Source organism: Cricetulus griseus (assembly GCF_003668045.3).
Source record: "Cricetulus griseus strain 17A/GY chromosome 1 unlocalized genomic scaffold, alternate assembly CriGri-PICRH-1.0 chr1_0, whole genome shotgun sequence".
Lineage (NCBI taxonomy): Eukaryota > Metazoa > Chordata > Mammalia > Rodentia > Cricetidae > Cricetulus > Cricetulus griseus.
The window spans coordinates 73,356,963-73,501,141 of record NW_023276806.1 but is presented as its reverse complement, the minus strand read 5'-3'; the positions used below and the strand labels follow the sequence as shown (position 1 = coordinate 73,501,141).

At 37.1% G+C, this 144,179-nt stretch overlaps 2 protein-coding genes across 5 annotated transcripts in view; both read right to left on the bottom strand.

The window, feature by feature from the left end:
- The window catches only part of Gria2 (glutamate ionotropic receptor AMPA type subunit 2), a 129,056-nt gene extending 104,954 nt beyond the window's left edge, over positions 1 to 24,102 (bottom strand). For all 3 annotated transcript variants that reach the window (XM_027392921.2, XM_027392918.2, XM_027392917.2), the window contains exons 1-2: positions 24,015 to 24,102; positions 23,364 to 23,504 (exon numbers count right to left, since the gene is read on the bottom strand). In XM_027392921.2, the coding sequence (XP_027248722.1) occupies positions 23,364 to 23,504; positions 24,015 to 24,102 (229 nt within the window). The remainder of the gene's footprint in view (positions 1 to 23,363; positions 23,505 to 24,014) is intronic.
- A 49,524-nt stretch (positions 24,103 to 73,626) lies between these two features.
- On the bottom strand, positions 73,627 to 140,054 carry Glrb (glycine receptor beta). Of its 2 annotated transcripts, XM_035451583.1 has the most exons (9): positions 139,933 to 140,054; positions 107,647 to 107,753; positions 105,994 to 106,061; positions 89,167 to 89,396; positions 88,978 to 89,060; positions 87,278 to 87,418; positions 83,300 to 83,452; positions 79,411 to 79,703; positions 73,627 to 74,169 (listed from the first exon to the last, which is right to left on the bottom strand). In XM_035451583.1, the coding sequence occupies exons 1-9, from the start codon at positions 140,052 to 140,054 to the stop codon at positions 73,873 to 73,875; spliced, it is 1,494 nt and encodes a 497-aa protein (XP_035307474.1). In that variant the 3' UTR covers positions 73,627 to 73,872. The 2 variants fall into 2 exon arrangements, with proteins under 2 accessions (XP_035307474.1, XP_035307475.1); XM_035451584.1 differs by lacking the exon at positions 83,300 to 83,452.
- Positions 140,055 to 144,179: the final 4,125 nt, after the last annotated feature.

Below are 144,179 nucleotides of genomic sequence, written 5' to 3'. Positions count from 1 at the left end.
TGTGGGGATATTTTGTTTGTACTCTAATAAAAAGATTGCCTGGACATCAGGGTGTGGAATTAACCATGTTAACCATGTTATTTTTTCTAAAGCACTTGAAACTGTTTCGATAAAAATAATAACTACTCAATATTGCATGAGAAAAATTATTCCTTAAGCTTGGATATAACCAACAGATGGTATCCTTTTTGTTTCAATATATTGCATGTCAGAGGGCCTAAGAAGATGAGTGGCCCCTTACCTCTCTTCATACACATGAAATTGTACCATGTGGGGGAAGTAAAGAGCATTTGTCCTTTCCCAAGCAGTGAAGGAAAGGAACTTCAAATAAATGCAGAAACAAAGTTAAAATTTCTTGAGGCGAAAAGCCATTCATGGCGAAGCAATGGTCATGGAATTTTCTTCCCTGAACATTGGAAAAATGTTCCTTTGCTTTTCAGCATAATATTCTGGAGGTCCATCCTAATATTCTGTGATTCCATTTTGTTTCCCTTGAGTTTCTAACCACACTTCATTAAAACCTTTAAAATTTGCAGTTATCAGGACTTAATATTTTCCCAAGGGGAAAAAAAACATCTTGACCAACTCATAATGTATCAGTGTTCTAAGAAAATCAATGGAACATTCTAAAGCTGGCTCGAAGCTTGGACTCAATTCCTTTGAGTGACATGAACTTGCAAGCTTGTTAGTGTTCATTTAAGGAGGAAGCAAAAGCAGAATGGTTTTTTTCTCAAGGAAGACGGAGTTCATTTCACAGATATAGATTGAACTTGGCAGTACAAACAAACTCAGAAGTAGATATGAGATGTCACCTTAATTATTACCTGAAAATTAAAAACAAAATAGCAGAGTTCGGCTAGGACATACAGAATGTTAGCTTTCCTAAAGCCTTTGGCACACTCAACACAGAAATTTCAACTACAACTCTGCCTCCATTTCATACACATGCCTTCTTTCTTCTTCCCTGCCACAGACTTATGTTCTATAAGAAATCAGGCTGAACAATCTACAAGGGGCAAACCAATGAGCAGCACCCCTCCATGGCCTCTGCATCAGCTCCTGCCTCCAGGTCCCTGCCCTGCCTGAGTTCTTGCCCTCACTCCTTTTGATGATGAATTGTTACATGGAACTGTAAGTGAAACAAACCCTTCCTTCTTCAAGTTGCTTTTAGTCATGGCACTTCACCATAAGAATAGCAGCCCTAACTACGACACACAGTCCTCCTAACTGTGAAAGCATGCATAGGACTTGTTGACATCCAAGACTGTTTTACAAAGAAGCTCATAATGACCATGTTTTTCCACATTCACATCACATAAAGGGGAATTCTAAATTCAAGGACAGAAACACATCTTACCATTGTGAAGTGATTTTTTTTTCTGACTATGGATAGTCATCTTGCTTCCTTACATTAAACATTTTGGCTACATTTGTTCTGAAGCTAAACCACTCAACTTGGCTTGCAGACTTTTCTCCCCTTTATTGCTTACCTTTCATCCTGATTTTGTGCTAAAAATTGTCAAAACACAGGCTTTTCCCATGGCTGGCTCAGAACTGTGTTCCATTCTCACTGGCCATTATTGCTTGTTGTTCTGACCTCTTACTCTGCTAGTTATCAGATTTTTTCCTAAGAGTAATCACATTAAGATTTTTCTCACTAGAACCCTTGTATTTTTGGATATTACAAATTCTGCCAGAGATGACTTCCCCCAAATTCTCACCCATCTTATTGCTTCTTGTATATTATCTCTCAGCTTGGATCTCACTTTCTCCTTGGTTCACCCTACCTGTTGCAGTATCTATTTCTCATTGCTCCATCATCTTCCCTTCACTTCAGAGATAACAGCCCAGTGGATAGATAATTCTGTCCTTTCTGTTGATTTGTTTGTTAATTGATGACTCTTTACTCATGGAGGCTCCACAGGAGCAAAAATCCTTCCAGTCTCCACCATGACCCTTCCAAGTAGAGTGTTAACTATGGCCCAGTAAGTAAAAACCATTGTAGGCATCACAAACCATTGCCAAATGATGTTTCCACTACACAGAGAGACAAACTAAAGTACACCTGCCTTCATTGTTTATCATGTTCTATAAAGTGCTAGTCTTCTGGGTTTCCAGGAAGGAGAGGCACAAGAAAAATGGGAAGATAGAAGAAAACTCAAGTCACATTGCTTATTTTCTCAAAGAATCTTAATGTCTTGTGATCTAGACCTTTCCCAAATACAGGACATTCATTAAAGAAAATTAGAATACAATAAAAGGCTCACTGCTTCAACTGTCTGGGATAAATTTGAATTTGCAATAGCAAGCGTTTTCATTTCCCTTCAATTTCATTAGATTTGAAAGTCAGATTCATACCTCAATACTTTCAAATCCAAGGTGCTTTTTCAGCCCTGGAAATTGCAAACATTTTAAAGGGAGATAAAATTCCTGAAGCACTATCAGATTACTAAAATAACACTTTTGGATTGGAAAAAAATTAGCTTAAATCATATGCACTCTATCCTTATTCACAGATCCTGTACTTGTGGATTTTCTGCACATAAAATTTACCTGCAACTACCAAATCAGTGTTTATAAGCACTCCATGGCTGTTAACAGACATAATCAGAGGATACTGAGTTGTCATCCACAAGTTACTTGCTGAACAAGGGACACTCTACCTTTGTATCTAAGCTCTCCAACCAAAAACAAGTTCCCATTTGGAAAACTTTTGGATACTATGCTTCTTGCTTTCTGATACTAATGTGGAGATTTTGCTATTTGCCATGATTTTCAACCACCAAGGTGACATTCTCTGGAATATTGCTGAGCACAAGAAGCTTTGATATGTCTTATAAAAACCAACTATGCACAACTGAGGTCACTTCCCTTCAGCCCTTTGTTATAGGGAATTTGGAATCTAAACAAGTCTACAAAAATTAATTCTGTATTTTTTTGGTGTGGGGGAGTTTGGAGACCAGGCTTCTCTGTGTAGTCCCTAGTGTCCTGGACCTAGCTTTTAAGACCAGTCTGTCCTCAAATTCAGAGATCCACCTGCCTCTGTTTCCTGGCTGCTGGGATTAAAGATATGCACCACCATGCCAGTAAGAACCAGCTATGTATATTAAATTAGGTGTTTACAATCAAAAACATAAACAATTCTATCTACTGACCACAAACAAGCACACAGCACTTGGGAAGCTCTTTCCCCTAAGAGGGTCATTCATTGTCACTTAAGTCTGCAACTTTAAGGAGACTCAACTGTAGAAAGCTGCTGGGGAAGAGGGTTAAATGTCTCTCAAAAGTTATACAAGTGCCCTCATTTTGCTCATAGCTTTATCATCTGAATACAGACTAATAAATCCCTATGAATGCCATCAGAAAAAGTTATTTGCTAAACTGTACTTTCTATTAGCCAATGAAGTATCATTTGTGTGGCTATTACTTGTTTGCATTCTCAGTGTCTGAGCTAAAAGATACCCTGCATCATCACCAAGGCCAAGAATAAGACAATGAGAAACTAAATCAGGTTTTAGTATACAGACTTTGTTTTCTTCATCGATTGTTTGTATTTGCTACTGAGTATTTTATTTGATAATTCTCCCAGCATCTGTTAAATACCAACAAGATTTAACTTTTCTTAATTTTAGAACTGAAATTCTAGAAATAAAAATTACAGGTGTCTTTATATGGAAAATTCAAAAGTCATGTCCCAAGCATAAAATATCATACACACACATCCTCCAAACACACACAAGATGAAGCAATTTGGCCAGCACAGATAGCTTCCCAACACAAGGATGTAGCAAAGATCAAAACTAGCCAATCTACGATCTTATAGAACTATTGCAAAAATAGTAAGAAAAATAGGAAACTGAAGAAAAGGTACCCAGAGACTGAAATGAGAGCAGAAAAGAGTAATGCACATTCAAAACATCCCATGTTATTTTTCAGATCCTCTTGACTGACTCTTTCCCTGTTTTAAGGTTAGGTTATTGTTTTCTAACTTGTTCTCATTATTACTTACAATGACACATTGCTAAAACCACAGATCACTACATTGATCACCCCTCATCAGAGAAGCTTTTTCAAGAGATGGTAATTAACACAGAGACCCACAAATGCACAATGTGCAGAGAATGAGCAAGTTTGGAAATCTCAGCCCTGAAAGGGATATCAATATCAAACCCTTCCCTTAAACCTCAGGGAACTATGTGGGTAAAGGAATGGACAGAACGTTAAGAGCCAGAAGTGGTGCAAGATTTTAAGGCAGCAGCATTTCTCAGTTACAGCAGGGCTAATAATAAACACATCATTGCAGCATCACTTATAAAACTGTGCTTAGCCTTCATTTGTAGTCATACATCTCTAATACCAGGACCTTAGAGGCTAAGAACAGAGCATTGAGAGTTCTTCAGTCAGCCAGGTTCCAGGTTACTCTATATAGTTACAACCCTGTCTCTAAAAATACATAAATAACAACAGTAAAGTGAAGTTTTAGTTCTTCCCATGAGTTTTTTGTACTTTAAAATGGTTTTGTTTATATACAAAAATTGGGCAACATTTCATACAAAAATTCTGTTGTGCAAAAGTTATTTAAAACTCTTTTTTTTTTTTTTACTTAAAGGAAGTCACACCATACATTTTAAAAGGCAGCAAGATTGCCTTTCCTCTAGATCATTGCTAGGCTGGAAATTGAGGAGAGTTTGTTTTCCCAGGAGTCACGACTTAGAATTGAGCATTCACAAAAGCAGAAATAACATGGTGGTATTCCAGCAAAGTTTATTCAACATCCCTACTTGACATCCCCAGCTGCCAACTGGAATGGTTATAGTAGATCAGACAGTCCATCATAATTCAGCTGTTACACTACTAAACAGAATTACTAAATCAAAATAAAAGAGATTGAGGTTGTCATGGGAAGTGTTAGTTCCTTGCAATATCCTCCACTTCAATAACCCTAAAAACAAACTATCCTACTGCAAGGATACATACAAGTGGTGATTAGGTAGAAATGATGAATATGAAGGAGAGAGAACAACCAGCTGGCTAAACTTATTTAATCACAACCCTTAATCCAATATTAGAATCCATTAAATGGCTATGTAGACAAACAAATGATTGTAATAGAATTGATTTTATTTGATAGTGAAAACATTTAAGCTATAATATAAATTGATAGACAACCAGTCTATATTCAGGTGTTTTTATTATTGTAAATTCATTCAATAGGAGAAAAGAAAGCTTCAACTTAGAAGACATAATAATCAAATAAAAAAATGTGCTTGGCCTATGTAAACAATTGTTGTCTTTCTCAGATATTTGAGGAGGGTTGTGTTCCAACTGAGCTCCTAAAAAAAGTGGATTTTTTTCAAGAAAAAAATCCCTGTAAACTATGAGGAGTTAAAGGAAAAAGGATCAAAAATCAGAACTTTACAACTTCTGAAAACAGTGGGGTGGCATATTATTCCCTCCACAGTGTAAAGAGAGGCAAATTTAGCTTAGAAGTCAAAACCTTGGGAAGTCTTCAATCACATATGAAAGGGACAATTAAAACCTGAACCCCATAGAGCTCAGAACATTTACCTCCAGAACATTTTATTCTTATAAATTAAGTATGACTTTTACACAAACAAATAGAAGGAGGAGGAGGAAAAAGAGAAGGAGCAGGAACAGAGAAAAATCAATGAATCCTGGGAAAATTTTTCCAAATTAGGAGAGAGGAAGAATTCCAAGTTGTCCCAGAACACAAAAGGATAATAACTTAAAATACCAGGAAACAGAGAACCCATGGGGATGCTGCCCAGTCATACAGAAGAGCCAAAGATTTTCTAGAGAGAAGACAAGGTAAACCCCAAAGAGACAGAACCACAGAAAGTTAAGAGATAATTATAAAATTCCTAGAAATTCTTAGATGTTTTAAAAAATATTTGTGGACAGATGTCCAACACAAAATGAATGCATTGGTATCTTTTGTAGGCTTTTTCTCTCAGTGCTTTGTTTGGGAAATTTTGTTTTACTGGTGTTTCGCTTGCATTGTATGGTTTCTGATTTCACATTTGTATAGGATATGTGTGTGGGGGGGTATTTCTTGTGCTTTTTTATTCTTGTTTGTTATTATTGTTGTTTGGTTTTGTGCTTGTTTGTTTTTGAAAGAATGAGAGAAGGAAGGTGTGGAGTCAAGTTGGTGGGAAGGTGGGCAGGATTTGCAAGGGAAAACCTTGATCAGAATATATTCTTTGAAAAAAAAGCATTTTCAATTAGTAAAAAGAGAAAAGGAAATTAAAATGTTTGTTGTAAATGTAAAACCTATATTTAAATATAGATAATATATTTTCAACAACAGAATGACCATGTCACCCATGGATAAATAGCCATCAGGCATCTGGACTGCATAAGATACAAAGGAAGTCTTCAAAAAGACAGAGACTGTGAGCCAGCTATGTGAGAAGGGCTTCCATAGCTATTAAAGTCACATAGTGGATGAAGGTATTTGACAATTTCAAACATTAGGGAAGAGAAAAATGATGTAAATTTGTGAAACCCCAAAATATGATGGTTATTATTTCTACAGTGAATAATAACAATGTAGGTGTATATAATTATATGAAGAACACTGATTTCTCAGGCTTTGTGTAAGCCAATAAATAAGATATGCAAATATTGAACTGATTAATTATATAGATGAATTAACATATCCTCAAACTTTACTTTTAAATAATATATATACATAAAGTAATGTATCTTTTTAAATAAAGTAAATTTTACTTAAAGTAATATATCTCAAACCCCAAAATCTTATCAACTCAGAAAGCACACAATTATAAGGTAATTTACAACCATAAAACAAGAAATATGGTTTCCAATATATTATAAACTAAAATAGAAAGCAACAGGTATGACAAAATCAACACTATCATTATGTTATTACTACCAGTACTTAGCCACTAGGTGAAGAGTTTTCTGTTGCCTTTTTGTTGTATTTGTAGTTTTACATAAGTAAATATTGTATATAAATATATAGTGGGGACTAATTTCCACAACTAAATTAAATGTGTGCATCTTTGAAGTAACAACATTCAAAAAGTACTCTTTTTCTAAATCAAAGGAAAAATAGTAAGCTCAGTGAAAACAAATGAATAGGTTTTTATTGGCCAGAAATGATATCTGCTGTGGACATCACTGGCAGTCACAAGCACAAAGCTGCCTTCAGGATTCAAAGTAATTCTTCTCTTTGGATGCAGCTGTATCAAGCAATGAAAGGTCAGCTAAAGTGATATGGTTGTCACTGGAAGAAAGTATGAATTACTGAACATGAAGCGACCCAGATCCACCTATCTGAAATAACTAAGTGTAAATGATTCAATAGAAAAATTTAAAAGCATTAATGAAAATTGGACAATAACTTAATAAAATATTTTGTTAAATATAAATGTGTACTGAGCATGAAAAAAATCATTTCCTAAATCAAAATCAGAATTATTAGCTGTCAAATATATAAAAGAGTCTCTTAAAAGTGATGTTGATTGAGGGTCCAGTAAGATGAGCTTTTTCATGGTCTGTTGGTGATATTACAAATTGGTAGGAGTTCTCTGAATTTGTACCAGAAATCTTTAACTTGACATTTCATGGCTTTTGCTCCAGTAACTATAATACACTTACCAGAGTTAGTACAGAAGCATTTTAATTTGTAAAATATTTTATTCAGATATTCCAAAGGTAAAGATAGCAGATGTTTAAGTCCTTTATCAAGAAAAATATTATGAAACAATAAAAACTAAATTTGCAAACAGCCTGAATGTCACCAACTGTAGTTCATATATAAAATAAATAAAAAACGTGTGGAGAAAACATGTATTAATAGCAGTAAGTAATTACCTTTTCGGTAAAATGATACATATTTTTCTCTAAGTGTCCAAATTTTCTGCTTTAAGATCTTAGTATTATAAGTTGGCTAGGCAGAATGTTTCAATCGGAACTATGGAAGGTTTTCGTATCAGTTTTGGAATTACAAGTACTGGAGAGATAACTCAGCATCCAGCTCATCCAGAGGATCTGCGTTTGATTCCCAGCATGAGTATGACAGCTCATAACCATCTGCAGCTCCAGTTAGAGTGGATCTGACACTTTCTTTTGAACTTGTTAGGCACAAGGCACACAAGTGGTGGACTGACACATATGTAGGCTAAACAGCAATATACATAAAATAAAATCAATCTTTAAAATATTTATAATTAAAGAGTCTCACTGAGTGGTAGAGGAAGTGAGCTATGTTGCTCATAAAACACCTTTTCAGGTATTTTTTTATGTTAGAACTCCGCTGATAAAAGCATACTTTACTTTGCCTCCAGAAAAAATCCTTCCTAACACCATAAAAAAATGTACTCAAATATAAACAGATGACTGCAGCATTGTAGAATCTGAATATAATGTATTTAAGTCACACTGAAAGATAAAAAAATAACTTTCCATTTTAATGCCCATAGAAAGGCAGCCAAAAAAACTCACTTTCTAGACCCTAGCTCACCTTCATCCTTGTCACTAAGGCCATGGTGACATTCACAGTTCCATAAAATAAAGTGGTTAAAGATTTACAGATTTTCCTGATATTGAGCCCAAACTACACTGTTCTTGCCATGTACTATAATATAGGATGATGGTTTTTATTGCTGCATGTAACACTTTAGCAGTTTCTTTAGTGTTTCTGTTGAAATGCAATTTCTCCCACATATAGCTTCTTATATTGGGATGATTTCGAGAAAAGTGGTGTTAAGACAAGAGGGACAGCAAACTTCACATTATCAGATAAAGCCATGAGTATCTGAGATAATTTCCAATCATTTGTCACATATGGACTATGCTCTTTAAATACGATATTGTGAGCACATGCAGATTGCTACACTGAATTAACTTCAAAGTGATGTTCAGAAACCAAGTCATAATCACAACCCATTACTTAAACTTGATATGGGTTAGGAAATATGCAAAACCAAGAGCCCATTTAAGTGGTAATGGTACTGTGACATGAGCCAAAAAACATAATAAAATCTTCTATTTATCCCTCTGGGCTCAACTAATGTTCAAAATGTGACACACTCTTTTATTGATCTGAGACCTTGCAACATAAAAGCCCAATTTATGATAACTGCACTCCTCGGGAAACAAATATCTTGCATAACTTTACATTCCTTTGACTGTAATAGAGTTCTGATCTTGTTTATTTTTCAGTGCAAATTGTCTTTGCTTTTAACTCTTTGAAGAAATATTTAATTAAAAAGGAAGTCTGATAGATTTCAAGTCAAGAAATTAAGATAGAATTTTTAGATAAGTGACAATTGTCTAACCTTATGAGGAACAATTAAGCTGAATTCTTTGGTTCTCTAGTATAATAAATAAATTAAAATGATTTGCTTTCAATCAAAAAGCCAAAACGGGATGGCAATGAAATGGAAGTATGGGCAGCTTTATCTCTAAATAATTACAAGTAGGAAACTCTTCTAAGCAAAGCAGAAAGACCACATGCAGTAAAACAATTTCTAAATTCAAATATGTGCAATTTAAAATGAATCTACTTATAAAAATGTGAACTAAAATCATAATTCATGAACATATTTAAAAGACAGAGAACTAGATAAAAGAACTTTAAAGGTAGAAGTTATATTACTTTAATGTATCAACAAATAATTAATGGACAAAATACACTAAACCAAAATATGATGAGGTATGTGCATACACTATTTATAGACAAACACACACACACACACACACACACACACACACACACACAGGGCAGGGGAGAACTGCAAGTGGAGCCTTCTTGCCTTAAAATTATGTAAAGAAATAGCCATAGCAAAGTTTTAAAAGATTTAACTCAAACACTAAGAGACAGAGAGTAGAATCAGAAACATCTATACATCTTATGTAGGATTATAAATTGATATCTTATTTTAAAATAGCAAAATGTAAATGCTAATACTATTTGCCTACAATTCATTATGCTCATTACTGTTGATAATTCTGTTTGCAGATAACTAAAATAGACAAGATGACAGATTATAGACTGGTGATTGACATGTACTTAGCATTCGCAATCCTCAGCACACATAAATCATGTCCATTTAGAGAACTAGACAATCTGATGGCTGGAGAACCAGGACAGGACCAAGCCAGGCCCACTGAACATGGGTGTCAGTTGGGAGGCCTGGACAGTCTGTGCGGCCTCTGGAAGTGGAACCAGCACTTATCCCTAGTGCACTAATGGACTTTGGGAGCCCATTCCCTATGGAAGGATAACTCTCTTAGCCTATATACACTGTGGAAGGCTTAGGCCCTGCCCCAAATGATGTTAGACTCTGATGATCCCCCATAGGAGGCCTCACCCTCCCTGGGGAGTGAATGGGGAGTGAGATGGAAGTTGTTAGGGGGGCATGGAAGGACAGGAGGGAGAGGGAACTGGGATTGGTGTGTAGAATAAGACTGTTTTCAATTTAATGAAAAATGTATTTTAAATAAATAAATAAATAGACAGGAAAAGAAGAAAAGATTCATCCACAAAACACAGGATAAATAACACACTACTAAGCAGTAAGTACAAGAAGAACAAGTTGTACTACTAATGAAGAACTCTGACTTATGTTGAACAAGAGGTGATCAAAATAAAGAACACCTTATGTTATTTTCCCATTTCTAGAAGCTTCTAATAATGATTAGCTCATACAAACCAGTGAGGTAGATGGAAGAAGCAAATCTGATTACATCCCCTTTGCAGTAAAGCTTTGAATACAAATGTCAACATTTTTATAATTCTAGGGGCATTTCATATATGCATACAATGTATTGATCATATTCTTCCCCTCCTCCCTCCTGCCTCCTCAATTCCTCACAAATCCCCCATGTCACTATCTTTTCCCCATGGGGACTTGACATTTCATTTTATATTGCTCTATAGTGTCACTTCCCCTCACCTTCATTTAAGTCCTCTCTCTTTCTTTTTCCCTCACAGAGTCAAATTTGTATTACACTTACAACCACTGTTATGAGGACAGCCAGTGGAGTGTGTTTGACCTATCAGAGGCCATTTCTGTAAAGAATCTGACCCTCCTTCCTCTAGAAAACAACCACAGTTCATGAGTGCAGCCACCCTGTCATGCCAGAATGCACTGCTTATCTCCAGTTCTCATCTTCCATCTTCTATAAGCCTTGGTATAAATGCCTATAGAGTCAAAATTCAAAAGTACTGTGTAGCTTAATTTTATCTCACCTAAATATCAACATTTCATTTTAAATAATGCCTTAGTTTCATTCTATGTTTTTTATATATAAAAGCTGAATTAATTTTTTAGATAATCACAATTCTTACACCAGAAACTTTCAAATTGTATGACAGATGATTGGACTATATGGTTCATTTAAAAAATATATGGTGGTAAGGTGTTTGTGTTTCTTACCTTATTCAGAATAGCTACCAACATTAACATTTGAAAATATGCTCTACCCCTCAATGTAAAACTAACAGCTCTTTTTTTTTATTCAGCACAAAGATGAACTAGTAGGCTATAACGAACAAAATATATTTATTTACAGACTAGCAAACAAGTTTATCTATATAAGTTCAAAAGGTATTAAGGTGATTGTTGCAAGGAAAAGAAAATAAAATCACAAATAAAATGAAAATTGTTGCTTCAAATATGACTCAAAATATTTTTACAGATCTGCAGTTAACATAATCACCAACAGTAGTTTTCTAATTTAATCAATGTCTTTCAATAATATATGCTAAGTAAGTACTTAAAGCAATGACTTTTCACTTTCAAAATCATTTTTGTCTTATTCATAAATTTGGCAAATAACAGTTCTACTTTTAAAATACTTTGATTCAAATCTAGATGAAAGGCATAGAAAAATATAAATGATCTAGAAACAATAACTAATCTTCTAATATAATAAGATTGTCTAGTTGATCTATATTAATTAGTAACTTCTTTTGCCATAGAGACCTTGAACCATCAATAATTTCCAACATATGAACCTGATCTCGTTTGTGTCACTTTTGGTACTGATGAAATGAGCAGTGTAGAACAGATAACCACAAAACATTTGACAGAGAATGACAATCAAGTCATGTGATGGCTTTTGGTGCCCATAAGCAGGATTGACTTTGCTCTCTGCAGGCCAGCACTTCTCTTCTATGCCCTGCATTCTGCTTTAGGCTTGATTCCAAAGCCCTGAATTACAACTCTTCTTATAAATATATGGATTTGTCTTAACAGCAGAAATTCACCCAAAATTCTGGCTCTACTACATTACAGTGATATAGTTGCTGTCTGTAATATAAAGCAACATCAATATGAAAGTCTTGCAGAAAAGAGGTAGTGACTCCTCTAGAAACTTCAGAAAGCTTAGGTAGGACATTGCTGTTTTCATTCATTACTGTGACTGGACTTCCAATCTGGGTTTCCCAGAGCAAGCGATTTCTACTTAAGTAGTCACTTGAATTTCAGTGGATAGAATCCACTAATCCCTGCTGTGGAAAGAACATGATACAGAACTCGATAGCCATCAACAACCTACAGACTGCTGATCCTCAGGAGAGATCAAAATAAACCTGGCTTGCATCTACTACCTTTCTATTAATGGGAACCTAACACCTTCATTATTTGTCAGTGAAAGCATTAATGATGGAAGTGTAAATGAATAGTGCCAACTTACAATTTAACTTATGCACAATTTTCTGTTGTTTTACTTATCTGTTAAATGTAAATAGGGATGTGCGTGTAAGGGACATGCCAAAATTTTCCCAGGATGCACATACTCATCAGTTCTTTTAAAATGATAAAACAATGTAATATTTGATTCTGATATATTGTACTCATTTGTAAAAAATTCATCTGGGCATTAACTTTATCACTGAATATCCTTAGTAGTGTTATAAAGTATAATAAGGGAATTGTCCCTTACCTTACACAAAATAAATGTCATACATTGCACCGTGAAACTGCTAATTATATTCAAAGCTATTTTTGCCTGAATTCAAAGCCTTTGACTCTCCAGACTTCCTTTCATTTAAGTAAATATAAGGTAATTAATTAAATAAGATATTGATTGGGAATCTATGATCTTCCTGATTTTGCAAAGTGTGGAGACATCTTAATCTTATGTTAGAAAGATGTACTAAAAATAATGGGTTTTCAAGATTCTGATAGTAATCTACACTTTGAAGTGATTGATTTTTGTTATTTCTCATTGTCAATGAGTAGTATTTGTTCTGCTTGTGTATCCAAGCTGTATAAAAAGATAGCAATATGACATTATGTGCTTCTACTTATCTTAGCAAGTGATCATCAAAGATATTCACTACAGGAAATAATAATAAAAGTTTGCTAGTTTGATATGTTCAGCCAAATTCAGTCCTTGAGGATTTTTGAATGAACTTCAAAGCCATCCTATAATGGATGGTGGCCTTCTACAGAACTGGAAACTGAGACAGTGGGAAGCAACTTGTCAGTGTCCACCCCAAGCTACAGAACTAGAATGTAGTCCGGTGTGCTTGGGCATTAGGAATGTGAATTAAAGAAAGAGTTGTTTCTTAATTTTCAGAGAAGAAACCCTTCCTCAGTCTTCACTAAGATGATAGCTCTGCTTCTCTTATAGAAACCTTAAGGTGTTATGAACTTTTCTTACAAAGAACTAAAATGATATGATTTCTTGATAATTCTTGAATTGTGGCTTATAATTCTAAAATATTCTCTCTGTATGTAAAACATTAATAACACTGTAAATTAAAGAATGAAATTCTGTAAAAGAATGAGTTACATTTTAAATTTTGAAATAGCTAAGAGGTTATAAAACAATCTTCACCGTCTTTCACATAAATTAAAAGAAGACTGGAATTATCATTTCACAAAATGTGAAATACATTTCACAAAAGGAAGATAATGTGGGTGAAGAAAAACTGTGATATAACACAAAGCATATTAATAAAGAACAACTAATGAATCTCTCTCTCACACACACACATACACACATCTCTAACACAATCTCTAAATATACCACTTTTCTTTGCCAATGTCTCATATACAAAGGAAGTGCTATTATAGAAACTATTTCTGTGATATTTGGAATACAGTAAATGAATAGCTCCATTAAATACATGTAATTCACAGTAAATAGCAGACACAAAGCTTTTGATAATTATGTCTACATTGTTTCAAATTAGCACTGAAAAAAATCTATTTAACAATGTCTCTAATCAGATTGACCAAATTCCATAATGCGATCTTACTTTTCCATAATGAAATTGTTTGTTGCATTCTCCTAAAATCACTCCTTCAAATAAGTCTCTCAAAGTTTGTTTTGTATGTAGCAGGTGAACATGGCCTTAATGCCAATTCTTGGGAGGCTGAGACAAGAGGATGCCAAGAATAAGGCCAGTTTGGCCTTATTCTCAAGGCACTGACTCAAATAAAATAATAATTCTTAATAACCACAACATATTAGAGAACTAGCAATAATTTTATTAAATGTCCTTATGATACTAGAATTTCAACTTTAATGAGAATTATTTAAAATATTGTTCTATTCAAAGCATTTTCATTGTTATATTTTATAATTATTTAAAATTCAAAATACCTTTGTTTATTTAATAGCTAGTAATTATTTTTAAGTAAATTGTGCACATTAAATAAACCAAAATGTCTCATTATTGATAACATAAACTGAAATTTAGGCGTGCTCTTCTGACATAAGCCCCACTGGCATTTATCTACCAGCTGTGGGATGGCTGCACCTGATGAGCCCATGATGCCACACTGCCTAAAATATGATGATCTCAAAAACTTTTCTGCTGCAGCTTTAACTGTAATTTTCAAGGACGATTTTTCCCCATCCCAGAATAGCAAAACTCCTCAATGTTGTGGTTTATTTTGAAGAGATATACCCACTGCTTCCTTACCTTATTTCCCTCTAGATGTAGCAAGTTATTTCTATATCATATGAAAATTAATATTACAATAAGAATTCATTCTTTTGTAAAAGTTCAAGGCCAGTACAGAAGATTCACTATGGAAAAGTCCCAAGTGAGGCCAATATCAAATCGAGGTAAAGATTAAAGAATCGAAAGAGGGAGGGAAGGTATGAGTGCAAAGAGTTCATTACTACAGCTCTGCCTGCTAACGAAGTTCCAGTGCACAGAGGTTTGTCTTCCTTCTCTTAATGGTTTACATTCCTGCACTTTAAATCCAGTATTTGTAATATACATCACAGGATTTTTTATTGCTCTGGAAATATTTGTTTCAGCCTGACTATACTACTCACATGCAAGAAATGATATCTATATATTCACATGGTTGCTGTTGTCACTGAAGCAATGGAAGTGATGCCAGAGGAATGGAACAGATGCTAAACTAGAAATATAACTCTGGCAAAGGGTTAACGTCAGCCCTGAAGACTGATGGGCTAAAGAAATCTTTTCTCACATCAAATTATATAACCCAAACTTCATGATGAACATTGAAAAGAATGATGTATTCCATATTCATTTATGTAAATGAAGGATTATGTAAGAAACACATATATTTTTATTAAAACCTTGGTCCTTGGGTTGTGTAAATCTATTTGTTTCATATCCATCAGTGGAATCTGGGTGTTTGGAAATATTAGACTAAATATTTATAGTGCAGGGATATTTTCTGAGGCTTACTAAGATTTTGTCAGAGTATCAATATCAGAAAAATCACAGAAGTTTCACACTTTGAAATTAATCTTACATGAAGCCTTATTCATATTACACTAGGCAGACAAAAATTTTAGGACATACCTCATTCTACCCTAGTTTGTGCTCATATTTTGGATACTGAAATAACTACAAAAATAAAGAATTTAATGGCGTGTAGGGGTAAAAAGATTACATAAAACTAAAAAGTAAATTTCTGAAGAAGACTCAAAATAGTAAAATTAATCTGAAATAAGCATTGCTTTCAACATAGAGATGACATATTTTTAGATTTAAAGCTATAGAAAGTGAAAATATCTTAAGAAACTCTTTACTTATGAAACTCTAAAACTGACATCGTATTTCTCAGTGCTAATGGTTCTATTCAGCTGAAGGCAATTATAAATTTCAGCATACTAAATCCTAGAACTGTCCTTTAGCTTTAATCTGTAAATTAGAAGTAGGCGCTTTAGACTGTTTACCTAATATGCTAATGTGAAAATGAAATAAAACAGCAAGTTAATATACTCAAAACAATTATCAATATAAATAAAATAAGAAGCAAAAGTACTAGAATATAATTTAAAGGTAAACTATGTGCACAAAAGAAAACAAAAGGCATGTCCACAAAGTACACACATGTACACACACACATACACACACACACAATGCAAATAGAATAATTGGTTCAAAAAAAAAGAAATTATGCCATAAAATATCTCATTTCTAAATGTTCTCTAAATAACACAAATTTTTAATTCTGGACATTTCTCTTAATTTTTTCTGTGTAATATCATAGATATTGTTGAATAAAGAGTTGCAAAGATAATATAAGAAAAGCATCCATTTTCTTTGAAATTAGTAAATTCTGTTTTTAAAAAAACCTTGCATTTACAAGAAATTTTAAATCATGATCACTTTTGTGACACCAACTGACAATCTAGGCAATGGCGGTGAGGCTACCCTAAATGCCCTTCCCCTATAATGAGACTGATGACTACTTTATATGCCATACTAGAGCCCTCATCCAGTGGCTGATGGAAGCAGAGGCAGACACCCAGAGCTAGACACTGAACTGAACTCTGGAACCCAGTTGCAGAGAGGGAGAAATGAAGATCAAGGGGGTTGGGACCAGGCTGGTGATTTCCACAGAAACAGCTGACCTGAACAAGTGGGAGCACATGGCCTCCAGTCTGCTGTCTAGGAGGCCATCATGGGACTGATCCAAACCCCTGAAAGTGGATGTCAACAAGGAGGCCTCAGCACCCTATGGTGCCTCTGGTAGTGGATCAGTATTTTTCCTGGTGTAAGAAGGGAGTTTGAGAGCCCATCCCACGTGAATGGATGCTCTCTTGGCCTGAACACTTGGGGGAGGGCCTAGGCCTGGCCCAGGATGACATTGTAGAATTTGAGGAGCCCCTATGGAGGGCCCTACCCTCCATGGGGAGCAGAGGGGGAGGGGGAGGGATCTGGTGGGGGCTGGAGGAAGGGGGTAGAGGGAGAAGGGATTGATATGTGAAATTATAATTTTGTAAAAATCCAAAAAATCATGATCACTTTTGAAATGTTAACTTTGAGTTCAAAAGCTCATTTTCCAACTTTGTGGAAAGGGCATAACAATAAGAGGTTTGATATTCATTAAGCTCACTTGAGATAACCTCAGAAATTTTGTCTAAAAATTGCCAGTAAGCAATCTTTAATTTTCAACCGAATCCATGGAATCTTCAGTAGAATTCAGTATAAGAAATAGGGAAATATTTATTCAGAAACCAGTAAACCCCAGTCAAAGATTAAAAGATGTGAAAAAGGAATAGTTCCTCATATTAATTTAGAGTTTATGTCCCATAGTAGAATATGCCCTTTGACTAACTATGTCTATTGAGTTTTCTTACAGTGTCTGAAACACAGGAATAATTGGCAAACACCTGCTCTTTTCCTTACAGTTGTCAAGACTACAGGTAGTTTGAAAGTTTGAAGGGATTCTTCCACTGGATGCCAAGAAGACAAGAGAACTGCATGAATCAGCATCCACTTGTCACAGTGTGACAGTGCAGTGGACTGGCCCTTAACATGTTTGCTTGAAACAGAAAATCTCCCTGAGTCTTGAGTCAGAAGATTGAAGCAACTAGGTATCAAATGGAAATCAATGTAGATGAATGCTGTAGATTCAATCACGATTTTTATTTACATTCTTAGTCTCTTTCAGCCCAAAATAAAATTATATCAACCAATTACAGCCTAATTTCTGTTTGCTAGACTCCAATTTTCTTGAAATACTTTTGATAAGTGAAGAACAAAAGTTTCCATGCAAATAATTCAACAAAAATTACTCTGATATAAATAGGCTATTTCTTTCTTCTAATATTTTAGTTGGATGTAATAATATTTAAGAGGCCAATAAAGTATTCTTCCTAGCTTATGTTTATTTTCTTCACACCATGATTTTTTTTTTTTATCATAACAGTAGCCAACTTAGTTCTGGTTGCTTTAAAATCTTGCATATTAAATTTAGTAATTGTAGTTGTTACTGCATTTCTCAAGAAAAATAAGTATTTGTGATGGTCTAGGTAATTAATTACTATGTACTTCCTATAATTATTATTATAGATACAAACAAATGCCACAAGCATGTGTTCCTTTCATGTGTAGTGCAATAAAGGCTAGAAAGAATTAAATAATTTGACAAACATAGATACACAATCTCAATAAGGCAGGACTAAAATCTTGTGATGGGAAAGACACTTCAGAACCATTATCATGTAAAGATGAGGAAGATGAGGCGGGGAAAATCTGACACACACACACACACACACACACACACACACAGGTACATGTAAAAATGACTTTTGAATTATTTCTTTTGAGATATTTTTGTAATTCATGCATTTCCTAAATATCTCTTTGAATTAAGTTTATAAAAATGAATAGAATTTTCTTTTTAAAAAATAAACCCTAAAGCAATGTGTCTTTTGAAGTAAGTAGTGAATATTATTTTCAAACACAGTATTGTAGTTAATTTTCTCCAATTATATTTAATTTATATTTTCCTGTTTCTCCAAATAAATTCATTTCTGTAGTGTTAGAAGGTATTCAGTGTGCAAGAGTTTTGTGGAGCACAATCTTTTCTCCAACATCTCCATCTGCTGGCTTAGAGTAAAAGTAAAATTTTAATTGCTATTTCTTTAAATGTGATTTTCAAAATTTTCCAATTTATGATGCTTTGAAGAATTAAAATATAAAATTATTAAATTATTGTCAGCTAGACAAATAGTAATTTACCATAATCATTCTTTAGAATAAATAGAAACAGATTCTTATGCACAAATTTAATATTTGCTCTTTAATCCCCAAGCCAAGGACATCAGATACTTATGTGTAAAAACTATTTATCAAGTTCCACTTTTAATGTTTTTCTAATTATGGCCACATAAAATTTTGCTAAATTTATAATATGTAATACTTAATATTTTCCTAAAATCCCTGTTGGTCTTGTTAGCTATAGAAACATCAATACCAACCTATATTCTCAAAAAATTGACATATTTTCTATTACCATGATAAATTACTTGTGAAGAACTACTAGAGTCCCCTTCTATACTCATACTAAACTGCTCAGACAAGCCCTCAGAGCCTGCACCCTACTAAAAGCAAGCATTTCCAAGACTTTCAATACCATTAGAAAGACCACTGAGGTAAATGATCAGAAAACAATTGTGGTTTAGAACTTGTTCTTTTATTCTCTGAGCATTGGAAGGCACTGGGGAAATGGCTTTGGATGAATAAATGAATTTAGAGATTCCTCACTGCTTTCAAATTCTGCTCAGATTGTAGTCTCAATTTTCTATCTTCTTTTAGCCCTTGCATTTTTCAGGCTTGTTTAAGCATTCTTTTGAAAAATTTTTCTTAGTACCAGTTCCAGACAAAAGGAAATGAAAGGAAGTGGGGAAGAGAAAGGAAGGGTGTGAAAAGGAAAGAAAAAAGAAAGAGAGAAAGAAAGGAGGAAGAAAGAAAGAAAGAAAGAAAGAAAGAAAGATTAAAAGAACAAAACACAGACAGCTACTGGAAATCTGTCTTTATCTCCCTTGGTATCCATGGAAACAAATAGGAACAAACAGGTACTTTCATTATCCCTTTTGACCGAAAAGCTGTGAGAGCTGAGAGCACATTTCTGATCAGAATGGAATGACTTCCTTTCATTTAAATCAAACCATTCAGTAGATTTACTCAGAGATCTTTAACTCCATGTCAACTTCAACGTTCTTGGGTAAGTACATCCATCTCACAAATACTGCTAAATTGCTAAGCAGATCCTTGACTCTATCAATATGACACCACTTAATGCTAACATTTTGCTTTCTTCACAAATAAATTCAATGCTGTTGATTAATTTCCTTGCATTGACTAAGATAAAGAATAAGCTACTTCAGAAACAACGACTGGTGATTCATGTAACTTAGCATTGGTATTAGAGGAGACCTTCTTAGATTTCAGGAGAAAATGTGGGAAAGACATTTGGATCTTATCTGTTGATGTCTTTAATGCCATTGCTTCCTTTCTATGAAAGAACCTGAATCAGCAAGCAAACAAATTATCCACACTGAAATAAAACCCAGACCAGAATTTAAATGATCGTGTTAAGCTTCATACATCTGACAAAAGAGACTCCCACTATTTAAGCTCGGAAGTTGTGGTTGTTTGGTTGTGATTCACACATAACCCTCCTATCTTCTTCCTTCCCTTTAAAGAGTTAAATTAATATTACAATTTCTATTGTCCTTAGCGACAAAAATTAAAAAAGAAAGAAAAGAAAAGAAAGAGAAAATGATTCAAATATTTCACTTAGCAGGTTTTGTCATTTCTAAAGGGCTAAAATAAAATTTAAAATACGTAAATTGATTTTGCATAATCCACCAGCCATTGTGGGCTCTAGAAAATTTCATCTACAGAGATTCATTTCTGTAATTGCACCATACTAGCTGTACATAGCTGTCAGTAAGCTTGCATCAGGGGGGGCTGTAAAAGTCAAGGTGCAGGATTCTCCTGGTGACATCTTTTTGCTTTGCTCCTTCATGTTGTTTGGTGCCTGATATAATAGCCTGTGGGTGGAGTAGATCTGGGAAAGCAAATTTTCAAATTTTTGCTTCAGTTTTTTTTTTTTTAAGAGGAAGAAATCTATAGAAAAATGAAGACTTGAATATACTGGTTTCTCAGACCTATGGTCAGATATATGAAATTCAGTAATTAAATGAAAATGGCATTTGTTCCACTTGTATGTATTCTCACCACATGTCTCAGTTCAATTCAAGTTATACTAGAAATAAATCCATTCAAGAACATTGGGCTTGAGGATACATGCCACACAAACTATAATCTCTGGGCCTTAAAGAGCTCTGGTATAGTGGCTCAACACCTGTTGGAATTGAAAAACACTCATTTAGTTTAGTGGATGCATCTGTTATTTTCACAGTAAGTTCATCTCATTATTTTTATCAATAATCAACCTCTACTTTCAAATATCTTGTCAATATTTCAGAATCTGTGTATACACCTACTGTGCAATGCATTGTGACATACAAATACAGTTGGTCAAAATACTCAACACAGGGACTTGTCAAACTGTAACTCACAAGAAACAAGAATTTCTTGATGACACATGAACAGCCTAATTCCACAGGCAAATAGGTCAACTACGGGCACTTTTGACATTTACTTAAAACAGTTTCTTTGTACCTGTTACATAATAACAATTATTGCATTTTGATGGCCTATATGACATTCTATTACATTTTAATTTTTATATACTTATTTATTTAGAAGGGACATGTGGAGGTCAGAAGACAACTTTCAAGAGTCAGTTCTCCCTGGTATCAGGTACCAGGGGAGTAAACTCAGGTGGTCAGGCTTAATGGAAAATGCTTTTATCCGCTGAGCCACCTGGTGTCTCTTCTATGAGCAAATTCTCTGTCATTTCTAACTCTCTCTCTCTGTCATTTCTATTTCTATTGCCATCAGTCTCTTTCCTTAATATTCACATTTTTAACAGAACTGTCTTCTTAAGCTGCTTCTTCAGAAAAGCTAGAATTTTGGTCATGTAAATGGCCACAATCACATTATCACATCTTCTTCTTCTTCTTCTTCTTCTTCTTCTTCTTCTTCTTCTTCTTCTTCTTCTTCTTCTCCTCCTCCTCCTCCTCCTCCTCCTTCTCTTCCTCCTTCTCCCACTCTTTCTTTTTCACTATCCAGGGGCAGGAGTTGTAACCTGGCCTGTTAAAGTCTGGTGTTACAGAGCTGCAGAATACATGACAGGCTTCTCAGGAGGATGTGGGTGGGATGCCAACTCACTGAGGTAATACTGCCTTGGGCATTTCCTCTGGTTATTTTCTGCTCTATCTGCTACATGGGGGTCAAAGTGGGGGGCGAGCCACCTGCAAATCTCCCCCAAATTGATATCTATGGAATGGAAGCTGAGAACATCAAGGCAGGAAACATCTGCCAGCCTGGAGGCCGGAAATGGTGTCGTGGCGGCTGGGAGCATGGTGGATGCTGCCTCAGTGCTGGGACCTAGCCGTTTTTCAACCTTGCACTGGCAGGGCGACTGGGCTCCGATCATTCTGCCTAAAGCCTTGCCAGAGTGTCCTCGCGAGTTCCAAAGCCCTGCGCAGAGGACAGAGGCTGACACTGAAAACTGCAAAGGCTAAAATGGCTGGTCTGCGACTTCTTCAGATTTTAAAACTCAGTCGGATGCAATCGCTTCCGAGTCATCCACATTCTCCAGTCGCCTGTAACCCTGGAACAAAGCGGCCAGCGAGCGCTCTGGCTGCCCCAGGCTCCACTTACGCAGGAGCTTCAGAGAGCTGAAAACGGACCTAGCTTCTGGTCCTCGCCTTCCTCATCCCCATTCTGCTGGCGACCTGGTTGTGTTTTGTATCCCCCAAGCTTGTAGACATCCCCATCACCACCCGCATCCCCCACTGGCCGCATTCTCATCCCTTCTGGGTCCCAATCCACTCAACATCTCTTCCCCTCCCGCTCACATCATCCAGTCAGGGCCTGCGTCAGCCTCGTGCCCGCGCCCCTCGGGTGGGCATTATGTAACAGCCCCAGGCCCAACTCTACAACCATTGTAACAACTTGTCCCGTGAAATAGAAGGACGTGGTGCTCACGGGGACTGCAGGTCAGAGCTGCCCTGCCGGGCTACAGGAGGAAGGCAGTGCCCCCATGGGATCTGTCCAACAGTCCCACAGCGCGCCCTGGGGAACAACGTGTTCTCTGTTGGTAGGGTGCCAATAGGCGCGCAAGAGGGAGGGGGTTGGGAGCGTCTCTTTGGAGGCTCTAGAATCAAGCAAGAACACCCTGAACACGAGAAAGAATTGTCTGAGTCTAACCCTCACCCCAGTTTCGCAATGCGCGCACTGGCACTGTTTAGTGCCTTTTGCCCCTTCTTCATTGCCCGTGGGCCAATGGGGGTTCCTGAGATTACAGCCGCCTTCTCCTGCACCCTCACACGCACGCGCGTGTGCAGTCACTCCCACCCACACATGACATGCCAGCAACACACACACACACACACACACACACACACACACACACACACACACAATCCCACACTCGCATTCACTAGCTTGCTTTCCTTGTTGTAGCACTGGAAAGACATGAATATTCATTACTTACATGCATTGGTGACTGCAAAACTGTTGGCTACCTCCAAATTGTCGATATGGGGTGTCAGTCTGAACTCCGAAGTGGAAAACTGTACCATCCCTACCCGAAATGCACTGTATTCTTGATCAGCGCCCCTTGGAAATAGCCCCCCTGAAAAGAATAAACAGCAAGCAAGAGAACCATGTCAGAGCCCGGAGAGATAAGAGTGGAGCTGCTAGAACTAAGCAACCCCGGAATCTATTCACAGTAACCGTCGGAATAAACATCATCACTGAGTTGGGCAGCAAGGATCGGCCATCCAAAGGTGGTCAATGGGTCTACGGACAGAGGAGAGTCTGAGGGCCAGAAGTGTTCTTAACCGAAAGCTTTGCATTCATACCCCCAGAAAATCTGAGCACACTAGAGGATGCCTTCAAGGCAGAAGTAACGCAGTCGGAGTGTCATAAAATGAACAGATCTTTCTCTCTATTGTGTCAAAAGGCATAGTCATTTCTTTTTTGCTTCAGCCTAAGAAAATCATGTATATTCAAGGTAGTTTAAATCTGGAATGCAGTCAAGGTATGACATAAGTCTACATGACATGAATTAATTTGCCCACTGTGAACAAAGATTACCAACAAATTATTCACAATTCAAAGGCATAACACAAAAGGTACCTACCTATCTGTATGCTGTTAGAAGAGACACCAAAAATCAGTCCCCATAAAACAGGAGAAAGGAGGACAGAAATATGCATAATCTTTTGCATTTCCAAGAAAAGTAGAGCATCCACAAAATACTCCCTCTTTTCCCTTTTCCTCCTCTTCCTTCTTTGGCCGTTTTTCTCAACAAATTAGATCCTCTGCATTTTGAGACCGAAATTTAGCAAGGAGCTGCTAAAAACGGAGGCAGAAGAATCCTTATTTCCCAGGTCTTGCTGGTGCTGTTGATGCCTTGAGTCCTGTCCCCTCTCCTGAAGTCCTGAGGACTGGCTGAATGCAGTTTCAGCTGAGCTGCCGCTGTGGTCCCGATGTCTGGGAATATTCAGCACCCTCCCATGCACTCACACAATCACCCTCTCTCGAGCTCTCTTCTCCCTCTCTCCTCTCTCACACGCGCGCGCACACACATACACACACATACACACACACACACAACACACACACAGGAAAGTCACAGAGAGGGGCAGGCAGTTCCGGACGCGCGTGCGCGACTCGTGGCAGGCGGCGGGATCGCGCATCCACCCCTCCCCCGCACAACGCCCCGCACCCCGCACAGTCCTGGCAGCTCCTGCACGCGGTGCCGAGAAAGCAAGGCTCAAAACCCGGCAGTCTGGTGCATTTTAGAAACCTCCAGCCTTGCGCATCTGAATTTTAGCACCGAGGACAGCGCTTCGGTCTGCGCCCTGGCTGAGGTTGCAGGGCTTTCTGTAGCTGCAGAGATGCTCTAGCCAGTTCCAAATGCTGCAAAACTGATTTCCGGTTGCTATGCCCAAGAAGCCGAACTGCTAATTGCTGTTGCCGGTGGAGCTTTCTTCAGTCGGGCCCTGTTGTTTTACATTAAACAAAAATGATTATGATTTGATCGCCTGAAAATCCACTTAGCATTATCGACACACTGTCCTCTTCCTTACCTGACCCAGCTAAGAAGCAAACAAAATACTCCCTGAAGAGAAGACTCCCAAAATTGTGAACTTTGGCTTTACATGATGCAGACTTAATCCCAGGGAAACCCAAAATTCTATCCTTAACTACAAAAGATGCAAAAAAAAAAAAAAAAGTAGCTGGATTGAACCTTTGAAGGGCTTTGTATGTACGTCCCTTTGGAGTACGTCCTCTTGGGTTGTGGTATGATTTGTTCAAGCCACACTGCCTGTGGATTGCTCTTGTACTTCAGTGCAGACTCCCTCCTACTGTAGGGTCATGTGGACTAAGCTCTTAGATGTCCCTTCTTTATATGATTTGAATGGAATTGTAGTTTCCAGGGAGGGGGAAAAAATAGACCAAGCTAGTCTAGAAAGGCTGCAAAGCTGCAGAACCTTCCTAGACACTTAGTTACAAACCGGATACCCCCTCACATTTTTAGCTTAAGTTTAAATAAATAATCACTACATCATGGAAAGAGGTCACCTCACTACAGCAAGCCTGCTTGAGCCTCTGAGAAATAAAGAACAGGTTAGAAATTAAAGTTTGTGAGAAGGCAGTCAGTAGAGAGTAGTGGAGATTGTATATGCCTGTGGAATTCATATTGAACATTCTACTGCATGACAAGCCATCTCTATCTACCTGCTGTGGCAATTCTCTCTGCTGCCTCAGAAGGTCCTCACTAAATTGTATGTGTTGTGTTTTAAATAGAGAAATAAAGACTCAGTCCAAAAAAACTGTTGTCAGCAGTTAGGAGATTGCAGCCGACAACATCAACGGGAGAATCTGCTGATGATCCAAAGTTCACGAGAGCACTTCATGGTTATAGCTTGTCGAGAAAATTTGACTTTAGTATCACACATGGTAGTGTCCTTTTTTAACCATCTTAACTCATACTTCTCCCGTAGTCATACTGGGTCTCAAATTATCCATTTAATAAAATATACTTTAAAAATACACATTCAGTATAAAAATGAGAAAGGATGAATGTAAACAAAAAGCAAAGCAATGCCTGTAGTTTTTAAAACCTATAAGCTTTTGATTTCAAGTTATGATCTCTCTCTCTATCACTCTCTTTTTCTCTGTCTGTCTCTCTGTGTGTGTCCTGTTTCTATCTCTCTGTCTTTGTCTCTCTCTCTCTCTCTCTCTCTCTCTCTCTCTCTCTCTCTCTCTTTCTCTCTCTCTATGTCTTTGTGCTTTCTGTCTTCCTGTCTGTGTCTGTCTCTCTCTCCCCCACTGCATGTGTGTGTGGTCCTAAGCCAAGAATGAAGAATTTGTATATAATTTACTGATCTTACACATTATAGGTGAAAATGCCTTCTTTTGTAACTAATAATTTATTTCACCTGTGAATCAAAACTCCATAATACATATTAAGTTGGTTCTCTGAATAAGAAGATATGAAGCATGGTAGAACGTCAATGAGAAAAAAAATTGTAGGGAAAACAAAAATTATAAGTATCCCAAATTGTTACAAAGAATAATCAAATATTCACACACACTTTCATTTCTGCTTCTGCTGCCAAACATAAGAATAGTTTGAAGTTTGTGAACTAAAAGAAATAGATCAAGAAATAAAGCAACTAAAGTATCTCTTCAGGCACACTCTTTTCCTTGCCATTCAATATTTTCCAACAAAGTGTGTTGATTTTCATCCAAAGTGCTTTAGGATGGGAGTTGGAAATACAGGGAACATAGCTTAGTTATGGAAAAAATGTGGTATTTAAGTGTCTCTCAAGCAAATTAAAATTTAAAAAAGGATTTTCAAAAGCTGCTTTCTTCTTAACCTATTCAAGGACAGATCTGAACTCAAAATTGACAGCATTATATCCTAAAGTAAGATGAATTTGCTGAATCATAGTGCATTCTACGCAGGCAATAAAAATAACCTTAACAAATATTACTTTCTGTTCATAAATTATAATTGGTATACAAGATCTATAAAATTTTATCAAGCATTATTTGTAATTCAATTGCTACTCTACTGATCTGTGTTCATAATTTAGGTAAACATCTGACCTTCACACACCTAGAAACATTTCCTTCTAAAATAGAGCATAATTACATTAATATTACCCTCCATGAAGCTTTTCAATACAGCACATTAGGTAGTAAATATTTCTTTTCACCAAAGAATGCTAATTAAGTACAATGAAGTTAAACTGAATGGAGTGAATGGTTATACAAATAAATGGGAAAATACTGGTGCTTGGTTTTCATATGCCCAAAAATCCCCCTTTAAATCCAAGAAGCGTCATGTTTCTTGAACGTTTATCTTAAACTTATCAATAATAAAATCAGTTTTGAAAATTACAAAGAAATTTAACAGCACAGTAGGCTCCAAGGACCAAGTTGCTATTTTCTGCCCTCTGCTGTTCATTTCTGGAAACTATGTAGACCTTAAACATTTTTTTCAGACGCAAGAAAATTCACAAAAAGAAACAAAACAAAATATTATCTTCCTCATTGATTGTTTAAGTGGTTGATTGGGACCATTGTTTTCCTAAACTATTTAAATAATTTAAACGTTTGTCAAGTTTTCAAATTTTCATAGACATATTCTATAATACAAGTAATTTTCATAGAAAAATTTCATCATGTGTGGTGAATGGGCTGGAGGTAATTTTGAATAGACTAGAATCAAACTCATGCTGCATTCCTAGTAAAAACCTGTATTTCAAGCACAGGTGGTATAGTTCATACTGATTAAGTCTGACCAAGTGGAAGTCATCTTGACCATGAAAGGCTTGGCTGCAATTCATCAACAGAAAAGAGAAGATGATGTTCTGTCCACAGGAAGTGTCTGAATGAACAGTCATTTCAGATGGAACAGAGTTCCAATAGTCTAATCATGAGACCCCATTTCCTAAAACACCATAAAAAGTGAATAAGAGTCATGAGGATCTAAATATAAAGAGAAATACATTCTGAGGTTCATTTTCAACTTAGGAAAAAATAATAGCATGAATATTCAGATTGAGGCAATTATTGTTCATGCTCTTTTTTGTCAAAATTTTATATTATTGACTCAGCATATCAAACTCAAGGTTCAAGAATACATATCTAAAACAGGCTTAATAATCACTATAAATGTATATGTATAAATATATGTTTGTGTATGCATATGTATACATAGGATATTTAAAGTATAGGGACCTAAAATAGAAAAACATAGTACTTATTTTAGGTTTAAAGGTTTGATGACATGAATTTCAATTTTGGCACCTATAGATAGCAAGGGACTACAGTATTTATCTATTATGATTGATGCTGTAAATGAAAGGATTAAGGTCATGTGATGAGGAAGTAATGAACCTGAAAATTAAATGAGTTATAAGTGAAATATAAAGGTGGCAATTATGATGGATAATCTCGGTTTAAATTTAACACAAACAGAAGAGGAACTTCAATTGGACAATTACCACCATTAGACTGATCTCTGGCTATGTCTGTGTGGCATTGCTTTAATTGCTAATTAATTCGAAAAAGCCACATCCACTGTGAGCAGTGCAATACCTGGGCAGGTAGGTCTGTGCTGTATAAGGTTGCTGAGCAAGTCAGGGATCAAACCCAGTAAGTGGCCTTCCTCTGTTGTTTTCTACTTCAAGCACCTGCCTTGACTTTCTCTTTTGGCTTTCTTCAAGTAAACTGTAAGCTGAAATAAGTCCTTTCTTCTTGAACTTGCTTTTATTTATCACAGTAATAGAAAGAAAACTAGAAAGTAGTCAAATATTCCTAATGCCAACTGTATCTTGGATTTCAAGGGAAAAAACATGCCATCAAAGGCTCACACCTGGATTGAGTCAAGCAGAGCTTAGCTAAGAAAAGGCTAGCATTTTGTTGAGAAAGGCAAAATCATAGAAAGCCAATGACATCAGCTAAAACATAGGCACATGCTCAGAATTACAAGTAGTCCAGTGTTTCTAGGATAAGAAGTGTGAGTAAAGATGGGTGGCAGAAACAAGCAGGACTGTGGCTTAAGTGATATATAGTTTATAAATATGCATATATTACACATCTATATTTTATATACATATACAGTATATACATGTGTATGCCTTTTATTGCAGAGGAATAGAGACAGTCTATAGATCACATAGAGATATAAAGTGTTAAGACTTGCTTTTTAGGCTATTTTGGAAGTAGTGTTTTAGAAGCCTACTGAAAGTAAGAAGATGTGGTTTGAGTCTGTTTTTCAAGAAGGGGTTATGTCAGGCATTGGTGGAGTTTAATGAGTTTAATCCCAGCACTTGGGAGGCAGAGGCAGTCGGGTATCTGTGAGGTAGAGGCCAACCTGGTCTACAGAGCGAGTGCCAGAATAGGATCCAAAGCTCCACAGAGAAACCCTGTCTCGAAAAAAAAAATGGGGGTGGGGGAGGGAGCAGGGGTACAAGGGCCTGAACTAATAAAGACACAAGATAGATAGGAAGAAAAAGTTGGACTGGAAAATATTTGTGAAGCTGGGCAGTGGTAGCAAATACCTTTATTTAATCCCAGCACTTGGAAGGCAGAGGCAGACAGATTTTTGTAAGTTCAAGGCTAGCCTGGTCTGCAGAGCGAGTTTCAGGACAGACAGAACTACATAGAGAAACACTGTCTTGGAAAACCAAAACAACAAATATTTACATAGACCCTTGTTAGGATCTGCCAGTAGACTTATGTGCGATGGAGGTAAAGGAGAGATAAAGCTGACTTGCATAGAAGGAGACAGTGACAGACAGCACATGGTGTCACCAGTGATTGAGGAGAATGCTAAAAATCAGAAATATACACAGGAAGGTCATGCTTCCCATGGATCTGGAAAAGTTCTGGGAGCTACCCTTCACAGCAGCAGCTTTAGCTCCTGATGCTGATTTTACTGTTCAGAAAAAAAGGCATCATGTGAAAGTTAACTTTGAGAATCATTCCTTTATAGTGTTTCATCTGATAGTTTCAACTTACTGAAAAATGTAAATGAAGCAAAATAAATGAACAACAATCACATTATGAGGATAAAAACGAGATGTCAGAAGCTTTAAAATACTCCTTTTGAAAAAGTCATTTTTCTCCTTATAAAAATATGTATCTAAGGTTATACCCTGAACATTAGCCCAACGAACAGTTACTCATGTTCGTTTATTTAAAATAGGACAAAGCATATGAAAAAATAACCTAAGAAATGAGAGATACATTGTTTTGGCTCACAGTTTAATATTATAGTCCATCACGATGGGGAGTCATGGCCAGGAAGGCTTGTGGCCATTGGTCACATTGTATTTACACTTGGGAAACAGAAATGTATGTTTGTTCTTACCTTACTTTTTACTTTTTATTTAATTTACAACTCCAGTCCATAGATTGGTACTAAGAGCATTTAAGATATGTCTTCCCACCTCAGTTTACCCAACCTGAAAACCCTTTCCTAGACAAAACCCCACAGATTTCTGTCCTAGACAATTCCAAATCTTGTGTGGTAGACAATATTAGAACCACAGTATAATGCTGAGATTTCTTAACAAATATTTCCTTTTGTGAATCATTTTTTAATTATTTTTGTGTATGGGGGATTATGTTGACTAGAGTGTAGGTGTCCATCGAAGCTCCTTGACCTGGAATTACATAGGTATTTGTGGATCACCAAGCTTGAGTGTTAAGGCCTGAACTCAGGTCCTCTGCAAGAGCAGTGTGTACTCTTATCTGCTGAGTTATCTTTCTAGTCCATTGTAAAAATACCCGAGATCAGAACACGATAAAAATGAAAATTTTAATTGAAACAGAAAATGTGCAAGGTGTCAGTCAAAAACCTTGAAGCCCAATAAAACAGTAAGTCAACTGTGACGATCCAGTGGGAAGAGGAACAGTGGATGAGCAAGAAGAGATCCAGTACTTCAGAAGTCATTTCAGGTTATCTATCAAAGAATAAAAAGGAAGAAGAATGTAAAAGAATGAAGATGGATTAAGACCTCTTGGAAAACGAAACTAGAGGACCAACTATGGCAGTCACATGAGGAAAGTTAAGGAAGATGTAAACCAGGAAGTTCATTGTAAAACATAGTGGTCGAAAGCTTCCCAGGTCTTAGGAATGAAATTGGTGTGTTGGGCCCAAAAGGGGGACCAACTTCGGGAGACGCACCCCAAGAGTCACTCACAGGATGCAAGTTTGATGCAAAAGCTTCAAACTTCCTCTGAGAAGAGATCAACCCCAAGTTTCTAAAGCAAGCAGTTTTTGTATCTTTTTGGTCACTAGGCAGAAGTGTGACAACATATTGATTGGCTATAACATACATGAGTCATTTACTGATTGGTTGGGAACTGAACTAACAATTTTGCCCATGAGGGGTTTGGAATGTTATTTTGGTTTTTACACCTGCAAAGCCATGGGACAGCTAGTGGTTTTTCCAGGAACAGAGTGACTTCTACTTACTTTCAAAACTTGGGTGCTCTGGAGCAGGGTAACCCATAACAATTTTTTGGAAACCAGACAGTTGTTGAGGATAACATTCCTTGGAAACTAGTAATAATAACAATTTCCAGAGACTGCTCATCATGACCCACCATTTCATGTTCTTTTTCTCAGAGCTGTGTGTGTGTGGCCACAGTGATTTTCAAATGCATGCTGGTAGGTATCAGGCTAGGTTTGAGTTGGCGTCTTTCAGATGTTCAAACACAAAAAGATGAAGAAAACACAAATAAAAGAATTCAAAAGAATACCTAGGCAAGTTACATCCATAGTTTCAAAACCTGAAGAAAAATAGAAATTTCAAAAATTAAAGAATAAAATAAAACTAGTATGTGAAAAGAACCCCACAAGGCCATCAGTGTATTTTTCAGCAGGAATGGTATAGATGTAAAGGACTATAATGATATTCTCTAATTGATTAAAAAAAAAAAACAATTAGCCACTGTTGTACCCAGCAAGACTATATCTCATAAAGAAGAGGATTTTTCTTCTTGGAAAAAAAATTCTGAGAATTACAGTGTTACTTAACCTTTTAAAGTTGGTAAAAGAACCCCTCAATTTGGAAGAAACAAACATAAACAGAACGCATAGATCTGTGCCTAGCCCATTTGTCATCACAAAGGCTTCCTCTCACAGCTGATGGAATCAGATGCAGAGACCCAAACATTAGGCAGAGTTTGGGGAACCCTGAAGAAGAGGGTGAAAAAGAGCCAGGGGGTGGAAGACACAGGAGAACAGGGCCCACAAAATCAAATAAGCAGAGCTCATAGGGGCTCATAGATATTGAAGCAACAGTCATAGAGCCTACATGGGTCTGAGCTAAGCCCACCATATACATGCTGTGGTTGCAGGTTTGGGGTGTTTGTGGGATTCCTAACAGTGGAGTGGGGGGTGTCTTTGACTCCTTTGCCTGCTCTTGGGTTCCTTTTCCTCTAACAGGGTTGGCTTGTCCAGCCTTGAGGATTTATGCCTCTGTCTTTCTGCATCTTGTCATGCCATGTTTGGTGATATCACTGGGAGGCCTGCTCTTTGTTTTGTTTTGATTTTTTTTTTTTTGAGACACGGTTTCTCTGTGTAGCTTTTGGAGCCTGTCCTGGAACTAGTTTTTGTAGACCAGGGTGGCTTCAAACTCACAGACATCCGCCTGCCTCTGCTTCCCTAGTGTTGGGATTAAAGGCGTGTGCCACCAACGCCCAGCTTTCCTGTTCTTTTTTTGAAGGGAAAATGAGGTACAGTGGATCTGGGAAAGAGGGGTTGTGGAGGGTACTGTGAGGAGGGAGAGGAATGGAGGCTGTGATTGGGATGTATTGTATGAGAAAAGAATAAATGAAAAGAAAAATCATAAAATATAAATAAACCCTAAATAGCAAGGAGAATAAAACCAATTGATAAAAGTAAATATGTAAATAAATACATAAATTTTTTTAATAGTAATATAACTTTTAATATAAATATAAAGATAAAATACTAATGATAATAAATGTGCTAATATATTCAGGGCACCAATGCAAATTTTGATATCAGCCATATGAAATGGGGAGAGATACAAGTGCAGCTTTTATGTGTAATTATCATTGTTATCATATTGCATTAGATAATTTTTTATAATCCTCATGGTAACCGCAAAGAAAATACAGAAATTACTAAGAAGAAAATGAGTTACTAGCAGACGAATATCAATCAAGTAAACACAGAGGAAATAAAAATAAATATTCGAAAAATCTGAAAGACACATAAAAATATTACAAAATATAAGCAACAAACTTCCCCAGAGAAAAGCACTTTAAATATAAACATATTGTGCTTAATAATTGAGAGCACTTATTTTAGACAAAGGCAAAGATGAACGAAGTCCTTGAAAATGGAGAAGACAAGGAGGAAATGAACATGGGTCATGTGAAGAAATTGAATCCTTGAATACTGTCAGCCCCTATGAGAAATAGTATGGAACTTTCCTCAACAAACTGAAATAGAGAAATTCCCCCTTTGGAAAAATAAAATGGAGTTGGTATCTCAAAGAGATAACACTCTATGTTTACTGTAGCTATACTGATATGTCGGTGCCCATAAGATGGCTCTACTCCAGCTTGGCTCAACAGAGAGTTCAAAACTGTCCTCAGCAAGTCATAAGACCTAAAGGTCAAAGGCATGGCTACAGTAGGATGTTTGATATTGGCCTTTGCTGTCTTATTCTAAATAACAACAGACCTGATCTAAGATGTGGTTGCTCCTGACCCTCAAGGCCAGGTTACAAGAAGTTGAATTTAAGATGTGGTTACTGAATGCTTGGAGAAAAGAGGAAGAAAAGTTTGTTTTTTTCCATATACATGATACCATGTTCTGCTTTTTGGTTAAGATATACAAGAGTGGTGAAAAATAAACTCTTGGAAATTTAAGTATTTACTGATTTGCCCTCCTGATTTTATTTCTGTGTCTTCATCTTTTCCTTTAATGTCCTTAGCTAGCCTTTCATTAGTTCACACTCCCCCTCTCAGATATGAACCTTGGGCTGCTTGGCTGGCTCCAACTGCAGCCCAGGAAACACAGTTTCCCACACTGATAGTAGCCAAGTTATGAAGTCATGAAAAAACAAAACAAGTGACAGATAAATATATAAAAAACTGTACTTACCTACAATGAAATCACATGGTGTGCTACCCTTCACAAGTAAAAAAGAATGCTAACCACAAAAAATGTGGGTGGCTATTGAGAACATATGTCAAGTGAAATTTTCTGTAGCGGAAGTACAAACATTGTGTTCTACCAATCTGAAGTATTCTCAAGTAGTCTAGCATGGATAAGCACAAAGTAGAATGGTGTACCCCAGAAGCTCAGTGTGTGGAAAATGGAGATTCTGTTTAAAAATTGTAGAGTTTTAAGTATGCAAAGTAAGTCATCTCTAGAGATTGACTTGCAGCATTATGCCTTGAATCAAGAACTGGGTTGTATAAGTCACAAAATGAAATTGGTGTATCTCTTTTGTTCCTATCACAGTGTATATTTTAGGATTATTATTAAAACTGCTTCCTTTAACATATACAGTGATTTCCTTGGCATCCATGCTAAACAGGCTTCTTTGGTGTGTTTAACCCAAGTCCCCTTATTTCTGTAGCACTTAAGCTCTTGTTTTTCTTTGTTGTGTCTCTGCAGGTTTTTTTCTTCCTGTTTCCTTTTGTTTGATTTTGTCAGGTTTTATGCTGACATTTTGGGTTTGAATTTCCTGCCTTCCAAGTATTTTCCTCTGATCTTCAATTTTATAGTCAGCACTGCTTCACCCTCAATCAGGATCAGTCACCCAGCTGCCACTGCCACTATTTACCTGTTTCAAGAGGAGCTTGAAATGCACATCATGAATAAAAGTGGTCAGCTTCCATGGTATCTAGAGTACAGATGATGGTAGGAGCATTCTTTCCTTAGTCAATGCACTCATTCCAAATTTTAGGGACAGGTAGCAAAACTTTTTTAAGTAGATAGTCACACATAACATTGAGTGGTGTCATTCCCTTATTTCAGAACTGTTATGGTCTATTCATAAGAGACAGATCACATGTGTACTAATAAAAAAATAAACCTTTCCTTATATCAGTATTCATTCTTTTAGGATGCTGTTTGGCATGGTACAAACAAAGAATTGTCAGGTTGCTAGTTCCTTAAAAATTGATTGCTTCATGTGACATAGCAGCAACATGAGTGTCTTTGCTATAAAATGTGTCTTCTGATGGGAACAAAAGAAGCAAAAGATCACATGGACCAGAGAAACCTCCTGTATCTACTAGTGTGTAGATTTTAAGGATCGTTGAGTGTTAAGGCAGGTCATGGTGCAGAATGAATCTATCCATTGGGAAGCTCATCCCATCCATTTAGATGGGATGGGATGGGACTAGAACACGCATGGCATTTCATAGAGAAGTCCTGGTCTTTGCTATTGCCAAAGTGAGTGCTGAGTGATGGCTATGGACAGTTTGGTTTTGATGCAGCCAACTTGTGATATCAAAGCCATTTTGTATGTGGAAGAAAATAACATCACAATTGAAGCAACTTAACAGGCATCCTCTTGTTTACCTGGTTAGTATTTCTCTTCCCAATGTGTGCACTGCTGGTGGCCATAGAACTCTTTCTCACTCTCTTTCTCTCTCTCTCTGTCTCCCTTTCCATCCCCCACCCTCCCCTCTAGCTTTCTTCCTTTCCATCCTTCCAATTCTCCATCCCCTTCTTTTATTCCCTTTATCTCTCTCCTCATATCCCTCTCTTGCTTTCTCGCCGTACTTCCTCCCTTCTTCTGTCCTTCCATCACTAGTGTTCTCTTTTTTCCATCCCTTGGCAGCCGAAACACACGTCATCAGATACAACAGTGGCAATGTGCCAGTTTCAGGCTCCCTTTCTCTTTCATTTTATGTTAAGAAGCAAAGCATCATGTGCCATTAAGATACTAACTAATATATTTCACATTCATTGCCAAGTGAAGATTTGTATATATGTCATCTACTTTGAACCAGTAGTAATACTAATATAATGTGTATGATCTTTTGTACACATCTCAGCCTGAACTATCACAAGATCAGGAACTATTGTATGGGGCAGGGTGTATGAGAGGATAAGACTGCAGGAAAATGCACTTAGGCCATCTTCTCACGTGATTTCTTCTTGTCATACATACATGCTAATTTTCAGTTCCACATATATGATTTCCATTTCACATGAATGCTTCTGTGCTTGTCTAATTTTGTGGTCCACTGAAGAGAGTATTACCTGTTTTCTATGCATTAAAGACCATTTTGTAGAATCCTTTGGTATCACTGGAGAAAAGCTCAGCACACAGCAAGGGCCAGAGGCAAATCAGAAGCTACTTTTGAAATGGGTCCATGTTATCAGTTGAGAAGTCACAATTTCCTACATCAAATCCTGGGCACTTTTATCCATTCCCTTATTTTCTTCCCATAGGCCCTATGCTAGAATCTGTGAGCTCCACACATTTGCAAAATCATTTGGTCTACAGGATTAAAAAAGCACTGCTATCCTGAACTCCATACTAACAAAACACTATATTCTTTTGCTTTGGCTGCAAATGTCACCCTTATAGTGTGAGCCTAAACAATATAATCAAACATTTTATAAACACACACGTGCGTGCACACACAAACACACACACACACACACACCAATATATTTTTGCAATATAAAGTAACTTACCTCACAAGCATGGAGTCTTGGATTCAGTCCCCTCCAATGAAAATAATAATAAAGAAAAATAAAATTTCTCATTTTGACTCCAGAGCTTGGGAAGACCTGAGTGCAGTGTACTTTTACTATTGCTTGGAGAGAGTTTTGTGGGGTCAGTTACACATTTCATGACCTAAAGTATGAGTCTGTGTGGCTTTGGGGATGTTTTCTATATTGCTTTGTTGATAGGGAACTTTGTTGAGAGGCGGTCAGTCCTAGCTTATTAGGTAGAAGTCATCTATGGTTGATAATGTACAAATGTAAGACTAATTCCCATATATATATATATATATATATATATATATATATATATATATATGAAAAAGGCCTATTCAGAGTTGTTTCTTTCTCTGTTGGGTTAAGTCAGGTACAGCTACAGTTACCTCTGACTTCCAAGTGGTTTATCTACTATACTCTGCACCCTATATTTTTTTTACAAAGGCTTCTAAGAGGATTCCTCTTGTATCACTGCCCAAATTAGCATAGTGTCATCAAAACAATGTACTGACTTAACCCTGTACCATATGGCCATGCAGATCAACCTTCATTCCTCTCTGTGTGCATGAATAAGACTGTCACAAGGGAGGAAAGTTGGAGAGGGGAAGAACTGGCTGTCTTTTGAACATCAACTCTTTCATTGTTGTTTCTGTTTATTTTATTTTTTTCAAGTAAGAGGTGGTTTTCTCAAAAAGGTGAAAGATTAACTTCTGCTGGAACAGGAGTTTGAGGGAATTCAGAGTTCCATAGAGCTCAGACTCATCTAGGTTTTTATAAATATCTTTAGTATGTTCATCACATTTCCACTCCTTAACACTACTGCAATTAAACTAGAAATATGTAGCAGAACACAAAATTAGCATTGCAAACTTTGGTTACCTAAAGTTAGAATTTGGGTTGTCCTTATGCCACAAATTCCTTGCTGCAACAAGACATGAGGGACCACATCTTAATGGTGTGTTAATAAGTTTTAACTTCTCATTTCTGTGACTGAGTCCTCAGGCCAGAAATTATATTTAACACCATTAACATTTTAATCCATTACTATTGTAACAATTACAAGTAGTGTGATAGCTCTCCTGTTTCTCTACATAGTGTCTCAACAGAAATGAAAATGTTTCCTAGTCATCATAATGCCAGCACCTGACATTAATAACTATCTTGTTCCAACCCTCCTTTCTGCAAAAGCTCATTCCTTGACACTTAAATACAAGAGCAACCTGATCCTGATTCTTATCATGAAGCTTCATATCAAAGAGCCACCAAAGTATCAACTATCTTCTATTTGGATTAGTGGAGAAGCAGGCAACATGTCCCAGAAGAATGATCTGAGTAAGTTTTTCTGCACAAAGCTCTTGGATTGGGGCAGTCCACAGAGTGAGGGCTATCATGCAGTGGAGCTGATGATATTCTTAGGTTGAGAAAGAAGCCAAGTTGATAAATATAAGAAGAATCATGCAAAGGATGCCACCTGGAAAAATGCAGTGCTACCCAGCTAAAGGGTGAGGGTTGTTTGAGGGCTGTCTTAGGAAGAAATTCTGTCCTCTGTCTTTATTCTTCCCCAACTATACAGATTGATGTAGTTCATACAGGTCAATTTCTTAGAGCAGAGGGCATTGTGACAAAGAGAGAATACATATAAATAGTAATTCATCCAGGACACACTGGCCATCTCTTTTTAAAACTGATCAAAATTCATAGAAGTGTTGAGATAATCGATAAACTGCTGGGAAACCATCAGGAATGAGGATGCCCAAGTCTACTATGCCGAGGGTTTACTCATTATCAGTGTTCATGTGTAAATTTCTTGGTTGTTTGTCTTTGTAAGAACAGTGAAATGAAAGGCAATGGATGGAAGGAGGGTGTGGAATCTACCTTGCCTAGATTTACCCATTAAACCTTTACAGAGAAAGTAAGACACAGCATACACATGGCAGGACTCTCAGTAAAATAGCATGGAAAGATCTAGTGTTTGGATATTTATCCTCCCAAATTTGCTTATGTTAGGATAAGACAATGTCAGAATGACAATGCAAAGAATTTTACTTTACTTTGGCAGCTTCAGTATTAAAATTCAGGGAGTGGAGGCTAATAAATTACAAAAATGTCTTCACATGTATCAGAGGCTGGAAATAGAGATGGTGTGGCCAGTGAAGAGCTTCATAACTGTTAGCTAGTTTTGAAAGGATCAAGACTCTAATCCTTTGGAGAAGACACAGACGCACAGAAGAAGGATTGCAAAGAGGATGTACACTATGCATTTGGACGGCCTCAAAACTCAGTGAACATTTTAACTTCCATTATGAAAATTACCCACCAGGGGTTAAACAGTTAGCTCACTGGTAAAGCAACTTGCCTCATAAGCATGGGGTCTTGCATTCAGTCCCCTCCAATAAAAAAATAATAAAGGAAAATAAAATTTCTCATTTTGACTCCAAACACTAGGAAGACCTAAGGAATGTACTTAGACTGTTGCTTGGAAGAGTTTTGTGGGATAAGTTGCCCTTCATCCTTGACCTGAAGTACAAGTCTGTCTGACTTTCAGGATGTTTTCTATATTACTTTTTGATAGCTAGGTTTGTTCATAGGCAGGCATACCTAGCTTATTAGTTAGAAGTCATCCATGGTTGGTGATGTAGAAAAATAAGACCAATTCCCATTTGCCAGTTATTCCTATTGTCCAGACAAATAGTTTGTATAATAAATGGGAAATTTGTATAGAAACTTTTTTTTTGTTTGTTTTTGACTCTAGGTTTCTGTGCATAATCCTAGCTTTCCTGAAACTCACTCTGTAGACCAGGTTGGCCTAGAACTCAGAGATTGCCACCTACTTCTGCCCTCGTGAGTGCTGGGATTACAGGTTTTCAACACCATGTATTGCAAGAAATTATATTTATTTATTTATTTTGGTTTTTCGAGACAGGATCTCTGTGTAGCTTTCGAGCCTGTTCTGGAACGAGCTCCTGTGGACCAGTCTGGTCTCAAATTCACAGAGATGCTCCTGCCTCTGCCTCACAAGTGCTGGGATTATAGGCATGCCCCACCACTAGGTGGCTGAAGTAAATTTTTAATGGAAATATTTCTTTTTATAAAAGAGTCAAGCGAAATCCAATAAGAATAGACATTGGATATTCTTAATTTAGGAAGGGATGTTCTATTTTTAATAGCAATCTTGTATGTATATAAGTGTGTGGTATTTTCATGTACATGTATCTGTGTATATGTACGGGTATGTGTAGAAAACAGAAATCAAAGTCAGATGTCCTTTTATATTCTTCTCTACCTTATTTTCCAAGAGAAGGTTTCTCCCTGAACCTGCTACTCATTAAGTCAGTAACACAAGCATCTCAGAGAGCTGCAAAGACAGGCCTCCATCCTTTAAAGGGGCAGCCTACCATGCATCTTTTAAATTTCATTTTACATTCCAACCAAAGTGCTCCTTCCTACCCCTCTTTTCACCCCAGTTGTCTCCCCTCCAGCCCACTCACCATCTACTTAGCTTGATTGAAATGGTAGAAAAAGCCAGCTCCTATTTTCCACAAAATTTAGAAGAGCAAAATAAAGAAGAATTTGATATTAAGGTCTTTGTCAGCTTAGACTACGGAAAGGATGACATTCAGCTTGGCTGATAATGTACTTAATAAAACTCACAAAGGAGTCTTAGAAGTCCAAAGATGCACCTATAGATACAAGAAAAGGAAAGAGCTAAGATACATTACAGAGAACACCTCACATGGTGGAGATATTCATCTGTGTCCATGTACTTAGTGGGCATATGCCAGAAAACATTTGAGATCAAGAGTCTCTTACACCAGCCTGGAAGACAGAAAATAGTAACACAGTGAGCCTCATCTCAAAAAAAAAAAAGAAGAAGAAGAAGCAGGGAGAAGGCAGAAGAAAAAAAAAGCAAGAAGGGGACTTACTTAAAGTTAGATAACAGAAACATGGAATATCAGAAAGTCTGCCTTCCACAGAGAAGGCAGTCAAAAACTCTGGGAAAGCAGACATAGGCTACTCATCTGGAAGGTGGTGCTCTCACAGTCAAAGTTGAGTCGCAGGATTTTCTCTCCTCTTTGCCAAAACCTTTAGTATAATTTCATCATAAAAGTTATTTTCTACTTCAGCATCAGCAAAGAGAAGTTACTTCAAGAAATTGGAATATTAAGATAATATCTTAACCATGATCTTGAACCCCCTTGCTTATATTATCGCTCCTCCATCTCTTCATCTGAACTCTAGGAGCTCAGTCTAGTGCTTGGCTGTAGATCACTATATCTGCTTCCATTTGTTACTGGATGTAGGTTTTTTTTGTTTGTTTGTTTTGTTTTTTGTCTTTCTGGGTCTGAGTTACCTCACTTAGGATGGTTTTGTCTAGTTCCATCCATTTGCCTTCAAATTTCAAGATGTCATTGTTTCTTACCAATGAGTAAATACTCCATTGAGTAGATGTACTACATTTTCTTTTTATCCATTCTTTGGTTGAGGGGCATCTAGATTGTTTATAGGTTCTGGCTATTATAAATAATGCTGTTATAAGCAGAGTTGAGCAAATGTCCTTGTGGTATGATTATGTATCCTCCGGGTATATGTCCAAGAGTGGTATTGCTGGGTCTTGAGGTAGACTGATTTTTTGCTGAGAAATTGCCGTACTGATGGTATCTCAGAGTCGTTTGGACTGACAACCAGTGAATCTGCATAGGACCAAACTAGGCCCTCTGAATGTGGGTGACTATTATGTGGTTTGATCTGGTGGTGGTGGAGAAGAGCTGGCTGTGGGATCAGGACTTATCCCTGGTTCATGAAATGGCTTTTTGGAACCCATTCACTATGATGGGATACATTGATGAGCCTTGGTACAAGGGAGAGGGACTTGGATCTTCCTCAACTTGGTGTGCTAGGCTTTGTTGATGCCCCAAGGGAGGACTTACCCCTCTGAAAAGTGGATGGGGTGGGATGAGGGGAGGTGGAAGGAAGCATGAGAAGGGGAAGGAGGGGGAAGTGGGGTTGCTATGTAAAATAAAAATATTTTAAATATAAAAGTAAATAAAAATTTAGAAAAGATAATACCACTTAACTCCACAGGCCCCTACATATTTTAAACCTATTTTCAAGGAGAGGATGTCATACAATTATATAAAATTATGAAAACCAAAAAAACACTATAAACTGTAAACTAAAAAAATCAGAGATACTGTCAAAATACATTGACAGGCAGAGCTCCCTGCCAGATACTGTCAAACACATTGACAGGCAGAATTCCTGCCAAAGCCATGGCAGAAGTTGCTTGAGCTAACCACTTTTGTTTTCTTAGACTTTGGATTAGTCTAAGCCTGCGTTTAAAACTGGTATATTCTCTCCTGCTAGAGAAAATGTGCTCTACAGTGTTCTGATGTCCCAGTGTTTATCCTAACTTACCTATCTAGGTCTCATGGCCCAATTTAACACAGTACCTATGTGCACAGAAAAAGAAAAACAAACATCTGATTGTTATAATAAATCTTTCCACCATAAGCTGCCTGAGCCCCACCACCACGTGTGTGCTTTACGCCAGCCGCCTGCCCGAGTTAGGCCCAAATGAATACACAGAAACTTGTATTAGGTTCAATGCTGCTGGGTCAATGACTAGGACTTCTCATCTGTTAGCTCAGTCTTAACTATCATAAATCTATATATTTTATAAGACTTATCTTATCAGATGCCTTATTGGCATCCCTCCTTGTCAGTAGATCACATTGTTCCGCTGGAGGAGGCGAACGGGAAAGAGCGCCCTTCCTGTTTCTCCTTCGCTTAAATATGAGTCACCTTGCTATGTCACTTCCTGCCTAGATCATCACTTCTCTACTACATTTCCCAGAATCCTCCCTGACTTCCAGTCCCGTCTAACTTGCTGTCTCATTGGCCAAACAGTATTTTATTAAACAATCAATAAGATAAACATACACAGTACATTCCCCATCACCTGATTTGGGAATCATCACTGGAGCTAGGAAATAATGGAAGTCATGAATATTGTTAAAAATTGAGATATTGAGAAAGGAATGCTAAGAAAAAAAGAGGGTATTTGTACTCAAGCATATAGATAAATAATACTAAGAGTAATAAAGGAGAAATTATATAATATTATACAGGAAAACCTTCTCAGATCTTAGAAGACTTTAAATCTGCTGTCAATATGATATTCTATTGTTTCCAGCCTGTACGCTACAACAGTCTTAATATAGTGAATCACTTTGAAAGCATCATCTGCTTCTATGTACACAACCTGAGAGACTCTCACATCATAAAATATCTTGAGGCCCAAATAACCTACCTAACTCTAGCAGTTTTATGATTTATAAATATCTTGGTGTCTGTAATGATAATGAGTTCCATAGAAGAATTTTTAGACTGCTTGCATCGTTATCCAGCATTCCCCTCAAAAATGGAGACTTTTATGTCACAATACACATAATGGTTAGACACCATTTTTTAAAGTATACCATGTGGAAGACTATATAAAAACATAAACAACATTTTACCCTGTCAGAAAAAAGACACGGTGCTTTGTATCCATTGTTTTTCTTTCTTTCATTGTCTTTCTTTGTTTCATTATTTTTATGTTGTTCATGTTTTATGTTGGTTTCTTCATGATAAAATAGCAATGCCATAACTGGTATACTACTGAGAAACTTTTGTTAACTTACATTGTGAGGAATGTTTGAAATCACAGCTAACAGAAAATTCTAACTGGTGACATCAGGGTCACAGTTCTACTTTAAGTGCATTATATTGCCTCAAAATGGCTTACATAAATAAGGGAAAAAAAACCAAATAAACCTCACCAAAAATCCAATGTTCTCAAAAGTTAATTGTAAATGCACACAATACTACAATTCATCATTAATTTAAAAAATACTCCTGTTGGACAACACACAGAAGCCTAATTTGGAAATGTTAGCATTCTCTTTCACTGGAATTCATTACAGAACACAGCTCGGAGAGGGGAAGTCCTGGTACCATTAGCAGCAAGATAATTTACAGATGCAATTTATGCTGTGATTTTCCTCTAATAAAGAGGGTATGAGAACTGTTTTCTTTCTATTATAAGCCCTCTTTAAAATATTAGGCTGCCATTTGTGTTCTGAAGGTAGAGGAATTTCATTGTCTCTAGTCAAATAAAAGTCGCTGAAGAAGGAAAAACACTTGAGTCCAGGAGTTGATAGCAATCCTTAGAAACCTAGATAGTTAGTCCCCATTTGAGGAAAAGAAAAGTTAAAAAAGTGTTGGGGATGGAGGCCAAAGCAAAACCAGTGAGGGCACATAAGGATGAAAAGGTAGGGTGGGTATTTGAATTTATAGACGATCCTCAGGATAAGTGGGGATATATGATATTTCTCTCTCTCTCTCTCTCTCTCTCTCTCTCTCTCTCTCTCTCTCTCTCTCTCTCTCTCTCTCTCTCTTTCTCTCCTATCTATCTATGATAGAGAAATGAAGAAACAGAGAAGCATACAGCTGGATGTCATAGAGAAGGTTTTCAGCAATCCATAGAAAGTGTACCCTTGCTCCTTCTCTCATGTGGACTGTTGCCATCCACAGGTGCAGGGCAGGACTTGAGTTCTCCTTTGTCCAAGCCTTCAGTGACTCTTGATTTAAAAAGTTGACTTCCATTTCCACTTCTGCACCAGCAGCATGAAGCCACTAGATTATCATTATACTAAACTAAATTTCTTCCCTGTGGGTTCAGAGAGTGTTTCTCAAGTTGGCAGGATATTAAGGTTAAAGGCATTCAAGTTTTTAGAAACTGTCTTTGGGGTGAAAGTCATAGTCATGTCTGTTTTGTCTGCTTCATTCTTTGGTTTGTTTGACTTGTGACAACCATAAAGATGAGATTCTCTACAGGACATGGAGACACCCAGAGGGTTTGAAAATCTGGAGACCAAATGATGGAACAGCCTTTGGAACTAGGAATGACAGGGAGCCTGGACTTAATGACACAGACCTTTACTCACACTGGGGCACATGAATCAGAAAATCTACAAAATCTGGTAGTACTGCAGAACATTTCTCTCATTTTGTGAGAATCACTAAGTTCTGAGGTTTATTATGTGATCCTGAGAGAGAAACAAGTCCCTCAAATCCAACCAAATTGAATTTCTCTCCATCCTGGAAAATTGAGAGCACTGAGTCATTTCATAAAGAGAGGGTGCTATGACTCTGTTTTAATGATGGATGGAAATCACACCCTCTGTTTGTTGCTATACTTTTGACCAGCATTACAACACTTCTGCCACAAGTAACTAAAACTCCCTTTCAGTAGGCACACTTTTGAATAGTAAAGTGATTTCCTTTAAACTTTAAATATTAGAGAGAACAGTACAAACTGCTTTGCCAAAATGCTTCAATAAATACATTAAAATCTCCTTTAATAGAAAGTTAAATGAGATGAAATTTCAAGGTTTGTTTATTGTCTGTCCTCTGATCATGTGAAGAAATCCAATATTACAACTATGTATGGATTCTAGTGGTTCTGTTACTCTAGAAAATATTGATACAGTTCTTAAACAGCATTCCAAGTCATTAAAGTTATTTTCAATGAGATGTGAAACTCTTAAAGATAGAGTTATAAGGATACAACTGAAGACATTTTAAAATTGAAACCAGAGTTTTCACTCATACAATACATCTGGAAAACAGTTTCCTCTCTCTCCATTCTCCCAGCTCCCCTGTCCAGCTACCCACCTCCCCTCTCCTCCAGATTCACCTGCCCCCTCCATTTCCCCTCAGAAAGGAGCAGCCTCTAAGCTCTAAGAGACAACAATGGAACACAGAACAACAACAACAAAAAAAAAAGATAAAAATGAGGCAAAAGTCTGGACAAGGAAACCTAATAGGGGAAAAAAGAATCAGAGACATAGTTGGGTGGTGGTGGCACACACCTTTAATCCCCAGCACTCAGGAGGCATAGGCAGGCAGATCTCTGTGAGTTCGAGGCCAACCTGATCTACATAAGCTAGTTCCAGGACAGCCTCCAAAGCCACAGAGAAACCCTGTCTCAATAAGCCAAAAAAAGACTGAGAGACACACCTGCTCTCAAGAGGCAGTTGCAGACTCTGAGGGGCCAACTTCAGAACACTTACTCTCTCAGGTACTTTCAGAGTCAATGAGAGGTCAGAAGGGTGGAGTGAAACATGCTATCGGCACTGGAGCGACCAAACTTTTCAAATAGTATTTCTAGAGGTACAGACAGAAACCACTTAATGCTACTTCACTTCCAGTAATGAAAAGGACAAGGTACTGGAAAAGGGTAAAATGAACTAGATTACAATATTTCTGCAGTTTAGATTTCTCTATTGACCACAATATAAGTAAATATATTTCTCTATAGACCACCCCTGGGGCATAGGGATCTGTTCCTATCAGAAGGTACATTCTTTTCATAAAACATTTTTCACTTTTATTTGCTATATTCGGTCATTAAAAAGTCAAAGTAGCTTTTAATATTCAATGGGTTTTCATTTTTCTATTTGATCATATTGATTGTGTGTAATGCTGGGTTTCATAAAATTTCTTTCACGTACAACATATACTTGGATCTTATTTGCACTCTCATCTTCAAACCATCCTCTCTCTCTCTCCTGTTAGTCTCCTTCCTTTGCCCAGTCTCTCTTCTGTTTCCATGTCACATAAACATGTATGTGCATGCACACACATATGTGGTTTTGCATACTTATAAATTATTTTAGAATTCATAAACAAGAAAACGTGATATTCATCTTTTAATGTTTGGCTTACATTTTCCTTTTAAAATTTCATAGCCATGCGATGGTGGCACATGCCTTTAATCCCTACACTCAGGGGGCAGAGGCAGGCAGATCTCTGTGAGTTTGAAACCAGCCTGGTCTACAAGAGCTAGTTCGAGGACAGCCTCCAAAGCCACAGAGAAACTTTGTCTCAAAAAACTAAAACAAAACAAAAAAAATTCATTGTTATTACGTATGTGTATTTTGCCATTGTGTTATGGCAAGGGACACACATGCCATTGAGCAGGTGTGAACTCCAGAAGACAACTTTGTGGAATTAGTTCTGTCTTCTCCCTTGACATACCACAGAGGTATAGAAGTCAGGTGTGCATGCCTGCCTGTGCAACAAGTACTTTTACCTTTTTAGTTATCTTGCTGTCATCCCCATACTTTCCTTAATATTAGAATCTCCACTAGCATCCATTTTCCTACAATCAACAGAATCCATTGCATATAAATATGAATGAAATTCTGTTGTGTATGTTTACCACATCTTTATCTACTCATCTGCAGAGACATAAATAGGCTAGTTCCACATCCTTGCTATAGTGGGGCAATAAACATGGGTGCACCAGGAATTTCTACGGTGCATTATCCTAGAGCTACAGCTGAATGATGCAGGAGCCTTAATTTTAGTTTTTTGAGGCATCCCCATAGAGATTTCCACAGTGGCTGGACCAACTTGAATTTCTATGAGTCTGTATAAGTGTTCTTTTATCTCAACATCCTCTCCAGTAATTTCTTTCTTGTGTTTTATTTTAATTTGCATATCACTGATGGTTATGATGTTAAGCATTTTTCACATATTCATTATCTATTTGCATTACAATTTTTGAAACTGATATGTTCATTTCATTCGTCTGTTATTTATTGTGTCATTTCATTTGTTTTTATGTGTGTGTGAGTGAGTGCACACGCGTGCACACGCACATGTGTGCACTTGTACATGTACATTGCATACATTGAGGTCAGCATTCCTCAGAGCATGTCTTAGTTATTCTCTACCATATTTTTGAACCAGGTTCTCTCACCTCACCAAGAACTGTCAGGTTCAGCTACGCTGTCTGGCCCAAGAAGTCTCCTGTCTCTACCACATATACTCCAAAACTGCAGATATACACAACCACATCCAGATTTGTACTCTAGAAGATACATTTATTTAGTGTCATGGACAGGCAGGCTTCTTGTTTGTGTGGGGTTTTTTGCTTATTTTATCATACTTTCTGGGAATTATACTTGTGTGGCATGAGTTTCACTGGCTCAGCCATCTTCCTGGGCCCAGTTTTGTTTTTTGTTTCTTTTTTCCCCCCAGTTTTTAGGTTTTTTTGTTTGTTTCTTGTAGTTCTTTATATACTTTAGACACTAATATTTTTTCAGATACCAGGAAAGATTTTCTTCTATTCTCTAGAATGTATCTTCATTCAGTTGTTTCCTTTGCTGTGCAGAATTTTTTTTATTTTATTCAATATCATTGTCAATTCTTGGCATTATGTCCTTTGGTATTAGATTCCTTTTCAGAAAATCTCTTCATATACTTGAATTTTAGAGTTTTTTCAGTATATGTTCATAACAGCATCAGAGTTTCAGGTTTAAAATTAAGGTATTTGGTTAATTTTGAATTAGTCTTTATACAGAAAAAGAGATGGTTATCTAGATTCATTCTTCTTAGACTAGCCAGTTTTCTGAGCACCATTTGTTAAACAGGCTGTCATTCATCTGGTGTATGTTTTTGGCATCTTTGCCATAAATCAGGTGGCTAACAAACTTTTGTTTCTTGATACACAGAATTCAAGGTGAGGTTGAGCTGGAAGCCTCACCCCTGCTGAATAGCTTTCATAGTTCTGGAAAGTGCTGTGAAGACTACTGGTAAGTGTGTTGGGGGTAGATATCGACAGCATCACTAGTTTTACCCTGCTATGAATCTTACAAATACAATATCAACTTTCCAGGAAAGTATGCACACTTGTTTATAATGGAATGACTGTTACAAAGATATGTATCTACCTTCTGATTGGATTTGAAGATATTCTACATTATGACAGGACAGGGGATCTATTGATACTGCAAACCTGCTTAATAGCCCAGGGTAGAGGAGGTTATAGGCCTGAGAGCAGAACTTAATTATATTTTTAGCCAAATTAGCATAGTGTCAAACTACCTCCTAAAATACATGTATGTATGTATTTGTGTGTGTGTGTGTGTGTGTGTGTGTGTGTGTGTGTGTGTGTGTGTCTGTGTCTGTGTCTGTGTGTCTGTCTGTCTGTGTTTATGTTTATTGAATGTGCATGTGTTAGTTCTGTTGGCTAGCCAAATTGACATAGTGGTTTACAACCACCTCAAAAAATATATGTTTTTGCCTATAGACAATTACCACTCTCAGCTATAATCAGAAAAGTCTCTCTTTCTAGTGAACTGCTCTAAGTGCACATGCTGACTGTACAAAGTGCTGTGGATAAATAGTAGTTGAGTGATCAGCCTTAGTCTAAACATGACATCAATAGTATATCCTCCAAGAGTCAGAGAACATTGTGAAATACAAGGTGGAAAATATGTAGGAGCCAAAAATAGGGAGAGGGGCAGTAGAGAAAAGTAGCCTTGGGTGACAGAGCTGATTGTGTCTAACAATGGATAAATCACCATTGAGGCAAGAATAAAGGCAAGAGATCAAGGATCCTATTTTTCCCTGCTGAACTACTTGCTACTGATAGATTCAGGGAGACAAGGAATTCTTACCTCCCTCATGTGATGACCCCTGAGGCTCCAGTGGATAGCCCCAATTCAACACTCATGCAGATAGCCTTGGTTAAACTAAACCATCATAAAACAATTTCAAACCTAGAAATCTGTAGAGAGGATAGGGAGAAGAGTTAATAAAAGTAGGAGAGAGATAAGCAACAGTGGGATGTGCTAGTGATTAAAATGCCTCATATTCATGTATGAAATTATCAAAGAAAATACTTAATTTAAAAATAGTATACTTAAAGGTATGTGGGTTCACTTCTAGATCATGTATTCTATTCTACAGATCCATAAGAAGGTTTCTATGATAATACCATGATTTTCTATTTGTTTGTCTGATAATTTCTTACTTTGTTTTGGTTTGTCCTTACCATGGCTGTGTCGGATAACTAAGAACTATGGATTTTTACACCTCTCACATTTTGCCTTGGCTATCTACAGTCATTTGTGCTTCCATATGAGTTTTTTGATTCTTTGTGGCACTTCCATTAAATGTTATTAAATTTTTATGGGTATTGTGCTGCATCTGTACATTGCTTGTAAGAGGATGACTATATTCATAATATTAATTCTGTTGATCTAAGAGCATTATACATCTATATTCTAGTGTATTGAATTTCCTTTTTCAATGTTTTGAAATTTTTACTGTAGGGATCTTTCACTTACTTGCTTACAATTACTTTGAGGTAATTTTTTAAACTACTGTAAATGGGAATATTTTCCAATCTTTTACCTCTCATATTGAAGCCAAGATTTCATTTTCAGATAACATTCTATGTTCACATTATGGAGTATAATTAAAAATACCTGTAGAGGTAATAACTATTTGATTGCCTTTATCCTTATGATATATAAAATGAAACTAGAATGTACTGTGGCACTGAAAAATCACTGTTTTGTTAAATGTTTACTGTGCTTCAAACAGTAGGCACTTAACATAATTTTTAACTCAGAGTAGGTCTATTAAGCAGAAAATTGTACCTACTAACAGGGCTATATTATTTTCAACAACTATAAACTAGTTAAGTGTTAGACATAAATATATGCAAATCATATCTAGCTCCTCAAATCATATGTAATCCTGTATTCATCATGCATTTAGCATATAAATGTACAATAAAAATGTAGAGATAAAATACAAGTTATTGTTCAAATTCTCTAAAAACATGTGTAAAATTTTGTAGGTCAGCCTTCCTTACTGTTACCCCTTCATCCAACTTCATTTATCATTCATATTATAATTGCTTATTTCCTGTACAGGCAGAACAATGGACCATGGGAAATACAGCAATAAATAGCTTAAATGTGATCCCCTGTTCTTATGACATTTTTATTTAGTGTTTTCTTAAATTAGAAGATCACCAATAAGACATTAGTAAAAAAGCTAAAAAGTTTTATATCTTGCATTAAGGAACAAGAAGAAATAAACAGAGGTAGTCTCACAATGAAAGAGAATTGCTGTTTAGAATAGTTAATTGTCATTTTAAATTAGCTTACAAAAAACTATATTGATTTTCATGTTTCGTTTTGGTTGGGTCTTTGCCCCATCTTTTTGCCTTCACCCCTTTTCCTGCTTTTCACTTTCTCCAATGGCATTCTCTCTTCTTTTTGGTTCTATTGTCTTTCTTACCCGCTTCTTTACTCCCTTAAAAGCTTTTTATTTTATCCAGACACATAATTCCTTTCCAAGTTTCCTGACCTTTACTCATGTTTACTCCCATCTGGATATGCATATTTAACTGTTAGAAGGTAAGGTCCACACAGCATGTGAGAAAACATATTATTTGTCTTTCTGAGCCTAGCTTATTACTTTTATGTGCTTTCCATTTCTATAAATCCCTATACAAATTTCATTTGTATTCACAGATGAATAAAATTCATTATATATATATATATATATATATATATATATATATATATATATATTCATGTCTTTTAGTATGTATGGTTTGGGCCATAGTGCCACATGTGCCCAAAGAGGTAGGAAGAGGGAGTTTTTTTTCCTGTGGAGCTAATTACAATGTCATAAGCCATCATGTGGGTTCTAGGAGCTGAACCCAGATTCTCTGCAAGAGAAGCAAGTGCACTTAACTACTGAGCTATCTCCCTAGCACTTTATCGGGTCTTAAAAAAATAGTTATTGAGAAGTTAATTTGAAATTTTCTGAAAGTACAAGAGTCACATCTTCAATATTCTCACCTCCAATTCAACTACAATGACCAATAAATTCAACAGGGAGAAATTCATAGCAAATAAGTGCTGAATATGCCAAGGCACTCTAGTGAGAATCCATATGATAAAATTGTCTGTTCATTCACTTTGACCTAAGAGCTATAGGATCTCTTTATTCATCCTTAATTGAAATTGTGAAAAAAAATCAGTGATCACTTATGAGGAGGCTACATAGCACAGGAAGCATCAGGGCTTTAGTATCATTTATAACTCTGCAGCTTTGTTAGGATGAGAGACTAAGTGCTGGAAACACTAGGTATTTGTTGTTATCGATTTTATATTGGACTTAAAATATTAGAGGATTATCAATAGTCTTCTGGCACATGTAGTAGGAAAGAATTAAAGAATTCTGTGGCCATGTCTGAGTCCAGTAGAAAAGGGGTCAATTAGTATATAACGAGGTATATAATGTATCAGCAAAAGGAAATCAGGAAAGAAGGCCAGTAGCCAAAGCTATCTATTCACTATTCCTACTCTGAAACATGGAAGCTTCTAAAGATCAAGAGAGGAATTGCACATAATTCAGTGTTTTAGATCACCTTAGAAACAGAATCTGACAAGAGTTCAGGTTCTAAAGAACCTCCCCCAAACAGAAAAACCATGGGAGAAGCCAAATTGAAAAGAGGAGTAAGCCTCAAAAGGATGTAACTTCAGGAGAAATCCCAGATTCAAGCCAATACCTGTAGCTGCCTGAAATACATGGCTGGAGAGTGACTGAACTTGTGTCCTTTCACACAGCCAGCACCTGGGTTCAGGCTACCTAGGGTCAGAAACGTGAAGTCCATACACTTCATCATTACAGCACTCAGCTGGCCAAAGATCAAGCTCTGAAAGTGTCATGGAAATCTCAGGACACTTGAAAGATAGGTTCAAAATGCTGATAAAAAGATCTGATGGAATCCGGGAACTGTACACATAGCATGTGCAATACCTTTTATCAAATCATGGCATCAACATATATGACCAGGGGACTGCTCATACTGTAATGTAGGGAAGAGTGTGACAATGCATAAACACTTCTACATTGTTTCTCTCTCAAGCACATACCCTTACTTCAATGTGACCACAGGACTACGGAAAACTACAGAAATGAGATTAGGCCTAGCAGGAATATCCTCCATGGCAAAATGAGGTTGCAATGACAAGGAAGTACTTAAGTAGGAACTTTGATAAGGGGTCAAAGAGGCTGTTTTCTCAAGTCCAGTTTGCATTGCTATATTCAGTAGCTAGGTAAACAACATATAAACAGTAGTTGAAAACATAAAATGTGTTTATTCCAAGAGTAAGAAATCAAAGAAGCTTCTGCTTTGTAAGATACACACTGAATCCTTGCTGGCAGGACTCAAATCTTTCAAAGTAGCTGCTCTGAACCTCCCAAGCTTGAAACAGGATATGGCAATGCTGAACAGAGAAACCAGGACAGAGTGATGTCATACTAGACATTATGACAACTCTGTAGGTTAGTTCATAACTTGATGGTCTTTAATAAAATGCTTAATTGGAATAGATGTTATATGTGAATGAATTAAAAATAGTTTTAGAAAGAATAGACACTGCTTGCTTTTAAAGTGCCATTAATTTAAGGTGCTATAATGTGTGGGGACCTCAAAACTTCCAGGACACTTCCCAGTAGCCAATTCCAAAAACCACAAAAATCAAGCAGGATGAAATATACGGAGACATTTCTTGCTCGGTGATTTCCTTCTGTCAGTCATCCTGCCTACATCAGATATGCCCAATGAGAAACAAAGATGGGTCTGTGAGGGACAGCAGAGGATATCCAAGAAAGATAAGCCAGCTTTAAAGCAGGTGTGCCATGAGCTCAAAAGGTAGCTGAGTCCTCTTATACTATGACAGCATTGGTCTTTGAGTGTCTGGATAGTTGAGCACAGTGAAACAAATATTGGAGAAACAACTTCTGAGGTGGCTCCTTGTGAGCAGCACACCTTGGAAGTGTTCTCAACACAAGGGACAGTCTTCCATAAGGTTTACTCTTTGGAAGCCCTGAGCTTATGTTATGTGGAGTCTGGAAAATACTTGAGATGCACTCAAGGTATTTCCCCCATTATCCCTGAAAGTACTTGACAATCTTTAAATGGAAAAAAAATCTATTCAAAAATCATGACTTCCTTAGTCCCAACTTTAAAGTCTTTCCTGATCAAAGGGCAAGTATGTCAAATCTTTTTGCTACATATTTGCTTCAAGATGTCCAGAATAAACATGTTATGGCCTGAATGATGAACCGGTTTAAATTTTTTTCCCACTTGATCAATTAGTTTGTCACTTTTAATCTAATACCCTTACAAATCTCAGGTTGCAGAAAAATGCAGGCAAGTGCTTTGTCAGAATGTAACAAAAAATGACTTATACTCCATTTCTCAGTATGGCCCTTATTTCCATCTGACACTACATGAGTATTCTGTTCTGAGCTCACACCCGAATTGTCAGTAAGAGGAGCATGCAGAACTCTAGGGTTTTCTGTAGTTCACATTGCTACACTCTTCCAAATGTCTCCCACAAATGACTTCCAAAGGTTACAGAACCACATGATCATGTTTCTTATCAGCAACAAGCCCACTACTCTAGAACCTATTTCCAATTGTTTTTACTATGTAACTTTCTACAGTTATGCTAAATATAAAGAACTAATTAAAGGGCAGAATTGTTCATTTTGGCATGTAGTTTCAGAGGTGTCCATCCATAGTTTTCCAGTTTTATTGCTCTGGTCATGAAATCCCTGATTATGACAATATGTGCTAACAAAGGGTAGAAAGAGAGAGAAAGAGGCAGATAGACAGACATACATACAGAGAGACACAAAGCAAGAGACAGACAGAGATACAGAGACAGAGACAAAGAGACAGAGAAAGATAGGAAAAGTACAACTTATTTCCAACTTGGAACATAACCTTCTAAAGTTTTTATCACATCCTACAATGGCAGCACCATCTACCTTCAATACCCAATCCTGTAAAACTTCCCATTTGAAATGAGTTCTCGCTTCCTCCATTGTGTAGGCAAAAACCAATTCTCCTTCAGTTGAAGAAAACTAAGTCACTGGTGGGAATTCTCAATACTTGGCCCACAATACAATTGAGGATCTGTCACAAAATACCTGCAGATAACAAAATTACTGAAAAGGGGCAAGTACATTCAGGAGACAAAGCTTAGAGGTGTTTAATTTAAAACAAAACAGGAAATAGATTTCAATAAATGTTACTATGATAAAAATTAACAATATTAATATTAGTAAATCTGAGAGTGTGTATTTATAAAGGTTCATCCATGTGAGTCACAATTATTGGGAAAACTTAGTGTAAGCATAAACGTGTCACAAATTACCAAATGAGACAGACAATTCTTGGATTTTTTTATATGTTATATCCTACTACAACTACTTGGGAGTAGTATGAAGAAGAAATCAACAGACTTGCTATTACTACCAGCCCTGTCACTGGATAGGAAAATTAAGCTAGACATGGTTATTATGATGGAAGTAAATGACACAACAAATTTGAATAAGAGCAAATGATTCCTAACTGCAGGACTTTGTGAGGAAAGAATGCAATTGTGCCAGTGCTTAGGAAGCAGAGAAGAGCAAAGAAAGACAAGCATGGTACGTACTCACTTATATATGGATATTAGACATAGAGCAAAGAATTACCAGCCTGCAATCCACACCACCAGAGAAACTAAGAAACCAGGAGAACCCCAAGATAAAAACACATGGTCCCCCCAAGAAAGGGAAAGGGGCAAGAACCACTGAGCAAATTGGGAGCATGGGGGGAGAGATGAGGGAGGTAGGAAAAAAGAGAAGGGGAGAAGAGTAGGGGGAAGGAGAACAAGAGGGATCAGGAAGACTGAAACAGGGGAGTGTAACGATAAATCTTTCCCAGACCTCCCAAGTTCCACCCGCTGCCACATTAAGGTCCCAAGTAACATACAGAGACTTATATTAGGTGAAAATGCTGCTTGGCTAACTGACTAGGATTTATTACTTGTTGGCTCAGTCTTAAGTATCAACCATAAGGATTTATCTTATCGGACGTCAGCTGCTGGCATCTTCTCTTGCTGGGATCACATGGCAGCTCCAGAGCAGAGAGCAGGAGGAAGAGAAAAAGGGACGACTTTCTTCTTGCCCTAGCTTATATATGAGCCTGCCTGCTATGTCACTTGCTGCCTGTATCATAAGACTTCATTTTACTACATTTCCTAGAATCCTCCTTGACTCCTAGTCACACCTAACCTGCTTCTTCATTAGCCAACAGTACTTTATTCAACAAACAATAAGATAAACATATACAGAGAAGGACATTCCCCATCAGGGGAGGATTAGAGGTGAGCAAGAAAGGTGATACCTTGACAGAGAGAGCCAGTACATGTTTAGAGAGAGGTCTGGCACTAGGGAAATGTTCAGGGATCCACAGGGTTGACCCTAACTAAGAATCTAGGCAGTAGTGGAGAGGCTGCCTTTGATGCCTTTCCCCTATAATGAGATTGATGACTACCTTGGTTGCCATCCTAAACCCTTCATCCAGTAGCTGATCGAAGCAGAAGCAGGCACCCACAGCTAAACACTGAGCCATCCTCCTGGAATCCAGTTGTAAAGAGAGAAGAAGGTTGAGCAAAGGAGCCAAGACAGTGCTGGAGAAACACATAGAAATAGTTGACCTGACCTAGTGAGAGCACAGAGACCCTAGTTGTAAAGCTGGGGAACCAGCATTGGACCAAACCAAGTCCTCTGCATGTGGGTGCCAGCAAGGAGGCCTGAGCAGTCTATGGGACCTGTAACGGTGGAGCCAGTGTTTATCCCTAGTGCACAAATGGACTTTGGGAGCCCATTTCCTATAGAGGGATACTATTTCAGCCCAGATATATGAAAGAGGGCCTAAGCCCTCCCCCAAATGATGTGACAGACTTTGATGGACACCCATGGAAGGCCTCACTATCCTTGGGGAGTAGACAGAGGGTGGGTTGGGGAGGTAAGTAGGGGACATGAGAGGTTGGGAAGTTGAGGGAATGGGGGGATTTATATGTAAAATAAGATTATTTCTAAAATAAATATGAAAAGAAAATTCTCCTTGATTCTAGCAGAATGCTAACAAAATATGGGATAAAGAGCTACTGTGGGATATCCTGTCAACTTACAATATTTGCAGTCAAATCTAACTAATCTTCCATTCAAATTACTCAGTAATTGCTCTTATGGAATTCTGTGCCCATCAACAGTGACAACAGAATATTGAAATTCTCAAATATAGAAGAAACTTTTGATTTATAATATTTATATAATCTGATATATTTAACATTACTTTCTGGAATACCAGATGACAAATGTAACAGGAGCATTTATGGAAATGTAATGGTAAGTCTAAGTTAAACATTGGAAGATGTTACAGGTCTGCTTACTTCTGGTACTATTTTATAATGGGCTAGTATTATGAATTTAAAAAGGAGATATTATGTTTCTAATGGTATGGGTTATAAAAAACATTGTAATATTAAAGTAGGGAGAGGTCAGCAAATTTACAGTGTGTTATCTTGGCACAGGCCTTGTAGGAAACTCAATTATAATTAATAGGACATAGTTTTGTCATAAACCAGATATAACCTATAACCCATAATTTAATTTACAATAACATTGAGTCACTACCATAATTGTTTCGATTCTATGTGTATTATAGAACATGGCTTCTACTACAAAAGAATGGAAAATGGTACTATCATTTTCTGGAATATGAAAGTGTGATATTAAAAATTCCTTCCATGTGCTGTAGCTGTATTTCTCTGCACTCTGACTGCCGACATAGCCTTCAGGAAGGAATGCATCCTCAAGCCCTTGCTTCCTTAAATTGCTTTTCTATGACAGGTAGCAAAAGATTCACTGGCTAATAATTAGAATAAAATAAAAAAATCACATTTATTATGGATAATGGTCTCCATTTGGGGAAAATATTGTGAGAGGTAAACTTAAAAACACAAATGATTTCAAACCACTTCCATAAGGAAATTTCCAGTTTAAAAAAAAATACACGTCTCCTGGAATTACTAAAAATGCCTCTGTCAACACATGTTGTTTTTAAGAAGTTCAAATAATTACACATGGTGTAGTTAATATAGCTAGTAAAAATCAAAGAAAAGAAAGAGAATATGGACTCAGTCAACATAATTTATAGAAAGAATCTTTTCTACACATGTAAGGGTTCATATCCCAGAGGTCAAATGGTTTGGGAGCTATACTTTTACTATAAAATAGTCCAGAAAAATGAAACATGAAAATTTACTAATACTTTGAAATAAATATTCATTATGGTGACCTTAGTTGAAAGGAGTGAACACCAAACTGAACATTAGCACAAGATGCAGGGAGAATCTCTCCCCTTGTGGGGAATGTGCACGCAAACCTAGAAATGACATCTATTTGTTTTGTTTTATTTTCATTTTTATTATTTTTAATTACTCATATTTACATAACCATCCCCCCCATTCCCTCACCCTCCCTTCCTCCCATGTTCCCCATCCAACCCACCCCAACCCACCCCCCAACTCCTTTCCAGGGATAGTGAGGCCCTCTACCAAGGACCTTCAAAGTCTGTCATATTATCTGGGGGAAGGGTTTAGACCCTCCTTGCTGTATCTGGGCTGCCATAGTATCCCTCCATAGGGAATGGGCTTGCAAAGTCCATTTGTGCTCTAGGGATAAAGACTTTCTCTGCTGTTGGAGGAGCCATAGACTGTCTTGGGCTCCTAGCTGGTACCCACATTCAGAGGGTTTGGTTTGATCCAATGCTGTTTCCCAAGCTTTATGACTAGGGTCTCCATTCTATCAGTAGGTCAGCTCTGCTGTTTCCACATGTCTCTCCATCCCTGTCTTGGCTTCTTTGCTCAACTTCTCCTCCATCTCCACAAATGAATTCCAGTAGTATGGTTCAGTGCTTAGATATGTGTGTCTGTTTCAGCTTTGAACAGCAAATGGATGAAGACTCTTCTTCCTCTCCCTGCCCCCGGGCTCCAATTTGGTCCAGGATTCTTGTCCCCATCCCCTTCTTCAAGGGATAATGCAATCTTCTCTTGGGCTCCTCCTTGTTTCCTAGCTCCTCTGGCAGTGTGGAATGTAGGCTAGTGATCCTTTGCTCTATGTCTAAAAATCAAAAATGAGTGAGTACATACCATGATTATCTTTTTGTGATTGGGTTACATCACTGAAGATGGTTTCTTCTAGTTCTATCCATTTGCCTGCAAATTTCAAGATTCCATTGTTTTCTTACTCCACTGAGTAGTACTCCATTTTGTAAATATACCACATTTTCTATGTCCATTCTTCAGTTGAGGGACATCAAGGTTGTTTCTAGGTTCTGGCTATTACAAATAATGCTGCTATGAACATAGTTGAATGTATGTCCTTATTGTTTGAGGGTGCATTTTTTGGGTATATGTCCAAGAGAGGGATTGCTGGATCGTGATGTAGACTGATTCCCATTTTCCTGAGAAACTGCCATACTGATTTCCAATGTGGTTGTACAAGTTTGCACTCCCACCAGCAATGGAGGAGAGTTACCCTTTATCCACATCCTCTCCATCATAGATTGTCATTGGTGTTGCTGATTTTAGCCATTCTGACAGGAGTAAGATGGTATCTCAGTGTGGTTTTGAGTTGCATTTCCCTGATGGCTAAGGATGTTGAGCACTTTCTCAAGTGTCTTTCAGCCATTTTAGATTCCTCTGTTGAGAATTCTCTATTTAGTTCTGCACTCCATCTTTTAATTGCATTGTTTGGTGTTTTGGTGGCTAGCTTCTTGAGTTCATTGTATATTTTGGTGATCATCCCTCTGTCAGATATGGGTTGGTGAATATCTTTTCCCATTCTGTGGTCTGGCATTTTGTCTTGCTGACTGTGTCCTTTGCTTTATAGAAGCTTCTCAGTTTCAGGATGTCCCATTTATTAATTGTAGATCTCAATATTTGAATTACTGGTGTTATGTTCAGAAAGCAGTCTCCTGTACCAATTTGTTCAAGGGTGCCACCTACCTTCTCTTCTAGGAGGTTCAGTGTGGCTGAATTTATGTTGAGGTCTTTGATCCATTTGGACTTAAGTTTAGTACATGGTGATACATATGGATCAGTCTGCAATCTTCTACATGTCCGAATCCAGTTATGACAGCATCATTTGTTGAAGATGCTTTCTTTTGTCCATTGTACAAATTTAGCTTCTTGTCAAAAATCTGGTGTTCATAGGTGTGTGGGTTAATATCAGGGTTTTCAATTCAATTCCATTGCTCAACCTGTCTATTTTTGTGCCAATACCAAGCTGTTTTCAGGACTATGGCTTGAAATGGTGAGGAATGGTGATGCCTCTGGAAGTTTCTTTATTGTACAGGGTTGTTTTGGCTATCCTGGGTTTTTTTTATTCATATGAAGTTGAGTACTGTTCTTTCAAGGTCTGTGAAGATTTTGATGGAAATTGCATTGAACCTGTAGATTGCTTTTGGCAAGACTGCCATTTTTACTATGTTGATCCTACCTATCCAAGAGCATGGGAAATCTTTCCATTTTCTGGTATATTCTTTAATTTAATGTGGTTTTTGATGGAGTTGAAGACAGATAGTTATAGTAATAGTTTTCTTCGGTTATTATAAAAGATAATATTTAGACAGAAAAGAGGAGATGATGGGGGAGGGCCTTCTGTATATATGTTTATCATATTGGTTGTTGAATAAAGTACTGTTGGCCAATAGTAAAGCAAGATAGTTGGGACTAGGAGTCAAGGAGGATTCTGGGAAATGGAGTTAAGAAGTCTTGTGATCCAGGCAGGAAGTGACATAGCAGGCTGACATATATAAGCAAGGACAAGAAGGAAGTCTTCCATTTTCCCTTTGCTCTTCCTCCTTGTCTCTGCTCTGGAGTCACCATGTGATCGACCTGCAAGAGAGGGTGCCAGTAGAAGGTGTCCTCTATAAGATAAGTCTTACAATATATACAGATATATGATAATTAAGACTGATCTAGCATATAAGAAATCCTAGTCATTGGCCAAGCAGCATTTGTATCTAAGATAAGTCTCTGTGTGTTAATTGGGACCTTAACATGGTGGTAGGCAGAAAGCGCCCATGTGGTGGTGGCTTTCGGGCAGATGGAGTAAAGACTTATTGTTACAGATAAAGGCCACACAATCTGAATCCATGTGTAAAAGGTCCTTGACTAAAATCATCCTTTCATGATAAAAATCTTGGGAGATTAGGGATACTAGGGACATACCTCAACATAATAAAGATAATTTACAAAAACTCCATAGCCAACATCAACATAAATGGAGAGAAATTCAAACATTTCCACAAAAATTCAGGAGCAAGGCAAAGTTGTCTACTGTCTCCATATGTATTTGATATATTTCTCAAAGTTTTAGCTAAAACAATAGAAAACTATAGGAAATCAAGGTGATACAGATACTCCTTCAAGGAAAGGAAGAAGAAAGTATTTTTAAATGCAGATGATGAGATGTTACAAAGGAAAGGCATTAAAGTCTCCAAGAGAAAACTACTACAGCTGACAAATAACTTTCAGCAAAGGAGCTGGATATAGTACTAACACACAAATATTGATAACCTTCCTGTATACAAATGACAAAAAAAATAAAAAAAAACAATAAACATTACCTTCACAATAGATCAAGAAGAATAATATCTGGGTATAACTCTAGCCAAGCAAGTGGAAAACTTGTATAATTAAAAACTTCAAGGCATTGAGGAAGGAAACTGAAGAAGACATCAGAAGCAGGAATGATGTTCTGTACTTATGAAAAAACAGATTCAGTATAATCCCCAGCTCAAGTTTTTACAAAAATTAAAAAAAATCATCTGCTTCATATGGGAACACACACACACACACACACACACACACACACACACACACACACACACACACACGGATAGTTAAAAGAATCTTTCATAATAAAAGTACTGCTGGAGCTATCTCAATCCCTGAAATCAAATTGTATTACAGAGCTAGCATAATAAAAACAGTATGTTTTTATCATAAAAATGGGTTTGAATATCCAGTAACTGTTAGAAATAGCTGATTAAATAAAAATGTATTTAGTCAAAATTTAGACTATCAAGGAAAAATATCATATTGTGAAACAGAGCAACTGGCTTGTACAAATAAGAATTACATTGACATCTAACATTTCATCAGAAGCATGGTGCCACAGAACACAGTGCAACTTTAAAAAACACAAGATAAGACAAATTAAAAAGAAAAACATCTAAGCCAGAGCAATCAGGTAAGAGAAGTAATGTAAAGAAATCAAATTTGAAAGAAGTTAAATTTACCTCATCTGATCATAAATTGGTCTAATACAGAGAAAATAAGTCCCCAAAAGATTATCCCAAAAGATTGTTAGAATATTTAAAAAGTCACTAAATTTCTAAAAATTAAATCAGTACATAAAGTAACAGTTTTTTATTAAACATGAAGTAGCCACAAATAAAAGACATAGATATTCTCATGGCACAGACACCATTTTTCTTCTTTTTAGTTGTCATTTGAGGATTTAGTACAATTTTTTTTGTTGTTTTTATTGTCACATTACTGCTCTCCTCTAACTACTCCCAAATCCATCCCTTTCTCTTCTCACCCAACAGTGCATCCTAAAATAAATAAATAAATGAATAAATAAATAAATAAATAAATAAATAAATAAATAAGCACAGTTTGTACTGTCCACATATTCTTGGATGTGTGGTCTTCTACAAGAACATAATTGAATTACCAGGGGCCACACACTGAAGAATGAGTCTCCCCTTCACAGCAGCTATGAATTGCCAATATTTCCTTAGTTAAATATGAGCATTTGTGCAAACCTCCCTTTTCCATGCTGGGATTATGTCTGGTCTGAACCTATGCAGGTCTTGTGCATGCTATCACAACTGCTAGCTATTCAAATTGGCAACTGCTTGCTGTATCCACAAAAGACTGTATTCTTGTAGTTATATACCACCTGTTGCTCTCATGATTGTTCCATCCCATTTTATGGAATGATTCCTGAACTTCAAGGGAACAGAGATGATATAGATGTCCAAATTATGGCTAAGTACATTGCAATCCCTCATTCTCTGTATCTTCACCAGTTGTGGATCTCTGTGTTAGTCCTGAAAAACCAGCCTGTCTCCATCTTAGGCTTAAAAGCCTTCTTATAGTAAAGACAAGCAAGATTCATTCCTGTTTGTGTTTAACCATATATTTCTCAAGAATTGGGTTATGTTTTACCTGTAACATTAAATACAAATTGTTCTGTACTGTCTATTATAAGAATGTCAATCATGTATTTTTTTTTCAAAAAGTTATTAAGCATCTTGCAGCCCTACATTCCTTTCAAAAGGGCAGTTATGGCTACCTTGTTCTTACTATCTGTCTTTGTTTCAGGAGGTCCATATGATTAATTTTGTAATGCTTAGGTTGTGCTCCTGTAACCACTTCTATTTTGCCCTTCAAATTCCCCATTTGGAAACTCCCTGTCCCTGAGCTATAAAAACCTTGTCTTCCACACATCCAAAGCTGACCTCTCAATTTATGCCTTAGAGGGAGGCAGGTTGTGTACTCAAATAAAAAGGCTTGTTTTAATTAATTGCTTTCTTTAATTAATTTGACCATGATGATTTGAGTCAATGGTCTTTCTCCTTCCCTTGTGGTATGAAGAGTTCCTCATATAGTGCAGAGAGAAGGTTGAGAGATGAATACTCTATGGGCATAGCAATAATTCATTTAGAGTTGTTTTAGTATTATGTCCATTTTGCAAAAGCAGCAACGGTAGTCCTATATGACCTGTCTATCCATAGGTTCATGCACCAAATAACAGTTCCAAATACACCTTTCAACTTGTGGAGTTGGTTTCAAGTCCAATCAGGTAGTAGCCTGCTATTCCCATTATATTTATTTCAATATTGCACCTGTGGATATGTCTTGCCACAATTCTGATTGTAGCCCTCAAGGTACACAGCTGGTTAAGACTGATGATTTTTGTATCTCCTCCTATAGCAGGTAAAGCACTTCCAGCACCCTGACAACTAGTCATTATGAATGAGAGTTCTGGGAATCCAGCTTGATTTCTTTATATTTGTTGACTCAAATATATGGTTTCTTCAGTAAAAGCATCTCACTGTCAAATTCTGGAGGATAACCAAGATCACAAGAAACAGCTTGTAATGTTTGAAGGTTAGTGGAAATTCCATGTCCATCAACTCAAAGGAGGTAACAGAGAATGCCTGGCACTGAGCTTTATGTTGATTAGCCTCTGATGTCTATATACATACATAATACATATATGTTGTGTGTATGAATATATTTTATGCAAGGAAAAAAACATACAGGAAAAGAAAGCATACAAAAGAAAGAGCCTATTTGCAGTCAATGCATGTAAGTGATTGCCATTCCAAACCCATAAAAAATAAGTAGAAAAAAAATAGCCTAGTTTTAAAAATTGCAAACATCTTGATTAGACATTTCTCAAAAGAAGATATATAAATGACTAAGAGACTTATGAAAAGTTTACTAAACATCTTCAGCCATCACACAAACACCAATGGAAATCAAGATTTTCAAAAAGAGCTCAGAATCATAAATGTCCTCCCTTCTACCCTCTGTGACACAAAGACAATTTCATTTCATTAAGTTTCTAGAAAATCAAAGAACTATTAATTTCAGGCTTTCTTCCACAAATGGCTAAGACACAGGAAGTAACGCAAGTCATGAGGCTAGTGGGACTCCCATTCACATTCTGAACTTACGTGACATAAAAATATGGCTGGCCAATCACATTTCTAAGAAATACAATAATTTTCTCTCTTTTGTGGCTATACTAAATATAAAAGGATAATGCCAAGGTAAAACTTTGAAACACAGCTCTTTGTGTTAGCTCTCTTCTTCTGTCACTCCTCCCTCGTTTCTTCCCTTTTTCTCTCAAACACACACTCAATATCTGGAGGCATAGCATAGCGACATCGTCAAAAGAAAACAGGTTTGACAGGTGGATCAGGAATCCAAGAACATTATTAGAAAACAAGACAAAAGCTCCAAGTTTAACAAGTGATCCATAGTGAGAGAAAAAGGCAGAGCCAGTTTGAATTCAACACATGTGATATCTATCCCATAGTTTGAAGTATAACTTAAACAATCACAGAAAGTTGTGACTATACACAAATGAGGGAGAAAGGGCAGAAGAACACATCTGCATTGGGCATGTAGAACCCTATGCAGACACAGTATTTAAGAGGGTAATAAGAAAAACAAATAGGAAGAGGGAACTAAAAGATTTTATTTCAGAAATTGGAAAGGAGTTGGGAATACATACTATAATAAGGCAACCTAGAAAACATTACCAGGTCCCCAAGACCCTGGAGGACAAGGGTGACATGGCCTATGTGGAATGAGTTAAATTTATTGGAATTCTCTGCAAGTCTAAAAGAGCTAGACTAGGTGTCTGGAGAAGAAAATGAGTTGGATTCCTCCCAGAACCATGTGGCATATAGGAAATGGGAGTTGTTTTGGTGCATAGGAGGTGAGGGTACACTTCATTTTATGAGGTGCAGAAGAATGAGCCTGGGGTACATTCAAGAATGGCAGCTTTTTAAAATGAATAAACATACAAATAAGTAAATGGAACAATCTGTTGAGACTAAGTCTTTCTTTGTGGGCCATCTGGTTCATATCAATTAGCACACACTTATTTTATTTGATCTTTTAATAGGCAAGCTGGCAAAAGGTTCCTAATGTAACTATAATGTGAAACTGTTATGGAACATACATAAAATGTATACCATGCAGAACTTTAAAGAAAAGGAAAAACAGCACTTGCTTGTGAATGCAATACTAATTAATATGTGTGTGTGTGTGTGTGTGTGTGTGTGTGTGTGTGTGTGTATGTGTGTGTACAAAGATACGCAGCACATCTAGTAAATTTGTAAGTATCTGGACTGTATTACATGCAAATATTACTTCTATAAAAATATATGTGTGTCTGTGTGTTGGCTGACAACATCCTAATGAATTCATGGATGTCATGGAGTCAGGAGAATGCTGTAGACTACCACTCAAACACATACACCATAGTTTATGCTTACATGTTCTTAAGAGCTGAAAACACAGTAAAATTTCAAGGGTACTTGGCACTGAAGAAAAAGTAATCTATCTTTGCTGTTTTTAAAATCCCTTATTTGAAGTGGTTAACTTCCACCTACAAGTATATTCCTCATGCCATCTTCTATTAATAATCTTCCATATTTAGAGCTTCTTCTGGTTTTTCTTAGTTGTTTTAGGCATTTAGTCTCAAATTATTTTCACCAAGCTTAACTTTGGTAAAAAACATACTGAAATCTTTGGAAGATATATTGTAAATGGAGTTCTTAATTGATCTAGATAATAAGAACCTGGAGTCAGATATAGAGGAAAATGCTGAGAGATCAGGGAGAAGGAGCAAGCTACTGCCACACACCTTACCTCCTTAAGTCTCAGCAGACAAGACAAAGATTTCCTGTTTCTCCCTGGGTATATCATGTTTCCACCCAGCTACCTTATTTCCTGTCTGTTTGTACAGACCTCCAGACCTCCATGGTTATCTAGTGGTAAGCTCCATTCTCTAATCTTCAAACAGGCTTTATTTGTACAAGTAAGATAATCACTACAATTTTTTTCAGAACCAGTATGTAATATGTGACAGGATTTTCAGACTACTCAGGTCCTTTCCTTGGAGTGGTGGTACCCTCTTCTAATGTTCCTTCAGTGTGCATCCAGAGCTTACACTAGGGCTGGCACATTAATTGGCATCTGCTTGTACTCAGTCATACACTTCCATCTGTCTAGAGTTTAAGAAGTTCTTCAGGGAATGAATAGATATGGTGTTTATAATATAGAATATTGTGTTAAGGGGAGTTCAATGTGATTTTAGAAGTCAGAAGTTTGCCTTATGCACTTAAAGTTGATTTCAGAACATAAAACATTATCATTTGCTCAGAATCGTGTTAATTTTATATATTGATGGACTGAGAATTACAGTTCTGCTTGGTAATGGGATTACATCAATTCAAACATTGGATATAATAAAATACATTAACATTACCATTCTATGGAACATAATTTAAAATTATTTTTATGTTTCAGAAATTAATTCAGAATTATAGTTTTGCAGAACAATCATTATAAGAACCATATATATATATATGAAATTGTGCTCCATTTGCACAGCTTGTTTAATAGATATGGGAAATGTGTCCTTATTCTTTGTAATGTTCAGAAGCCTTCGAATTTCCTCCTATCTTCCATTTAAAGGAGTAGGGGAGGAAATGTGTGCACTCTGAAGTAATGGCATTAGAATACTGTTTTTCATACATGCAGCCTGACCCATAATTGTGGTCTTTGGATTAAAATTCCAGTGTCCAAGAGGATCTAATTGTGTAATTTATAGTTCCTTCTACCACACCTATGCTTAAATTGTAATAGTCTACTCTGATTTGGATGGCTGTGTTACTAACCTCTCTTAGGAGCAAAATTAACCTGAAACTTTTGTCAAAATGACCATGTAGGTTTTATTTAGCCAAACAACAAATTTTATACAAATTTTTTTAAAGTAAGTTGTAGCCTCAGCTATTTACAAATATTTGTTTTTAACCAAAATAGTAGCAGTGTATTTATTATTGGAGATCCAGAGATAATTATTTATCCTTCTTTGAAAGTACGGTAACTGAAGGAGGTAACTGATTTCTTGGACAAAATCACAAGATTACTACAAACCCATTGCCAACATTTCAGGTCAAAGCTCACTTCTATCACTTTCTTCTCTTCTCTGGTATGTGATACTGGACATTGAAATTAATTCACCTAAAAATTTCAAAACTTCCAAGATGCCAGCACCCTGAGTGGAAACTCGTGAGTTTTCGAATGAAAGGGCTTTTGAGCCTAGGAATGAATGAACAGGAAAAGTGCAGCTGTGTTTAGAAAGAGGCTTTATATTAGGCCAAAGCAGAATTTATTAGGTTATTCCCTCTTAATGAGTCCCATATAATATGGTCTCAGTTAATAAACCAAAGATATCTTCGCAGCTGTCAAGCTAGCTGATTCTGACTTGGACTGACGCTAAACACTGGAGTACCTGAGTCAAGTTAGCAGATATGACCCAAGTTTTAGGAGGAAATTTCCATAAACTTGTGGCACACAGTTGTAGTCTTCAAAGAGCAAGCATGTTTGTTGTTGCAGGATGCCAGATTTCTCCTACAAAGCAATGGTTATAACACTAACTTAGCAGAGGGCCTCTTGGGACCATAGTGGAGAATTTCAAAGCTAAGACATTTGGCCTCTTCATCTTGCCATCCATTTCAAAAGGTGTTTCTGTGCCTGTCCTCAGTGCCTGGGGTGAGGCAATAGTAATTGACCAATACAATTTCCATTCGGTGGTAATTGACAGAGGACCTGCAGCTACACCTAGAGTCTTAGAAAGCCATTGGGCCAGGAGATGCTCCTACTATCCTGCTCCTCCCTCCCCAAGGAGGACTGACTGGACTGTAATTGCCTCCCACTGAAAACTGAGAATTACTGAAAATCATTTCAAGTTATAGGATTAAGAGCTTATGGTGGTTTTAGTTAAGAAATACACATTAGGTAGAGAGACTTACACCATCAGCTAAGAAAACTCACCCACTGCCCTCCCAACAGTTCTTGATGGCTTTTCTGACTGAACTGTTACTACACATTGCAATTTGTAATTATTCTTTGGGTTAGCTTCTAGCTTAAAAATTTTATAATACATTAATAAATTATTTTTAGTTAGCCACATTAATTGTTTCTTTTTCTAATTATGTTCATTGGGGTTTGTGTGCCATGATATGTGTGTGGAGATCAGAGAACAACTTGTGGTAGTCTGTCCTACTTGTGTGTCTTAGAGATACCACTCGGAAGTCCTGGCTGCACTTTATCAGCTGAGGCTCTTCACTCACTAGCTTCTTTATTCCCAAGAACTCCCTTTATCTTACAAAAACAACTCAGATCCTTCCTATGCTTTTTTGTTAATGTAATTTATATTTTAATGTATTACAATGATTTAGATATGGAGCATATAAAATTCACACACTGTTAATTACTGTATAGCATGCATTAATTAGTGGGAGCTCTGCTTTATTCAACTCGCCAGTTTTGGACTCACACAGTCCCTTAGCAGAACAGATTATCTACACATTTATTGATTTAAAACTCACTTGGGCTATAGCATGTGAGATGTGTGAAACTCAAAAATATCTGAGAGTGTAAACTCTTTATTTTACACTTAAACATGAGAAAAGAAAAATGAAAGTCAAACCGAATTATGAACTTCTTCAATATCCTTGCTGGTGAAAGACAATAAAATGATAGATGTGTATTGATATACACATAATAGCTACTGAGAAAATGTTAAATTATCAAAATGTTAAAAATCTATGCATGCATGAACATGAGGAATATAACTAACCTTAAGTGTAACTTACTTAGAGTTTTCATTATTGTTAATCACAGGGATGTTTTAAAATATTCTTATTCTTTTGGTGATTTGCTGACATTTTCCAAGAGCTTGCTTTTACCCATGAGAAGATTAAGACTACCTTTATTGTAAAACAATGAGAAGTCATTGTTATATGCATAAATATGCAAACAATTTGATAAAGTGATTTGAGTAACCATTACTTTCTAAAGCAAGACAGCATTCAAAATGAACATATTTTGTAAAGGTTATAGAAAAGATGGAAAACTATTTGCCATTTTAAGCCTGGTTGCTTAAATTTCACAATCACTATTCACATGAACAGAAATTATAAATAAGATAAATTGAGTGGTTTTTAGAGACACTTAATTTATGCACTACACCTCCAGAGGAAAATATTTCAACTTCATTCTTCACCAGAGAGGAAATTGTATGAATGAAAAACACGTATATTTCAATGAAATACATACGACTTAAAAGGAACATTTGCAGACCTGACATCCAAGGCTTGTCCACTTAAAAGAAACAATAAAACAGTAAGTTAACCATTTACCTAAGAGTGGATTCCTGAATTTGGCACTTCAATTAACTCTAAACATGAGAGAAAATGGTCAAAACCAATATGGCTGGATATTAGGGTATAAATAACTTTACGACAGTTTTATATGAGAAATGTTTTTGTTTACTTCATGGAGGCCTAACACAAGGCATTAGGTGTGTCTGAATGGAGAGTGAGTGGCATGATCACTTTTTAACAATATTTTTATTTATATGTATGTGAATATGAATTCCACAATGGGTGGTCTGCAGAGTTCAGAGGAGGGTGGCAGTTTCTCTGAAGAGTGGGTTATAAGCAGTTATGAGCGGCTACATAGGGATGCAAAACTTGAGCTAGTCCTCTTCTAAGACCAGAAAACTTTCTTAAACAGTAACCCTTTCTTGCCCCCAAATAATGATAAGAAATTGATGTCTCCTTTTAATCTGCGTATATCACAGTGCAGAATGTTGAAAATGAATTTAAGTTTAGTTCTAAAATCTCATGCAATATGTGCCTCTAAAACTTGGTGTCCTAGTTTATCTTAAAATACAAAACCTTCCCTAGACAAATTAAAAAAAAGAATAGCACATTTTAATTATTCAACAAACTTTATGTTAAAGGCCAACTCCCCAGCACTAAAAAAAGAAAAGTTAGTTTAAAATATTTCTATTTTTTATTTCAGAAGCATTTTATTTTTAAATAACAATATTTGAAAACATTTTGATTTGGTAAACTGAACTTTAAGAGTTTATGAACTTTAAGAAAATTTTCTGTTGAATTACATCTCCAAAATAAATAAAAATGTGGATGTTGGCTTCAAAAAAAAAAGAAATTGATGTCATGGCAATAAAATGAAACACATGATTCTGGATTGGCTCATGAAGGAGAAATAGAAAATAGGGATAAATACTATTTATCAGGAAATAGAGAGGCTGCTTTAAGATTGAATTTTATCAATGCTTATTTCCTGGTGTGGATGCATTTTTATCACTGTGGTCATGAAAGGAAAGGTCATTGCAATTTGGGAAAAAACAGTTGCATAGGTAAAATGACATCCTATCTGCCCTTTAAAGTTTAAAAAAATCAGCATCTTATCCACACACAGTGGTGGGAGAGAATTAAAACATATTTGAGAAAAGAGTATTTGCAGACTTTAGATCAAGAATACACAGGCATTCTTTGTAAGTTGTCAAGTTCTTTGAAACATTCTGAAACCATGTCAAGTGAAAATAGGATTTAAAAGAAATAGGTCAATGGCATGAAATTGGGTAGTAACTGGCTCGCTGAGATCATGAGACCATTAGGATGCAAATATACAGGCACTTGAGGAAACAAAGCAAAGTTTTACATGTCTGATTTCCAAGTCAGTAACTTCACTATGGGCATCTATCTCTCATAAGCAGTCACCTCCACACACAAATAACTTTTTTATACTATGTTGTATTAGAAGGGAGTTGGGAGAAAGAGAAGGGGAGAAGAGAAGGAGAAAGGAGGAGGTGAGAGGGCAAGAAGATCAAGTCAAGGGGAGAATAGAGGAGAGCAAGAAAAGAGATACCATAATAGAGGGAGCCATTATAGGTTTAAAGAGAATTCTGGTACTAGGAAAGATGTCCAGACATCTGCAAGGTTGACCCCAACTAACAATCTAAGTTGAGAGGCTACTTTAAATGCTCTTCTCCGATAATGATATTGATGACTACCTCATATGCCATCCTAGAGCCTTCAACCAGTAGCTGATGGAATCAGAAGCAGACACCCACAGCAAAACACTGAACTGAACTCTGGAATCCAGTTGCAGACAAGGAGGAGTGATGAGCAAAGGGGTCAAGACTAGGCTGGAGAAACCCACAGAAACAGCTGACCTGAACAAGGGGGAGTTCATGGACCCCAGACTGATTGCTGGGAAACCAGAATAGGACTGTTCCAGACCCCCTGAATGAGGATGTCAGTTTGGAGGTCTGGTTAATCTATGGGGCCTCTGGTGGTGACTCAGTATTTATCCCTAGAACACGAATGGACTTTGGGAGCCTACTCCACATAGAGGGATGCTCTCTCAGCCTAGACAGACAGGGGAGGGTCTAGGCCCTGCTCCAAGTGATTTGACAAATTTTGAAGATCCCCCATGGAAGGCTTCACCCTCCCTGGGGAGCAAAAAGGGCATGGGATAGGGGGTCAGTGGGGGACAGGGAAGGAGGGGAGGGAGAGGGAACTGGGATTGACATGTAAAACAAGCTTGTTTCTAATTTAAATAAAAAATACTTTAAAAATGTTAACCACAAGAAAATAAGAAAGAAAGAGAGAAAGGAAGAAAAGGAACAACTTCATTTCCATGTTGAAAAAAATTATCCTAATAATAAGAGGAGGCAGAATTGAGATATGTGACTGTAAATGTGCCTTTACCTGGAAAGAATTCTATACATATAATGTGAAAATTCCAAATAATGTGAGGTTAAATATCATTCATTTTGTATACTACTATGTTAAATTACTTTTTATATTCAAGTTAGACATAGGTTGGACACACCTAACATAAGGTCTGGGTTGGGATCCCACCATATTGACCCCTGGGGATAGCAAATAGAGAAAAAAAGCAAGATAGCAATCCCATGTGCCTAGCCTAAACAAATGTGTGTGGTTTCTAAAAATCAATGTATTTATCTCAAAAATAAATAGTGGAGAGAGACTGTAGATTGAAGACATGGTCTGATATTAGGAGGCTATTACATGAAGAAAAGCATTTCCCACTACTTTCATCATTACATTCCTATATAATGACACTGACTTCACTAATATGAAACAAACTTATAAAAATAAATGTAAGAAAATATCTTTAAAGATTTTTAAAAAAAAACTGGTACATGTTTAAGATATTTGTTTCCAATTGCCATACCATTAAGCTAATATTTCTCTAGGTCTTGGTAGAATTCTGAAGTTCATTGGCAGTTTTACTTACGACATTTTAAAATTATTCAGATGGTCATGCTTTTATAACTAGATTGTACTAAAAGACTACGGAGGATTAGTCTATATACCATTAAAAGAAGTTCATAAGTATCGAGGATATTTTAAGTTAAAAATCTTCAGTGAATCAAATCGCAGTGGATTGCATATGGTAATTTCACAAATAATACTTTTAATGCATTATATTATGACTTGGCCATACAAACCAACAAGAACAAAAGTACTCCAAATTAAGTACTTTCATGGTCTTATGTTTATATTACATTAGTTACTAGTAGCTACAATTTTAGCTGAGACAGAAATAACAGTTACACTGAGACACTTTTAGAGAACCGGGTGTAAGAACAAGATAGTCAGTCAGCTCCCAATGCCTAGATATTTAGCAAGAAGAAAAAGTGAACTCTAAAATTTAAATAAAACTATTTACTAAATAATTGTTTTGTAACATATCCAAATACATTCAAATAAATTAAAAAAAACAAGTTCCCAAAACAGTTGACTATTACTTGAAATATAGATGCATCTTAATAAAACAAATAAGCTAAGTCCTTCAACAATTAAGATTTTTTCCAGTTCAAGTTAATGTTAGCAGTTCTTCTTGAAGTCTGACAGTGATGTGGAACCACATGTCACCACTCCGTTCAGATTGAAAATATGTGTAACTCTTCTTAAGGCTTATGCTTAATGCTCTCCATGTCAACAAATGAAAGGCATGAAAATATATTTAGATCTTAATGTGGATTAAATAATTTATTTTATCCAAAATATTTAATCAATACATCTATCATTTATTTGCTTGTACTTTGTCAGATGCCAGAATTCAGTATGCATTTATACTAAGCCATATTTTTTTCAAAACAAAAATGCTTGTTGTTCTATTACCTGGCACTTTGACAACACAAGCCCACTTAAAAATAAGCTGTTTTAATAAATGTATAATTTTGATTTTATTTCTCAATAAACCTGCATGACTATTACTGATCTACCTCTCTTTAAAACATTAAACAATATGTCATACAATTTTGCTTAATCTGTGATAATACTATTGAAAATTATTTAAGAATAAGATGGCTTTCTTTGAAAGTTACGAGGAAGGGAATGTAAGATACTACATATATTAGAATGGTCACCATAACAGGAGTCAGCGTGCACATCATGTTTTCATCAGGGTAATCTGAAGTACTGCAGTTACAGAGTTACAGTAGCTGAAGAGCACATTATGTAGATTAGATTATGTAGTATGTTTATTTTTCATTGATTCCTAAAGCACTATGCTCAATATACATATATCTAACTATCTACCTCATTTGGAGCAGAGACGTTACAGGATCATGCTGCCATTCAAAAGTAAGGTGCTGTATTTTATTATAATTAAGTGGCATCCAAAATGCAATATATTGCCATGAAAATGCAAAATTTTCACAGATCAGCAATTATGAATTGCATTGGTCACAATGAAATGGTATTGTATTTCATACAAATGGAAATGGTTCATCATAAATATATAGACCAATATATAACATTGAAGAACAAGAAACAAAAAGGAAATAGTGCTCTTGCATAAAGGTCAATTCGCTTGGCTGCTGTTGGAATAACCGGCTTGGCAGGAGGAGGCTTCTTGTTGTTCTTAGCCTGTGATTTCCCAAGTCCATTGTTGACTTCAATGGGTTTTCCATAACAGTCATAATTGGATAATTCAAAATCTCTTGGTAAGCTTCCAACAATGCTGAAGTCATTGGATCTCAGATCAGACTTGGAAGTACAAACTTTTTTGCATCTGGTCTCACCGACCTAAGCATAAAAATGAAAGATGATGTAATAAAGTTTTCCATTTTTAATTTTTTTTTTATTTCACTTTACATTACAACCACAGTTCTGTCAATCCACAGCTCCAGAGAAGCTAGGGAACAAGGAGGACCCTAAGAGGGACACATGGATCACCTGGGAAGGGAAATTAGATGAGATCTGAGGGACAAATTGGAGGTGGGGTGGTGGCAAGGGGGATGGGAGGACAGATGAGAACAGGAAGGAACAAAATGGCCTGTGCTGGGAGTAATACAGTGGGAGAGCGATGAAAGAGATATCTTAATAGAGAGAGACATTATGGGCTTAGGGCGAAACCTGGTGATAGTGTAACTCCCAAGAATCCACAAGGAGGACCCCAGCTAAAACTCCTAGCAATAGTAGAGAGGATGCCCAAATTGGCCTGCCCTGTAATCAGATTGATAAATACCCCAACTATCATCATACAGCCTTCATCCGGTAATAATTTTTTTACAGTTATAAGTACCACATCTCTTCAAAGAGATATTTTTAAATTGAGTTTACAAATTGACAAGGAATAAAAGTCAACTGATTAACCTTCCAGATCAATTAAACCTTTCAGAAATTATTAAACAATTCAGAAAGCTCTGATAGTTTACCCAAATAACAAGGCTCATACTACTGAATGAACTTTTTAAATATTTTATACTTACAAATAAAGCATGAGTCCACATTAATTTAGGTTAGTATTAGGGTTGTACGACTTTTCTCCATTTAAATACTAAAAACTAAAAAATCTATCTTTGGTCCCATATGGGGTGTGTACACAGAAAATATGACTCAAAGTGTTAATTCAGAACCTCCATCCTTGCTTTCCTGTTTCTGAACAGAACGGCTGATTAGTTAAAGGGGAGGAGGCTTTTGTCCTGCAGTAAGACTGTCAGCCTCTGAATATAGCCACAAAAATTCAGATGACTTTTAATATCTAATCTCATCAGTAAGGAGAGCAGAACTTCAATATAATTAACATAAAAAGCATTCCCAGGAGTTGCTGCTTTCCCACACTGAATTCATTGGCAACTCTCTGTGACATTTTGCATGGCTCCCATGTTCAAGACAAGTGCATGTGTGCCACATATGCTCTAGAAAAGGCATTCAGGCTGACACAACTGAAGAAGGAATATTACGTTCCCTCCTATGAAGACTCCTCAAATTTCCTTCAACAAATTGTCTCATACACTAGTTGGAGGGTGACTTTTTATTCCATTAATCAGATCTTTTACACAAACATTCTTTGTTGTTTGAACTAATTATTAAATGAAATGCATATATCCCAAGACAACAGATTTTATAATAAAATGTAATCTGCAGTAGTTACAATTTCATAAGTAAGGAAATGAACCAGATAAGTAGAATAGTAATCCTACTCAACACATTCCTAATTTGGCTGTTTAAATCCAAAATTCATCACTTTTCTATTGTATCTTTCCACATGTCTCATTTACTCTCATTGAATACACTGTGACTTCTGCAAAGTGATAAAAATAGAAATGAGGGAGTATAAAGATAAAACTGCCAGGAACAACAACAGAAACTGTTGATAAAACTATAATAGTTTCAAATTCAAACTCTAAGGTTTTGTTTGTGCTTCATTTAAAGCAAATAATTTGTATAAACTTCTAGCATCTAAGATAAGACATTCTCTATGGATGATAAAAAAAATATTTGGAGAAAACAGTTTGGACAAATTTTATTGAATACAAATCAATGCAATTTTAAAAGCATGCCTTTCCCATAAAGAAATGGTGCCCTTGATCGGTCATCAGCTTCTGCTCATTAAATTATTGAAAACTGTGAGCATGGGGTCTGTTTTGTCCTTTATTCATAAAATCATTGTGTATGACAAGTGCTAAGTGTTAAGAAGAGGATGGTAGTAAGAACAGAGTGTGTACAGATGTTTTATGGATGAAAAAGAAAAAACACAAATGGACAGATACAATAGCTACTAAAATATTGAAAACTTACTATGACAGCACTATTTTCTTGTTCTTATGAGGAGGAGCCTAAAGCCAGATATGTAGATAAAAACATAATTTTGCATAAGGGTCACAAATTTCCTGACAACTCTCATACTGAAATCTGTACTATTCTTTTTTGTGATTTTGGTTATACTTTTCCTTAACAGGCACACTATTATTTTTTTAATTAACCTATAGGTTTTCATAATTCAAATTTTATTATGTTTCTATTGTTACTTAGACTAAAAATTAGTGACATATCATCTGACTGAAATTACTTGGAAATTTGTTGTGTTTTGAAAAGAAAACTACGTTGAAACAAGTGGATTGTGAATCTAAAGTCATAATTACATGTGTATTTTTTCATAGAAGTATGGATTTCAAATGTAAGAGCTAATATTTTTCTGTTTTCATTTTATTTCATGTGTTAATATGTACCAAGTTTGTGAACGTACCAAGTTATAGATTATTGTAAACCTCGTGGGACTATTTATAGTAACTTTAGACCACATGTAACTGACACAGGGATGACAATAGACTGGCAGAATGCTCAACATAGATGGATGACAATGGCAGGAGGATTTTGTTTTTTGTTTTTTCTTTAAATCTTCCTATCTTTTATTTTATTTTTTATTATTTTTATTTAAATTTTATTACATGTCAATCCCAGTTCTCTCACCCTCCTCTCCTCCCCTGCTCCCCACCAACCCCCTATCCCATCACCTTACTGCTCCCTAGGGAGGGTGATGAGGCCTTCTATGAGGGATCTTCAAAGTCTGTCATAGCATTTGGAGCAGGGCCTAGACCCTCCCCTGTGTGTCTAGGCTGACAGAATTTCTGTCTATGTGGAATGGGTTCCCAAAGTCCATTCATGTACTAGGGATAAATACTGGTCAACTACCAGAGGGCCCATAGATTAACCAGAACTCTAAACTGACATCCTCATTCAAGGGGTCTAGAACAGTCCTATGCTGGTTTCCCAGCTATCAGTCTGGGGTCCATTAGCAACCCCTTGTTCAGGTCAGCTGTTTCTGTTTCTCCAGCCTGGTCTTGACCCCTTTGCTCATCATTCCTCCCTCTCTGCAGCTGGGTTCCAGGGTTCAGCTCAGTGTTTAGCTGTGGGTGTCTGCTTCATGGCAGGAGGTTTAACATTGACAGAAAGCTAACAACTGAATGGCAGGTGACTGTGGTTTCAAAATGCTATGTGACTATCTTCCCACAGCGCAGGAGTCCCAGTGCTCCTATCTGCATTTCTGGAACTGATAAATAAATACAAGCTGCAGGGGCAAAGGAGCTGTTAGTCTTCCTGATGGAAATCTCAATGTGTGGAAGCATATTCTACAGTCCCCTAACTCTGCTCAGTGCCTGGACCTTCTGGGTCTTTGATGGCAACAAAGACTAAGGTAAAATGCTAGGAAAAGGAACTGCAATTTCTCTGAAAAAAAGAAAGATTTTCTTGGTGTATAACAAAAGTAAGCAAAGTGTTAAAATAGGTATGGAGTCCTAAGCCTATAAACACAACTCTCAGCAGACTAAAGTCAGATACACATTGGGAAACATGGACAAATGGGGTGGCAAATAAAAAGTGAAGAAGGAAAAGGAAAGTGAAACAGTAGGGCATTGATGTTCATCTTTAATCATTTGAGTCAGCTGAGGTGCAGGAAAAGCAAAGACTCTAATGGCTTGAAAAAAAACAAGGGCTTCTGCTTCCATGGAAGAGAATAGACTTCGTCTTCTTTTCCTCCCACTCAGTTCCATGGAAACCCTGGATTTTATATTCACAAGACTTTAAGAGAATCAGTATCAGGAGACACAGAAAGGAATAATGTCTTAAATTTGATTCCACAGATGACCAGAGCTAAAGGGAGCTCATGGACTATGGACTGACAGCTGGAGAACCTGCAGGGAACCGAAGTAGACCCTCTGAATGTGGGTGACAGTTATGTGACTTGATCTGTTGGGGCGCTGTCTCATATATATATATATATATATATATATATATATATATATATATATAATATATATGTAATATATATAATTAAATACAAACCAATTAAAACATAAGAGATTGGTGAAATAATAAAACCTACACGACAATTCTGCCATCTAAAAGAAACTTGCTTCATGTATGCTATAGACATAATTGATAGAGAAGAAGAGAGAGTTACACCAAAGGATGACTTAAGTCATGATATTGCATTAATGAAACACTTCTCCTTCAGGAGCAGTAGCACAGTATAAAAAAGTCACATGGCATAAAGAAGCTTATCTCAATGTGGAAGCAACATATAGGCAGAAGCTTTAAGCTTTGAAAATTAGTGCACAGGCTTAAAAATACAAAAAAAAAAAAAGGCAAACCAAAAAATCACATATTCAATACAGGATGAATTAGTTTGCTTCTCTGTCCAAAAATTCCACGTGTAGCATGTTTTCTAGAATTTGAGGTAGAAGGGCTGCGGAGGTCAACACACAGAGTACCATGGGAACAGAACGTGAGCAGAGTAGGCACAGTGTTCACAGCTGTGAGATGGCAAGATCTATTCATGTCCTGTAGAGTCTACAGCCTTTTGCTCCACATAAATGACCTCCTGACTGACTTCTCTTCCAAAGAGTGAGCATCAAGCAGGACTCTGTGGATACATGTGCAGCTAATTTGTCAAGCAGCCAGTTGCTCTGACACTGAGTCTTCAGCCCAGGGTATGTGACAAAGCAGGGCTAAGGGGAGAAGCCTTATTATCCATGATGGCTAGGCTAGACAGACCCTTTGAAGCTTCAGGGCCAGCCATCTAGCCTGAAAGACAGTTGCTGACCAACTATAGGAAACAGCCTAACTCAGTAAGAAAATGAGAGTGACTGACCAACAGCATTTCTCTTCAAGTCTCAGAGATGGATAAAGGCTCATGCAGCCCCATAAGTCCATTGGCTTCTTACTAAAGCTTAATAGATGAGAATGAATAGGGAAGCACACATTCTGGAAACATCTCCACATGTGGTGATGAGTATCAAAATGAAGCTGTGATTTTAAAATCATTGGTGAGTTTTCAAATTTTTAAGATATTAGATTTTCCTAGGTCGCCTTTGGCATGTTTTATGTGTTTTCCCAAAAATACTTCCAAAAATGTATGTTGAACTCAATCCCTTTTCATTTATAGAAAATAAATGGCAGTATCACCATTTCTTTCACACAGTGTCTCATTCCTGGCACACAAGAGGATAGGCGACCCACTTCCATGGTCTACTCCAGTCTTACCTGCAGAGTGCTGATATGGACCGGAGTCCCCATGCCATTCACGGTGTTCTTCTTTGCTACATTTCCACCTTTCCCATCTGCTTGCTCAGCCTTGGCAATTCTGGCCTTTTCAGCTTCAACCCTTTTGGGATTGTTCAACATCACCTGGACAACAGCATACTCCACCAGGGAAGCAAACCCAAAGAGCAGACAGGCAATGAGCCACACATCCAGTGCCTTCACATAAGATACTTTGGGAAGCTCTGCAGCAAGGGTGGTGCACTCTGAGGCCAAACTGAGCACTGAGAAGATGCCTAGCAAGGGAAGGAGAAGCAGATGCATTTACACCTGTGAAATGCTTTACAACCACTGGTCATTCACTAAAATTACTCTCTGATGACTGTCAACAGACAGCAAACAACTCTTAGGTGTCTTCCACAAGCAATCCTTAGGTGACTTTAAAGATCAAAGACTAGAAGGAATATATGGTAGGTACTATGTGAAGTAGTAATTGTGACTGGAAAATGTTTGTAAGTAAGTTTCATTTTAAAAATAAGTAAATTTAAACCAATGTGAACTTGATTTGAGGATTAATGATGTCAAGAAACATTAAATAGTGTCTCTGAGGGAATGACAGATCTCTGTGATTAGACTAGTTGTTCGATTTCTCAGTTTTTTTTTTTTTTAAAAAAGAGATACTTTACTTGTGGGAGGAGTTTTCATCCATGAACAAGACTAGAGCACATAAAATTTGATAAGCTTTTTATTTGTTGGTTGGTTGCTTTTGCTGCTGTTGTTTTGTTAACAGAACATTCCTGTTCATTTCAGAAAGAAAATCTCAGAAAAGGAATACTAAAGAAATGCTACAGGCAATACAAAATTTAGATGGAGAACCAGCATTATATATAAACACATATGTAATCAATATAAGGTAGTTAAGTTTATGTAATATATGACAATTTAATTAATCATAGAACACAAAGGATGAATTGTTGCAATTACAGGTGTCTTCCTCATCTCTTGTCACGCTTTCTCTTCTTCCTTCCCCTCTTCCTACCTCTCTTTCTATCATCAGGACGGACATGGTAGAATATGATTTGCTGGCATAGACAGAGTACACTCTATGACTAAAGAAACCACCAGTGATGTCCACAGAGACATGCTATCAGCCAAGACACTGAGTCTCAGCCTCTTGGAACACACTGTGTCCCCCTATTGGTTGTATTTGGGTTTACTTTTTTATTTTTATTTTCTGATTTTGTTTTTTGTTTGTTTGTTTGTTTTATTTTGTTTCTTGTTTTTTTTTTGCTTAGATCCTCACCACAATTTGAAATAATGACTTGATTGGTATTTAACTTACTATTTCAGACAAAACATTTGTCAGTTGTACATTTTGAAGCCAGCATACGTCCCAAGGTTTTTAACCTTTACATAAAATGTTAACATAAAAGTCTAGAATGCTATCAAGTATTGGCCTAAACGATTGTCAGTTGTCCCCTTCAGCAATCTCCTAACTTCTCTCCTTGTTTCTACCTTTTCCTCATCAGTCAGTCTACAATAAATCAGGCAATCGTTAAAGTTAAAACTAATCAATATTGGAGTCTGATCATCAGAAGGCTTCAGGGAGCTTCCTTTTTGACTTGTGTAAGACTCTTAAAAACACTGTGCACTAAGAGGTATCCAGACCTCACTGTTACTAATAATCAAGACTCAAGTCCATGTTTTCCTCTCTCCTAGATAACAGTAGGAATTGCTTTCATTTCTTAACTTTATTTCTTTAGGCATAATTATCTCTTCTTAATGCTTTTTTTCTGACAAGCATGTTGTTCTCTTTTATATCATTGTCCTATGTATTAGAAGTAATACTTATTTGGTGACTGCTTCTTTGCAAATATAAATATATTAAAAATATAAATACATCAAAGCTAAAATGTTTTAATCAATCCTATTAACAATTTCTATTCATTTTTTATGACTACATTGTCATAATCTTGATTAGTACCCAACAGTCACTATGAAACAAATACATGTTGAGGGAATTTAAATATTCAAAAGTATCTTGTCAACTATATAACAATATATAGACATATAGTTAGTAATTTAGTGCATATATAATACTATACATAAAATATAATACTAATATAGATACTAATATAATACTAAATATGGTGCCTATATTATATATAATATCACATATATATAACCTCTTGGTTATGTATATATACATATATATATGTATATATACATATATGTACGAAAGCAAGAACATGCACAGGCATGCATGTATGTGTGTGTGTGTGTGTGTGTGTGTAAAACTCAGTATTTTATGTATTCCCTTCAGAAAGAGATACACACAAAAGCTTTTTGAAAGAAAAACAAACCCCAAAAGTAGCAGGCTATCACTTGCTGAGAGGCCACATATTCCAGAGTTTTTCTTCTGGTGAGATTCAGAAAGTACTGAAAATGGAAAATTCCCAACATTCCTATTGAAACTCTGATGGCACTAATGTTTACACTTTGACATTTCCCTACTTTCTTTACAGGCAGAGTTCTTGCTTATTTTCTCATGAAACACTGTTTTGTGAAGGAGGGGCAGATGTTATGGGAATGGAACCCAGGACTTCACATATTCATGCATACACTTTACCACTGAGCTTTATCTCTAGCTGAAGTAAATACTTATGAACCTTTAAACAGATACAATTTTCAAATGACTGGATATGTGGCTATCCACCAGTCTTAAAAATAATAAGTTGCAGAACAAGAACATTTAAAGGAAAGAGAAACAGCACTTGAATGGTATTATATATATGTATATATGTATGTATGTATGTATGTATATATTTAAGAATAGATCATTTTATGACACTCATATGCCATTTAAAGATGAAAATATGCTTGGACAAACGTATCATCAAGTGACCTTGTCATTGTGTGAACATCAGAGTATACCCACAGAAATCTATATGGGAAAGCCTGCTATACAGGTAGGTTCATACTATCATGCATGCAGCCATTACTGATGAAATATCAAATAGTGCATGATTTCATCTCTTCTGAGCCTGAGATACATATTATTTACAATAATTTCCAACAAAGTGATTGTTTGTTTTGAACTTTGGCATTCCTGAAGATTTTATATTTGGTGATGCATGAATACATCCAGTTAATAAGTACTTACTGGAAAAAATAGAATAAATCAACTCCAGCAAAATTCTCAGAACAGGAAAAGAAAAATTTAATTACCAACTGCATAAACACTGAGAAAATACAAATCAGTGTGTGTGTCAAATACTGAATGATACCTCCCTCAAAATAACAGACAAACATCTCTTCTAACTCCCTGCTTCAAAGAAATTGGTATGTACTTAGTACCTAAGGGTACAGTTTAGTTTTCCTTTCTTGAAATGCTTTGACCACAAGTGCTTCCAATTTCAGAGGTTTTTTTATTTTGAAATATTTGTATATATTTTATAGATGTCATAAGGATAGCAACCAAGTCCAAAAAATATTCATTTATATTTCATATACACATACACCTTAAACACAAAGCCTGAGGACAGTTTTATACTTTTTTTTTTTTTTTTTTTTTTTGGTTTTCCAAGACAGAGTTTCTTTGTGTAGCTTTGGAGCCTATCCTGGCACTTGCTTTGGAGACCAGGCTGGCCTTGAACTCACAGAGATCCGCCTGCTTCTGCCTCCCGAGTGCTGGGATTAAAGGCGTGTGCCACCAACGACTGGTCAGTTTTATACATTTTTAATACATGGTGTTTTTATTGTGCTCTCCCAGGAAGTGTAAGTGTGTAATTTTCTACCTGTTGCATTTGGAACATTTGGGAACTTCATGTTTTAGGGATAAAATACTCAACCGGTCCCACTGTCATGGTGGCAGAGAAACAGGGAGAATTACCCAGGGGCACCCTGGCAGCACTGGCATCAGGGTTGATCCAGAAGGACAGCCAGGAGAGTACCACAATCAGCAGGGTTGGTGCGTAAACGCCCATCATGTAGAACCCAACCTGTCTCCGCAGGGTGAAGATGACTTCCACACAAGTGTAGTAGCCTGTCAAAACCAGAGAAGCAATGGGTGTGAGGGACTTACCCGCACAGAATCATAAGTCAGAACAACCTGAAAGGCACAGTATACTTCTACTCCTGGCAATTTCACAAAGTAAATACTGCAAAGTGTTTTCCTTTAGTTGGAGACTTTTTATAAAGAGGGTGGGACATGCTTTCCCTGACCTTCACCACCTCACCATGATACTGAAGAGCAGAGCTCATGTGTTGCTCTGGCAGGTCTAGGCATTAAATCTATGTGAGAGTCTGCAACCCTTCAATCCCCAACCCCATCCCCCACAGTGGTGTTAGCATATAAGTTCAACCAGTGAGACATGAGCCCTGAATCAAAGCAACAGGTTAATTCTAAGAGGAAACACACTCTTGGACAGAGTTTTGAGTTTTGTCCTCCTAACTGTCAGCCATGTGAACCACATCTGCTGGAGAAGGGATGCTAGCCTCCAAGAGCTCAAAACCTTAGGCAAGCATTCATGTAAGCAGTAGGAAGAAAAAGGACAAAAGCTTCCAGTGACTCCAAGAGGCCTCTTCACCCCCTTCCCTCCTGCAGCCATGGCTCACAAACTTCTGCCTGGGGAAAGGACTTTCATTTCCTGTTGCTGGGACAAATGCAGAAACTGCTCTAGAATATCATTCTAGAACTTCCAAACACCAACTAGTCCCAAAATTTACTGATGAGTACTGGCAGCCTGGCATGATGATGGCTTTTGTTGTATTGAGGGGGGGAAAGAGAAAGACAGATAGATGAGAGAGAGAGAGAGAGAGAGAGAGAGAGAGAGAGAGAGAGAGAGAGAGAGAGAGAGAAACAAGAATATTCTGACAATAGTACCTTTGAAAAGAAGACATACTTGCAAGTAAGGGATTGTTTTTCAAATATTTTGGTCCTTTTGGTTAACAGTTTATATATAATGCTTGTTGCTTAATAGGTTTAATTGTTTTGAGCTAGTCACTCTATATAGCCCAGGCTAACCTCAAAATTGTGATCCTTCTGCTTGAGTGTTATGGAATTACAAGCAAACCCTCCAGACCCAATGAAAATAAATTATTTCGATAAAAACTTGCATTTAATAAACATAAGATTATGTATAAATACCAAAGGTTAAAGATCTCCAGTTGTCTTAGTTGACACTGTGCATAATTATTTTAAAATGTTGACACAAACAAAGAATCCATAATTGAAATAATAATTATAGAGAGAAGGAAAAGGCTATGTCACTGTCTTATGTTACAAAGTAATAATTGCCTAGTCACCCTAACTGGGAAAAACAAACATGTTTCACATAGAAACATAATCTTCCTATCCATACAGTAGAATCTCTTAAATTTTGACTTAAAAAGGATATTCACAATCATTTTAAGTTACATGAGAAAGCTCGTCTGCTTATATTATGAGTTATACCCAATACTGTCTCAGTGAGATTAGAAAGGTAATGTCAATATGGAACAAAAGCAATTAGTGGGGAGGCATGGGAGCAAATGCTAATATATCAGAAACAAGATGTGCAGCTTGCTAATTTTAGTTTCATTAATAAAAGCAATATAGTATATGTTATTCACAGATTTTATAAGATGGGGGAAAAATAAAAGGCACCCATTTGAATTTCCCTGATAACAAAAACATGCTTCTAGCCAGCAATCATTTTCAATATTTCAAAAGTATAACCTTTCATAAAAAAGTTCACGGTGCTTCCTAAAATATGATTCTCAAAGTACCTTGCTTTGAAACAGTGTCACTTATGCAGGTTAACTCATTCACCTACTGCATATGAAATGAAAGCAAATTATACATGTATGATATATATGTGTATTTATGTGTATATGTGTGTGCATCTGTGTGAATCTTCTCACTATATAGGTATACATACTATATATAGTATTGTATAGTTACTATAAAGTAGTGTAATCTAAAATAAAAATTTACGTTCCACCTGACTATGCTTAAAGACTGCCTGACTAAATGCCATATGTCATGTGTTTGAAGCATAGTTTCACCATGTCCTTTCATAAAAGCACTCACTAGGGGACTTCATGAGCTGTCCATGCATCCAGCAATAAAATGCATGTTGGATATTACAGTGATTTGCTTCATAAAATTTTATGAGAAACATTTCTTGATCTTTTTTGATCTTTCTCTAGTCCGTTATATTTATGAGAGGCAGGTGGGCAGTTAATTGATATAAATGTACATTGGGAAATTTTAATTTACTCTCTATTTCCTGTGTCATTTTCCTACATTATTCACTTAGACACTCAATTTAACTATTTTCATTTTGTGTTCTGCTATTCTTTACCTTCACTATTTATTAGTCATGGAACAATATAATTTCAGTAAAGTTAATGCTAGACAATAACAACAAAAAATTTAATTATTACCACCAAATTTCTTAGTCTCACATGTATTTATTTTAGGAATGTATAAATGCAACTTGTTATGTTCACTCTCATTTTAATGTATTTTGCCTTGATGATATCATAATAGTTGACTTTTACATAATATGAATGCCTCCAAAAACATAAACTTAGCTCCTATCTGCTTCTGAATACTTTTGTCATGACCTGCTTTTCAAAAAAAGAATTGTAGGCAGCTTACAAGTTGAGCTGATCATTGGTAATAATGTCACAGTTAAGTTTCTCTATTGTTTAATTTTGTATTGTTAGGTGAAATGTATTACTACCAAACCTCCCCAGTGACCTACAACTGACAATGCAGACCCCCAGGTTGGCTACTACATATTATGAGAGTAGAATGGACTTTTATACTTTGTCCATAGAGGTGGCTCTGGTCCATACTGACTTAAGGTCAGAGAGTTCAAAACTATCCTTGCTCTTTCATGGTCAAAGACCTAAGACCTGAAGGTCTAAGGTGTGGTTACTAGATGTCTTAATCCTCAAGGTCAGATAACAAGATGTGTGATCTAAAGTGTAGTTACTGAACGTTTGGAGAATTAAGGAAGTAATTAAGTCTGTTCCCTGTATCATGATAAAGAAGTTTTTGTCTTTTCCACCCGTTTTGGTTGGGATATGTAAGAATTTTGAGCAATGAACTTAAGGTGAATCCCAGAATTCCCTGGGATGCCCTTCTGACACTATCTTCTGTCTCTAGCCTGTTTCTTTCCTCAATCCATACTCCCCTTCTCTGGTACAGACTGGACAAGTTGGCAGGATCCAACAGATGGCCCTCAGTGTGGGGCACTGATAGGACTTTCTTCAAATGTTCAATGTAATTTAATGGCTGTGGTTAATCTGTTTTGCTTTTCAAAATTGGTTACTGAATGACCTAGACAAATAACACTATACAGGGAATATTCACAGAAGTTCAATTATCTCACATTCCTATTATTTCTAATACATACAAAGTTCAATGATTTTCGAGTTAACAAGATAGATAAACTACCATATAAATAAAACTGCTCACAAAAAAAGATGAACACAGATAGATTATATTGAGCTATATTAAATGCTGAGTGCCAAAGACAATCTTGTCAAAGCATGGCAACATCTAAGAAAGCCATTACCTGCAGGAGTTTATTTCATTACTATATTCATTACAATATTTTATTAATATAATGAAGTATTGACAACTTCTTACCAACAGAATTACATGGAAAAAAATCAATCTATTTCATAATTAAAAGGCCAAACATCTGAAATGAATGTGGCTGTGGAAAAGGATTTAAGGTTTTAACACATGGTTAAAAGGATACATTTCTCACAATTAGCTTATTTTAAAGTATCTCTCCTCTATTTGTTCCTTAGTCTATATTAAAACTAAAACAAAATGTTGATTAGTTTTACTTTCTAAAATAACACTTACCAGTGCCTTTATAGTATTTTGTACAGTTGCCATACTCAATATCTTCTTTTTTAATATCAAATTGAGGTAAAGCAATTTTTTCCAACTGAACAGGATCTCCTGACTGCCAGATGAATCTCAAGTCATCAGTTGTATAACCAACTGTAATAAATACATGAACACGTTAGACTGAAATATACTTACCAATGCTTTCTTGTTATTTTAATAATCCATATTTAGCATAGAAAAGATAAGAAAAAATGACATAATGTTATGGAATTATAATTTAAAATTCACAGCTATTGAATCTATGGCCAAGCACAAAATATCAGCACAATAATAACATGTCATCATTATAAAGAAGTAATAGGGTTAAATAATCATCAAATCAGATATAACCCTAGGTCATCATATATAGAAAATCTCCTCTCTGTGTCAACATTCATAACTGCTATCAACTAAAAGATGACAAAATAAGATGTAAGTTCTCTGCATGTGTTCATTTACAAGCATGCACTATGTACATAAAGGTTTCTTTCTTTTTTACTTTAAACTTTGTTATTAACTTTTATTGATTCCTTGTGGATTTCACATCAGGAATTCCAATCCCACTTTTCTCCCCAGTCTCCTCATATCTACCCTCTACCCTGTAACCCTCCCCACTAAAACAAAATAAAATTTAAAAGAAAAGCCCGAAACAAACAAAAAAGCTAAAGTAAAACAGGTATTATTTTAAATAAATCACTACAATGTTCCTTGAAAGAATTGCACCATGATTAAAAAAAGAAAAAAAAAAGCATTAAGACTGTACTCCGAGTGAACATCATTATAGCTTCATTAAAGTAACCAGGAGTTCATGGACTGGATTTAGTATGTGGTTACAACTCAAGACTACATCCTAGAATAATCTATCACTGGATTTCAAAGACCATCAGTTTCTAAAATCCTACACAGTGTATCAAATGAGTGTATTGAGTAAACACAAACTTACTTAAATTTGTACTGAAACATTGTAGACTTACAAAAATAATATTATTGTTAGGAAGAAAGAAATATCATGAAAAGCTAGGATTTATTTTAGCACATTAAAAAATGACAGGTAACCACTAAATAACATGTCATCTAACATACGTGGTATATTTTACAAAGTTGCTATTATTCATAGAAATAGCTTAATCTTTAAGCATCTCTACTAAATATTCCTTGTGACATCAGTATTCATTTTCAAGTATTTTCTAAATAAAATCATCATAGAAAATTGAATATCTTCTATAGAAAATTAGTTTATAACATTTAATATATCTTTTATAAACTGAAAAATACAATCATAGGAACATAAAACATGCAATTTTTAAAAAATAATTTAACTGTACTTCCATAAGAAATGCAGTTAGTTGGGCTTACATGTAATTCAATATTCTCAAATATTTTTACTATGATAATACTAACATCAGAGAAATTATTTTGTCAGAAGACCATAATTTTCTTCATTACTGATCCAGATAAACATAATCTTCAGAATCAGAAACACACCAATATCAACTCTCTAAAAGCCAGCTACAACAGAAAGAATTTTCTTCTCCAAGGTTTTCTTAATTAGAATGGTATTAGTATGACCAAAAGCATTATGGTTTTCACAGTTATATAATTCAATAATAGAATATATTGTGTAGATATAAGCATTCTATTTCCCAAATCATTTATGGGCCTCATTTACATACAGCTCTCAAGTTGCATCTTGCAGCGTTGTGTATCCATGGGAAACAGAGTTAAGTCCAAAGGGCATGAAAGAGTAATAGACAACCTGAAGTCAGAAGCAGAGAGATTGGAATCATTGAATGTACATTTCTGTGGCACCCTGATTTGAAAAGGAAAATATAAATACACAGGAATTAAATATAAAAGGGTACCTCATGCTCACAAGGACATCTCCATCACGAAAAATAAACAATAGGATGTTTTCTTGGGTTACATCATGAAAATTGGCACTTTTTTCATTTGCAAAGAATAAGTCAGGCTTCCACAAACACTTGTACATTGTTGGATCTACTGTCAGTGCATCTGAACCTCTGAAGTCACTAGGGAGCTTGAGCCTGGGGTCGTTCCATTTCTGTCTCAAGAAAATGTTAACTCTATAGTCCTGGGGGAAGAAAGGCACATTGCATCCTAATATATTTATTTGCTTAAAAATATAACAAATGCATGCATGACATGTGTGTGTTTATAGCTCTTTGTAACAACAAGAGTGTTTTTACTTTTAGTAAAACAAATACTTTCCACTTGACAGGGTGATAGCACTATCTAAACATAAGAACTTCTAAAGATTCCAATAATTCTCCCTGCTCCTAAAGTAGGATAAAATTAAGAAATGATAAGAAACAGGATGAAAATCATTTCTATCTGTCTTTTGTTAAATAGAGAAGCAAACAATAAAATGGTGAATGTGAGTGTGTACATATACACGATAACTCTACGTACACCATTGTGCCTTGATACTTACTAGTAATTGGTTCCAAGACATATGGGTGTCAAAATCTATATAAAATTGCTTAGGATTTGCATATAGTCTATGCAATCCTACATACATTTAAACCATTAGTTGTAGCAGTTAACACTACCTATAACACTATGTATATGCGACATGAAGAGTTGTTATAAAATATGGTTTATGGAATCATAGAAAGACACAAAAGGCTGTACATGTCTAGATTTGAAACTGTCTGGTATAATATACATTTTTGGTCAAAAATCCATTTGCACAGTAATGAACACATACACAGAACTCAGATTCAAATGACTGATATATATTCTTGTAATGTTTAAAGGAAATCTATTCATAACTGTTCACACACATGAATATTCCTAGAGACTAGGGAATATTGTGAAATGAGATTTGGATTATGTGAAGCAGATAAAAATGGATACAAAGTTCATAATGTCATATTATACTTCATTTATGCAAATAGTGAAATATTTTATTCAGTTATTAGTTCATGTTCAGAAACTTCAATTCCACAAAATTGTAAGAACCAAATTTTGTTTACATTTAATAATAAAAATATATGAACAAAGGAACCATGTTTGATTGCCTAAAGTATTTTATATTTGCCAATGAGTATGGACATCTGGCCAGACATGGTAGTATATACCTGAAATCCCAGAACTTGGGAGACAGAGGCAAGTTCAGGTTTACATAATGAGTTCCAGGCTCACCAGTGCTATACAGTGAGACTCTATTTCAAAGATGAGAGAGAGAAAGAGAGGAAAAGAGGTGGGGGAGATAAAGTTCTGGGAAAAACTGGATCGTCAGTGCACTCTAAATATTACCATTAGTGATTTTCACTTCATCCACTATACTCAGAATGTCAAGTGTTCAAGGCATAAATTATATTGGGTTTCAGAACCTTCTTTATAGTCAATAGTCTAAAATTCATATTTTATCCCTCCAAAGCCTTTTGGATAATGAATTGAATAGTAAACTTAAATTCTAAATCCAACTAAGGAAATAGAAAGAAGTGGTAGATTACTTTTATTAAAAACTAAAATCAATACCTGTCTACAAGGTATAAATATATACATATATATGTAAGCATAGACTCCAGAAAATAAAAAGAACAGGAAATTTCCTCTTCTATTCAGTTTGTTTTTGTGCTCGGGTTCTGTTCAGTATTTGAAGAAGTGTAAGATATTGACTAACTGCACTTACCTAGCTGCAGCTCGGAAAGTACTATGATGCCAACTCATCTCTATCAGCAACCTGCACTGGATGTTTGCAAAAACCACAACACATTGACACAATAGGCATGCCAACTTCACATAAATGACCACTTTGTGTTCTACAAAATACTAAAATACCACACTGTTCATGTCTGTATGAATTAGCATGTCAATTAAAACTAAAAAAAATAGATTTTAAAACTCAACATATTAATTATGTCTTGAAAATCATATGCTGGTTGTTTAGAAGTGCCATGTCAAGCCAGCTAAGGATTCTATGACTTTGTCTGCACATGTCTGAATGCTTGACCTTACAGCAGCAGCACTGAAAAGAGAAGACTCTCTTAACCAAATGAACTTGGAGCCAGGTAGAATAAAGGAGTCTTTTGTATTCAGAATACAAAGACTGGAACTACAATGTGCAACATTACTACATTAGCACACAGGCTCACATGCACATGTGAGCACATACGCACACTCACTTGCACTCTCTCTCGCGCTCTCTGTATCTCTCTGTCTCTCTCTCTTCCTCTCTCTCTCTCTCTCTCTCTCTCTCTCTCTCTCTCTCTTCTTCTCTCACACACACACACACACACACACACACACACACACAATGCAATTGGACAATGTATCATTCTAATGGAGATAAATGATTATTTACTAAAACAACTATAACAACTCCAAGCTACCAGGAGACAAAATGATGCTCCTGACAAACATTTGTGTCTGCTGCACACAGCTATTCATGATTTCCTCTTCAGTACTAATATACATCATGCTAAGTCAATTTCTCATAAAACTTTGACCATTATATATTTAAAGATGATTTAAATATATGGTCTCTAAGTGTTGTGCCTTGCCAAGGGACACCATCATCAATATATATTTAAACTCATAAATTTAAATATGTACTTGCTGTATTATTAGAGACAATGCATTCTTAACCAGGATCCATATAAAAAATCCAACACTCCCGTGTTAAGTAAATGACTCTTTGAGAAACTACCCCAGATTGAGTCTTCTCTTCATTATTTAGTGACTGATTTGTTTATTGGTATACTACTGTCACAACATTTTATAGTTATTTCACATTCAGAAAACATATTTAGTGAGGGCACATTACACAAAACGACACCTAACTGTCCGAGATTTTAAAGGCTTCCTTCCTTTTATTGGAAAGTAATGCTTAAATGTCTCATTTTGTTTTGCCTTTGTCTGCAGGCGTGGGAACTGAGAATTAACCTTGTAGCCACCAGCACTCCCATCTCGTCTCTCATACCTCTCATACCTCAGTACAATTACCATGGTGTGACACATGCACACTCAGTCTGAATTCAATTATTTTCCTCTATTTTTATTACTATTTTACACCTCAAATCATTGCCAGAAGAAAGGATGAATAAAAAAAAACAGAGAAAATAACATTTATAGAGTACCATGTGATTAAAGAGAGAATCCATCATCTTTTGTGTATAGCTTCATGAACTTCCAGATTTATAGAGTAAGGAAGCTGTATTTTACTTTAATATTAGATTTTCCTTTTTTAGGAGGCCAGTACATACACATAAAGAGATGGCAAGTCTAAAAACTCATTAGCAGTCTTTTCACCAAAACAATTACCTTGTGGAATATGTCTGCCAATTTGCTTACTGCTAATTAATTTTATGGATACTCTATCAATATTTCATAATAACATTCAAGATAATATCTGGGAGAGATTAAAGCAACGCTAACCTTTAATTAACTTCAGCATACTTTGCATAATTACAGAATAAGCTGCCTCTAATATTTTGGGTTGAAGTTCAGGAATTTGTTACTCATTATACTGAAATTTCCACACACCCCAACTGGTACTTCTGGAAGCATAGTTTTATGTTGGACCACTTTCCAGAATGGTGGGGCTAACTTATACAAAATTTACCTTTTAAGGAATAATCGCAACAGTTTTAAAAGTGTTTTTTCTTTTAATTCTTTTCAAAAGTCTAATTGAGGATTCTACACAATTCAAGGTACATTCCGATGCTTCTCAGTACACTAAGTTCAAAGCGTGTTTATCAGCAGACACTGTCAGAGTACAGAGAAAATCCCCACAAAACATTGGAACCTAGAAAAAAAAAAAAACAACCCTTTTGTAGGGAAAAATGAGGTATCATGTAATGCTTGCTATCCACAAATGACTTTTCAAAAATCACACTAATCTGGAAGCAGAAGGTGGCAAGTGACACCCAGACACTAACGGATAGAATCTCTGTGGAATAAGCTGGAGACAGTTGGACAGCAACCAGAATGTGAGGTGAATGATGCAGACAAACATTCTTTCCATGGTTCTGTAGTTTTCTGTGGGTTTCACCAGCCTGGTCTTGACCCCTTTGCTCATCACTCCTCCCTCTCTGCAACTGGATTCCAGGAGTTCAGTTCAGCAGAAAGGGGATGGGATGGGAGTTGTTGGGGGCAGGGGAGGAAAGGAGGGAGAGGGAACTGGGATTGACATGTAAAACAAGCTTGTTTCTAATTTAAATAAAATTAATTAATTAATTAATTTTAAAAAAGAAAGGAAACTTTGAACAGGAGGAAAGCAAGAGCCTTAAAGCTCTGTAGCCTGCAACAGGGAGGTAGACAGAGTTCAAATGCAGAGGGTTGTAAGCACAACTTAAAACAGAGAAGCATCCCAGAAAATTCAATCCTGATTCTCAGAACCAGACAATTCATAGAGGAAAGTGTTGGAGGCTAGTGCAAGGACAAACCTCATGGAGAGCAGGAAAGACCCATGGAAATTGAAATAAAGACTCAGAAGCGTGACCAACACCTTCACTGAGAAGGCCTGTTCTCAGACACGGATCTTCAGGTCTACATACAACCTAAGTGGCAGAAAAATCTCTCTTCTCTAAACTTGATCAGAAGAAAGGCAAGAAGTTTTATAAAGATCTCGCTGAGTCCAGAGCTTGTGTAGAAGAAAAGGTTCCTCCCTTCTCTGCGTGCCCTGTGGGACTACTCTCAGGGTGACCTGCAGAATACTTTTATCTTAAATAGAAATAAAACTGAGTCAGAACTGTGAAGAACTCCACACAGTGGAAATCTCATCTGAACCATATACTGGAGTGTGACTCACCAGCTTTCTATAATAAAAATGAACAATGGAAAATGCTTAAATGTAAAAACATCAAAGACATACAAATGAAAAGCTTGGCGTAGCCCTTTCTAGTATCTAGATATTGAAAGATGACCATAGTTATACCACCCACTGGCCACCCCAAGACCTGAACTGTCCAGGTGCAACACAAATAACACGAAGACAAATATAGGAAGGGTAACACGAAAAAGCTACTGCTCTTATGTGTTCAAAGTGCACAGATAACTAAAACAAAGACGACATAGAAATAGGATCTGCACTTCTGCCCTGGGTAGCGACCAAGCAGAGGAGAGTCTGCAATTGCTAGCCAAGTGAATTTATAGAGACACTGTACATCTATGACTATGCAAGGACCACAATATCAGCACCAGTGATCAGACAGGTAACCACAAAGATTCTATACCAACCAATAAAGTTATTTCATAAGAAACACTCTATACCTGTGTCCAGCAAGGACCCACATACAGACAGTAGTACCTGTAATGCAGAGGAGTAACCAGAAAGACTGACTCAAGCACCAGAACTCGAGTCCAAGTGGATCAAATATCTGAAAATAAAACCAGATAAACTAAACCTAATAGAAGAGAAAGTGGATAATAGCCTTGAATTCATTAGCCCAAGAGACAACTTTCTGAACAGACACGTTATAGCACAGGCACTAAGATCAACAATTGATTGACGAGACTGAAAAGCTCTTGTAAGGCAAAGCACACCATCACTAGGACAAAGTAGCAACCTATGGAATGGGAAAAGATTTTTACCAATTCCACATCTGATAGAGGACTAATATCCAAAATATGTAAATACTCAAAAAACTAGATATCAAGAAAACAAATTATTCAATTTTGAAAAATGGAATACAAATCTAAACAGAGAATTCTTAATAGAGGAAACTGAAATAGATGAAAAACACTTGAAGAAATGTTTAACGTCCTTAGCCTTAAGGGAAATGTAAATCAAAACAATTTTTAGATTCTATCTTACAGCTGTTAGAATGGCTAATTTTGACACAAGTGATGGCTCATGCTGACAAGGATGTGGAGTAAGGGGAATGCTGCTCCATTGCTGCTGAGAGTGCAAATTTGTATAATCACTCTAGAAATCAATATGATAGGTCCTCAGAAAGTTGGGACTTGATCTACCCCAAGAACCTCTATACCACTCTTAACCACATACTAAAAGGACACTCCATCCTACCACAATGACACTTGCTCTACCATGTTCATTCCAGCTTCATTGATAATAGCCAGAAACTGGAAACAACCTAGATGGCCTTCAACAGAAGAACAGATAAACAAAATGTGGTACATTTACACAACAGAGAACTACTCAGCTGTTATTTAAAAAAGAGAGAGAGAGAGAGAAAGAGAGAAACTGACATCATGAAATGTGCAGGCAAGTGAATGAAACTAGAAGAAAAAAAAAAAAAAACCTTCCAAGTGAGATAACCCAGACTCAGAAAGATAATAAGGTATGCATTCACTTATATGTGGTTATTAGCTGTTAAGTAAATGATAATCAAGCTACAATCCATAGACCCAGAGATGTTAGGTGAAGAAGAGGGGTCTAAGGAGGATGCATAGATCTCCCTACAAAGGAGAAATAGAATAGATCTTTACAGGTAGAGTGAGGGCAGGTAGGGATTGGAGGGGAGATTAGGTATGGGGGAGATGAAGTTGGGGAAGAGAGTGTGGGGAGAAACAACTGGAATTGGGAGGTCCTTTGGGGAGGGGTTGGAAAACTACAGTGAAAACTTTCTGGAATGTATGGAGGTAATCCTAATGAGGATTCCTAGGAATAAGGAATAATGGGGATACAGGATCTTAACTGGCCATCTGTTTCTAGGCAAGGCTTCCAGGAGCAGGATTAGGTTGCATTCATTTGAGTTTTTGGCCAAGGGGGTACAATAGAAATTTCCAAACAAACCCTGCTGTTTCTAAGACAAAGCGCTACTATCTCTACATTGACAGAGGCTCCATTGCATCCATATAACTCATTGAACACGGAAAAGTCAAGTTGATGCATACATTGAGCCTTCACCCCTATGTTCTAGCCTCTTTGGTGCTCAAAGTTACTCTTCAGGCTACTGAAAGAAAAACATGGACACCTGTCCAGCAACAAAACCTTTGACCTACAATCTATCCTGCCTGCAAAATATGCTGGGGCAATGATGGCACAGAACTTGTAAGAGTAGCCAATCAATATCTGATTTGAATTAAGTCCCACTCCATGAGTGGGAACCCATATCCAACATTGCTTGGGTAACCAAGAACCAGGCACTAGCTAGCCCAGAGACCTAGGGTAAAACCACAAACTACTGGTCAAAAAAAAAAGTATCAATAAAATGATCCCTAATGGCATTATGCTGTACTCATAGATCAGTACCTTATCTAGCCATCATAAGAGAGGCTTCCTCTAGTAGTAGATGGGAACAGGTGAAGAGACCCACAGGGAGACATTATATTCAGAGAGAGTCTAAATTGGAGGTCTCTGCTAAATCCTTCCCCTCAGAGCACAGGAAAACTCAAAGAAGAAGAGGTGGGGAAGTTGAAAGAGCCAGAGGGGATGAAGGACACCAAGAGAACATGGCCCTCTGAGTCAACTAAGCAAGCCATATGTAAGCTCACAGAGACTAAAGCAGCAAACACAGGACTTACATGTGTCTGCACCAGGTTCTAAGTATATTATTAGCTTAGTATTCTTATAGGAATCCAGATTGTGAAAATGAGTGGGTCTCTGATTCTTGTGCCTTCTCTTGGGACTCTTTTCCTCCTGCTGGGCTGCCTTGCCCAGGCTGCACATGACAGTTTTGCTTTATCTCATTTTGTCATGTTTGGTTATCTCTTAGAAGCATGTTCTTTTCTAATGAAAGGCATAAAGGGATGCTCTTTAAAGAGCATAGGGGAAGAGGTGAGAAACTATGAGGGGAAACTATATTCAAGATATGTAGTATAAGAAAAGATTCTATTTTCAATTTTTTTTTTCTTTTCTTCTTCTTTTTTTGGGAGGGGTTTCAAGACAGGGTTTCTCTGTGTAGCTTTGGAGACTATCCTGGCACTCTCTCTGTAGACCAGGTTGGCCTTGAACTCACAGAGATCTGCTTGCCTCTGCCTCCCGAGTGCTGGGATTAAAGGCATGCACCACCAAAGCCCGGCGTATTTTCAATTTTAAAAAATAATTTAATTTAATTTTATAGGTAGCTTTTCTGGCTATGCTTTGTCTCCCACTTTTTATTAATAAGCTTTCCAGCTGAGCACAAAAGAGTAGAAATGAGAATGTTGGGAGAAGAAAGAAGCTAAAAGGTAGGGTGATACGAGTAGAAATGGGGGTGAATATAGTCACATACATGACATAATTTGAATGAAAATATCTTTATGAAACTTCTATCATATACAAAGAAGATGCACGAAGAAAATATGTTACTGTAATTGATAAATCCAGGGACTATGTAATAATAAATTTGTAAATGGAAAGGTCCTGATTCAAATCTCCATCCTGTATCATAAATACTGTGACCATGAGCAAGTATCTTAGCCTTCTACGCTTCGTCTCCTTTGCTTCAGAAAACCTTCTGTGTTCAGTGTAACTAACTCATTTTGTGCAAGAGTGTGTTCACTGATCTAAATTTCTTAATGACACCTTACTTCTAGGTGACAAATGTCAACACACTGCTAACACATTTTCTTAGCACCTCCTGTATCCTTCTTTCCTGAAGATCAACTATGGTAAGTTCAATATACTACATAAATTTTAGATTTCTTCGATGATCTTCTTTTGCATGTATATACGTGTGCAGTTGTGAGTGTGGGTACATGTGTATCTGTGTTCATGAAGTAATCAAAGCTCAGCCACAAGATTAATCCTCAGAGCCATCATTTTGTTAGAATTTATCTTTTTGTTTTTGTTTAGGACTGTTAGAATTTATCTTTTTGTTTTTGTTTAGGACTGTTTTCTTTAGTCTGGAGCTCATGAAACCAGATGGGAGTGGCTGACTATCAAGTCCCAGGGATTCATCTGTGTCCATCTCCCAGTGCAGGGATTTTGGGACCCACAAAATGGTTCCACTTCATCTTGTCTCAAGATCAGAGAGTTCAAAACTGTCCTTAGTAAGTCAAAAGACTTAAAGGTCTAAGTCTCTGGCTACTACAGGTTGTTTTGATCTTGGTAGTGGATATCTTATCTAAATAACAACAGACTTGTGCTCAGGTGTGTTTACTCTTGACCCTGAAGGCCAGATAACAGGTGTGGTTAAGGGAAGAAACCCTATTTGCTCCTTATACATGATAATAGAAGTCTTCTGCCATGCCCCCATTTGGTTGGGGTACTAATGTTGAAGAATAAACTTGGGGCATTCAGTATTCACCCTGTTGTCCTACGAACTCTATCCTGTGTCTGTATCTTTTTTTCAGCATCTTTACCTGGCCTTTCTCAATCCACATTCTCCCTCTCAGGTATGAACTGGGCAAATCAGCTGGATCTGACTGAAGGCCCACATTGAGATTCAAGTGCATGCAGTTATGTCCATCTTTTTTAATTCTGGGTTTTGCAGACCAAAATCAGGTTCTCATGCTTCCCTGGAAAGCATTTCACCAACTAAAACTCTCCTGGCTACTTTATTGTCTTTAACAGATATCCAATAAAATATTATCCCAAAGAACAACTCCCTAAACTGTCTCACTCAATGTATCATTTGTTATTATTATGTTTTATTGTTTTATTTTGAAAGAACTTCAAAGATATTTTCCTATTAATTATGTAACTATATATTATTTGGTTTCAGTACAAGTTGCAGCAAGATCATATATCTTTTAAGAATATTTTAAATTTCATTACTCAAATTAATATTTTGGTTCAACACTCATTAAAGATAAGAATTCATTAGTTGGTAACATTTGGTTAATGTTTAATGAAAAACTAAATAACTAGTCAATAAACAAGTTATTGACATTTCAAAAGCTCTATATTATGACAACTATCTTTGAAATCTATTATTTTTCCTTTTTAACTGTTCAACCACAATAATCATAGTGCTACCACTTATTTTGTAATAAACAAATTTCCATCAGAAACAGACCACTTTATCAGTGAGGAATGACTTAATTGTTTATAAAGTACTTGGTGACAAATACTACTCATCGTTCATTCTAATAACTCATGATTATTCATTATTTGGGAAATGGATGTTCTCCAAATTTTCAGTACCAATTAACGCTCAAATTAAACTGTTTCTCTAAGGCAATAAAACATTTCACAATGAGACACTAAAGTCAGTTATGTTTCATTAGTTGTATTTTAGTAGTAAGAACTATTTATCTTTATTTCATAAAATTATTAGGCAAACTCTTCTGTGATTCACTTTTACCTGGTTCCTACATAAGTAATCATTAACTCATTTGCTCTTTTTTACATTGTGATAAAAAATTAAAATTAGTATGCAAGGAAATAAAAAGACCAACTCTTGCAGCATCTGGCAGCATTATAATTAAGGTTCTGTCAATAATTGCTCAGAAACATGGCCCACAATGATGCCAAATATAGACTTTTGTGAGGCTAGAAATTTCCCATGAGAGTTATTGGGCTATGAAAATACTAATTAAAAGTTCTTAATTCATATTTCAGTGATTTTCTCAAATAATACCACTTTTTAAAGTTTTTTAGTCAGTTCTATTGAACACTATTTTATTGGCATTTACCTTTTTTCCAGGCTTACACCATCTGTTTGTATTTGTAATTCTTCACTAAAACCACTGACAACAGACTATTAATCCCATGAGATTAGCATCTTTATCTATTCCTACTGTATGAACATGATACTGTAAGACCCCCGGAAAGCTCAGGCCTCCAGGGTCTCAACCCAGGACCCCGGTCACCCCAATCACCAGGCGGATTAAAAAGCTTGATGCAAACTGCACGAGGCTTTATTGTTGTTTAATGAGCTAACCCCATGTTAGCTCGTGTCTTTCATCCATCCACCATGGCGGATGGCTACAAAAGACAGCTCAAAAAGCATAGCGCCACCAGCTAACTTCTGACTGGTTCCTTGCCACGAGGCAGGCATCTGACTTTCTAGTGACTAGGACAAGGTCATGGCAAGCACGTGGTACTGTCATGGCTGCCAAAATGGGGAGCTGGTCCCTTCAATACTTTATGCAATTTCTAAGCAATAAAAATGTATTATTCATAGTACTGAGCTTGGAAGTCAGATGAAGGTCTTTTCCTCAAAGCAACTTCTTGATTTGTCCAATTAATAAGCTAGAATGGGAAAACAAGTTTCCTCTGGTCCTCTTCGCTGGGTGTGAATTCCATTATTGAGGGCTTCACTTTAAGTCCCTTTCAATTCCCAAAAGCCCCACTTTATAATGCTATTACACTGATGTTTATGCCTATGAGTTTTGGAAAGACCCGAAGAGCAGGAAGATAGCAAGCAGAAACCTGATGGGACTGTATGTTCAGAAAGTGCTCAATTGATTTCTATTAAATACAGGAGAGGAGAAATGAAGCCTGTGATTGTTTGACAGGTTCTATAGTTTAACATGTTCCAAGTGTCAAACTTAATTTCCGTCCTATGCATTGACAATGATGAGTTACTAGAAAGAGAAAACCAAACTTAAATATTCTCCTCCTTCCTAAAGCATTCAGTGCTATGACCTATGGGGTTTAATCACCAATGCTAAATGATATAGTTGTGGAGAAAAGGTAAAGATGAAAGTACCCATAAAAACCAAATTTCCTCTTTCAACCTTTGTATACTAAAAGAATAACTTTGCCAAAGAGATACTATAATTTCAAAGATTTATCTTTAAATAGATCCCTTTTCAACTTCTTAGTAAGATTTACTTTAAAGAGATATTTTAGAAATTACTCAGTATAAATCAAGTGAGGTACTTGGCACATAGACAGTCAGACATCATTGGATAAACATCTAGCAGGACAAGGAATAAGTTTTATTTAACCACATATTCCTCTAGCACAATTTAGGCTTATGAAAGTATTATTTGCAAACATACAGGAAAATACATATTAGTTTCCTATTTGTTGTCATAACAAAATGACAGAAAATGTGGTGGGGCAAATATATGTTCCATATCTTAGAAGACCAAAATAACCAGGTAGAAACTTTAGCTTTCTGACCACAGAGCTGGTTCATTCATAGGAGTTGGGGTCATAATTCCTTTCCCCTTGTTTCAGCTTCTAGTAGTTGCCTGTATTTCTTAAGTCATGGCTCCTCCACATGGCATTCCAATCCATGTTTCCTCTATTGCACTTCTGATTAATGCCTCTAATTTCCCTGTCTCTTTCATTATGCCCCTGATGGATTCCAGTGGACCACTACAATGAACCTGCCCAATCATTTTCTTAAGATCATGAATTTAACAGAATCTGCAACAACTCCTTTTCCATGAACACCATCATATCCTCTTTCTTGTTCATTGGATATGGGCAGCATTGGTATACCCAAGGGAAAACTTTGAAGATTCAGAATATGGAAATGAGGGAGTGGAGATATGGTGCAGCAGGCAAAGCCACTTGCTGCTAAGCCTGTTGACATAAGCTTGATCCCTAAAAACCACATGGTCAAAGGAAAAAGCCAACTCCTTCACAATTTCCTCTGACCACCAAAGACATTCTGTAGCATACATACACTTACACATGCACATACACATGAACACACACACACACACACACACACACACACACACACACACACACACACACAGGAGGGGAGAGAAAGAGAGATCTTTGCTTTAAAAAGGAAGAAATAGGAAAACGATTTTATCACTTCTGACTTTATACCTAAGGTGAAACACAAAGTTGATCATGATGAAAAGTAAAGAAAAATTAAAACAAGTGTGTCTAATAGTTTTAAAAAATAAAACTATGCTGGAAAAGCAATAACAAAATGTAAAGAACAGTACAGTGAAATGGATTTTAAAGAATGGACTTAAAAATAGATTTTAAATCTATACATACAAGAAAAGATAAAATCAAATAACAAAGATGAACAATTGGAAGGAATTAGAAATAAGCTCTTTAAGCTGATCCCAAACATGATTTTCCTTTTCTTGACAAGCACAGCTGTGTTGCCCAGGATGATTTGAAGTCTATTATTAAAACAACGGAAAGTCATGCAGCAGAATGGCATAGAAAGCCTGACAGGATCATGATTTGTAGCATAGCAATAATTCAATATAATTACAAAGAAGGCCTAAAAAAAGAAAATGGATTGTATAAACAGGCTTTTATTTCCATGAAGGAGCTCTTGTGTGTTTCTCATGAGACAGAGTGCTCATGCGTAGACTATTACAATCAACTATGATACTCAATTTTCCACAGTGGGTAATGGTTCACTATTCATTTAAGAAAACCCACTATCTTAAGCAAACAATAGGGAACAAACAGAAAAATAAAAACTATTAAGAGTGTGACTGTAGATCAGATGTTCCCTAGACAAATTCTCACTACTTTGAGTGCTCTTACTTCATTTGCCACTAACAGTACCACAGAAAAGTGGTCAAAGCAGAATCGTTCCTTCGGGAAATTTCATATTGGGGTGGTAATATTTATTTGTTGATCTGTGTAATGTTGCTATTTGTGTCAGCAATTATCATTTATGGCATCTGTAATGATAGCTTATAACAATGGAAGGTAGCAGAATGCCAGTGAACCACACGGACACTGGAAGTAGGGAACAACAGAGTCACAGAGCAAGGCCACAGAACACGAAGAAAGAGCACAGATTCACAGAAATAAGAAACAGCATGGGGAAGATTGACATGGGTCCAGTGTTTCCTTCACTGCACAACCATGATTTCCAAATAAGTTGAAATAACTTTCAGTTTAGGCAGCGGCACCCAATATAAAAATAAAGGAATGAATAACCTGGGAGAATCCACCCCACCCTACCCCTGCAGTGCTAAAGGAACCTGACAAAGGCTGCCATGCCAATTTCATGCACTGGAGGAAACAATCACTCCTCTCCTTTCAGAAGTTGCCCCACATCTGTCTGCCATTTGACTAGTGGCTATTAAGGTCCTATCCAGCCCCCAGCTCCATGTCTTGCATTGAGATTTGAATGAGCAACTGCCTGTCTATCCTGAAAATCTCTAAAGTGAGTAAAGTGTTGGACTTTCAAAATGCTAATGTTTCTTTTGTTTCAGCAGCATCTCAAAGGGAAGTTTCTAGTCCATTAATTAACAAAACCCCAAGTGCACATCAAAGTTATTGCAGGTTCTTCAGTACTTGGGGATGTTCTAACTTTTGTAATAGTGGGACAAGCGAATAAATGATTATCGCTGGAACTTTAGGGGGCAGGCAAAAGCACTGTCACTCTGTATTTTAGTCTCTCCTGTTGTAAGGGACTTGGGAGGCTCAAGTTCAAGTCTGTTGGTGACAAGTCAACTATTCAGCACCTCACTGTCATGAATATGTAACCAACATGCTGATGGAGCTAATCTTTTTGCTTTCCCCACTTCTTGCTTGGGGGACAGTTTTATTTTTATTAGCTTGCTTTTAATGAGCAGCCTCAAAAGCTAATACTCCTATATGAACATCCTCTTGAATGACTCCAAAGTCATCTCTATAGTTTATGACTTCTGTTCATGATAAAAAAAAAAATGAATGACTGGTCTATCTAGCTCCATCTTTTTTTCTCAGAAGTTATTTTCGCGTGCATGTGTACGTGGGTGCGTGCCTGCATGCATGTGTGTGCATGTGTGTGTGTCCTTTCCTGTCTAATAACAATATTTATGAAATCTCCATAGTAAGTATGTAAAACATGATATCCTCAAATGATGTACCTCTAAAATTTTGTGGTACTTAAGAAGCCAACTCCACTAAGAGCAAAATACAGCACTGACATGGTAGAACAAATCTACTTGATAAATGAGGCTCAGAGTCAAACATTTGGGTTATTTCATCTACTGAGTGATGGCACATGAAAAAAAAAAATCAATGAACAGATCATTTAGTTATATGCCCCCAGACATTATAGACTTGTTTTTGGAGACAAGATGTACAACATGAAGAATCGGGATATTTCCAAAAGAACATTAACTCTTAAGAGCAGTGTTTTAGAATTAGCTCCAGAGGCCAAGAAAGAATGCTAAGGAACAGAGGTGGAGTGCAGAGACCAAGTAGATCAAACAGAACCCTCAAATTTTCAAATTTTCACCTCCAGAAACCACCTACTCTTATGAAATGAAGAGCTTGTGTGGGTGAAACATCTTTTAAATGAATGAGCATCACACCTTTCTCCCAAGTGACAAATGACAGTATATTTCAAAGGAGGATAAAACAATGTGTTTTAGAGACCTATAATATATATCTATGCCATTTAAGTGTGAGACTTGGATTCAATCCCCAAATCTCCTCTTCTCCCCTCTCTCTCTCTCTCTCTCTCTCTCTCTCTCTCTCTCTCTCTCTCTCCTATGACTATCAACTGCTCAGGAGCTTACATATGCTGAAATATGTACTTCAACAACAACAAATCCACCACATTTGTTACTATAACTGTCAGAAAGTAATTACAGCACACAGTGTTCTACTATACAAAAATATATAGCTCTGCAGCTAAAAATAAAAAAGTGACTACTTTAGATAATTTGTTCTGTAGCCTGAGATATTCTAGAAGATTATATGATACGTAGTAGTTCTACTACTATTACAATCAAACCTGCTAGCATCACTTAAAGAAATAGGTATCTCAAAAAATAAAACAATAACACAAAACAAAGGAAAATGTTTATTTCCTCCCTTAAGTATTACTTCAGTATTTTGTTTTTCAAGAAGGGAAGAAACCACTTGATTACCTGCTCATCTAAAACTTTTGAACACATATTAGATTTTGTTGAAGGACTTTTGAAGACATGTTTATGGCTCATCAATAATAATGTTCATAGTTCAGATAATCTACAAATTTCTGTTCTCTTTTAGATCACAGGTACTGCTCCCTCTTCATCCTTCTTTGTACTTGTTACTCTGCCAGGAATTTCAGGTACACTTTATGAAAATCAATTCTTCCCTATGTTCATTCTAACTCCCTCAAAATTAGGATAAAAGAGAAAAAAAATCTCCTCCCAGAAACTTAAAACTTTATCTGAAAATTCATACATCTAAAAACTAAAAGGAAAGAATGTTTCCTAAGAGTTTTCATTACTTCATATAGACTGGAGAATGGCTCAAGGGGTCTCTTCTGAATGGTTTCTTGGGGGCTAGGGGAATGGCTCACTCCATAAAGTGTTTGCCATGAAAGCAAAGACTTGAGTTCAGATCCTGAAAACCCACATAAAAAGCCAAACACAGTGGTCCACATCTGTAATCCTAGTACTGGGGAGGAGGACATAGAAGGATGACTGGGGCTTGCTGATCAGCCATTCTAGCTTGATCAGTTGGCTTTAGGTTCAGTGGAGAGCCTGTCTCAAAAAATAAGGGGGAGAGTAATTGAGGAAGTCCACAGGCACATACATGTGCACACCCACGGAGGGACAGGGGAAGGAAGAGGAATTGCAGGGGAGAGGGAAGGAAGAGGGAGAGGGAGCAAGAGGAGGAGGGGAGAGGGAAAGAGAGGGGAGAGAGAGAGAAAGAGAGGGGGAGGGGAAAAAAGGGAAGGAGAGAAGGAGTGTTTAGGTACATAAATTCTTTCCCAAGACAGCATACAATTTTTAGAGGGAATACATATTTCCTAAGCCTGGAAGTTCCAAGGCTGAATTTGAATGGAAAAATCACATAGGCGCTGAAAGCTCTTCCTCAACACAACTTGGGGATTTGTAATTTTTCATGCTAGATTGCATGCAGTTTTCTTCACAGTCACTCCTTATTTTCCAACTTTAATAGTTTACACTGTCCTGTGACTGAAAGTTTTGGAATAATGAATATGAAATTATCATCTTACCATGGTTGTTTCTTGTATGGATCCAAAACTATTAATAAAAATGTTGACTACTACATCAACAGGAATGCCTACGAATAGAAATCAAAGAAAAATTTAGCAGCTGCAAAAACCTTGGTGGGAGTTGTTATAATATGGTATAGACACTTAATTTTTATATTTTTGAAATGTACGTTTATATGCAAAAACTTTGTTCTTAATGTACGGTATAATGTTCGCAATTGCTATTGATTTCATTTTCTGAATATTAATTATAAGATAAAACATCACTTCAGTTATATTCATTGGTATGCATTATTCAAAAATATTTCTCTTTTAAGTTGAAAAAACACTGGAATATATGTTTTTACTGTGAACTGCATAATTTGATGGGTTTCCTTACTAAAATATTCTGTAAAATTCACATTTGAAAATAGTTTGATTTTTTTGCATTTTTAATCATTTCAAATCTTTAAATTAATTGCTATAACAGTATTCAATGGATTTTACTGATAATTACTGTATTTTCATTTTATTTCATGAAAGCACAAAGCTAATCAGACTTATAATGGAGCCATTATAAAGATTTCTGTGTGACCTGTTGGAAAATAATTTGAAAGTTCATGGAGTGAGAACCAAGGTATAATGTTGCAATTTTCTTTTTTTTTTTTTTCTACCTCGTTGTGCCTATCAAAGGGAACATGTGAATTTAGCCTTTAGCCTCATAAGCACTGCTGATGAGAAACAGGTGTGAATCAATGCATGGGAGGCATGTGACAACGCAGACTGTGGCTGCTGTGGAGAATGACTGAATAGGCTCTGGTAATGAACAAAATCCCTGTTTTTACAACATAGCTGTAGAATGCTATTTGACTAGAAGCAGCTGCAGACCTTTTTTTCTGCAAAGGGAGAAAAAATACCAAGCCTTATAATGCTAATCTGATGTACATTAATGTCTGGCCTTTCCCAACAATAAGGATTACAGTGTTCCAGAGGACATTCTTCACACAGAGTTTCTGAATTTATTTTTTTTTAAAGCTTTGTAACAAAAATGCAACAGGTCATGAAACTATTTTATTTTAAGCAAGGCTTTATTTTTCCTCAAAAACTGTGACAAGTGGTAATATCTTGCTGAAATAATAACTTTTGTTCTAGAAAGTTTTACTCATAAAGTTAATGCATTTTTAAAAAACAAGTTGGCCATCTTTCCTTCAGCGAAAGAAGTACTTTTTATAAATACAATATACTGATAAAAGAGCTTATATGCAATCAGAACTGTTCACTTTTCCTGAGTAAGTGGTTGTACGAATTATTAACTGTTACGTCTATTAACGAACACCACATCAATGTCCAGAGCCTAAACTTTAATTCACTAAGATTAGGGACACACAGTACTTAAGAAATCCATGTTAGTGGTCAGGCTATTAATTCGCAGGATATACCTTTTCATATTTTCAACTGGTAACTATATAAAACTATTAGAATGAATATTTTTCTTAATAACAAAAATGTACTTTAAGCATTAAATATCTCTGATAGTAAGCACACTGCAGGAAAGTTAAATGTTAACTTGAAATTCTATCCTTCTTTACATAAGAAACCCAGTATTACATAAGTAGAATTAAGTTTTAAACGATAAAGACTGAAGGGAATGGAGGGAAGGCAGAGACAACAAACCTTTGAAGTTTGGTCTTATCCTGGGATCATAGCTGACCAGCAGCCTGTTTAAGATGTTGCTGGTGGAGTTGGGGGGCACACGTGCAAGGTCCTCTGGTGACTGCTGACTAAATGAAGGAAGACAGAGAAGAGGCTGGTAAGTATTAATAAAGAGCAACAGAAAGAGGCCATTTTCCTCTGGAGAACTGGCCTGGCTCCCTTGAGACAAGTACACAATTCCTCTGAGACTTTTCCAAGGAAAAGTAAATAAAAAGTTACAAACACTGTCCAAACCTTGGTTATCTGTATATAAAAAAGAAAAAAATATTTCTTAGCATTAAGTTTTCTAACTGCATGAAGCAATACCATAAGCTCACTATACACGTTACCTCATAGTCAGTAAAACTAAGCAGATTTCTCACTTGTCCTTAAGCAACACAATCTACAAGCAAATGTGCACAACTCAGTGAGATAGTAAAGAACAGGTTTCTGAACAATGCACGTCATTAGCTTGTACAAAAACAGAGAGGGGAGTGTAAATATCGTGAGCTAACGTGGCCAGAGAGACAGTTAAGAGTCCCCAAGAGCAATAATGTTATTTATAAATGTTATTCCCCAGAAACAATAACACTTTTCCCTTAAAAATATCATAATGGTTACCCAGAGTAGAAATGGGTTAAAAGAAGTCTCTCTACTGTCCGATCGATGAAACAAATCACCAACACAAAAACTCTACATATTTTCTGTATATATTAGTCATCCACTGTTTATTTAGAAGAGAATAGGCTGCCATGTTTTTCTATTTTACTGTTAACTAATTATTAACTATATGAAATTTTGCTATTACTTCTAAATAATGAGTCATGACTAAATTGACAGTTTAAGAGCACATTTTATAAAAGGGACTTCCTAGGTAGCCAAGGGAGAAATACATTGTTTCTGTTTGGTTTTGTTGTACCTCCCATGAAGTTTCAGCATACAATCTAAATAACAATAACAACAACAACAACAACAACAAAAAATACGCCGTAAGGATCACAAGATAGATTAAAATGAGACAACATCTGGTAATGTCAAATATGTATAGATGTGGTAATAAATGACTAATTTATGTGAAGCAATCTTTGATACAGTTTTTTTTTATTTTTTTATCACAACTTAAACACTTAGTAGCCATTTCTGCTCTGACACAAGGAGGCTCCCAGAGATGAACTCTAAGACAACACAAGCTTATGAAAGAGCTAAAATGACTATGAATTGCTATAGACAATTCTTTCAGATAGAAATCATCCTCAGTGAAACATATTAAGCAACAGATGAAAACCAATTAGTTAAATTTCCCAAAGTGCAAGAGATTGCATAGATTTTTTAAAATTGCTTCTCATGGCCTTATCAACTCCAATATCACACCTCCAGGGATCCAAGCATTGGTAATGAGATTTTCTATTTCACTGCAACGAAAATTGTTATCTGCTTAGAGCCAATTGTCATCCCTTATCAAAAGATCAGACTCTCCAAGGAGAATGAGGGTGTGAAGAGAAATTGGATATTAGGATGCAAATTAGTGTTCAATCCTATCTATAGATTTTCTCATTCAAGGAAGGAAAATGGAATTAATTATGAAATATACCTTTATTGAATCAATTAAGGACTGCTATTGTGTCTCTTGATATAAAATCCTTTACAATTACATTCCTTCAGAGCAAAGAAAAGAAGGCATAAAGACAATTATCTCTAATTGTATAGTTTGGAACTTTCAGACATTTTGTTTTTCCTTTCTAATAAACTGGGTCACAAACTGCACCCTTCCTCTATCCCCTGGTACAGACTCACTCCCACCATTCCACATTGTAACCCCTCTTTCTAATTGTACCAATCTAAACCTACATTGTCTTTAAAACTGCCTGAACATTCATCCCTTTTCTTAAAAGTTGTCTCAACCATGCAATCATATTCCAGGTAATGCAAACTAATGAATGCATCATATGATGACAATTTTGTGGCTTTCCTCCATGTCTATTTATAGAATACCTACTAGATACAATACAGAAACCATGATTAATAAAAGACTCACAGCTTGTTCCCTGTACTGACATTAAACAAACAGGACCGAACACTTTCCACCTGCCCTGATTGGCTCAGTTCAATATTCCATTATGGAATGGGTGGTGGAGAACTGACTCCTGTGTTCATTTCAGTCTCTCAAATGACTAACATATTATTGCTTGATTAAACAGAAAAAATATTTATCTAAGCCGAATGGTACTATTCAGTAGAGAGAGGGGGAAAAAGATTGCTGATGAGTGGGTAAATTTGACAGGTTAAGCAAATTTGGTAATAGCTGATTTTTAGCTCCTGGAAATAATAATAAAAGTATTAGTATAATATATAAATAAATACTTAAAAATGTGAAGCTTGGTCACATCTCCTGGCTGATTTCTCATCCCATGGAAAGCCTGACATGGTGAAGTGGAATATTATCTGCCTTCTCATTACCATTGTCCAAGCCAAATGGCATCATTTGACTCTTAATATTTTAAACACTCTCACTTTCAATTACAGGATCAAGGGAGTTTCTCTCCATGAAACATAAAATTTGCAACCAATCCACACAAGAAGTTAGTTTTTGTTTGTTTTTTTTGTTTGTTTTTTATTGTTTATCTCTGTTTTTCGTTTTTCCAGACAAGGATTCTCTGTGTAATAGTCCTGGCTATTTTAGAACTCAGTTTGTAGACCAGGCTGGCCTCGAACTCACGGAGATCCACTTGCCTCTGCCTCTCAAGTTCTGGGATTAAAGGCGTGCACCATTACCACCTGGCAAGAAGTTAGTTTTATAGATAAATAAATAGCCCAAATCAGGCACAGTGGCTCACACTTGAAATCCAGTCAGTAGGGAAGCTGAGGTACAAGAATCACCCTTGAGTTTGAAGCTAGACTGAGCAACAAAGTCTCAGGTCAGGACAGTCTACATATCGAGAGAGAGAGAAAGAGAGAGAGAGAGAGAGAGAGAGAGAGAGAGAGAGAGAGAGAGAGAGAGAGAGAGAGAGACTGCTGTTACTTTCTTTCTATGAATCATATAAATACAACCAAGAAAAATAACTTCTCAATATCAGGTTTCTTTGGGTAGCCTTGCTCTGTAAGAAGGCAAGATGAACTCCACAGTCATGCCATTTGCTGATGGAGGTTGGCAATGACTTCTCTAATCCTGTTTTTTTCAAAGGTAAAACATGCCTCAGAGCTTTGGCTTTGCAGTGTGGGCTTAGTCTGCATGGCATCACTCTGATGTTTGCACTGTTTCAAAGAAACACCCTGCTATAGTTTCTGTGAGCACCAGCCATACTTTAGAATTACATCTGCTACACCTATGGTTCCATTGCTCTTACTAAACATTTTTCTAAATCCTTACTAAAAATAAGACTTAGCCTCTTCTGCACTTCATTAGTGTCACACCGTAGCTATTCTCAAATGCTTTCATTTCTCCTTACAATTAAACCAAATTATTACATTTGAACAAATGAAATCAGTATCAGTGGAAAAATCAAGTAAACACACACACACACACACACACACACACACACACACACACACACACACCCCAAGGGATATACCAAATATTTTCAGACCTAATTTTTGCTTATATGTGTAAATACAGCTTAACCTGAATATTTAATAAGGAGTTCATCTTGCCTGTGTTGAAAATTCAGAAACCTTCTTAAATATAAGGAAATAGCAAGTGGTTTATATTTGCAGGCATGAATTCGGGGAATTTTCCACCACATATAAAATAGTAATCATATGTTTCAGCTTACCAATATTAAAATCACATAAAAATACTCCATTGAGTTGAGGGGGATTAGATGTCTGAAGCTACTTTCTCCAAAAGACAAAATGAAATATGCGTGCCATGTATTTGATTGTTTATATAGAAACACACATGCATGCACATACATACACACATAATTTGCAAAGTGTGTTATTAGTAATTTTAAATGGAACACAATTGGTAACTACTTTAGTAGCAGAACGTTAAGATTTTGAATGTTTTATCCATGTGAATAATTTATTTCAATCAATAATTCCAGTATATTACAGAGCAGGATTTATTTTTTTAGAAATATGCTATCAAGAAAATAACTTAGGCAGGCAAAGTGACCAAATGAGTAGGGAAATGCTTTCTTATATAACAAGTATTTTTACAACCATCCCTGCAATGTTCACTTGTCTAAACTTGAACCAATGTCATTACTAACATAGAAAGTTATGCAAAGAACGTGTCAGGCTATATGGCTGTATGATGTAATGCTTTGCAGCACACAAAGTAAAATGCAGAAATCTCTTTCTAAACAGAGGCTTCACTTACCATTCAGTGTAGAACAATCTCATCATTGCATGACAACTCTAAAACAGATATGCATGAGAATGTGGCCTGATTTCCTCATACTGTAATTCTATATCCGATGGATTACCTAATTTTTTTCATATTCTAAGAAGGGCAGCAGTAATGGTATGGGGTTTCTCAGCCAAAAAGCACTGTCAGAGTGAGGACTGGTGCAAATGCTGCTCTGCACATGACCTAGCCCAAGCACAAATGCACACATACGAAGAAAGAAGGAAGCACAGAAAGGCACAGGCTGTGGTGTTTCTCTTCTTTGTTAGGTGACATATCCTTGCAAATCTGATGAAAGAAAGCTATACACTTATGAACATGGCATACAAGCACAGTTTGGGAGTCTTGAACCTGTGGAACATAGGCTAAAAAAACCCCTCTGTTACAGAATCAAATGTGATCACCCAACCTCCTGCAGCAAGGAATTCGAATTCATTGTGCTTGGATTATGCCTTCCCAAGCACAAAGACCAGGAGCTAGCAGAAAACCTCCTGTTTTTCCAAGAAAGAATTCATATCAAAGACAACAATACAACTACAAATCATGGCAGCAGTGATATTGGTCAGGATTGTAAGGAGGCAATTTTCTCTTATAGATTGATGGAAGATTTCTTCAAAGCAGGTAGAAGAATTGCAGTAATAGAAAATGAAGAAGTATTTACAAACAAATACTAAATTCACAATGATTAAAAAACTGTTCAAGGCATGGATGTCAATAAGGAGGCCTCTGCACTCCAGGGAGCCTCTGGTGGTGGATTAGTATTTTTCCCTGGTGCAAGAAGGGACTTTGAGAGCCCATCCCACGTGAAGGGTTACACTCTGGCCCTGGACACATGGGGAAGGGCCCAGGACCAGCATAGGAAGATTTGGTGGACTTTGCAGAGCCCCCGTTGAGGGCCCTACCCTGCCTGGGGAGTGGTGGGTGGATGGGGTGGGGGTGGCTGGGGTGGGGGAGGAGGGTTGGGAGTGAGAGGAGGGAGAGGGAGAAGGGACTTGAAATAAGCTTGTTCCCTAACTAGAACTAATAAAATAAAATAAAATAAAATAAAATATAATAAAACTGTTCAAGGATGGACCCTGAAAAGACATCAAACAGGGATCCTAGTGGTCAGGCTGGGATGATCTGAACAACAAAATATGGCAACGCCCTATTTCCTGCCTCACCAAGTAAGCCCCACTTCCATGCCCACCCTTACCACTCACCAGCTCCAAAATTTCTGGTGTTTGTCTCAGGCAAATAGGCCATCATGGCAGGATAGATTAAAAAGACTGCCCAATCCTTGGCTTTTATCTTCCAAACTATGAGCTAATTAAAGCCTTCTCTTCTAAGATATTAAGGAGTCTCAAGTAGGTTGCAACAGCAGCAGGAAAAATAAAAACACTAATACACTGTAATCCCTTAAAGAAAAACAATAAAAATCTTAAGTATATAGTGATCAAAATGCTACATTTCTTTTAGTTTAATTATTCTTTACTTCATGTAATGATTTTTGAGTATTTGCTATGTGCTGTGTGCATTACTGTATACTGGCTATGCATTTTGAGAATCAAACATGCACGCTCATTATTCTGACATGAAAATGTTGTTCAAAACTGTAGTTTTTGATACACTTGTCCAGTAATTCTGTACCCTGGATCCAAACAGCTCCTCACACCACTGAGGTTTTAGTGAGAGAAGGGTAAGTCAGCAACTGAAAGAATAATCTGGCCCAGTAGTGTGCTGCTTCAATAGAGTTCACACAAAAACAATTTTGTAGCAGAGTTTGTTAAAATGGCCAGATGACACCAAGAGAGGTTAAGATGAGAAATGAAGGGTCCACACAGGAGTTAATGAGACCTGTTTTTCAGCCGAGAGGCTTGGGCAAGATGTGGATAGACAGAACAGCACATGGTCAGAGGATGGGATAAAGCTGTACATCTACATTCTGAGAAGTGTCAGTGATACTTGTATGGCAAAATAGGAGTCACGTGGCTGTAAGGTTAATAGTGGACTCCAGATGTGACTTTTTGGAGTCAACCAACTCCAGATGGTTGACACAGGGGTGTTCCTCACAGGATGCAGTGGAGCTTCAGAAGCCAGTTGGTTCCTTGGATGAAAATGAGAAAGTTGGGGGCGGGGGGGGGGGGCACTGGGGAGTGATTCTTCCTGCCATGCTATCTATGCTCCTTTGGTCTTCCCAGATGAACCTAGAGAGCTTCCCTTATCTTCACACCTCACTGTGACTAGCACATCCAGAGAATGGATAGCTTCACCCTATTAGGGTGGGGAGCTGGAGTAATAGGAAAAATGTGTGAGCAGTGTACCAGCACCTTCCTATTCATGACCCCCAAAGTGACATGGGGCAGGTTCCCAAATGCAGTCCAGAACAATTCAAGTTTGCAGGGGATAATGACCTAGACACCCTCTTGGCACTGCCTGAGATATCTCCTCAACACAGAGACATGATAACATGCTGTCAATACAAAGTTCTTCATCCAGAGTCACTGTACATTTGGATCTCCCATTAACTTCTATTCTGTTAGTCTGACAAAACACCATGACCAAGTCAGTTTATAGAAGAAAGAGTTCATTTTGGCTTACAATTCCAGAGAGACAGCAGGGAGGCAAAGCAGCTAGGGGCAGGCATGGTGGCAGGAACCACATCAGGAGGAAGAGACTGTGCTGGAAGGGGCTTTAAACTTTTAAACTGCATCTCCAGTGACATACTTTCCCCATAACCTCTCCAAACAGTGGTACCAACAAGGGTCCAAGAATTCAAATGCCATAGCCTATTGGGGCATTTTCCATTAAAAGCACCACACACCTGCATCGTGTTTAAGCAACTGTAGAAATGACCTCAAGATCAAAATTAAAGAGCAAACCTTTAGGTATCTAAGAGCATGCTTAGTATTTACTTAGAACTGTGAAGCTAGGAACCTGGAGGGGGGGGCGTACTTAAGAAATTTACAAGTGCTAGCAATGTAAATGAAAAGCACCAGCAGCTGGTATTTGTTAATGGCGAAAGCTTGACCCTTGTAGAGAGACGCCTCATCTGGTTACTGAATGGTTGGAAATTTTTCATCCAGTTGCTGAAAGACTTACTGAAAAAAAAAATCTCTGTGTACCTAGAAACCAAGTCCTTCGACTTCTCAGTGATGACCTTTCTATAGGAACTGTGTCAGGTCAGGATAAAAATCAATTGATAAATCTCTTGACATCACGTCCATCAGATTTAGTCAGAGAAAGGAGGGGCCACCTATAATTAGTTGGGCTCACTGATTTTGATGGAGCAGCTTTTGATAAACTATCATCAAGATTAATTTCTGGCATCTTTAGTCCAAACAAACAATCACAAACTGCCAACATCACATTGATACTGAAAGAGGAAAATTAATAAAACTATAAAACCCAGACTCCAAAGCCCAAAAAGAAAATTCTGTGTTCCCAAAAGGCAGCTCAGCAGACAAGGTTAAATAAAGGTCCATAGGACTCAAGGCCTTAGACCAGATATCACACCCTAGAATGGTGTCCACATTCCTGTGGTCCAAAGAGGATCAGATAGTTATCAATTGTAGAAGTCCCCAGCCCAAGAGACAATTAACAAACTCATTTCCTCTGCAGCATCCTGCTTAATTGCACATTGCCTGAAGCATACAATCTTTTGTCCTGTCCTGTGTAACCACAGAAGTTTTGTAATCTTGGGGCTTCCAGCCCTACAATTTGCCTAATTTTCCCTTATACAAACACCCCACAGTTGAAAGTGGGTACTCCATTTGTTTCTGAACAAATGGGGTCCTTGCTACAGCTTGTATCCTCGAGTCAATAAAGAAACCTTTGTCCTTGCATTTGGTGAGTCGTCTCTTTTTTTAGCAGGTTCTTTTGGGGTTCCGAAATCTGGGCCCAACAGATACTCTGAGCCACATGAAGAAAACAACTGCTGTTGCCTAGAAAACTGCTAAGTGTCTTGAAATACCAGGACTAATGGTATTCATAATCAGCAACTATTTTCTCTGGAATACTTTTAAAAAATGCATTAAATGTCAAAGATATTAAAAGAGGAACATACCTGGTAGCCTTTTGAATAGTGTACCAAGGTGGACAGGAACCCACATAATAAGGCTGTCAGTGCTCATCTCAGAAGCACTGTTACTGCTCAGCTGTCAGTATCCTATGCAATGGGGTAATTTGGAAATCAGGATTAGGGAGGGAGTTGTGATGTGTTGACCCCAGTGCTTTTAATACACGTATAAAAGGTCATCAAAAGATAGTGAGTGTGAAGGTTCCTTTGGACCTTGTTCTTCTGTGAGCTTCTGCTGCATCAAAGCACTAAGAGCTGCTGAGGAAGAGCTTATTGACCATCATTCCACAATACCCTTATCAACTTCACACTCTGGAAAACATCACTGGAAAGTGACACACACCCACCTAGAAGATGTCTCCAAGAAAAAGAAACAAATGCAGAGAGTTTACTAAGGATGAAAACTAAAAGCATAAGAACAAGAAAAGATGGGTGAGATGGCTCAGAGAACACAGGCACTTGCCTCTCAATCCTTCTCAATTTGACATGAGTTCAAATCCTGAAATACACATAGAGGTGGAAGGAGATAACTGATTCAATAAAATGGTCCTCTGACGTTTACACATGTGATGTGGCATGCATGTCCCCAAACACATTATGAGCACACACAATAATGTAAAGTAAAATTTTAAATTAAGAAAGACTGGAGAGCGGGGCATTGGTGGCACACGCCTTTAATCCCAGCACTCGGGAGGCAGAGGCAGGTGGATCACTGTGAGTTCGAGGCAAAGCTAGTGCCAGGATAGGCTCCAAAGCTACACAGAGAAACCCTGTCTCAAAACACAATAACAACAAAAAAAAAAAAAAAGAAAAAATGAAAGAAAGAAAGAAAAGAAAAACTGGAGAGTCTTCACAGGGGACTTCACCTTTCTACAAATATCGAGGATAAAAATGTGTCTAAAAGCACATGAGAAATGTTTCAAGGGCAAGAAAGGGTAAGTTAACATGGCAGTTCTCAGATATTAGCCTTCTTTTCTTTAGAACAATTGTAAGATACCCCTTTAAATCCAGGAGCTAACTTAGCCCCTGGCAGGCAGCTACTCTATATTTCTCCCTGTGACCATCAGGCTTAAATGTCAGTAGCTCTTGTTATCCATCTAGCCAAAACGATTACTCATACTATGTGATCATCAACTAAAAATTGAAGGGACCCTGCTGATGAGAAAATTTTTTTTTCTATTTTTTTTATTATGAACTACTTGAAGACCCTCAAAAGAAACCTTGGCTTAGTGAAAAGAACTGTGTTAGATTGTATGTGTGTGTGTGTATGTGTGTGTGTAGTGTAGTATATGGGGGGGAGATGGAGACAGAGAAGGAGAGAGAGAGAGATTGATTCTCACTGAATCTAAAATCTAATCTAAGCAATAGATCAGGGTGCCTGACAGTAAAGACTCACAATATTCCTGCTTTTGTCTCCAAAGTGTTATAGGCTCATGTTACAATATATATATATATATATATATATATATATATATATATATATTATATTTAAGTGGGTTTTAGAGATTTTAAACTCAGGTGGCCATTCTTGCAGATTTCCACAATCATGTTCAGGAAAAGGCCCTAAAAAGACAGCATTATCACTATTACCAGATTAGCAGTGTCTTTGGCTCGCCATAATTAAATACTAATATGCAGTAATAACTTAGAAATACAGCATACATGTTTCATACAAGTAAAATGGTTACAGGCAGCACATTTTCACCTAAAGCACAATACTACTTAAAACAAATGAGCCTGTAAAACAGAATTTATTTCTCTTATTTATAGCTATTGTTTATTTCTTTCCAGTTTATTTTAGGTGAAAATAAATAATTTTTTATCATTTTTATTTGAATTAGAAACAAGACTGAATTATGATAATTCCAGTTCCCTTCTCCCTCCCTTCCTCCCCTACCACCCCCCCCAACTAAAACCCTACCTATCACATATCCTTTCTTCTAATCTACACCTGACTCAAACCAGTTTGTTTGTTTTTTAAAGCATAAAATAATTTTGAGTTTTATTCAATTGTTTTTTGAGGTGAGGATCTCATAGGGTCATTTCTTCTCAGATACGGGTGCGGGGGAGTATTACTTTGAACTAGCATGCAAATAGTCTGCAAAAACCAGAAAAACATAACCAATAATGGCCAAACTTGGCCTTGATCTCAGAAGGGAATAGCTGAACCACACATCTAACAACATAATAATTCTGGAGCTCCCAAGGGACTAGATTTTAAGTCATCTGCCTCAGAGCACTGACATGGACCAGCATTCTTAAGTCACTGAATGCTACAAAGGACAAAGTGGTCATTTGAACAAGAGTCAGGACTAAACATCAGTTCTCCCTTAACTCAACACAGAGCAAGCAAATAAAACCATGAGCTCAATTCTCTCTAGGTGGGAAGGACACAGATTCAGCATTCCAACTTTTCTATGAGGGACTAGCTTCTGGCTTGTGCATCACAGAAAGTAAAGAGGGCATAACACTCTTGGGAACAATGGAGAACAAACACCAAAGTTTTGCACCTGCAGAACAGTGGACAGGTTGATTGAACAAGATTTTCTCTTGCATGAGGTACACACACAAAACACAAATACCAACACAAACTCATGTGACCCATTTAAGGGAACATGCTAAAAACTCCTTGAACAAATGCTAGCAAAATGTACATTTCAATTATCTGATAGAGAAAAAGAACAAAATAAACCAAGAGTGAAGACAAAGTGAAATAAAGAATAGGAAAACAGTGCTTTGAAAATATAATCAAAGTTGACATATCTTTAGAATAACAAAGAAATAAAAGAACAAAACAATGAATAAATGAAGTCAGACATGAAAGTAGAGGCATTAGAACTGATGCCCAGACAGGGAGGAGGCTGATAAAAGATGTTGATGAACCACTAGATGTCCACAGATGGGTTAATTCAGAACAAGTGCTAAATTCTAGATAAAGCCAACATTCTAAGACTTTGTCATAAAGCAATAAAATTTTGAACTGGTCTTTAACTAATAAAGAGAATGATTAAGAAAAATAAGGCCAACGAAGATATGACTTCACTGGCAAACTCTACTGAACAGCTAAAAACAAATTAAAGCCAGTACTTGTCAAAATCTGCTGAAAAACTGAAAGGGGAGAGCACTTCCAAGGACTTCATGAGGACAGAGTGACCCTGATAATAAAGCCAGACAACCCTCATAAGAAATTGAAAGTCAATATCTCTCATCCTTAACAAGACTAGGAAAACAACTTCAACAGCACTGACAATGAGCCCATGCCATGACCCAGTAGGGCTTATGTCTGAGGTGTGAGGACAGCTCAATATTGGAAAATTACTGTTATATATTACGCATCATCAACAGAAATATATGTAAAATCCATCGGATTATAGCAATAGATGCAAAAAGTATTCTGAAATAGTTTAACATTTATTCTGGATTTAAAAAATTCAAGAAACCAGAAATAGAAAGGAAATCATCTCTCTATAACAGAGGCCACAAAGGAAAAGTTCACATCTAATGTCACATTTTACGGTGGAAAAACTGGAAGCTGTTACACTAAGATCAAGAACAAAGCAAGAAGTCCTCTCTTGCACAAACATCCTATTAGAACAGACAAAGTAACACTGCAGAAACAGTATTTACTGAACACACACACATATATATACATATGCTTTTGTGTGAATAATAAATCATAAAGCAGAAATTTGGATAGTTACCATATTTACAACAGTATCAAAAAGAGTAAGATATTTAAGAATAACCTTAGCCCTGGCTAAGGAAATGAAATATTTGTACATTAACAACTATAGAAAATTCAACTATCAAAGATACCAACAAATAGAAAGATAGCCAAGTACTGTGTCCACCATAGGGATGTAAGATGAAAAGCAATCACCTATCAATATATTCCTGAATGAGGCTTGGGTGATAGCTCGCTCTGGGTTCAATTCCCATTCCTACATAAACAAGACACAGTGGTATAACCCCCATAATCCTCAAATTTGGAAGGTGACGATAGGAAGATCTAAAACTCTTGGTCATTCTTGACGACATAGCAAGTTTGAGAACAGCAGAGAATACATGACATCCTATCTCAAAAATAAAATAAAACAACTTTTTTTGCTAAAAACCTGATGAAAAAATATTATAGAAATGAGTGCCAAACAATTCAGGAATTCCTGATGAATCAATAAAGATTGATGTTGGGGTAAAAATCTAAATGACACCATTTAAGAAAGATTACTTTGAGTTCCATGGCTTCATAAGTTTCAGAAGACCATGACATGGATGGTGTGCAGAGCTGTCTAGAAAGCCAAGAAAGCGTGGACATCATGCATTAGCCCCTTTCCTTCCTCGTCTTGACAATTATTCCCTCCAGACTCCTGGGATTGTGTTGCCCACATACAGATAATAGCATCCTCATTTAGTGACCCCTCTCTGAAAACACCCTTAAAGACATACCCAGAGATGGACTTGATGAATCTGAGCCACTCTCAATCCAATGTCCTTAGCAATTAAGACAATGTCATAGACACAAAACAATTGGCCACTTTGTAGAAAGATCATGTTTAAGAAAGTATAGTATTTCCTAATTTAAAAATACATTAGAAAGCAAAAGGTATGTTAATGGAATAGATTATGTACAACTGCATAGAGATAGCCTATACAAGATGACTGATTTCCACTGCCATTAGCTATAGTATGAAAATTTGCATGGTGATTAATGGCTGATTTCTGATTTTTCTAAGAATATTTTATATTCATATCCATTTTACCAGAGCCTTCTCTTTTTGAAACTCTTCAATAATTTGATATATACCAACTGGTACCTTCTCTATTTAATATTCTCATTGCTGTGGCTAGAGAGTGTTTTTTTTTTTCTGTGCATCTATGTGTTTCTCTTAAGATAGATACCAAAATTTCAGTAGTTAAAACAGTATAGACCAATGCAACTGAAGAGAACCAGAAATAAATACAGCATAAATGACTAACTGATCTTCACCAAGTCAGCCAGGAAGAACGCACAATGAGCAGAAAACACAGCATTTAACAAATGGTGCCAGGAGAGCCAGACACCTACAAGGAGAAGAAAGAGATGGGATGTTTTTCTACTGGCTCACACAAAAATCAACTCAGAATTCATTAAAGACTGAAACATACGATCTCAAAACTTCAAAAGGAAACACAGGATAACATCCTCATGACATTGCTCTTGGCAACGATTTCATGGACAAACACCAAAAGTACAGGCTACATGAGTCAAACAGGATAGAAGGATCACAAAGTAAATGTGTGCCATGAAACAACAAAGCTTCCACAAAGCTAAACCAAAACAGACGGGTTTTTCTGACCTGAGAGTAGAGGAAAATACTGTGCAGAATGCAGAGGCATCATCAGTGAAAGAAAGAGTAATAAATAAATCGGCCTTTGCTAAAAACAAAACAAAACAAAAAAGTCTTCTTTGAATAGTACCAAAAGGACAATACAGTGAAATGCTTACAAAAACATGGTTAGCAGGGAACTCATAAAGTGCTGACAAAGATGTCAGAAGAGGCACTATGGAAAAAGTTTACAGATTCCTTTACAAAATATATTTATTATATGAACCAGTAGTTTCAACATATATATCCAAGGGAAATAAAATCATTTTTTCGAAGAGATATTGGCAGCCCCATTTATACTGCTATACTCTATGTAGCAGCCAAGGTCTAGAATACATTCAAGTAACTTTCAATGGAAGAATAAAAAAGGAAGCATGTATACAATATATACATATACATAATATCTATAGTCTGTACATGTGATAGATTATTCTTCACCTATAAGGAAAGAATGGACTCCTATCCCCTGCAATAGTTTGGCAGCATGTATTGAATACTTACATAACATAGTATCTATAATATGTACATATGATAGAATATTATTCACCTATAACAAAAAAAATGAATTCCTATCCCTTGCAGCAGTTTGGACTGAATTGCAGATCACTGTGTTAAGTGAAATATGCCAGGTATATGAACACCAGTAACACATCATCTCATTCATAAACCCTGAACAGCAGCTCTTATAAAAGTAAGCATTGGGATAATGGGCACTTAAACCTGAGAAGGGCTCAAGGTGGGTAAATGGAAAGAAACCGGATAAGGGACTTGTACATTTCTAAATGTCACAGAACTGACATAATTATCTATTGCTGGATACCATAACTAGGCTCTAAAACAGTGAAAAGATTAATCAGACAAATTATGGCACCAAACTGCACAGCGCATCAAAATCTGAAACTGGAGAGATGGCACCGGCTGCTCTTCCAGAGGCCACAGGTTCTGTTCCCAGTATTCACACGGTGGTTCACAGTCATTTGTCACTCCAGTTCCAGGGGATCAGATGCCCTCTGTGGGCTCCTGCATTTACACGGTGCACACACACACACACACACACACACACACACACACACACACACACACACACACACACACACACAGAAAATGCCATACACAAAAAATATAAATCTCTCAAAGTAGAGTCACTAATTATATAATTTGCAAAATAGTATTTGTAATATACATGCAACATAAAAAAATCACAAGAATGTTACTGTTTAATTCTTATTCTAGGTAATCTGTGTTTATTGCTTTTTTAAAAATTACATGTGCTTTGTGGTGTTATACAACGTATCATTCTGAGATTTCCTAACTGTACATCAAAGGCAAGATTGCTCTCTTCTGACAGAAGAAAAAGCAAAATAAATAAGCCAAGTGTGGTGACAGGCTTGCGACCCCAGCACTTGAGAGTAAGAGGTAAGATAATGGTGAGTGCAGCCCAGCCTAGGGGTTTAACAGCACTTCTGTCAAGAACAAGGAGATAAAGAAAGGACTGAGTTCTTCAAAGACTCTCACTCTGCACTTTGTCCATCTCTGTTTAGGGGAGGGGAGAGTAAGGAAGGAGAGGGAAGGGTGGAAGAAGAGGAGGAGACAGGAGGAAGGGAGGAGTAGAGAGGAGAGGTAGGGCATGGAAGGACAAACAAAATAGAAAATCTATATATAGCTGAACTCCCTAGTGGGTCAAGCAGGCCTGGCTGGCTGGCCTGGACTGGAAGTCTTACTTACAGCTGGCATGCACCATAGCTCTAGACAATTGGTATCTGCCTCTGTTGAGTCTTTGTGTAAACAGAGAAGATAACTGCCGAAAACCAATTCACAAAAGCCCCTTCTCTGGAATAAACTGTGACAACATAAATAAAGAGCCCAGATCAGTAACAGTGCTGTGAGAAGAACAATTCCCAGGAGCCTATTTTGTGTCATGTGGAAAGAAAAAGAAAACAACTGTTTGGAAAATGATGAACATTCACAATTTACTCTCAACTACAAGGAAGTCACGGACATGTGATTTACTTGAGCAAATATCCACAGCATTTCCCTTCTTGTATAAATATATGATATATATTCATATATCTTCTTTTCCCCAGATCTCCACTCTAATTCCACTATTCTCTAAAAATTGATGGGACTGCGTTTTGAAAGGAAATATTTTCTTTACCACTACAAGCCAATTGTTAAAAGAATTAAAGCAGGGAAATTGAGAAATAAATAATTTAAACTTCAAAGTTCTTTGAGGAAGTCACTCCAGGGACATCACAAATCATTTAGATAAAGGGGCTTTTGTTCCTGTTAGAAACCCAGTAGAGAAGTCCAAGGCCACCCCTAACACCTAAGCTGGTTCTGTTACCATGACTTTGGCACTTTCCCTTATGTAAAATTCTAGGTGGAAATAATTTACTACCAGAGACAAAAAAACTATTTCTTTTGACTTACTCTCTTCATTATACCCCTGCAGGTCTATGGAAATAATGATGTACAAGCCACATTATGGGGCAGGGAAGCAAATACAGATGTTATTCTGAATACTGAATTACCTATCTCTTTTCAATATAGAAAGATAGTCCTTCTGTCTCTATGAATTACTGCCTAGAAATCAATGTGATGGGCTGGAGAGATGACTCAGTGGTTAAGAACATTGGCTGCTTTTCCAGATGACCCAGCTTCAATTTCTAACACCCACATGGCAGCTCACAACTGACTCTCTGTAACTCAAGTTCCAGGTAATCTGACATCCTGAAAAAGACATAAAGGCAAAACACAATACACATAATTTTAAAAAAAAATAAAAAAGAAAACAATGTCACTTTAGATTGAATAAGGTAAAATCCAGAGGGCTCATTAAAATGAAACTCTACCTCCCACACCCACCATAACAGATTTGTCTAAGTACTTCCCAGCAAATGTGATGGAATGTCCAGCAACTTTTTTAATATTTTCAGTCACCTCCAGAGAATGAAACCTGCCTTCTGGCACTGTCCAACCACTCAAAATTGTCATTGCATATGTAACATGTCTAGTCCTGGTAACAAAACTAGATACTTGGTGGAAAACTCCTAGCCTCCCACTTCTCCAGCCCAGCCAGGCCCTGAGACAGATGAAGGGGACAGCACTAGCTTTGCTATGGCTAAGTTTGCTGGCCTCTGACTTACTAATCTACACTTTCTTTGTGGATTTCTCAGATCCTGCCTTTGAAAATTCTGTCTGTTTGTTTTCTGGTGGAAAGATCCCACTGTACAGCCCAGGCTGACCCTACACCATCTGCTAAGAAAGGGCTTTGACTGCTCTCCTTGTGCTTTCCAACTCTTTCTGCTCTCTTCTCCCTCATATGATCCACATCTGAGCAAGCACAAATTTCTGTATTCCCTTTCCCAGCAGAAATTCCCCCCTCCACACAGCCCGCCCCCACTCCCCAGGTCCCCCAGGCCTCAGCCACTGCCCATCTCTGCCACTGAGTCTCAGCAAGAATTGATAGGCCAGCCTCCAAAACACCAGGAGCAGGTGCAGTTCTTCCTCTGTGTACCTCTCACAGTGACATATAAAGGGAATGCATTTTCCTGACAGCTCCATGATCACAGTGTAGAGAAGCAATGAAGACACCCAGGGCTTCCATGAACAATGTCTCCCCTGGTCTCTTCAGCCTTAACAAAGCCCAGAGAGGAGATTCTGTGTGAAAACCACCATGCTAGGCTTCCTTTCCTTGCCCTGACTGCTTAACGAAGAGGCCTGATTCCTACCATTACTCTGCAGGGTGTGAGAGCTATTGTTTTGTTCCTGGTCCTTTGGGCTTCAGCCATAACTAACACCCACATTTTATTTTTTGACACACTTTCAAAAACTGTTTTTTAAAAATAACTTTTAACTGCCCTCCATGGCATTTCTAACAGAAAATCCCAAAGTTCCTTTATGTTAAATATATAATTTATGTTAATATAAAGGCTAATGTTTATTTAAAATGAAGTGTAAGTAATTGTGTTAATTCATTCTCCTACTATGAACATAGCTGAATGTGAGTAATTTGTAAAGAAAAGAGATTCATTTATCTCTCAGGTTTTGTGATCCAAGAGCAGGATGCTAAACATATCAAGAAGCAGGAGTCATCACAAGGGAAGCCAAGCATGGCAGTCTTGCTTCTAGCAACTCACTGTCCTGAAAGCTAACTCATCCTACAAAACTTGTCTGACATACTTCCTAGAGGACACCAAGACCCAATCACCTTCCACAAGGCAACAGCTCTTAAAATATCATCACCTTAAATCACCACACTGGGTACCAAGCCTTTAGAACCTAACTTCTTGGGAAGGAATGGCCAAGCAACATTCGCAAGTAAAGTGTTCCATAATATCAAATAACTAGCAAACAATTCTTGCATGCTGGATCCTGGCAGGACATAACATGAGAACACGAATAAGCACAATTGGCAGAAATTTTAAATCAATAATTTGAGAATGTTCAAATGAACCAACATTTAAATAAACATTACACATTAAAATTTAATAACCTTTCAGTTACAGTTTTGTCCAGATCAACACTTTAAACACAAACTGGTCATTTCTATAGGAAGTTCCAAAGTAACCCCTTCTATACAAAAGTCTGTTTATCACAGCTATGAGTCAATGTGGGTACCCATTAATGCAAAGCCCACTAAAGAAAATGTGTATATGAGTGTGTCTTTGTGTGTGGGTATGAGGCCCATGATCCAGATGCCTACAGAGACCAGAAGAGAATACGTATACCCTGGAATCGGAACAATGGGTGATGATAGGGTGCCCGATGTGGATGGTGAGAAACAAACCTGGATCCTCTGAAAGCATCAAGTGCTCTGAACCACAGAGCCATCTCTCCAGCCTATGGTACCTGGCTCTCATGTAAAAGGACATATACCTGGAAGAAGAAAGCTTGTAAAATTGTGTACTCTGTAGCACAAATTAATAAATGACCCAGAGACAGATATTGGGGTCAAGCTGAAGATAAGAGAAGCAAAGCAGCCAGGCACTAGCTCCTACCAGTACCTCGGGCTGAAAGGGCTGAACCATGTGCGAGCTCTTCACCAAGTCTCGAACTTCTGCCTCTTTCTCTTCAGTGTACCTGGAGAACGAATGTCTCTTACTGAATCTATGTCTCTCTTAAATACCTCTCATGAGTCCTGGGGTTAAAAGCATGATCTCTGTTACTCTTTTAGACTGATTCAATCTTGTGTAAACCTGGGTGGCCTTGAACTCAGAGAGATCCATTTATCTCTTAATCCTGAGTTGTAGGATTAAAGGTGTGTACTACCATCTCCTAGCTAGGATTAAAGGTGTGTGTCACCACTGCCTTATCTCTATAGCTTGAGGCTGACTTTGTAAGCTTTAACAAATCATAAATAATACATCACTACAGTACTCAGAAAGTACCATTCTGTTATTCTTTTTAAACTGTTCAGTGAACTTTGAAGTTCATTGAAGACTTGAAGGGAACCCAACAATTAAAATAAACAATACCTACACAGCAATGATGAAGAGTCCTGTTCCCGTCTCTGGAGATGCTAATTTATTTCATATAAAATTGCAGAAAATATTTTACTCCAATATCCCTGAGAAATTCATTCAGCCCTGTTTCACAGATCTGGCTAGTGAGAGCACATAAGCCAAAATGGAAATGAACTTGTGTCACTTGAGTTCAGGGCTATCGGTTCTCTTCAGAACTAACTCAACCAGTTTTAACTAGAATCTGTAATTATTAGCATTGTATCTTTAGCACTGAATTTTGTGCAGGTTTCAAGGTAGGGATTCTAAAGAATATGTGACTTTTGGTTGAAAGCAATAAGACAAGAAGGGGTGGGACATGTTATGAGAAGCAGGGCAAATTTCAGGAAGAAGGAGCAGAATATACCACAGTAAAGTGGAGGCTGAGTAGTATATCCCAGCTCAAGATGCTGACAATGCAGAACAAAGCCAGAGGTGGGAAAGGCTGGCCACAGCAGAAGTGAACAGCTGTATCTATTCCAAATATCACAGATGCCTGCCCACTAGAAAAACAGTTCTCAAAGCCTGGCTTGTCCATTTGCAAATTGACCATAACAGAGTCAAAACTATTTTCATAAAACTAGTAACACATTATTTACCTTGTTAAATATTGACAATTGTGCTCACAGTGGTAAAGCAATGGTGGATTTGTGCATTAGCACAAATCAAGAAATATTTAAATGTAATGTCAATGGATTCTTCACCACCACAAGCTAACAAAACCTAAGACCACACACTACCAACATACCAACATACCAACATACCACACACCATCAAAACATAATAATACACATCACCAAATCATAGCACTACATTTCAATACATAAACCCCCACAACACCAACAAACAACACTGTTCACCACTAATATATAACATCACACACCACCACAACATGACACATACTACCAATACATAATACTACACATCACCTATAGGTACCACTAACACATAAATCCACACAACCAGTACACAATACTATATACCATCATATACCACACACCATGAAAACAGACCACACACCACCAACATGTAATCACACACCAAAAGATAAATACCACATATCACCAAAACCTAAATCCCCACAAAATCAAAGCATATCACACACCACCAATCTATAAACCTACACAAATTATACATAACACCACAAACCTTCAGAACATAGCAAACATCACCAGCATTACAGCAACTGAGATCCTAAGCAATGCTTCTAAAGATACACTAAGAGAAACATAACTTCACTAGATTTTAAAAGTTAAATCAGTATCATCCTAGCATTGTACCTGACAGTATGGGGAGTCACACACAGTGCTATTGCTATAACACAAACTGAGTTGTTTCAGGAATAAAAACACTTGGATGGCTTGACTTACCAACTAAATTAGATTCCTATTCTTCTTGGAAGATCATTCATTAATACCACAAAAAGCTATGGCACTCCAGATGTGGATATTTGGGATTTATTTTAAGAAAAATAAATAGAAAATCATATAACTTTGACCAAAAATGGCTGTATTTGTTGCTAATGACAAAAATAAAATTTGAAATATGAATCATAATCTTAGAAAAGCATTAGCTCCTACTAGTGCTTCCTAATATTTATATACTCTCTCCAGTAACAAAGAGAGTGACACTAAATGGAAGTGCCTTTTGATGCTGTGTAATGACATAATCAACCTCTGGAAGACTTCCAAAGCAGGCAACTGAGAATCTTCTAGCTGTTCTGTGTGTTGTTATAAAATCATTTGTGAACAAAAGAGTCCATTCAATGTGCATGCCAGACCAGTGAATTGTAATGAAACAGAACAAAATGTTCACTGATCTGATTTTAGGTTTCACATAAAAACTCTCTCTTAAGGAACTATCATCTATTAACTTTGGCACAACATTAAAGAACACCCTCAATTGGGAAGGGTTGTTTAAGCACTCTGTCCTTTCCCAGTGTCATGTCTGCATGCAGTTATCCCTTCTTCACATAATTCAGCCAAATTAATATATCATTGTGAACCCAAAGCAAATGTGCATGGCAGAGAACAAATAAGGTGTCATCCATGAAGTCAGCCATATAACAACTATCACATAAAATTGTAAACAAAGACACTATTTCACTGATACTAAAACTATATTTATCATCATAAAATTTTTCAAAAATTTATTTTGTTAATATTTAATGTCTACATTTATGCAAAATGTATTTCTTTTGTTTTGTGGTTGCACTAGGGATTAAAACCAGGCCCTCATATAAGTACTGTATGACTGAGCTTTGTCCCATGCATCTACAGTACAGTACAAAATGAAAAATGAATGCTTGGATAGCACAAAATAAATACATTTAGATATAAAGATATAGATACAACAATAATTCTGATTACACACACACACAGAGAGAGAGAGAGAGAGAGAGAGAGAGAGAGAGAGAGAGAGAGAGACAGCCATGGATAAAATATTGATGAGTCAGAAGCTGTAAGAACCAAGGATCACTGTCGGGAAAAAGCCAATGGTGAAGAAGTCATGAAAGTGACTTATGAGTTCTAGTCAGAAGCATGGGGGAAAAGACTCAGAAGGTGAGAAGCTAACCATGAAGCAGGTGGACACAGGGCTGTGCTGGGGTGTAGAGAGCAGCACATGGTGCTTACCAAGGAATAATGATGTAAAGGAAGTGACTAGAGTTATTTAAGAGGAAGAAAACAGTATCTGTGTCAAAAAGTAGAGTTAAGAGTACAAATTAATGAATGACCAAGGGTGTTTTGCTGCTTAAGATAATATGTGGCCGTGGTAACTAAAGGGAGCCTATCAAAGGAGGAAACAGCAAAGTGAAGCTCAGAAATTTATTTCAGGAAATATAGCAATTAGTAGATGGAAATGTTAGTGAAATAAGAATACACTCCATTTTCTGTCCAGGCAGGAGCCCCTTCTGTATGTTTTTAAAACCTTAAGGATAAAAGAAATAAGAGACAAATAAAATTAAGGGAGAGCTGTTTCCAGTGTGCCATCACCAAGGAAGATCATTTTCTTCAAAGCCAAGAGCTGAGGAGAAGAAAAGTAATAGTGGGAGACAAAGCCTCAGGGTGAAAATGGCACAGGCATTGGGAGGGTCTAACAAAGAGCTTGATTCCTTTCTTCTAGAACAAAAACTAAAATGTCATGTTGGAACTGAATGAGGTGCGAGGAAAGGCTGAATACTGGAGAAAGCAAGAAACAGAAGGAGAAGGCTGCGGGAGGCCAGTAGAGGACCTCTGGACCACACAGCACATCCCCAAGCACAGCAGCAGAACCACTTAGCACATCCAGGAACACACCACCAGTAGGTGAGACAAATCAGCACAGGGAAAGACAACAAACAGGCTTCAACAAACAGCTGGTGACTTGTTATCCAACATGTTCTAATAGCAATTTATTTTGTAGCTCACTGTTATTCAAATGAAGGCTCTATGAAATTTCATTTCACATGTACACTATTTTTCAGAGGGAGCATGTATACATACAAAAACTTAGATTACTTGCTCCCTGATATCTGAGTGTAAATTTCCAGAAATTATAGCAGAGGGACCAAATGTTTCTTCAGGAGCTAGCATAACAAACACAGTATTGTGTAATAGATATACCTGATTCCTTACCACATTAAAGAACTATGTACCTGCAAAGGAAGAAAAGAGGACACATTTCTGAAAGTCAATTCCCTTAATTTGTGAAAACATGAGAAGCTAATAACCTCAACAATTCAACTCCGACATGCATTATTCTACTTTGAAACACCTACATTTTGATAAGTCCAATCTAAAACTGCAGTCATTTGGAACTAACTTGCTTAAGAAACTGAATTTTTAATAGGATTTACTTATTTATTTAGGCTTCACTATATCAGAGCTGATAAACAAAAATAATTGAAAAAAAAATGTTAACCCTGAGTAAGAAGGTTACAAACCAATCGTAAAGAACAATAAAAGAGACTAAGTTGTCCCAATTGAATAGGTATGTGCATGACTGAATAAGATCAAAAGTTTTCACTGTACACTTGAGGAAACTGAAAGCCAACTCTATTGAATTGGTGTTCTTTAGTGTGTGTCATGGTCTTCTTGCTATGACCCAATGTTTTGTCCATCATTTGTGAGGAGGTGAGCAAATTGAATTTATGGTACCAATATAACGTCAAAAATGTACTGTCATTAAACCATGGATGTGTAAAAAGATTAACTCTTATTTGTCAATGTAATTGTTTACTCATTTGATTCTACTGTTCTATCAAACATAAATGAAGCTCTAAAGCATAAAGCTTTGAAATATACATATTCTGAAAACTATATATGGCTGCCTCCTCTCAATTGTTTGCAACACAGATTGTTAACACACATGATTTAACTAAAAAGTAAAAGACATTATAATATAGAGGACTCAATTTAGTCAACTGTCAAAAAATATAATGTGAAAGAAAAAGGATTCTGGGAGAGGAAAGAGCTCAACATCAGTCCTAATCACAGGCTTATGAATAAATTTAAATAATATTAGTGTCCAAGTGATGCTTGATTTTGGTTGTACATTTTCCAGTTGAAAATCACTGTGGTGACAAAAACAATCTTACTAAAAAGTTCCACTTTTTTTCTTTGGACCCACCTATAGTATCGGCTAATTTACATGTCTTCGGCATTTCTCTCCTTAGTCCTTGTCTTTGCAATTTGACTTATACAAAAGAGGAATAATTTATTTTATAAAGACAAGACCTCACATAGAAGTTATTTATTTTTCTATTCATCAAAGAAAAAACTTGCAGTCAAACTAACTCAACAATACACAACAGATATTTATGACCAAGCAAGTACCAGTTGGGACTGCCTAAACAAACTTCCATATAATTTTAACTCTTGAAAATGATGACAGCCAGGCGGTGGTGTCACATGCCTTCTTTAATCCCAGCACTCAGGAGGCAGAGGCAGGCGGATCTCTGTGAATTCGAGATCAGCCTGGTCTACAAAAGCTAGTTCCAGGACAGCCTCCAAAGCCACAGAGAAACCCTGTCTCGAAAAACCAAAAAAAAAAAAAAAAAAAAAAAAAAAAAAAAAAAAAAAATGATGACAACAGGCATTTAGCACAGTATCACAGGGGAGATAAAATCAGAAGATTAACACTTTTTACCCCTTCTAAATATTGAATTTTAATCAATTTCCAAGACATTACCTAGTCACATTTCTACAGAATGCTGCTAGTTCACAGAACTCTCACTCCCAACTGAAACTGCTATTTAAAAATTCCAACTATTAGGATAAGGCAATATTTAATCAGCTAAATCCTGAAGAACTGGCAAAATTGGGATAAATGTAAAGTTATGTTTCTAATTATAAAATAATAATAATAATAATAATAATAATAATAATAAGGAAAGGTTAGCAACAGGGGGTAGATAAAGCTTTCTAAAATGAGATGCTACCTGCAGCCAAAGTCTAGAATATAAATTCAAGAGCCCCTTGAAATCTAGGGTTAAAGGATTATTGGGCAAGAACAAGACTTGTGGGTTATGGAATATGACACTAACAGGAAGAAAATGAAAACAGTATGCTTAGCAGTAGAACAGTAAGGTGACTAACTAGGAAAAGAGCACAGTAGATCTGTTGGCAATGAAAGGAAGAGGAGAGGCAGTGAAAAGAACCCTGAACACGACGATAGAGGAGATCACTCCAAAGGAAAGATGTAGGTTTCATTTCATTTTCATGCCTGACTAACTGGAATAATGGGGATGCCAATTTAAAAACTGAAGAATTATTTGGAAAGACAAAACCATTAATTCAAGTGATTGCAAAATAACAGTATGCCATCAAAGAGAAATTGCACAGTAGATAGTATGAACATACATAACCAATCACTAGGAAAAAAAAATCCTGGTCCAGGTATATAATGATGACAGCACAGGCAATTTCCATGTGTATCCACTTTGTAAATTATCGTTTTTTCAATCAGCATCTCATCTTTGGCCAACATTTTTATCTTGACACTTCTACAAGGAAGCAAAAAAACTGGAACTAAGTAAACATCCATTCAGTCTGATAATGAAAACTGGATTAAAGAAACTATAGAGACTAATGACAACCATACTAATTTGCCTAAACACGATGGCTTTTGTTTTTCATTGTGATTTTACATATCAGTATACGTAACTGAAGTGCATATATTCTAGCATTGCATGTTGAAAGAGACAAAAGTTCTCAGAAAAGATATTAAGTGCCTTTATATTTATACATAATATTTCAGCTTATGAACAAGCTTATAGAAATAACTCTCATTCCAGAAGAAAACCTGAGTTATTTAGGTCATGATTTTATCACTAGAATTTCAAGGGTTTGAGAAAACTTACTGAAGGATAGAGTAAATGTAGGCTGACATGATTGTATGCCCACACAAGAAGAGCTTCTTGTGAAGCTCCTCAGAGAGGAGCCATAGTATGAGCCAAGTAAAAGGGAGAAAAGAAAGATTTGTAGTGAACGCTTAGATCAAAAATCTGAAAACGAAATGGTGTTTCACAAGATGTTGGAACTCCTGTTCAGTATCCTGATTCCAGATAGCAGAAGTGAGCACCTGAGTGTAATCAACAATGCCCTGGGGATGAACAACCTATACCAATCATGTGCAGAGGTTTGAGAAGAAAAGGTAAAGCTCAGAAGGAAATAACCCTCATCCATCCAGGTACTCTAGCCATGAGGGGGGCCTTTCCAGGATGTCTCCCACCAGGATCTCCTGGTGACCACTAAGTGTCCAGCACCATTGCTGACCTAGATAAGTATAACTGAGGCCTTGACCAGGTAGCACCAAGTGCTATCAAGGAGCACAGTTCTCAGGAAGCATTTGCTGCAGGGACAACATCCACTCGCTGTCCTCCCCAGACTAGGGTATGTGATAACTTACTGTACCCTGATCAATCTGACTTTCAGCTTCCTTCCTGCTGCCTCTCCTCACTCTCTGTGAGTGAACTCTGCCTGTAGATATTGGTTACGTCACTTAGAGGTAGGTTGTTATATTTGTTCACTGTGAGTTGTCCCCTATTTTTTAATGTATGAATAATAAATGATGCAATTGAAAAACACACCAAATGGCCTCTTTATGACACACACAAAGACAGCTCTCTAATGCACTTCACAAACACATTAATTTCACTTACTATTATCAGCTGCCAGATGCTTGAAATTCAGAGGCCTCAGCATAAGAATGAGCATCAGTAGCACAGCAATGGCAAAACCAGTGACGCAAGCCAGGACAGTGCCCAGGGAAGTTTAGGGAAGAGGAGTTACCACGTCTCCAATGAGCAAAATTGAGATGGACAGCAATGACCTTCTGTTTTAAAATTGCTTTATTGTTAGTCTTGGTATTATTAGGCATATTTCAGCCTGTTCTAGTTACTAGAATATGCAAATACTAAACCATAGTCATGTCCACTTGACTACAGACATATTAGTTATTTCCATTTGTCATCCTGCAGTCTTTTCCTGAGAGGTATGGTGGATTGACTTGTCTTTTTCGACTGGATTATGTCATTAAAGAGATTTTTCTAGGTTTAAAGGAGATTTTAAAACAACAACCAAAAACTGATTATAAAATTTCAGAGGGAAATGATAGTGGTTTTTTTTTTGTTTGTTTGGTTTGTTGGGTTTGGGTTTTTTGAGACAATGCCTCTCTGTATTGCTGGCTGAACTGAAATTCCCTATCTGGCTAGCCTTGAACTCATAGAGAACCTCCTACCTCTCCCACTGAGTACTGGGATTAAAGACATGCATCACTAAGCCTGGTTTAAAGGGAAATTATGTTAATTAAGGTCTTCAAATTCTCATTACCAACTCAAGACAAAGTCATAATCATATGCATTTTATATACTGGAACTTTCCAAGTCCATCCACCAAAATTAAAGGCAGATCTACCTAACTGGCCCAAGATAAAATTTAATTTTGTAGAATGAAGACCCCAATTCCTATTGCTATTAGATAATCAAATATAATGTTAGGGTTACATTTATTTTTAAAATCTCACAAGTCGAGAAAGCTTTAAACAACAACATATGGTCTACCTAGATATCCAATTTCAAATCTGTTTAACATAGGCCTGCCAAACAAGTTTCCCATGCCAGAATGGCTCTAACAACAACTTCCCCACCCCTTCTCCGGTCAATTATATCTCATCTGATCTCTAATAGAAAGTTCTTACATGGGAGCCAAAAATCTCACTCCCTATAGCTTCTGTTCATTAGCCTGACTTTTAGCTGATACCAAGCCCAAAAGTCTAGCTTCTTATTTACCTCACAGATTTTCAAACATTTGAAAACAACTTCCAATTATCTCAGTTCCTTTAACACTTGCTATTATGGAAAGACCTTAATTGCTTCTACTATCCTTTCTCAGTCCTGGAAATCTCAAGTAGAACAATACAGAAATGATCATAAATGTTTCTTTAAATATCTGTTAATAACAACACTATATACATTTGTATCATGATGATGGTATCAAACATTTTCAAAATATTCTAACGCATATAAGCATAAATAATAACTGAACCATAGGGCAACTCATTTCCCTATCTTATTAGGCTTTGTCCATTGCTTTATTTTTATTTTGATGTTGTTATCATTAAAAATAAATGGGTTTTATTATGACATTTTCTTACATGTGTATCATTGTGCTTTATTCATATTCACCTCAGTACACATTCTTATTAGTCTCCCCTACTCCTGCTGGTTCATATCCTCCTCCAACATAGGCACTCTTCACCTAACCTGCCATTCACATATATGTATATATGCATATATGCATATATATATATATATATATGATTCTGTATCTAGTATTCAATATGCAATTCTCTTCTTTCTGACTTTTAGTCCCTTCATTCATGGTTATACTGGATACCAATTCTGTCTCACATTAATTTTCCAGTGTTACAAACTTCAGTTTGTATGAGTCTTTTTTCTTTAAAGTTTCTTTTTAACCACTGATAAAATATTAAATATTATGAAGTCAAAATTCCACCATATTCAAACATAACCAAGGGTGAAAACATTCCACTTATCAACATAATTGTGCATACATGTAGTTGTCCATATGTTGAGAACACATCAAGTGATGCAAAATCCAGTCATAACAGAGCCAGTAAGAAGCAGACTAAGGTATTTGGGTTTCCCTGCACTTACTGAAGAAATTTTCACTTTACCTATATTTTGCACCAGGCATTCTGTTGTTCTCTTTTGATGAGGCAAGTAAGGCATTGTTCTCTCCTAAGTTTACAAAGACCTGAAGAAGCATATAGATACAACTGATAAGCTTCAGGAAGAATTATGGACATGGGAGTCAAGTAGAGGGCTGTGGAGATGGAGAAGGTGATTGTCAAAATGAGGAAAGAGAGTGGGATGCCTCTCAAGAGCATAGTGTCAGCCAAGCAGACATGAGGCCGTTAGCTTGATTCACAGTATCATCCATGTGCACACAAACACACACTTCTCTATAGAGGTTACAGTTTTAAGTTTGGGTTGAGTTTGATGTCATTATGGAACTGTCAGTTTAAAATGCCAACTGAAAAGAATACATGCAGTAGTATTTGTAAAAGTCTAGACAGACAGACTGAGGATCAATAGCGAATAAGTGACTGTTACTGCCACGAATCTAGAGCAACCACATCAAGGTTGAAGTTAACTAACACAGGGAGAGCACTGGTGCTTTAACTATTGAGAACATCACTGGTAGTGATGGGAAAGAATGCATGAATGACAGGTGACTCATGTGCACTATTTGGTCCAGAGACTGAGATCAGACCTCAGGAGAGGAAGATATCAGACTCTAGCAATCAATAGTCTTCTGTGTAGAGACAAGAAATATCAGCCATATCCAGAAAGCCATGGAGTTCCTGCAAAGCTTCTCAATATTGGAATGACCTAATTAGACCTATGATCTGGAGAAGAAAAAGAAATAAGAAGTAGAAAAGTAGAAAGATTGAAACAAGCAATATTACAGATTGTAGGGAATATAACTCAATGTCTGAAAAGGAGTGAAAGTGAAGATTCTCCATATGTGGCAAAGAGGAGCTGCTGAGTCTTCATGACTGCCAGATTTGAGAAGCTAAGACAAAAAACAGTAGGTCAAGAGTGATCCTAGGTTGGAAAAGGAGATGTTGAAGTCATTTGCTGGCAAAGGGACACTGTATTAGGAGTGGTGGTGTGGAGGATTTCTAAGTGCAAGTTTTAGCCTGTTGAGCTGAGCTTTGTAACATGATGTAGAGGGTATACACAGCTCTGAACTAGAAATAAAGACCTGAAAAGTAACAGTGAGTAACTTCAGCTATTCATTGGGTTTAGGTAAAATCTCACAGGCAGAAGAGAAAAATCACATTGAGACATCTCTCTAGCACCTCTACTGTATTTTAAAATGTTTATTATCCTAATGGGATTCTTAGTGGGAAAAACAGAAATATTTAACAGTGCATTACTACGGATGAGATTCTAGCTGTAGTAGTTTTTTGTTTATTTGTTTGTTTGTTTGGTTGGTTGGTTTTTCAAAACAGGGTTTCTCTGTGTAGCTTTGGAGCCTATCCTGGCACTCGCGCCGGAGACCAGGCTGGCTTCCAACTCACAGAGATCTGCCTGCCTCTGCCTCCCAAGTGCTGGGATTAAAGGCGTGCGCCACCAATGCCCCGCGCTGTAGTAGTTTTTAGAAAACTTTTATATAGTGAACCAAATTCTAGCTAGAGAAATGACTTTTGAATTTCTTAAGCTCTTGTAAGTCAGATTTTCTATTTATTTTACTTTCATTTTGTTTTATAAACTAGGTCTTATTGTGTAAAACAGGATGGCTTTGAACTACCAACCCTCCTGTCAACTGCTGGAATTATAGAATTGTATACCTTTTCCAGGAGATATTTATAAGAAAAATATCCAACCCCAAAAATATACAACTGTAATTCACCAGAGCATATTTACTTGTAACTTATTTATTTATTTATTTATTTATTTATTTATTTATTTATTTATTTATTTTAATGACCATGTGTGTTTGCATGTGTCCAAGCATGCATGTGGGTGTCAAGGTACACCTTTGGAAATTGGTTCTCTCTTTCCACCACATGGGTTTCAGAGATCAAATTCAGGTCCTCATGGATACACCTTTACTTGCTAAGTCATCATCTCTGCCCTACTCACACACTGATGAGCTAGATGTTTCACGGGATTACTGCAACCATCAGTAAAGCTTTACTGAATCTCAAAATTATAAAAATAAAATAAATTTAAGGCTATGGTAGAAACTAACAAAGATCAACTTTCCGCTCATACATGAAGTATTGTGACAAGCGTTCAACAGGCATAGACAGCACCTTCGGAAGCCTGATAATTTTCACATTCTTCAAGAGAAACTATACTGTCTTACCTTACTAAAACAATCTGTCTAAATAACTATAGATACCACACATATTGACTATTTATATATGTTGGGCAATTTAATATTGTAGTTGTGTAAAAAAAAAGAACATGGGTGCTCTAAATACTAGTGAAGGTAAATGGTGGCAACAAGACTTACTGTTGTGAACTTTTAAACAGTTTGACTTTTGATACAGGAAATATGGCAGGGTCTTGGTGGGGTGGTAGGTACCTAAAGCACATCACTTCCTCAGGAAAAAAAAAATGAATGGTCCATGATAGCCTGACCTCCCACCCCTATCACATATCGCCACCATGACTACAGGCATATACCAGCTTGTATCAATAATAAATATTTAGAACTTGGAAATTTGTCTTTCAAATGACAAGAAGTCCCAACATCATTTAGCTCCTTCCAAGGCTAATTTTCTGATTAAGATACAAAAATCATAACTCTGAGGAATCCTTGATGTCCGCCTAAGCCTGCCACCTCATCATTCAGCAGATACCCAAGTTACACAGGCTAAGGAGAAGCACACATACAATTCAAGGTCACCCTATAGGACACTCCATAATTTGACCCTGACATAAAATTGTTAAATATGTCAATGGTAAAATTAGGAGATGCCTCTTGACATGACATGAAACTGACTTAATGTTAGACGTTTTCTCCATGACACTGACTTCAGACTTTTAGTCTTTCATATCTATTCAAGTATCAGCTGCAATATATCAAGTCTAAAGTCCTTGATTTACAATTTTTTCTTCCTAAAAGACAATTTGTGTTTCTTATAGACATCTATAAAACTGCAATGGTTCACATGCAAGTCATGATGCTTAAATAAAATGTTGTATGTGGTCAACATGACATCTCAACAATCAACTGAAAAATGGCCTATAATAGCAAAATAATCACATGTGTTGTATTATTACCTAGAAACACATTATAATATATAGAAATCATTATATAGTGTTTACCTGTTGGATATTTTCATATTTTATTGACCAGTAATATTAACCCTTCCCAGAAAAGATCCTAATCTGATAAATCTTGGCTTTGGAGAGAGTGTAGTTGGATTTTGTTTCTGCAAGTAATTCTATATTTTATCACACACTTTTGGAGGGATATACCAAATTCCTTCCGTAAGTCTTTTATAAACAAAATATTGAAAAAGTAGTATTATCTACCATGAAAATTCACTGCCATTGTAGTATACCAATACAAATGTAACAGACCTCAAGATCATAGTTTATCTGGTGCTTAATGAGTTTTCATTTCAGACTATTTTTAAATCTACTTTTTGAACTAGTGTTTTCTCAAAACATGGACTCTTCTCATGCAATTAAAGTTTCATATCTGGCCTCAGAAAGCTATCATAACTCGTTTCGCTTTTGTAAATGGTATGTAAAGGTATATGAACAAAGCCTCCTTTCCCACCAGGAAGAGACCACCCTCACATTCCAAACCTCTGTCTACTCTGTCTTTTTGTTAGCAGGACACAACGCTGCATGAGGGGATGTGAAAAGAGCCATGGATGGGCATTTTAGTAGCCAGTCTGGCTTTCTAACAAAAGCAGCAGCCTGGCTCTGCACAAGGATATAAGACGAAGACGTGAAGAACGTACGATGGGCACAGATACTGCTTCTTTTTCCCCTTCCCTTTCTTGGAAGATTTTTCTTTAGAACAAGCTTCTTCAACCCACAAGGACATGAAAATAAAAAAGGAGATTGCCAACGAAAACTTCATCTTGAAAATGGAGTTTCAGCAGCTCAGTCTACAAGAGAGAACAGGAAGATGATCACATTTAAGAAGCACGTGACAAGCCTGTGACTTCTCTTTAAGGGGCTTCACCATCGATACCCAACAGGCAAATGTATTTGCAAATGTATTTGTGTCTCAAATCCTACACCATTGACCATTTAAATCTCCTTTACATAGCAGTAAACCCTTTTGAATATCACAGTAAAATTCAGTTCAAACCTATGGAGCAAACAAGATTCCAATAAGATACAACTGGAGACTGTACAGGTTCTAACTCTGGGGTTAAATGAAATTAAAATTTGGCGTTAAATTGGAGAGTATCCAAAAATTGGTTCAGACAGATACCTGTAAGGACATTTAGCACACTGTTTAACTAATTCTCTTAGGCTAATACATTTGATGTAATTTTTGAAAATCTACATTGTGTGGATTTTTGAATGCATGTTTCTTTTCAAAAGCAACCAAAGTACTTAATTCAAAGTATTAAGCTTCTGACAGAGATAAAGGAAGATTAGTATGAAAGAGTTTCACACTCTAAATCCATTGCTTTTACTTATATCATTAAATCTGCATGCTACTTTTTACCCTGAAAATTCCATACATTAATATAAGTTGGCTTGTTAGTTTTCTCATTCATGTGAGAACTCGTGTAACACTCCTCATCAAAAAGATTATTCTGAGTGTTAGTAATGAAACAAAACTGGAAGTGTGCTCACATCCTTCCCCCTAGATTTTAATATCACTGCTTATGGCAGGACTAGAATATTCTTGCCAGGGTCCAACACATACAAAGCAAACCATAAAGCATCCACTGACAGCAGAATAGTTAAAGCCACTTCTGTGTGCTTTCAGAAATTTCAAAAAATTGTTTTCTACCACTCAGACCAAAACACCCAATTCCCTTCCCACTCTTCTATCTGCATTGCCAATGTCCTGTTTTTAACCCTCCCCCCAGGTTTACCCCATATTTATCCTCTGCACCCCATGGCAGGCCCAAAGGGCATGTTACTAGGTCCTTCACTAGCATTCACCAAGACCCCCAGGGAAGAGTCCCAGCACCGCAGTAGAGCTGTTCCCTTGGCTTACAGCCCCCTGCCCTCAGGTAGCAGTTCCAGCCTCCACAACCAGGGTTCTGAGCTCCTGTCCCCAACCCTCGGTGGCTTTCCCGAGTGGCCGATGCAGGACCAGGGGATGCCTCCCCGCAGTACCCCAGGGCCCTCGCCGCCGCGTGTCCCCATCCCGGGCCCTCGCCACGTCCCCCGCGAGCATCGGACTCCGTCTGCATCCTCTTCGAGCCCGCCCCGGGCCCCCACTCGGCCCCTCCGCAGTGCGCAAATCGGAAGCCGGCGGCACGGGAACCTCGCCTCCAGGCCTTACCGTAGGCGCCCCGCAGCCCTCCACCGAGGTGACGGCGGCGCCGGTCGCGGGCGCAGAGGTAGCTGCGTCCCGCGAGTCCCCGCCGCCCGCCCGCGCCGCTGCCGCCGAGCCTGACGCGCCTGCTCCGCCCCCGAGCGTGCGCCGTGGCGCGCCGCGGACATCTGCGGGGACCGCGGGCGGAGGAGCGGGTCGCCGCCACGAGGGAACAGAGTCCGCACCAAGGGGAGGGCGGCAGAGAGGACGTCTAGGCCCTTGCAGGGGCACCGTAGCAGGGGGCCTGTCAGACTTGTGCCCTTTTAGGGAACCACAGGGGCCCCAGGGGAGACAGTTGGGAGAAAAAGAGGTAAAACAGGGTGACAGGGCTCAAGGATCGGTTTGTGACATTAGCTACATGAGGTAGGACAGCAGTTGGCCTTCCTGATCCAAACTGGACTAGATTCCTGTCGTTTCATCCTCTCTGCCCGTTCTGCTGGCTTCTAAATGTCAGAATGACAATTCCAATTTCTGAAGCCTGACCTTTGTATGCAGGCTTCATCTAGTAAGAATCATTGCAGCAATGTAGCGCTCAAGGATACGGCTCTTAACATGGGTGCACAATTAACATTGTGCATAACAGGGTCCCTTCGGGGCTCACATTGTCTCAGCCTACCCTCAGTGTGCCTGGACAATTGTACATCCTTCCCAGTTTTATAGAGGGCAAAATTGAAGCTCAGGTCGCTAAGGGATTTACTTGAGGGTTACAGATCTTAGAAGGGATTTACCAGAAACGCACAGTGATTTTGCATGACTGTGCCAGTTAGTGTCTGTCTTTTGGTACTAAACTACTCTAGCTTTCATTTCCATGGTTAAGAAGCAGCTTTGTGCATGGGATGCAGGCTTTTGGATAAAAGATATGGTTTGTTTTGGTGTGTGTGTGTGTGGGTGTGAGTGTGTGTGTGTGTGTGTGTGTGTGTGTGTGTGTGTGTCTGTGTGTCTGTGTGTCTGTGTGTGTGTCTGTGTTGAAATAGGAGTCTCCCTATGTGGCTCAGGCTGGCTTCAAACCCCAGACGGACTTGCTTGTGTCGGCTAATGTGGACGCTTATACCTGTGCCACCATGCCCACCTGTTAGTAATTGTTAAGAAAACCCAATCTGCTTTGAACCCAAGTGAGCATAGCCTAACACTGTGTGTGCGGAAGTAGAGCTGTGTCCACTACCACACAGCAGAAGTGGAGACAGGAGCACTCTCTCCACACAGCCATCTTCCTTTAGCTTCACAAAGCACTGTGCTTCACAGGAGCAGTGATCATTATTTACATGGCTAAGTCAGGGTGGTCCTGTTTAAAGGCTGCACTAAATGAAATGGCATACCTAAAATTGTAACAAAACATGGCCATGCATTTTGGATAAAAGATATGGTTTGTTTTGGTGTGTGTGTGTGTGTGTGTGTGTGTGTGTGTGTGTGTGTGTGTGTTGAAATAGGAGTCTCCCTATGTGGCTCAGGCTGGCTTCAAACCCCAGACGGACTTGCTTGTGTCAGGCTAATGTGGACTGAGTTTATATCATGTAGCATTTGGAGAATAGGGAAAGAAGTTTGTCTTCATGTAACCATATGAGTTGGAAATGGAGTAAAAGCTGGTATTCCTGTAGTGGAGCCTCTGAAGTAATGAAATAGACTTAGCTCTTACACATGACTATATGGGCACATTTAGAACATCCATGCTCAAAATCTCCACAACTAGTTCAGTTTTCCTGTCATTGACTCTATGTGCACACACGCACGCACGCACGCACGCACACGCACATGCACACGCACACGCACACGCACACGTACACACACTTATAAAGTATTATAGATAGTATGAGCCAGCTGCAGAAGTTTTGCAGCTCAGTTGGTCTTACTGGCATTCCTCAACCGCTATGGGTCAGTCACATCCGTATTTCAGGGAAAACTGTTGAGACAGGGAGTCCTCAAGATACAATTCTTTGCCTAAGCAAGCAGACCCTCCCCCCACCAAAACAAAAAAAAGAAAAGAAAAGGAAATCACAAATTTCTCAAGGCTGTCTTGCCCTGCATGTGTATCCTTCCCAGCGCTATCCACTTCTTTTACACCCAAGCACCCTGGTCATTCCTGTAAGATCCCACAGCAGTTGCCGCCCCTTCCCACTTCCCTTCTTGTGGGGAAAGCTGATGCCCCTTTGCTACTGTGCTAATAAATGCACTTTGATCTGTTGTGATCAGACTTCGGTCTCTTTCCTACCTTTTGTCCCTTTATTCTGCACTCCAACATCTAACAATTATACAGGAGAATGATGCTATTTATTAAAATGTATCCAGGAGTTATGCTGGATTTGTGTGTGTGTGTGTGTGTGTGTGTGTGTGTGTGTGTGTGTGTGTGTGTGTGTGTGTGGTGGTGGTGGTGGTGGTGGTGCTGTTTTGCCCAAAGATTAGAGAACAGAGTTAATGGTCTAAATAGGCCTCTATTAAGCAGGAGAAAAGTCACATTCACAATTTTGAATGTTTTTCTATGACTACGATCAACTTATAGTAATTTCGTTGTTGACTGTCATATTTAAAGCCTGTCACGAAATAGTGTGTTTTTTGTCATGTGTCAAGTGTTGACTTACTTTTCTAGATTTTTCTTTCTCCATTCCTGGTCTACTCATTTATCTACACATTTCAAAATACCATTTAAATTATTAAATTTACCTCATCAGACTAGACTTCTTTCCAGAGCTTTAGATACTATATATC

Bases quoted from the DNA above. Each gene is read 5' to 3' on its own strand.
- Glrb (XM_035451583.1), bottom strand. From the start codon at position 140,054: ATGAAGTTTTCGTTGGCAATCTCCTTTTTTATTTTCATGTCCTTGTGG. The intron at 106,062-107,646 runs GTTTGTTGTCTC...TTCTATTCGTAG, and splicing joins GATAAGACCAAACTTCAAAG to GCATTCCTGTTGATGTAGTA. The intron at 87,419-88,977 runs GTATGTAAATGA...TATTTATTACAG, and splicing joins CAAGATGCAACTTGAGAGCT to TTGGTTATACAACTGATGAC.